Source organism: Gadus macrocephalus, chromosome 15 (assembly GCF_031168955.1).
Source record: "Gadus macrocephalus chromosome 15, ASM3116895v1".
Lineage (NCBI taxonomy): Eukaryota > Metazoa > Chordata > Actinopteri > Gadiformes > Gadidae > Gadus > Gadus macrocephalus.
In genome coordinates this window covers 14557782-14693574 of record NC_082396.1, presented here as the reverse complement: position 1 = coordinate 14693574, position 135793 = coordinate 14557782, and the positions used below count along the sequence as shown (strand labels likewise).

At 45.3% G+C, this 135793-nt stretch overlaps 4 protein-coding genes and 1 long non-coding RNA gene across 11 annotated transcripts; 4 read left to right on the top strand and 1 right to left on the bottom strand.

Annotated features, from left to right (window-relative positions):
- The first annotated feature begins 14282 nt into the window (after positions 1–14282).
- Positions 14283–17476, top strand: LOC132473479 (ubiquitin-conjugating enzyme E2 D4-like). Of its 2 annotated transcripts, none has more exons than XM_060073649.1 (7): positions 14283–14522; positions 15034–15097; positions 15304–15335; positions 15584–15661; positions 15763–15868; positions 16734–16827; positions 17097–17476. In XM_060073649.1, exons 1-7 carry the CDS (start codon positions 14499–14501, stop codon positions 17140–17142), a joined length of 444 nt encoding a protein of 147 aa, XP_059929632.1. In that variant the 5' UTR covers positions 14283–14498; the 3' UTR covers positions 17143–17476. The 2 variants fall into 2 exon arrangements, with proteins under 2 accessions (XP_059929632.1, XP_059929631.1); XM_060073648.1 differs by having other exon boundaries at positions 14327–14524; positions 15024–15097.
- A 1223-nt stretch (positions 17477–18699) lies between these two features.
- Positions 18700–75740, top strand: LOC132473469 (protein bicaudal C homolog 1-B-like). The gene is made up of 21 exons (XM_060073634.1): positions 18700–19363; positions 34092–34138; positions 41065–41134; positions 46808–46887; positions 47967–48125; positions 49956–50009; positions 55050–55232; positions 57452–57703; positions 59844–59975; positions 61178–61391; positions 63205–63360; positions 63626–63813; positions 64092–64233; positions 65664–65817; positions 66417–66576; positions 66914–66953; positions 67189–67343; positions 68095–68254; positions 69476–69639; positions 70486–70585; positions 72092–75740. Exons 1-21 carry the CDS (start codon positions 19153–19155, stop codon positions 72220–72222), a joined length of 2952 nt encoding a protein of 983 aa, XP_059929617.1. The 5' UTR covers positions 18700–19152; the 3' UTR covers positions 72223–75740.
- Positions 75741–90993: 15253 nt separating this feature from the next.
- On the top strand, positions 90994–111785 carry LOC132473478 (phytanoyl-CoA hydroxylase-interacting protein-like). Its single transcript, XM_060073647.1, has 5 exons — positions 90994–91336; positions 101595–101785; positions 105713–105887; positions 108072–108189; positions 110241–111785. Exons 1-5 carry the CDS (start codon positions 91231–91233, stop codon positions 110806–110808), a joined length of 1158 nt encoding a protein of 385 aa, XP_059929630.1. The 5' UTR covers positions 90994–91230; the 3' UTR covers positions 110809–111785.
- Positions 111786–111896: 111 nt separating this feature from the next.
- Positions 111897–132502, bottom strand: LOC132473467 (protein FAM13A-like). 6 transcript variants are annotated; one of them, XM_060073627.1, is made up of 20 exons: positions 132366–132502; positions 131712–131907; positions 131362–131571; positions 130932–131112; positions 128926–129160; positions 128566–128675; positions 123606–123956; positions 123074–123218; positions 122484–122530; positions 121933–122008; positions 118906–119179; positions 118092–118380; positions 116074–116215; positions 115783–115864; positions 115080–115345; positions 114607–114690; positions 114309–114413; positions 113794–113975; positions 113325–113426; positions 111897–112862 (listed from the first exon to the last, which is right to left on the bottom strand). In XM_060073627.1, the coding sequence occupies exons 1-20, from the start codon at positions 132393–132395 to the stop codon at positions 112736–112738; spliced, it is 3234 nt and encodes a 1077-aa protein (XP_059929610.1). In that variant the 5' UTR covers positions 132396–132502; the 3' UTR covers positions 111897–112735. The 6 variants fall into 6 exon arrangements, with proteins under 6 accessions (XP_059929610.1, XP_059929611.1, XP_059929612.1 ...); XM_060073628.1 differs by having other exon boundaries at positions 113794–113972; XM_060073629.1 differs by having other exon boundaries at positions 121951–122008.
- On the top strand, positions 130077–131462 carry LOC132473482 (uncharacterized). The gene is made up of 3 exons (XR_009529411.1): positions 130077–130192; positions 130866–131026; positions 131325–131462. It is a non-coding gene; the product is annotated as an uncharacterized LOC132473482 (long non-coding RNA).
- Positions 132503–135793: the final 3291 nt, after the last annotated feature.

Sequence of the window (135793 nt, the reverse complement as noted above, 5' to 3'; positions counted from 1 at the left end):
CAGAAATACTGTTGATAGAAGTGCACATATACGGACAGACATGGAGACTTAGAACCATTTAATGAACGACTGAAATGAACGACTTTGTGTCTGGGCATGAGAGGAGTGTCAGACAGGCTGTCAAAGAGTGATAATACCATTAAGTGGAACGCTAGTGCTGGTGCGGTTGTCACAGCCATGGTGTGGGTCTCACTGCAGAGACAAGGCGACAGCATGCCACAGGAGACAGGAGAGCGACGAAAACCAACAGTAGAAGTGTCCCAACAGACTGCACTATCCACAGGAAGGCATACTCTCATGAGCTGACACGATTACCAGAGGAAGACTGAAGCAACTCTTAAGGCTGACGTACACGGACGGACGCAGAACGGCTGGATGCCGAGATCTGTGCGACTCTGGAATGCAATTCAGTGCACACCGCGCGCATCACTAGCTCGCGGCAGTTGTGTTCCACCATGGGAGTTTACATTTGACTCCCTTCATGGTGAATGTTATACATTTACCCTTTACGTTTACTAGATTAGCTGAATTCACACGCGGCTCGTCTTTGGGTTCTGTTATAAAACCTTATTTTCTGCCTGAACCGTGATTTGAAACCTGTGTGGGTTTTAATTAAATCAAAACCAAATAGGCTGGTAGGCATCTTTCAGCATCGGTCTGGCAGAATTACACGTATTTGGATGATATTTGGACAGACATTCATTTATAATAGCTACAGTATCTGTGGTTTGACATAACCCTATTGAGTAATGTATCAAATTCAACAAAGTGCATGTCCATGGCAAAATTAGAGCAGATGCTTTGGAAGAATGACGGCAGGAGTTTCATGTTTGGGATCCAGAGGGCTTCAGCACAGAGAACGTGCCACACTGCCCCCTGTGGACACTGGAGTCCTGACCGACAAGGGCCAGAGACTGTTCGGCACACACACCATATATGGTAAACATTGGCATTGGCATAAGGGCAAAGTGTATACGTAAAGTGTAGTGTAGGGTGCACCGGAATGGTGGTAACTAGTCCATTATAATATTGAAGGAAGTAGTAGAGCAGCCTGTGTGTCTGTAACAGGAGGAGAGCGATCTCCAAGCTCAGATAGCACAGCTCCATCATCTTGCTTGTTAAACGTTTTTTAATGAATTGGCAGGATTGGACACCATTTTTCATTTGGTGAGCATATATAATTGATATTACAACATCTTACATTATCCTTACAAAGTCAACATTTCTGTAGAAATATCAAGTTTCCAAAATAAAATGGATGAACACAGAATCACTTCAGTCATCATTTCTAAGCCCCATTAAATGAAACACACAGGATTGGAAGAGTTCGACAGGTTTCGTTTTTTAAGGGAAACATGGGGAAAGTTGCCAAGCCATTAACTTAGCGCCAACCATGAACATAACTCAGACTTTAACTGCCGCACGTACCCAAAAGCTACCATCAGCCAGGCGTACCTCCAGTCAGAGACCTGAGGGAAGCTAGGCTGAAGATATGCAGGGATTTCTTGTTTTCGCTTTGCTAAATTAATGTTGGCTTTTAGATTCTTCAATTCATGAGTAGCAGTCTAAAATCACTGCTTTAGCAACCTGTAAATGGTAAGTGGACTGCATTCATATAGCGCCATTCTAACAAGTGGCACCTCAAAAAGCCTCACAGCCTAAGATTCACCCATTCATACACTCAGTCACACACCGAAGGCACTGTAAACCATGCAAGGCAACCGCCATCTGGTCGGGAGCAGTTAGGGTTAGGTGTCTTGCTGAGGGACACCTCAACACCGGAGCCGGGGATCAAACTAGCCACCTTCTAGTTGCCAGTCAAATGGCGGCCGTGGCTGTGACAGGGCCACCTCCGGCATGTCATCATAGGGAACGGAGCAGCAGCACCACCGTCATGAAGGAGAACCAGAAGACAGTTTCGACCCGATGCGACTTGAGCACAGCGCACATTCGTTGTTGCACGGGTGGAAATCAGTGACGTGATTTCTTTCACCTCTATTGTTGCGCCGGTGTCAAACTGTGCCGGGGCTGTCACGCGTACGGAAATAAGCTAATCGCTGGTGCTGTGTTTTTTTTTCCTGTTTGTGTGAGCAGGAGAGAATAGCTCCACACTGTCGAGAAAGAATCACAGCTTGGGGGGTGGTTTGGGGGAGGGGGGCTAAGAGCGAGCCAGGGAGAGTGGAGGGTACAATCAGGCCAGGGCACTCTTGGTGACAGTTGCATTGCCAATTTGGACACGGGAACGCCACGGCCGATGGCTGTTTGTTTAGAGTGTTCTCGATAAAGCAGTGACTCACGAGTGAATCAACATTTCACAACGACGGAGGGATGATTGTGGCTTCGGGAGACACTAAATACATTCCTGATAGCGTTTGTGTGGTTGTGTTTGTGGGGGTATGTGTGCGTGTGTGTTAGTGTATGTGTGTGTGTGCGTGCGTGTGTGTGTACATGTGGTGGTGTGTGTATGTGGGTGCGTGTGTACGTGTGTGTGTGTGTGTGTTTGCTTATGAATATAAAAGCTTTTAGTGGAGTGGCATGTGCTCTTACAACTTCAAAGAGACAAAGGAGAGGGAGGAGAGAGGAGAGGGGATGAGGGAAGAGGGAGGAGAGAGGAGAGGATGAGAGAATAGGGAGGTGAGAGGGGAAGAGGATGAAAAAAGGATGGAATTTCATTTGTGTGTTATAATTCCTTCACTATTATTATTCTAATACAATCACTTGTATTTATCAGTTATAAGCCCTGTTTTGCTCCTTCCTTAAGTACTTACTTCTCTATGTTTATGGCTGAGATACCTGTAAGAGCCCAGTGGGGATGTTGTTAATCTCACCCACACAGTTTTTACTGAAGCCTGTTTTCCTCTTTGTAACTATTCCGCTGTGCAAACAGTACACTAAACTAAACTAAAAAACGACTAAAGGAATGAGGGGGCGATAAAAGAGGGATGCAAGCAAGGATGAGAGGATGAGGAGGAGATGAGGAGGGGAGGAAAGGAGTAGAAAAGGAGAGGAGGAGAGGAGAGGGGGATGAGATCAGAAGGGATGGGAGACAGGGTTAACATTAATGGCATTGTATTGTACATCAAACAGCTGGCAGAGGAGCAACAGACTGTGTCGGGTGTGTGTGTATGTGTGTGTGTGGTGTGTGTGTGTGTGTTGTGTGTGTGTACACCTGTGCATGTGTATTTGTGTTGGTTGTGGTTTTAAAAAACAAAAGCATTTGTGTGTGTGTAAAAATACATCTGTGCCGTGCGTTTCTCTCTTTGTATTTGTCTGGATTTTGTTTATAAAAAAAAGTTATGTGCTGCGTGTTTTTGTATGTCTGTGCTTGTGTGCGGTTTGAATATGTGCATGGGCAGACGTGCACCTGTCAGAGAGAAAGCGCGATGGAGAAAGGATGATAAAGCGAAAGCAGAAGTGATTGTGCATCTGTGAGTCTACAAACAATATCAAAGGAGAGATGAACCCAAGAGGTCGAGAGAGTGGGAGTAAAAAGAGGTGAGTGGGATATGGCAAAAGGAAAAAAAAGAACGCATGCGCAGGAAAAAATATGAATTGAATAATGTTCTTCAACAGAGGCCCACCTAATAGCATAACATATGCTTTTAAAATACAATTACAGGGCAGGGAACCAAGCAGTTGTGAACCAAGGGGCCTGTTTAGTTTAATTGAAACATTCAAGGCAGAATTCTCAATTGTCTGTGTTTTTTCACACACACTCGTACAAAGAGGGAGAGAGAGAGAGAGAGAGTTAGAAAGAGAGTTAGAAAGAGAGAGAGAGAGAGATAAAGAGAGAGAGAGAGAGAGAGAGAGAGAGAGAGAGAGAGAGAGAGAGAGAGAGGGTGAGAGAGGAGAGAGAGAGAGAGAGAGAGAGTTAGAAAGAGAGAGAGAGATAAAGAGAGAGAGAGAGAGAGAGAGAGAGAGAGAGAGAGAGAGAGAGAGAGAGAGAGAGAGAGAGAGAGAGAGAGAGAGAGAGAGAGAGAGATACACAGAGTCCCTGTGAGTTGTGAGGGGAATGCAGAAGCAGATGAAACCCATCAGGTTCTCTCTCTCTGTATCCCCTAATTCTCCTCACACAATCCTACTTTCTCTCTCTCTCTCTCTCTCTCTCTCTCTCTCTCTCTCTCTCTCTCTCTCTCTCTCCTCTCTCTCTCTCTCTCTCTCTCTCTCTCTCTCTCTCTCTCTCTCTCTCTCTCTCTCTCTCTCTCTCTCTCTCTCTCTCTCTCTCTCTCTCTCTCTCTCTCTCTCTCTCTCTCTCTCTCTCTCTCTCTCTCTCCCCATTGTTCCCCAATGCGGGCGTCTCGGCCCTCGTTAGGACCATCGAACAGGCCAAGGCAGCGGGCGGAGGCACAGGGGGAGGCTGCAGAGCCGTGACGGCCGTGGTGATCCAGTAATCTCCCATTAGATCCACAGTTGTAATTAAATGACCAGACTGAAGTGGGGGCCTGCCTGACTCAGCCTCCGTCTCCCTTATGGCCTTTCCTTCTCCCCCTGCCCGTCCTATCCGCTTATATAATACTGGAGGACGTGAGACTGAACTTCTAAGCTGTACCGCGGGTACCACACACACACACACACACACGCACACACACACACACACACATGTACATACACGCACACAGAAAACTAGGAGTGAAACAGAGTCTGCTTTCTCGTTTTGCTCGTGTTTAAGAGCCAGAAGTGTCTCTTGTTGTTTTGTTGATCAATTATTAGTCGTGGTTGTTTTTTGGTTGTTTTTTCTTCACCACATACAGTAGATGTTTTTTGGCGCACTTAAAAAATCTAGCACAGTAATCTTGTATATATTTATTCTCCCGAAGATGTTGACTTTTGGTTTAGGAATGGCTGGCTCTTAAAACTAGCAGCTATAGTTCTGTATCATCAGGGACTGGGAACTATTCTGTGGTGTGGCAAATACGATCAAAATGTATATACTAATGATGATATTAAAATGTAATGTCCATTTCTATTGAAGTCTACTGTGCGGATCATATTATCAAAGCAGTATGTTCCCAAACGGTTCCCAAAAAAAGACATTATCGTTCTCAGAAAGTAGGAATAATATCTAAATAAATTTGACCAGGTCCTGCAAACATATTTTTAGTCATGCACAATTACTGCTAAGGTACTATCAACAGCTGTGTATTTTTTTCTGTTTTTTTTTATGACACCTACATTGCAACAGAAGCAAACACAATCCCAAACAGAGAGTTGCAGTAGATCTACGACTTCATACTGACCCGGGTAGATTATTTTAACAGGGCAATATGAAATGCCAAAAATGCCTTCTGTGCATGCTATTAACATGAATCGGCCTGATTGGTATGCAATATGCAGCACTGACGTCAGTACCTCAGCACAAGGAGAAAAGATGAGTCTTCAGAGAGAAAATAAATAAAACGCCAAATTCCCGTTCAATAGAGAGACCCACACTCCACCTAATCCCCATGGTGCCAAAAAAATCGTAAAAGTAGCAAGCATGTTTTCATACACAGGGATGAGACTGCCCCACTGACGAGCAGACACCTAAAGTGGCTCACCTCATCCCCAAAGATCTCTCTCTGATCTGGTAATTATAGACCCGCACCCCTCCCCCCCTGCTGCCTCGCTCGGTCTGTCCTCCTCTGGAGATGTCTCTCTATCCATCTCTTTTTCCACTTCTTATGCTCCCTCTCGCTCTCTCTGTTATCTTGATTGCAGATAGCACATTCAGGATGACAAGCACTACCAAGAACCCTTGAATTTTTGGCTCTTCACCGAGAAAATGTATTCATGGGTACATTCCACATACAAACACACACATGCAAACACACACACACACACACACACACACACACACACATAAACGCATGTGAACACAGACACCCACACAACCACGCAGACACACACACACACATACATACAAGCCCACACACGCACACAGACATCCATGGAGCAACAAAAACAGACTGTAAATGCATTGCTAGCTGGAGGATAGCGGCGTACATTTTAGATGCGCAACAAAGCCCCGCGCAAAGGAGGCTCTGGAGAGAGCCAGCCCAGGCAGCCCAGTAAAATCCCCAGGACTCTGTTCACGTTTCCTGGTGAAAACCGCATCACAGGGGATTCAAAACCACACGGTGGTAAAACTAAAACATTAGCTCGGTGGTGTATTCAAAAATCGACTACGGTGTAATTGCACGTATCTGCATGAGCCGAGCGGAAAGTATAATGCGTCCCCCTGGAAAATGACAGCCTTTCACACAAGCACTTAATCAATCAGGAGATCAATAGCTTGCGCCATAACAGGTTCACCCTTCTCTGTGTTTTCATTAGTGAGTCGTATGTAAATGGAGAATGATGTCATGTATGCAGAGCAGTATGCCTACATCTCAGGTAATGAGAGGTAGTTGACCACCATCCCAGAGTAAACAGACACATATGTTACAAACATATATACCTTCAAATATTCATTAGAATATTATGAATATCATACATTATAACATGTAAACAAGTATATATTTTTGTATAAATGCTGTTTAATGTCTATATCTTTTATGTTTTGCCATTTCCTTAATGTCTCTTTTATGTAATGTGTTTATGTATATGCCAAGCTGAGAAAAGGGCAATTTTCCACTTGTGTGGGCACTGAAGTTGCCTTTGTTCTTTTTTATGTAGAATACAGGATATCGTTTTTGGATTCTTGCATGGCGAATATATGACGTAGGCCCCATTACCGAAAAGTATTAGAGTGTAGGCACAAGGTGCTGACTTTCCACAAGGCCGAACGGAGTAACGACCCCCACCCTCGGGTGTCACCAGCATAGTCGTCTCACTACTTTCCATCAGGCTCCAATTACCATAGAAGCGCTCTGTATTGACATCCGTGTGCAGGACTGAATGCAGAACCGCTTTTCCATCATTGATGGAAAAAAATGGCAATGGCACTACAAATTTGGCCCATGCTCATCCGGTGACAGCAGTTGGGGAAAGACACAGGGAAAAAAACACACATATTAGGAGACTGAGCTGGTTTCCCAATTGCAAGATGGAAAGTATCCTGCAGCCGTGCTAAATCTACCACAAACAGTTCATCACAAAAATATCTCATAACAAAGGTAGCTGGGGGCCTGTTGCTTAATAAGATGAAGCTAGTTTACAAATTGCCAGATAGTATATTGCAGCGAAAGAAATGACAATAATACCAACAATGCCATCTAAAATGGTATTCATGTGTGATAAATATCCAAGGTGTTCTAAGGTGTTGCAGATCAGGATTTGAAATATGCCAGGCTGAAAGTCAATTGCTTTGATTGGCATTCCTGTTTTCTTTTAGTCTCGATTTTTTTTATGCTGGTTTCAAATTAGGTGTGAAATGTCACCTGGTGAGAGCAATTCGAAAGCAATCTGAGTAAACAGAAGGCAGGTGGGCAAATGGTGTCATAAATGTAAGAGCAGAGTGACAAGTTGTGTGTCGTGTGGCTGCCAATTTACTACACTTTGGGGTCTGGGTCACTTGCTTTTCAGTTTTACTACCCAAAATTGAATTCCTTAGTGAAACACACACATATGAACACAAGCTCTGTTTCTGTCTCTCATTCTGGTTATCACTCACTCCCTCATATCCTTTCTCTCCCTCACTTTATCTCTCTCACACAAAAAACAACAACACACACACTCACACACACACACACACACACACACACACACACACACACACACACACACACACACACACACACACACACACACACACACACACACACACACACACACTAACACATACACACACACACACACACACACACACACACACACACACACACACACACACACACACACACACACACACACACAAAAAAACACACACACACACACACACACACACACACACACAACACACACACACACACACACACACACACACACACACACACACACACACACACACACACACACACACACACACACACACACACACACACACACACACTGGTGCTGGATTACTGGTCCACACTGGCTAGAGGGAAGGGAAGATATTCTCTGCTCATGCCGAGTATATGAGCTTAACCAGGGCTGTTTTTGGACTGCATGAAAAATTCAATACTCTCTTTGCACCGTCGCCCTACATACACATGTGCGTGCAACTGAAAACACACACACACACACACACACACACACACACATGCACGGGGGCATTTACGCAAATACTACAATATTATTAATACACTGCACACGTGAGCAGGATTGAAAGGGCAATCACATATAGCATGTTGTGATGCTACAGGGTTGTCGTAGTTTATGATACAAAACCATTGAGAAGCTCACTGGTTTTGAAATACACAATTATAGCAAGCTTGTATCTGTTAACGTTATGGCATGATTACAAAAGCATTATGTATTATTTAACAATCAACATCATCCATATATCTGATGTTAAAAGAAGGGTGTGTGTGCGTGTTGATGTGTGTGTTTACGCATCTCTGCACGTTAAATCAATATGTATCATACCCAAATAATGATTGTTTCCACTGTAAGGCCCGTGAGCGCGCTGATTCGCGGGCGCGCGCTGTTATGCTACTGTGCTCGTTTTAATTGGGAACACACATCTCGCCATGCATCTCCACAGCAATCAGGTCAACACCTCGGCCCTCCTTCCGTTTTCATTAGACACAAATGACAGCTTCCAAGAAACGGGAAGGGGGAGGGACTCATAAGTGTGAAGTTGAACACATCTATGTTCCCTACGGAGGCACTATTAAACTGTTATGCACTATATCCCACCGGCTGAAAGAGCCTAGGCCTATATTATCAGCATATCATGAAAGCCTTCATAGTGGTACCATATACTAAATCAAATAAATGCAAACTTTATCCTGTATCATACAATATATGTATTTGCTTCATGCTTTTATTCAGAGGGGATAAACTCTTTGTATTTCCTTCCGAATTCAGGGTCTCATCTGAGTGCGCCGTCCCAAATAAAACTAAGAGTTGGATGCGTCTTGGCCAAGCCCTCTCCCTCTGAAAGGCATCTGAGCCAGCGGTCTGCACTGGCAGAGTCCTACAGGATTCACAGCGCTTTCCAATTTCGGTTAAAGCCACTTGAGGGAAACTCTTTTCCCCCTCTCGGTAAATGTGCCGTGCAGTTTCCTTCTGAAGTGTATCTGGGTCAATCCATGGAGCCCGGCTGGGGCATCTGGGTGGTCAATATGCAAGAAGGGGGGGTCTGAATGAGTTTGAAAATGATTGTTGGCAGAGATCAGGGTGCTGAAAATCCCGAAATTGTGAAGTCAATTGCCCATTAGCCACTCAATATATTGACCTGGAATCCTTTTTGTTTTTGTTTATAATGCTGTTGGGTCACCATACTGTGTACGTCTTCACTTGTACCTTTCATCATTAATGGATTTACTGTAAAGGCCTTCTAAGAGTAAAAGCTGCAAAGTGTGGGGAGAAACTGGGTCAGACTGTTCCCATGTTTTTGTCAATTTGCTTGTTTACAAATCATTACCGAAGACTTACACGATTAAGATTAAAGGCAAGAGATCATTTCGATCAAGACATAGAATCGATCTTAAAAAAAGGGTGGCTACCAAATGGCTTCAAAGGCTCCTCGACCACAGTGCTCTCGGGTACACAAAGACCTCCTAGCTTCCCCTCTATCCAGGCTAAAACGCAACCTCAAATAACCCACTCACTCAGCTGAACCCACCCACCGTTATGTTTTTGATATCTGTTCTGCTCTGCAAACCTTCCTACCCACCTATCGTCAGCAACCCGATTGTCACATTCATAAACCAACAATTTTCCACCCATTTTGTTGTTCAAAATTGTAAAAAAAAAATAAAAAAACGGTGATACGCGTTATTGTTTACCACCTGCACGGTTCCCACCAAAGGACAGGACTCCCACGCCAGGCGAGCGCCGCTCCCGTTGTGCAGATGCTGCACAGACGGGAGCAGAAGAGTTCGCTCAAGGACGACGACAAAGAGAAACCGCAGGGGGAACGACGGAGTCGACGAAGCACCAGGAGAGATCAACCAAACAAGAACGAGAAAAAATAATCCCTTCCTAGGTGTGTCTGAGACGGGGAGGGGTAGTTAGGGTGATGCCACATGACAAACCCTTATCACCCATAAAGCGACGCAACTCCAGCGCTGCTCTGGTGCATTGCAGTTGATGCTTCTTTGATTTTGGGGTGGATACCGTTACCCACAATGCAGTATCACAACACGACTGTTCATTTTTTTTGTAGCACATCCACCACTTGGTTTCCACAGAGGCATCCGCATGGCACATCCTTGTGTTTGTGCTTGATTCGCTCATGTGTCACAGCGGCGCCATCGGTCACAGTGGATTGGGGATGGCACCTGATGTAATCCAGGGGAAATATTTACGATTCACCGTGAAAACCGCGGAGAGGCGCACTACCAGACGCAAGGCACATTATAATGAGCAGCGCACATGTCCCAAATGGCTGGGTTTGACCGCCCACAGGGGGCCTCGAAATACAATTACAACAAATTTCATTTGGACATCCAGTAAACCCAAAAAAACAGGGAGAATAAAACCAAAAAAATGAAACAAGTGTTGGATGCGTCCCCACTGACTGTTATATCATTACCGTTTGATGCAGTGGGTGGGGGGTGGGGGGGGGGGGGGGTGAGAGAAAGACATTCAACCCCTTCTTGCACATTCATATTCCACACATACACACACATTGGCCTCTCTGTGTTCTTTTTTCTCTCTCTGTGTTGCTGTGTCTCCGTCTGACAGGCATGAAAGGTAGAAGACTGCACTGCACTGGAGGTCCGTAATGAGCATTGTTTAAAGGCCCATGGCTCCTCTTTGCTCCCATTATTGTCAACCAGTTAAGACTTTAGACTCCAATGTGTCGGGGGGGAACAACCTTGTGATGTAAACCAGGAAATATGCCTGCAATTGTTAGACCGTCAAATGGGGTTTGAGGCATTTGTGTGCGTGTGTGTGCGTGTGCGTGTGCGTGTGCGTGTGTGTGTGTGTGTGTGTGTGTGTGTGTGTGTGTGTGTGTGTGTGTGTGTGTGTGTGTGTGTGTGTGTGCGTGTGTGCGTGCGTGTGCATGTCTATGTTGGTGTATGTGTGTTCCTGGATAATTGTGGTTGTACCATGTGTATGCCTTAACTGTAGCTACATTACAATTGCTTTGGATTGTCATTAAAATGGTGGAATTCACTTGATTTCTCCACCAACCAGGTCAACATCAGAGCACAGTCTTGCACATGTAGAACATCAATCAAAGTCGTGGTCAAGCCACAACATCGTTGTTTGATATGTGCGCAGATACATACATACATTCACATCTGTCCGCCCAGAGATAGCAGGTCTGAGGATCTTTACATAGACTCACCTGATCTCTCCCTCTCACTCACACACAGACGCACACAAATACAAGCCTGCACACAGCCCAATGCATACTTAATGTCCTTACCTTTCTGTACACAATCATGTTGGGCGACTCATCTGCTACCCCATTGGTCCCCTGCCCGACGCTGTTAGTTTGTGCCATGATCCAGGGGGCTAAATCGCCACAGTAAATGTCAGGTTGGTGCTCCTGTTATAGACAGAACAGACGTTAGGGAGCAGCCAAACTATCACAGCGCACCGTGACCTCTCTTCCCTGGCAGACTGGAAACGTGCCCTTTGTCTTATAAGGCCATACAATGGGTCGTATGCAATTTGCACCAAAACGACCCGTATGGTAGTCTGATCGGGGCATTTTGACAAGGTCTTGACAAGGACACGTTTTGGGATTGGAAAATTGACTACATTGGATAAGTTCGAGCACTATGCCAAATGTCATTCATAACAATATGATTTACATGTTATCTTTGACTGCACAAACTGCAGTGAAGGGTTCGTTGAGTAATAAATTATCATTAATTATATAGTCGTAACTATTTGTTGACATAGAACTATCTGCAGCAATTTTGATGTCAATATGGGACAACGAACACTGGTTTCATCAAACGGTTGTAATTATGAACATACATTACAACTGGCCTGGGTATGGTGAGGGTCCACTGAAAATTGCAATACATTAACAATCGTTCTCTGTAAAAGAGAGACGGTAGGGCTAAAGAAAACAGCTTTAAACAACCTTTCGGTTAACATGCATTTTATAACGTGCGAGGTGGTGGAAATGCCACGCATATTTAGCGTACGTTGGAGGTCTATCATTCTGCATTCACCTTCCCACATCCACGTTCATTTTTTCCAATGATACATCTATCATACTACATAGCTCGCCCCCTGCAGACAGCCAAGTCATCTCACCTATCTTTTCTAAACATAAGATCCCGTTCACAATCGGTGCTGTAATTTCCACGCCAGTGTGCACGTCCCAGCAAAACGACCGCACTTGTTGTTAGTCCCGCTGTCGTTTTTTCAGAACCTACGAATTGCATGCAGATAGACAATAGCGAAGCATCGCAAATAGATGGTTTACCTGAAAAAAAACGTGCAGCCCCGTGGAAGGACTCCTGGTCGCTTTCAGAACCGGTAGCCTATGGCTTTCGTTCAGTGTGTCCACTAGCAGACATAGGAATGCAATGATAATTCATTGGCACGGGGATGTGGCAGCAGGCATTCGATGTAGACCTAAGGTTGGCGATGCTTTTTTCCTCCCTCTCCAAATGATGCGAACAGGCAGCACGGGCGCGGGAACCTACGGCGGGAACGAGCATCGATCGGCAGCCAATCGCGTGTAAAGGAGCTACAACCAATTCTGAGACGTCGACGACGCGACGAAAATACACCATGGTCTTTTGGTTCTCGTCTCGTGTGCATACTGTGACAGGCAGCCTTACATTGTCGTGTCCCACCGGGACGATCAAGAATCCAGGGAGACTTGATCGTAAAGAAATTGGAAATATATTGGAAATATTAAACACTTTTTAACAAATGGCATAGGCTTCCATTTGGTCGACAACAGCTCATGAGGAGAAGACAAGAGGGTTACTGTTTGATGTTATAGGCCTAATATGCTTATAATAGCTGTACCATAATCAAGTGAAACTCCTATAGGCATGATCTAGCACAAAGCACAATGACATAATATCTACATTGCGTGATGTACAGCATACTGTAATACTATCCTCACATTAAGGCTACTGAGGCTTCCGTCCATCATCCATAAGTGAGTGTTAATATGGGGGGGCGTGGTATACACACCACATTATGTACCTTCATTCAATCCTGAAGATTATGATGCAAATGCATAAGGAGGCCCTTCGTTTTTACATTTCCTAAAGGCAGATACGTCAGTCAGAGCCTGTCATGTTCAACCATGGAAGTATCTGTTAGGTCACTGAAGTAATTTGCCTTATCAGCATTTCCAAATACACAACAATTGTGTTCCTGAAACAACAATCGGCTGTTCATTTCCAGAGGATTGGTCCATGAGTCAAGAAACTGAAAATCCATTGATTAGAATCTTTTCCTTTATTATCTTTTTTCCCCTTGTAAATAGTTAAATATTTATTTGGATTTCTCTGTTATATCAATGTAACAAAACGTTATTTTTTGGCCATTCCTCAGACAAAGCAAAATGATTTCTGACATTTTATATGCTTAAATTGGATCTGATTAGGTACTAATTAGTCAAGTCGATTTAATCACACTTACAGTCTCAAAGGGCTTCACAGGCCACATTAAATGACCCCCCCTTCCCCCTAAAGGGCAGGAAAAAAACTTCCTAATAATGAGGAATAAACCTGGAGAAGGAACGGAGAAGGAGCTCCCACCTTCCAGGGATGGTAATGATTGCAGTGGGTGCCATAACATATATATTGGTTGTAGGCCTATAGGAAGCAAAACAGTTGAACAGGTTTTGGAATGCAGGCCTATTATTGTCTGCAATAAATATTTTGTTTTGAATTTAAGCGTCTGTAGATGCATTCAATAAAAGATTAACAGAGCCCAGTTAATACAACAAACATTAAAAGATAAGGGTTGATAAAACAATAAAACAAGGCAAACCTAGGCCTATTCAAAATTTGCAATGCCTGTGTTTTTTATTTTCCCTTGAACAATGGAAACTGAAACAAAAAATTCCATAACAAATGTGCCCCATATTAGATGTAAGTAATAACGCATCAAATAGAGAGGTGGTTATATTGCGGTTAGGAGGGTTGGGTTTTTTAACAGCCTGGAGGAGTCACCAAGTTTGGACTTGACATGACGGTACAAACTCCTTCAAACCTTAAAACTACTATTAACCGGTCAAGAACTATAGAGCCATCTAGTGGACTGTACTGCCTGTAGTGTGTTCTTTCCTGTAGCCCTTTAAACGCTGAGCCTCCAAAATAAAACACCAGTTCCCAGAATGCATTAGGCGATGCTTCAGCGCAGAACAAAAGTGGAAACAAAAGACATCTATTTCTCAAACAAATACTATAAACTCCACTCAACACCACCTCCAAGTCGGCCAGCAGCTGACTGACAGCTTCAACATTCAACACCACAGCTTTGAGGGATCCGAAATGGCTTTGAAAAGAATACAGAAGGTGAGTACTTCTCGTATTTATGAAGCTAGCCCAGAACGGCAGAAGACTAAAGCGCAACATTGTTAGCCGGCTTCTTTAGCTTGGTTTGATGATGAAACCGGTCTCAACCAAGACACGGCACACAACCACGCACTTTGTATTCTGCTTTATAGTTTCCTATTTATGCATCCTACCATTTACATGTATTTCCCATATATTGTTTCCCGGGGTAGTCTCATTTCAGTCTAATTTCAATCTGTTAACTTAAGTTAGCACTCGCTAACAAACTACACAGCCAACATTTTACTTGTGTTGACTTATTTTGGTCGATCTTTTGTGTCATTTTGGTATTTAATATCACAAGGATAGCTCTCAATGATGTACGGTTCATGAATTGTTGATGGGATGTTCAACGAAGGGCATTTTCTCTGTTTGGCGGTAGCGGTAGCATCCTGGGTAACGTTAAGCTAACATACATGGTTAATAACCCAATGACTGTCAAATGTGTTTGTGTGTGTTGGTTTTATACCAGGAGCTAAAAGATCTGCAGAGGGATCCCCCCGCACAGTGCTCTGCAGGACCAGTAGGAGAGGACTGTAAGTTACTGGTCACTGTGAATTTAGCACTCATTTAAACAAACTTCCGTTGACACAAAGGGTAACCAACTCATTGGGTTTTTGTTGCATATATATTACAGCCTTGTCCTCTGTCAGATGAGGGACACGTCAATGATCATGTAGGGTGCCATTTGTAATCTAGAAAGTAAAATATAATCGCTGCTTCTTGTGCTTTCTCTTTGCAGTGTTTCATTGGCAAGCCACAATCATGGGACCGGTGAGGCTATGCTTCTAGAGCATTTAGACAATAGTTTTGTATGTCAACCCAAAGCCCCCATCCTGTATAGGCAGGGGAGGAGTCTTTCCACACACTTTCATACTCAAGGATTTCCAGTGCCCTTTTTCTTATGTTATTGAGATTCATTCTGTTTGTCTCTGCATTGTTTTGTGAAAGACTAATCCTATTTTTAAATCTCAGTTGGGCGACCTGCGTGGATGGTTAAACGTTGCACTTTTATCTTTCAGTCGGACAGTCCGTATCAAGGAGGTGTGTTCTTCCTGACTATCCACTTCCCAACGGACTATCCCTTTAAACCACCAAAGGTGAGATTGGTCTCAATCAAACAGATCTGTTTTGCAAGCTGTAGACGATGGCAAACCTAATCTCCTATCATGGTGTCGTTGGTATGTCATTCTCTCCTCAGATTGCCTTCACAACAAAGATCTACCACCCGAACATCAACAGCAACGGTAGCATATGTCTGGACATTTTAAGGTCTCAGTGGTCACCTGCACTAACCGTATCAAAAGGTAATAGTTTTTGTTTTGTATTTATTAGGGATCCATTTGAAATTATAGATATATTTTGATGTTTTGGTACCGAGATCAACTCACTTGGTCATCAAAAGACCAAGTCATCTCTTTTCCGTAATATCAAGATACATCACCAATAACTAAATTTGTCAATTGGTTATGTAAGGAATAATCACCGAGAGGCCGGGCAATAAACAGTTTGATATGCCCGGCTCGTGGACGGCTTACGGTAACCTTCCGCGAGCCGGGCATATCAAACTGTTTATTGCCCTGCCTTGAGGTGATTATTCCGTTTATTCTACTTCGCGCCGGCCAACATAATAAAACAATTCAAATACTTTAATAATTAGCCTTTTTCTTATTCGTATTGCATGCTTATTAAATGTATACTCTGTTTAAGTTCATCTCCCTCGAAAAGTAGTTCCCTTTAGAACTACGGTGAATAACGTTAGCTCAGCTGTAGGTAACTCGTTTCTATAGCAACCACACTAGGCTGGATCTGATCACTGGTTTAATAACGTAGTTGCTACATTCGTATCAAGTCAGTTTTAATGACGATCGATCAAACATGCACTCCTTGGTTTATTTTTACTATGGACCTCATGTTGGAAATGTATGTGATAGAAAACGATACAAGCGGCGTATTGATCTACTGTGCTCAGTCAGCAGCAAGTAGAACCGACAAATCAGCAGGCAATATGCCGGATTAATGCACTCCTCCCAGCCAATCAGAATCGAGCATTCTTAAATGAAGTAGAATAAGTGTAAATAATTAACTCCAAAACAGTGGCGTGTCATCCAGTGAAAACGACTCCAACATGTTCCTTATTGTGTTCTTTTTGTCTATTTCCCCCCCCTACAGTTTTGTTGTCCATATGCTCTTTGCTCTGCGACCCCAATCCGGATGACCCTCTGGTCCCAGACATCGCACACATCTACAAATCAGACAAACCTAGGTGAGTAAGAACATATATGGTTTTGAAATCTAGTAATTTCTATGGTATTATTTCTTCCAGGTCATGCATGTGTCTTCAACAGTAGATCCAGAAAAACTCAGGATAAAATGAGAAATGTTCAGTTAAATAATACCATTTCATAGCATGCTTTTTTCATAGTGTCATTTATGTATGGTTTAAAGCTTATGGGATGTACCAGAGAGGTTGTATATTTGAATGGTAAGCTGATCACCAGGTTTGATTATTATTTTATTTTTTTTCCTCCCCAGGTACAACAAATTAGCAAGAGAATGGACTCAAAAGTATGCAGTGTAAACTACTGTGAAGTCTTAGCGCCAATGGAAAGAATTATGACACACTTCTTGCTGGACAAATTCCAAAATGGATGTCCAAAATATCCACACTGGTTGTAAAAAAAAAAGGGGGTTTTCATTAGAAGCACTTTCTCTTTCTGGAAATAACTGGTTTTATTCTTGAATTTTATTATTTTCTTTGTTTGCTATTATGATTATTATGATAATAATACTTATTATTGATGAAACTGCAAAAAATATTGTTTTTATTTTCAGAGAGTTATAATGTATGGTGTCAAACTATACAAATCTATTTTTATTATTTTGCATTAAAAATTAAAGCCCAATGTGCATTACTTGATTTCTATTTTCTTGTGCTAGGGTTAAGTTAAGTGAAATGCTGTTATTCAAATTAAGTGTATTTGCTTTTCACACACTGTACATGTTTTTATTTCTATAAACTATGATTGAAATATGGGAAAGTACATTACTATCAACAAAAATGCCTCACCACTGTTTTTTTTGCAGACCATTGTCTATTTCTCAGTTTCATAATAATAGTGCCTTGGACCTACGTACAATTAATAGTCTTGGATAGTCTTACTTGTAGCATGTTCAGGTGACCACTAGATGGTAGTGTATACCATTTACAAAATATTACCAAACCAATTCAATATTCTCTATTTAGACACGAGTTAGAAGTTTTGTTATGTCGTGTTTATAACCTTTTATTTTAGAATGACTGAGGTTTATCTGCTAATGGAGGATCCATTACCTTTTAGCTGTGGGAATAGTATGTGTAAGCTGGGTCGTGTGTTGTCCCTGTAGTTGTACAACGGATAGCAACGTATTTGATTTATATGTAAAATTGAATATTGTTGCACAATTTTATGCACTACATCTACTATCCTTAAGGGCGAATATATACAATATTTTATGTAAAAACAATTTAGATCAGCCTGATACACATTCTTCCTTTCTGCTTGTCGGCCTAGACCTAAAACAAGAATAGGTTCCTGCATTAAACATTAGATTAGTGGGTTCTGCACAAACATCTGCACACATAGAATGCGATGTTCACGGCATTGGGTTATAGTGAAAGTATTTTCTTTGATCGTTTCTTGCAGTGAAATAGTATTCCAATATACGTACAGGACGTTTAATAAATGGTGTTTGCAGGTATTCAGCACAGTAATTTTTCGAACTGGTCCCTAGATTAAAATAGACTATAATACTGCATCTCATTTCACTCATAGCAAACCAATCAATACCATTTGGCTCCCTGTTGTTTGAATATCTTGAGGGAAAAGCTATATAGGGATATGGCTTTCGCTCAAATATTTGAAAGCAGTCTGCATAAAAGCTGTGATTATTTTCAGGATGTATGGCATCCAGCCAATACACATTTAAATAAACCAACACGAATCTGCATCTACTAATTGGCAATTACCCTCAGTCATCCAATGAAATGTCCTGCCAGATTTAATGGGCAAGCAGTTCATCCTCATCCTCAATTTGGGCTTGGATGTGACGATAACAGACCGATCACTTTCGTGAAGCGATAGGGTGAAGCCGTCTATACCTTGAGGCCGAAGCAGGCAACTATACCTCACTAGAAATGTAATCTAACTTCATTGAACAAACTTTTCACAGGACACAATTTAGTCTGAGACAAAAGGGGGAGGCATACCCAGAAAAGCTTATTTTTGGGAGGAGCCGTCATTTTTCCCCCCAAGATGACACGTGAAACTTTCTGGAGAAGTTGGTTGGTAGACTCGCTCTGAAGCTCCAAGCTCACAACCTCACTATAGTGGACCCGTCTGAAGTGATCCTTCTGGAGACTGAAGATAAGGACTTTCTGAAGTAAACCAGTCTCGTCTTAGGAAAGCTCTCGATCCGCTGCGATGAGCAACACGTCGAAGTAACGGCGTTACTCAAAAAATCCACAACGCAGAAACACATTTTACCTTCGTGCTTTGCTCAACCGAGATTTAAAACGCAGTGGCCACTGGAAACGTTGCTGTGCAGCGCCATGGCTGCCCAGTGCGACACTCTAAGCGGATACTTGCAGCAGCAGCAGCAGCAGCAGCAGTCGGACCAGGGCTCCAACAGCGAGCGCAGCACAGACTCGCCCCCGCCGGGGTCCGAGGACGACCTGCACGCCCCGCACCCACCGCCGGACCCCGAGTGGACTGAAGAGCGCTTCAGAGTGGACCGCAAGAAACTGGAGATCATGTTGTTAGGTAAAATATATAGAAACCGCCAAACTACTACTTCTTCGAGATTATTGGAAAAAAAACACATAACCTAAATTATTGATTTTTTTTTAATTGAAGGATTAATATATTTCTTAAGGGCCAAGATATTGAACTTGCAGTTGTTTAACTATTACCAAGACGTTGCTGTGGTACATCTGTCAGTCAGTCTCTGCAATGTAGTGTCCAAGTGTATGTGATTTTGTATTCATTTATGGAGTCTTAAGTGCATGTAGTGAGTGAGTGTCCTCCTGTGTGCACTTGGTACTGTTCTGCTCATAGCGGTAGTAACGCCATTCGAACAAAAGAAGTCGCTAATGTTGATGCGTGGCAGAATGAGATAAAAAAAAAAAACATCAATACAGGCAGCTGCGTTCCTTCCTTCACTGATGAACAAAAAAAATAATGTCTTTATTTGTTAACTGCCGTTTAATCAGAGACAAAATGGTGAAAAGATCACGTCAAAGCAACAGTTGAGGCTTGCAATTGAAGAACTATCCCTATATGTCCTCGTTATAGACAACAATCTTGGGATGAATGTTTCATGAAAGTGATGAAGTGAGGAAAATGAAGTTATAGGCCTAAAGGACAGAATTGTTCATGCTAGTGTTTTTCCAAGTCCAACCTATACTTTTCACTCACTAAATTAAATGTTGTCATTGATCTACTAGCTTCATTAACCCCAGCCATTGTACTGTATGCCTTGACCTGCTCCACCAAAGGCTGTCATATGGTTTCTTACAGGTAGCAAAGGAAACCATATCAGCATCTCAACATTTGCTCTCTTAAACACAGTGAAAGCATTTAGTTAGACTGTGTCTCCAGTGAGAGATGCCTTTTAAAAAGTTAAAAACTTTGTGGTTGTTTTCAACAAAACACAAGCTTGAGATTCTTGTGTTGTGTAAGTGGACGCTATAGGATACTTTATTAACTTATTAACAGAAGACGGTACATCATAATCAGCTGTGGGTGGGGTGGGGGGGGGGGTGCTGGAGTGGAACATGATGATGATGATGATGATGATGATGATGATGATGATGTTGTAATAACATAAACAAAGATATCAAATCTCGGATCTTCCCAATAAACATGGCCTGGATAGTACATTTTGACGCAATTATTTAATGAGATAAGTGAAAATATGTCCAGTTGATTTTTACAAGTCCATTAAGCTATCTTTAGTGACCAGTGTTTTCCACTCAAGGTTTTAAAGAAATGTAATGCGCACAAACATTTTTTGTGTGTCGTGTGCTCTATAAACATCAAACATCCCTTTTAGTAGTCATCCTCCTTAGCCCAGGGTACGGTTGTGGAAGACATTAGCGATGTAGAGTCTCTTGTTACATTTGCTATGGGTGCATTTAGAACATAGTTTCCAAGGTACAAGCTTTCCTTACTTTTATTAGGAATGGAGGAAAGAAACATGAAAGCTAGCATCGCGATTCTTCTTTTATGTTATACTTGAAACGTCAGGTTCACAAACAATAAATACTACATATAAAAGATTAATGCAGAATCCTTAATGCTATTTTAGTGTTATGTAAATGAACGGTACCGTCTTACAGAGGGTAGGCCTACTAAAGAGGAATTTGTCCAAAACTCCAACTTCAAACCAATTCCTTAACCACATAAGAGATCAAATTGCACTGAAAAATATTGCTCATGAAAATATTTATAGGGTGACGATATTCAAAGAATCCGAATTGCATATATCGGCACTCAAAAGTCATTGTTAAATTATATTGTGAGATCCCTGCAGAATCCCGTCCCTACTTTTTACATCTTTTTGACATAGTAGCCTTCCTCCGCTTCTATCCCGGCAGTCCGATGACTGTATATACTGGTTGGTGGCCCACTGCTGCTTCTCCTCACTGCATTCCTCAATGCTCCATGTCATCGTTGACTCTTCCAGGAAAACAAGTTAACCAAAGGCCGTCCCTAAACCCAACTCCTGGACGTGTGTGTGTGTGTGTGTGTGTGTGTGTGTGTGTGTGTGTGTGTGTGTGTGTGTGTGTGTGTGTGTGTGTGTGTGTGTGTGTGTGTGTGTGTGTGTGTGTGTGTGTGTGTGTGTGTGTGTGTGTGTGTGTGTGTGTGTGAGACCGATTTCTTTTTGCTAAACAAGTTTTTCTATTTGACATATTCATCAGGTTGACCGAATCAACATCTTGCTTAGGGTTAGGGCGTTAGATTCATCTTTTGACGTGTCCATGCAGTGCTGCGGTGGAACGGCAGTTGAAGCCATTTAGTGTACAGCCTGTCTTGTTAGTAGTACTATACATTTTGGCCAAGAGATCGAAAAATCGGAAATGTGAACCAGATTTCACTTTTGATCTATGCCCTTTGTGGTATCTCTCAGGATGTGTTTGTTTGGAATCTCTGTGGTTCTTATAAGCTTTCTCAATGCAGACCTGATGTCTAGGGGAGTTTAGGACGACTCACCTCACAATTACAGCTATGTGTTGTCTACATGTACCTCGCTATGGTGTTCTACCGTGTACTCACTTAACAAGCCTGTTTTTATGTTCCCTATCTGAACTCTGCGTGGTAGGTACATTAACATGGTGTCCTCCACACAGGATATGTTTTGATTCGATTAGACAACTATTTGACATCAAGTTTTTCCCTTAACAATCTGATTTTTTTTTTTTTTGATTGTCTAACTTTGAAAGAAATTCATCTTTAAACCGAACAGTTCACCCAGTAAAAACATTGAGGAAATTGGTTTACGGGAAGTGTTGTTTTTGGTTGAACGTTGTGTTGTGTCTATGAGATTATCTCTGCATTAGCTTCCTCTGCAAGTTTTCTGTAAAAGGGTTCAGCAAAGATACATGGGTGGTTTCCGTGGCCACAAAAACATCCAAATCAAGATGGGCCTTATATTTTAATGTTATGCAAAAATGTGATATCATATTATCCAGACATAAATACACAACATTTTGGATATTATCCACAATAAATGCCTGACAAATGAAGCTCTCTGTAGCAACACAAATGACAAGTCAATGTATAACCACGAACATGAAGACATTTAGCTGGTCAATGATGTCGTGATTAACTTCTCTTAAGGCCTGACACTACCACTGACTGACAGTGGTAGTCTGACACTAAAGCTTTTGTTTTGATTTTCCCATTGTTCTTGGAGGGCTTGCTTGGGTGGAATAGAGAGGGAAAATTGTGTGTGTGTGTGTGTGTGTGTGTGTGTGTGTGTGTGTGTGTGTGTGTGTGTGTGTGTGTGTGTGTGTGTGTGTGTGTGTGTGTGTGTGTGTGTGTGTGTGTGTGTGTGTGTGTGTGTGTGTGTGTGTGGAATTCTTTAATTCTACCGCCTGGAGACCTTGGCAGGGAGCGAGCGCTTGGGGAAGATGTCTAATGGGAGCAGAGGCCAGTGAAAGAACCAGACCAGGGTGGGAAAACATTAACATTTCACCTATTGTCCCAATTGCTTGTGTTGTGCATCGATGCATGTACCCTGTCTGTTGAGAGTGAGTTGAGATGTTTAAAGGGTGTGTGTGTGTGTGTGTGTGTGTGTGTGTGTGTGTGTGTGTGTGTGTGTGTGTGTGTGTGTGTGTGTGTGTGTGTGTGTGTGTGTGTGTGTGTGTGTGTGTGTGTGTGTGTGTGTGTGTGTGTGTTCTCACAACACGTCTGCAAATGGTTAAAACAAGGCTAACTACCTAATTGATTTGATTGATTTTCCTGCTCTACCGAACCACACTCTATTACTGGTTAGTTCGGGACCAGAAACAGACAAAAACACAGAGGTAATATATTACATTACGTTCAGAATTCAATATTGTTCAGGCTGGATAGGAAGATTGTATGCGTCTGACCGATAATTAGTTAGGTTTATTTGATAGGGACAGATACAGTGTACATAGACAAACTGAGAACAGCTGTCCGACGCAAGTATATAGTGTTATAGCCTATGCTACTTTGCAACACCCGTCCCTAGAACAGCTTTTGTGATATAACAGACTATTACAGAGAGGTACACAGAGGCTACTGAGTACAGGAAGGTAGAATAAAGCACAAGGTGAAACAAAGGTAAAACTGAGTATATGTCACAATAAAACAAATTAGGAGCACCCCATTTACAAAAAGCTCGAGTTGAGAAAAAGTGTGTTGCTGAATTAACCAGGGTTTGGTAAGTCTTTTAAAAGTGAAGGTGAAGGCTGCAGCAAAGTTTTGAATTATCAAGTGGCAAGTTCCTTGACTTTGCTCCGGTCACAGAAAAAGCAGTCTGAATAGTGGATGTTTTGCAGTATTCAACTTCACAGTGGCCACTGGAGGCTGCTCTGGTGGGTCTGCTGCAGCTCTGTAGTCTCTTGATGTATTTACAGAGAGGCTGAGGAGCAAGACCATTCAAACTCAAGCTTTACACAATGGAAAGCAACATTTGCTAAACTAAAAATGTTAACTTCTTTAACTACGACATGCGGTAATGCCGGTGCCTAATACACGTCATGCATGTAACGTGAACGTGACATGTATTGGGTATTATTTAATTTTAGGTACTACTCTGTACCAAACCAAATCTTTTGTGAGCTATTAATAAATTCTTAATGTGTTATGTTGTCATGAGTCAGAAAAGCTCTATTTTTTGCTTCTTCTTCACAAATTAATAATTCAAATACAATGAGATGGTACTCTAATTGATAAAGAATAATTGAATAGTGGCCCACAGAAGGCAATACCTAGGTTAAAATAGATGCAAAGTAGATACAAAAATATGTATAAAAGAAGAAATTCCCCCTTTCCCCAGTTGAAATGGGCCACATGTGCTGCCGTGCCTCCTCTTCCTCCCCGGTGCTGAGTCGGGCCTTTAGACAGGAAGTGAATGTCGTGTGGGGAATGTGCTGCAGGCCCTCACCCTCTTTCTGGTTCTCCCCTCTTTTTTCCCCTCCTTCGCCTGCAGTTAAACACTGTGCTGTTGTTCCAGCTTCCAGCAGAGCCCCTCATGGCACATGGCAGTTTTCTTTCCCCGATTTTGAATGTTCATACTCCACGCACATCTCTGTTCCAGGGCCTGTTGCGCTTAACAAAACACAGGCAATGAAGTACTAAGCAACAGGCCGAAGTGCCTTAGACCACAAGTGGCAATGCAAGAGACTGTTTTTAAACAAGGTGAAAGCATAAAGAATGTACAGCCGTGAAAATATAAATACACCCTGAACATGTTAGCCAGGTACTGTGAAAGGTTTTCCATCACTGAAGAACTGATTTCAGCGTGTGGGACAATACATCAGAACAGACTCCACCCAAAATCCAATTATTTGTATTTATTAAGTCTAACATTCCCCCAAAATATGTGTATAGTGTATTAACATCCAGGATATGGCTTTTAAATGATGTGGTCCTTTTTAGTCGTAAAAGATTAATTCAAAATAACGTGCATATTAAATTTACGCAAAATATCTTTGATTCTAGAACTCAAAAATTCCACCTAAAAAGTATCTGAAATTATTTGAAATGTTGTATCATTTAAACCATTTATGTGCCATTGGGTCTTACTGTACCCATACGTACCCTAAATAGGGAGGCCTTTATTACAGAGGAAGGAGTGCAGTGTATTGTTTAATATTATGTAATTTATCACAACATGCAGGCAAAACAACGCACAATGACTAGACTTATTAGCAATACTAAGTGACTTAATGAATTTCCATGTTTGACAATTCCATTTTCCTTGGCACAGTTAAGTTAGTCTCTCTTGCTCGCTCTTTCACTCTCTACCATTCAATCTTGTTCTCTTTCTCTCTCTTGTATATATACTTCACTGTAACATACTGATACAATTAAACAGGTCCATTTGACTTTGCTTACAGGATGAATTCCTTAATCTCGGGGCATGAAGATGAAGTTTTCAGGAGCTCTAATACAATTGAGCTCCAGTCTGTGGAAAAACCTGTGATTCATTACTCAAGAAAATAAAAGTAGGGAGTCTTATTTCAACAGTCAGGCTCGTGCTGGAGTACCCTGACCCATTTTGATCTGCTCCTGGAACTGTAAATGGGAATAAATTAATACCTGTTTTTCTACTTCCCTCAAAGCTTCTTCTTCTTCTTCTTCTTCTTCTTCTTCTTCTTCTTCTTCTTCTTCTTCTTCTTCTTCTTCTTCTTCTTCTTCTTCTTCTTCTTCTTCTTCTTCTTCTTCTTCTTCTTCTTCACAAAGTTTAGATTTGTACACATTATCTTTATTTATTTATAATTATTTTTCAGTGGGTGCCTCTCCCGCTTGCATTTATGTTCACAGCAAGCTTGATGCACGTCAGTCTTCCCCACCACAGCCCCATCCTACCACGGGCCTTGAGTGTTTATCCCGGGAGAACGTCATTCTTTGATTTGTTGCCATCTTTCATTCAACATCCTAGAGAGTCTGTCTTTGCTTGGGCTGAAACCAAATAATGTAATTCTGTTACGGTTATGTCCGATGGGCAGCCCTTTAAAAATAAATCAAAATTCTCAATTGAGCAGCGGCTCGACACTATGATTTATCGAACGTGTTGGCGGGGTCGCTTCAGGAGGGAAAGAATTGGCTTCAATGAAACGGTGCCGTGGTAGCTCTCTAAAGCGTTTGTGGGACAGCTCTGCTGTGCTATGGTGGGGGAGACGGTTGGCGATGGAGAATGTGAACGATAATGGCAGTGGATTGAGCGGGTGAAACTCCTCGTCTGTGAGACTGCCTCCCCACAGGGGGTCCACTGCAGTAGATACCAGGTACCAGGAATGCACAGCTCTTGAGCAATCACAATCCAACACTACAGATATCATGCACACGCCAATATTTTTGGGGGTTTTAGCTGATACAGCAGGGATTTACTCAATAGTTGCAGGTTGTTCCCTGATGTACCATTGATTACCAAGGTTGAAAAAGCTTAAGATTGCCTGGAAAATTACTTTTTGAGGATTTCATCCTGAATGATGATTTTTCAGACACACACAGCTTTTTCAACGTTGTTGTAGCGATGGTGTTCATAAACAGATGGAAATCGGTTGAGACAGTTTTCGGCGTGTTGAGTTAGTCACTTTGTCGAGAGGTCTTAGAGTTCAAGCCTTGTGACCTCTGGCTCAGTGAGTCTAGTGTGCCTGATGGCAACATCTGGGACATGGTTTATTTATCTGACATTGGTGTTGCTTGGCAACCTCACTGACGTAGGGTAGCTGTTTTTTGGGGGGAGCAGAGCTAATCCTTACTTCATTGCCACACCACTCAGGTGCCAGAATGTTCTTTAAGACTCTTTGTGTTACCCTCTTGTACTTACATAGCTTGAAAAGTTTGAAAGAGACTTCATGGATAGAAAGTTAGTACAAATAAATGCAGGAGTAAAATTATTTGTATTGAAGGGAGTCGTAGATGAGTCGTTGATGGTGGTTACTCAATGGATACCCTCCTTCTGTACCTATTTATCTAAATGTTGCAAGGAATGTCCAAACACTCCCTGTAAATATCGCTGTCTGGGCTGTTTCAGTCCCAGCTGGTAAGTGGACAGCCTGTCTACGGCAGCAGTATCCACTTCCTTTAAAACCGACTCGCTGATTAGATACACGTATAACTGCAGTCTTGGCACACCCCTCAAATACGTGGGTTGCGTATATACGTATACAAACATATATACAGAAGAGAGTATTCAGTTGGTATCCTTGTTTAAACGAAGAGACCGTTGCTTGCTGAACTAGACGTGTTTTTTTTTTTCAGGTCACATCCTCAAGCTTCTTGTTGTCTGCGAGGAGATACAGTGGCGTGTGCCAGACATTCATGTTATTTTTTTCACAAGCCTGAAGATCAAGCTTGTGAATAATGAACCATCTCCGGAGCAATTTCTTACAGTTTTTCATCGCCTTTTGGCTTCTAGTGTTGAGACGATCTTCCAAACATTCCTCCATCGGTCGTTAAAAGATCTTTCGGAGTGGTTTTGGTTGTGGGATAGGTTTGTAGATGATCTATGATGGATCTATGGAACTTCACTCCATCCAACAAAGCGGGCACGATGCAGGCTGGTGAACAATAGAACTGCACTCGTATGTTTACCGCAGGGTACTGTAGTTTCTGCGTAGACTACTTGTAGTTCTTTCAACCCATGCCAGAGGACCTCTCATTCGTCTGTCACCACTAATCTGCTCATGTTCATAACTGCATGCAAGCGGGCATTGGAAGGAGATTTGATCAACTTCAGTAGTTTCCACAAGAGGTTTTGAAGGCAGAAAAAAAGACATTCCTTCAGCTATTCCGTGTGGCAGGCCAAGGTCAGGATAAATACACTGACAGATATTTCCTTCTCTGGATGATTTACAGCCTTTTGGCAATTAAACTGTCACAAGCCTTCATTTGTCTTTGTATTCATTTACAAAAGATCTTTTATCACGATAAAAAAAAAGTGGATATTTCCTAACTCCTGCCCAGATCTTTTTGGCCCACCAAAAAAAATGCTTGTTCAAATATGCCCATGTAAATGCTTTGTTGAACCACGCAGACCCAGCCAGCCTTCACTGGTATTGCTGCTGATACAAATAATTTCTCAACATGGTTAGTTTTGAGGGATAGGTCCTAAACCACCGTGGCGGTTTTAAGATATAGCTGGTGCCCATTGGACTGCCCTGTGTTTCATCCCTTGGGCTCCAAATTACTTTGCTGCAACATGCAGCAGCAGCTTCACGAGAGCTATCGGTCTTGGAGGTACCACATGTGCAGGGTAAGGACCCTGTCATGGCCCAGACATGTGGTTATGACTCGGGTTGGGCTCGGTTCAAGAATGTATATATCCTAAATAATCATAGCTGATGTTTGTCTCTGTGATATTTGGACATTATGCAGACTGTTTATCAAGAGTTCTGGAAGCCGATTCCAATTGTGGGCATAAGGTCAAATAATTATTTTCACTTTGACTACAGGTTTGTCGCTACTTATTTTCCCATTAGATTTGTTTTTAAGGCAAATCTTTGCTTTGTGCTCTCCAAGGCCTAAAAAAAAAAAAAGTTTGGTTCCTGTTGGTTGTCAGTTGAGGTCATGGGTAGGTAGGGAATTTATTTTATTTTTTTATTTTATTTTTTCCAGCGGCAGCGAATGATAGGTAGGTTGTTTTCATTTAAAAACAAGAAAATTCGCTCATCCTTGTACAGAATGAAGAGGTGCTGTACCAAAACGTGATTATAGTTTGCATTTTTTAAAGCTCATAAAATAATTTGGGTCGCACATAAATTGACAGGGTCGATCCCAAATTTTTTTAGGCCCAATGCAAACAAAACCTTGATCGAAGGCTCATGTTTACATTCTTCTTTTCCGCTTTCCCCCCTCTTCCAAACAGCAGAACTTCCCCATTAAAGTCACTTTATGCACAAAAAAATGGATACCAGATGCCAATGCATCCTACAGTGTCACCAACTCCGCTCTTTCTCTCTCATGTTTTACTTTCACTGCCATCACTTTTGTGCGTTGTTGATTGCATTGACAAAATGATTGCCTGGAAAGCATTAGCAGACCATGCTAATGGGCGTGGATGTCATTAACTGCAGCATCCCCCCTCGCTGATTGCACTGTGTCATTAATAGACACGCTGGAGATCGCTACACATGAATCTACCCCTTCTGTAAATGTTTTATCGATGGGGGTAAATTACCAACATCGACCGTAACATTTCAAATGTGCTCAAGTGGTGTTGCGTCAAAATGTAGACATGGGTATTTTACAATCTGTCTACACACTCTAATGTCCTCATGTCACCTCTCTACTCTTGCAAACACCATAAAAATATATTGGATAACTTCAGTATCTTCCTCTGATTGGTTCCTCTTTGGTTCGTGGTTAGAGTTCCAAGTTCTGTCTGGGTTAGAGTCCTAGAATCTGGATTGGAGTCCCAGAGAAAGGACCAAGTTCCTTTATGTCGGGTTGGAGTCCCGACGTGGGTTCCAGAGAGACTGTTGATCTGATCTTAAATACATTGCACTTTCAATTTTACTTACTAAAAAGCCTTTTTAACTTTCAATTTAATTTTCTATTTTTACCAGAAAGATACATGATCTGATACCAGGGAGAAAGTATAAGGGTTACTAGAATCCGGGTTGGAGTCCCAGAGAAAGTACCAAGTTCCTTTTAGGTCGGGTTGGAGTCCCGACGCGGATACCAGAGAGACTGTTGATAATTTCTTTGCATATGTTTTCTTTTGCTTATCTATTGTTTTATTTTATTGTATGACAATGTTTATATGTGAAGCACTTTGAGTCTGCCTTGTGTATGAAAAGTGCTATATAAATGAAGTTGCCTTGCCTTGCCTTGATCAAACGCTGATGACCACTTCACTTCTAGGCATTGGGTCAACAAATCGCTGTGTCGATGAAAAAAAAACATTTCGAGCCCCCCCACAACAAGGTTTCATCTCCATGCAATCTGGAGCATGGATCATGTGCATTTCTATGACCAACCACAACCATCACCACAACTGAATGTACCCCTGAATTTTGTGTGTGTGTGTGTGTGTTGGTTGGTGTGGTGCGCCTATCTTAGCCAACCTCCCCCAAAACTAAGATTCCCTTCGAGTTCCTCCTACCCCCCTCCCCCGATTCCCCCTCACCCTCCGTCTTCGCCCGGGCCTCGGACCGTGGCTGATGTGCACGGCGGGCCTCAGCCAACAGGATGTTGTGTTGTTAGAGCCATGGCCCCGTAGTGGTTTTGTGTATTAGTTAACTCCTGCCCCACAACAGATTCCTTTCATGTTAGTCACCGAAAATCTAACGATTAGTGTCGGCCGTCTTGACCTAAGTTGTTTCGTCTGTTTGCTCTCGTATCTATGCTCAGGACTGGTGGGTGTACGAGGGGTACATATTTGTGCCCCAGTCAGCAAAAAGCATTTTTGGTCCATGCTTGAACTAAAATATCTTTGCAGTGAAAGGATGTTTGTCATTAGAAAGTTAATTGCTCTGTTTTGTATTCCATTACATGTCAGCTTGTTGTAATGTTCTTTTGGCAGAAGACGGACATTCCCATTCCAAAATTCTTTTGTTCAGTTAAAAGACAACAAGTTGATGAACATGAATCATCGTTGGATGCACTTATTGTTAGTCCCTCAGGACATAAGCTAAGGTTCACACATGTATATTTTGCTTTTCACACTTTTCTTCAAAGTAAATATCCAGAGAAATTGGTGCCTTTAATATCTCAAATTGAATGTAAAAAAATGAGAGTACTGATGTGTGTTTGTTTTGTTTAGGACCGGAAGTGTGGTAAGGTAATACAATTCATTCTTATCAAGATTACGCCAGGCCACCCAAGAGATGGACGCTTAAGTCCAGGGCTGTTTGTTCACTACCTATCTTTGTTCTCCCAATATCTTTCATCTATCTCAGGATTTGAAGTTCTGAAACTAGACTGCAAGAAGGAGGTTTGAATCTGTGCTATTCACATACTAATCCTACATCCTGCAATTTACAAAGATATCTAAATGTATATTTGCATAGGAAACTTCTAGGGGTTGTTTTTAAGCAGGCGGTGCAGTTTCACTTTGACCATTCTCCATTCCCATTCTTGCGACTAGAGTACCTAATCTAATAGAATGTCAACTGATTACTGTTAATGTACCAGAGTCTAGGGGTTGTCTTCAAGCAAGCGGTGCAGTTTCAGTTTGACCATTCTCCATTCCCATTGTTGCGACTAGTGTACATTTGAATGTCAACTGATTACTGTTAATGTACCAGGTCTGTTCAGGCTGTAATCCCAAACATAAGGAAAATGCAATATGTATTATATCTGTGCTTTAGTACTAGCCTGGTCCTACCAGACTCTCGTACGTCATTTCATTTGCACAGAGAGTCTGGACCTACTCAATTGAAAAACGTTAACTCACTTGAAGGCGGGTGTCTGAAGTTTAAAACTATTGGATCTGCCCAGTGCCACTCTGGAGCTGCCATAACCAATCGCTAACGTTTGACTGGGAATCACGTTACAGGCTGTAAACCAATCACTGGGCGTGAAGATGTCCGTCAACGGGAGCTGAATTTGACGTCATTGTTCTCAGCCACTACGTTGTTCGCTGATTGGATGCAGAAAATTTGGACTGTGAAAACCCCCTAACATACCGCATCCCCAGACGTAGTACTGAAGGGAAATTCAAATTGAGCGGAAGTACTTAGGCGGGCGGAGCCAGGCTACCTTAGAATAGCACAGGGGTCAGCAACCTTTTCAACATGCAGTGCCAGTTTGACATTTTCTCATTAATGAGTACGTGCCTTTAGCAACAATATATAAAAAATTAAGCTGAATTATGAAATAGCGACCAAAAACATTTCCAGAAGACCTGGAATGGTACTATTTCCATATAGTCCACAATATTGCATCAACATTTTAAATATTTTTTTGGTTGTTATATTTGCAACATGGGCTTACAAATTATAATTACATATGTCCCATCTAAAAACACAATTTTCAGAAACTCATTTAAAAACATATTTGCACAGTGAGAAATGTAAAAAACGAGAATATATGAGAATGTTGGAACCATCCACATCAATATCTTTAAGACATGTACAGCTTTGCAAAACCATGTGAAGGCGATGCATACAGGCCACTTGCAACAATATTTAAAATATTTTCTTCTCTATTACAAACAACATAGGTTAAAAAACTATTAATTGATCCCATTTCAGAACTCTGCTTTCTGTAACTAATTTAAACATATTTGCACTGAGAGGAAATTCCCAAAACAGAATAAAGTGCAAAAAAAAATATCGGTAGTAATGATTATGTGGCGCATTGTGCTGTGAATTTTCTGAAAAAATAAATAAAAAAGTTTTTATTTTATTTTTTTAAATATTTTTTATGATTATGCTGCCCCGTGCCAGTGGTGGCACGCGTGCCTGGGGTTGCCGACCCCTGTAGCATATGCAGGTGAAATGCCTTTTTCACCTACCTTAACACATCTATTCTAATTCATGTTTGAATGCTCTTTTTAAGAGGTCAAAGTTGAAGTGGCATTGGTCACATGCAACATGCCCAACCATACACAGCAGCTTGTTGGCCAGCTGTGGCACCCAGTTAAACCACTGGGAGCTTTGGGTGTTTAAAGAAAAAGCATGTGTATAAAAGTCTAATGAAGCAGCTGCATGGTTATTGGGGTGAAACACAACACCACGTTGGGCATTATCATTCATGCTCTTTTTGTAGCTTTGAAGCAGGGTGTTGATGGAGAGGAAATCATTACTAATCCTTTGACACTCATGAAGGTTTACCCAGTAGTCACTCGATACCGCCTGAGTACAGTTGTGAATTCCAGATGTTGGTGATGATGTATTTCTGGTAATATGGTAAATTTGATTTGATTAAATAGTGGATTCTGATCGTTCGATTCTGATTATTAGTCATGGTTTTATGTGACTTATTTGGTTTGGTGTTTGGGGTGGAGTTAATTATTATTATCGTTTACATCTTCTTATAACTTGTCATGAAAGTAAGATATGGATACCAAATCACAGTATTTAATGGCCAAATTATTATTATAAGAAGACAATTTTAACTAGCTCTTAGCTTAAATAACCTGAACATGTCTGTTTAATGCTGATTGATAATAATTTCAGCAATGTAGAAGAAAATCACAACCTAAACCCGGTATCAGCCAGCCAAGCTATGCTAATTTGCGCCGCACAGTTGCACGGCTAGTTAGATAGAACAGTACACTGTTATTGAGTTTTTACGTAAAATCAAAACAAGAGTTTTTGTTTGTTTCAAAGGATTGTGCCTTTTTATTATGGAGAGGTTTATTGCATATTGTTGCATATTTCTTGTTCATGAAAGGTCATGAAAGCAAAAGAAACCCCTTCCTTAAAACCATATAGGCTTGCCAATCTGGTCCGAGGCATTCCTTCCTCTTAAACTGTGAGGTATTTCCGTAATAGAAGGGGAATGGTTAGTAATTTCACCCATAGTGTGGTCAAACTAAATATCCCATTGGGTTTCCACCAAGAAAATATAATTATATCATATTAATCAAAGTTAAATACAATATAGACTGGACATCTCTCTCAAATAAACAGTTTTTGGATAGCCTTGGATCCACTCAATGATACCCTGTTCCCTGTTCCTTCTGTCAAGGTCAGAATTTATAAGCTTATAACTCTGACCAACTTAAACCAACTCCAGAGTCACTCCTGTCACATATTTGGTCAGGAGAAGAAATCAAATCATACTCGGTAAAGAAATGCTGTCTGAAATGCAGAATTTAATTTACTGAGTACTTGGCCGAGTCCTTCTAAAGACGGTCCTCAGTGTGGCTTCGTGGTCCGGCACTCGTTGATGGGTAGCCCCATGTTGCTTCTCATACCAGGGGGGAAGGTTTCTCTGTGTGACATTGTGTGACTGAGTGATTTCAGCTGTATTGCTACAGGTCTATAAACACAGATTGAGACCAATTCAGATTGGAAGAGCCTGTCTGAAAATGAAGTGCTATTCATATTTAATAGCCTCTCAAATACAGCTATTGATTTTGGGTTTGAAAGGTGTTGGGGAAACAACAGCACAAAAAGACACATTGTGAAAGTGAACGGAGAAGATTGTTTTGCCAATCTCAATACCCTCAGAAATGGAGAAGTTCTGCAAAGGCTAAAAAATGTTAGGACAGCCGTAGATCTCCAAGACACTGGATATTCCAGGCATGGTTTTGGTAAGGTCACGTGTATTAAGGAGTGTATTTAATATTGTGAGTGGTTTTAAGAATTGTTTCTCTCTCTCTCTGTCTCCCCAGCTGCCTCAGAGGGACGGGTAAACGGAGGAGAGGATTTCTTCCAGAAGGTGAGTGTGCAGCCTAGCCGGTGCTTGGATCTTGTGTTAAGCATTCTCGTGGTTCGGGTTCAAGTTTGGATCTGCAGGCCAATTAAACAGATGTTGGGTGTTTCTTGAATTGTTCCGAATGGCAGTTGGAACATTGATCAAGGTAAACAGGGGTTCAACATGTATAGCAGTGTAACTTTAACCATCAAAGGCCACTTATCTTATCAATCAGCTGATATTACCCCCACTGTGCAGGGACTAGGCCAATCAGAAGCAAAGGAAATGGTTGGAGAACCAGTCGGGGTTCAACCCCCTCAGAGTTAGTGGTTGATGGGGAAAACAAAAAAGTGCAACTTGTCAGTGTAACACGTCGATCAAATCTGCTAATATAGAAAAACGTCCCTTATAGAGCTTGATAGGCCAGCCTCCAGTGTGTAGATACATAAGCAGTCTTAACCGAGTTCAAATCGATTCTGACATGTGCAATACAGACGGCCAACCACCATGTATGAAAAGTATATTGTTGGCTATAACAAAATTGATGAGACCACAATAATGTTTGAATCCAATACGTTTCCTCTGGAAATAGAGTGGGATTTGGTCTTGATGGTTCAGGAGCTGGTTAAGTATTCCTCACTAAAGATACCAATGACGGATCGTTAGATACTGAACTATTCAACATTATGTTTGTTTAGTTTATCTAATCAAATCCACATGTCCTACCCGCATGTCCCTAATCATGGCCAATAACGGATTAATGAGATGTAAAGAAGGAGAGACGTTGAGTGGAGTGCTTGCGGCAGCATCGTTTAATGTAAACTAATTAGTAATTGGTCCATTCTTCAACATCTGCTTAAACTATACTAACTTTTAGATGTAATTGCGGGTCATTCTGTACGCATGTCTGTATTCGGTGATCATTAAAGGCTTCTGTTATCAATCCAATTTCCTGAGCACTCTTGTGGCACATGTGTAATGAGCTAAATAATGGAGTTTGGCTCGTAATGTCCAAATTAATTGTGACTCCTCTGTGTCCTGATTCAGTAACACGTCTGCTCATCAACAGGCCATGGAACAAGGAACTATAACCCATCCAAAGAAAAGGGAAGAATCTTGCCGCGTCAACTGTTCACGGAATCCAAGCACGATCTTGAGATGGGATCAGTCTGCAGCGCTTGCTTGGATTCAGGGAAGCACTCATGTTTAGTGTTTTCATAGTCGTTGGGTATCCAGTTCCCTCAACCAGGCAAATCTGACACGAGTGGGAACGGGACGTTTCTAACGGTTCTTTGTGAAGCTTTGGAGGCTTTGCAGGCCTTTGAGAGGATGGTGGTTATTAGAGCATAAATGGCCAATAATTGGACATTAGCATGCAGGTGTTTTTGTTGGCGGGGTCGCCAGGGCAAGCCCACGAGCAGCAGTGAAGTCATGATAGTTAACTCGATTTTCCGTTTGGATAACTATCATTTCCTCCGGATGGCGTGATCGCTGCGAGTGCCAAATTAATATCAGGAAATTAAACAGACGGTGCATCAAATATTGCGACCTGGAAGGGTATAGAACCATGGGAAAATGTAGGACGTGTTTGGGAGTGTCTTGTGGCAAAGAAAGAGCAATGGAAATTACCTTTTGATTTAGGAATTTCCGACACACGCGCACTCTGGCCACTTAAGAGATTGCAGTAGTAGACATGTGTATTGCTTGGAAATGTAGTAATGTAAACAGGGTTAAATCAGTCTCAGAACAAGTGTGTCCATCAGCTTCCAGTTACGTGACGACTAGATGAGGAGGTTGATAAATGCCCCATTTATTTTCAGAATTTCAGAGACACACACACACACACGCACACACACACACTTCATAAAACAGAACAAGATATCCCCGGTAACAATGGAAAACAATAGAAAGAGAGTGTTGAATCACATCACCCTCTCCAAGGCCCCGAGCTCCATCGTCCCCTCCTTACTCACCGTCTACTCAACTTCCTCTGGAGCAGAGCGGGAGCAGTGTGGGTTCTTTTGGTGGGAAGCCCGTCAGCACGGTTTTTACCGTTCGTCTAATTCAGTGGGGGAAGACACGCGGCTGCGGACCAAATGAGATCACCCAGCAGAGAGGGGGAGGGCCACAGATGAGTATCAAACCACGTGTTGTTCTGAAGTCCCCCTCTCTGTAGGGAAAGTTGGAGAGAGACACACAACCACACACACTTTCTCAGCACAGTACAGGTCCCGGTCCAGTTTATGCATTGCATTATTTCTAGCCTCCTCCTCCTCCTCCTCCTCCTCCTCCTCCTCCTCCTCCTGCTCTTCCTCCTCCCGGTGTCTTTGCAATCCACATCTCCTCTGCTCCTTTCTCTTCTTCCTCCTCCTCCTCCTCCTGTGTTCTCAGTCTGGTGACCTGCTGATTGCCGTTGCTATTCCCCCACTAGAACCAAGGGATTTCCCAGCAAGCCAAGTACCTCCCAGTTTAACAGCAGAGACACCACTGACCCAATGAGCAGCTTTTGTATGGTCTCGGACGTTTATTTTTTTTTGCCCTGGCAACTGTGGAAATGTGGCAAAGCATGGCACACCCCATTAAACCTCCTTGGATCGCCACGGAGGAAAGGAGCAGTGGGAAGCAGAAGAGACGAGATGTTGTTGTGCTGATATTGGAGACGGTTGTGGCCACAGACGAGCTTAGCCTGGAGGGATTTGAGTCGAAAGATATGGTTTAGTCCTGGGGCCAGTGGATCCCCCTCTCCCCCTTCATCCTCTCAGAGTCAGTATCTCAGAGTCCTTACTATGGGTCTGTGAACCGCTTGTGTGTTGTGCTTCTATTTGCATTTAAATGTTACTACACATACGATGAGGTTATCTTTGATTTCCTCGAGCAAAGAACATCTTGATCAGTGCGAGTAATTTAAGAGTAAAGGTCCATCACATTCTAAATAGAGTAATTGCAATTTTCTGCAGAATCTCACATCAGTTGTGTTATCACTCTAATCCGTAGGATGGGTGTTCAGGGATGTGCGTGCATTCAGGTCAACTGTTCACATCAAGTTTGAAAGCCTGGTGTCGAGTGGCTGCACTTTGGTCTGAAGTGCAGGATCACAGTTTATCAGTCCCACTCTACAGTCCCCCCTTTCGAGAGAGAGAGAGAGAGAGAGAGAGAGAGAGAGAGAGAGAGAGAGAGAGAGAGAGAGAGAGAGAGAGAGAGAGAGAGAGAGAGAGAGAGAGAGAGAGAGAGAGAGAGAGAGAGAGAGAGAGAGAGAGAGAGAGAGAGAGAGAGAGAGAGAGAGAGAGAGAGAGAGTATTGTTTGCTTGTATATTCCAGCTGTAACAACAGCTGCAGTAACCCAGAACAGAAAGTCATGCCCTCCTGCCACGCCAATTGCCGTCACGTGCGTGGGCAGGTCTGTCTAGTTCATGTGCCTCTTCCCCTGTTGCGTTGGTGGACTGACATCCTGTTTGTTTTGGGGTTGTCGGACTCACGACTGTGATCTACCTGCCCCGGACTCATGACCGGTCTGAACCTGCAATCTGCTCCCCACGGTCGCGTACGTGAGAATCGATCGCGGTAAGAATCGATCGCAGTGATAAGACTGCGCTTTTGTCGTTTACACTCCTCTTCCTGTCGTCTTTTCTGAACAAAGAGGTGCGGCGGCAGCGAGACCAAAGGGACGGGCGTTGAAAAACGTACAGTTAACCCAATTTTCGCAGAATATCTCGAGCGATTTCAGAGGTATTTGCCGCCACCCCCTCCCCCCCTTCATAAAAATAAACGGCATCCACCCTTTCAGAACGGTGTGTGGTCCGTCAGGGATCACTCCCATCTGCAGACCGCTGCCAAGAGCAGCAGCGCCGGACAGGAAGTGATTTCCCCTCCACACAGAACCATACAGAGGAGCGGTGGCTGTGGAAACCCAAGAAGACCCAGTCCACGAGGATAATTGCATTTACCTGTATCAATATGGTGCTGTCACTTTAATCATCCTCCTGCATCCGGCACTTTATATGGTGGTGCGGTGAGGGGGTGGCGCCCTGCCTTACTGTGTGTGTGTGTGTGTGTGTGTGTGTGTGTGTGTGTGTGTGTGTGTGTGTGTGTGTGTGTGTGTGTGTGTGTGTGTGTGTGTGTGTGTGCGTGCGTCGTTTCACCATTTCATTATTGTATTAGATTACATACAACATCTGTATTTCCAGAGACCAGCCCTGACATCTAGTATTCCTCAGTTCAGTTTGCTATACTTTTCTTGGCAGAGGTTTTCCCAGTTCTACGATTGGGACACAGTGCAGGGACCTCTGCTGTTGACCCTTGAGACCCATGAGGCTAAAGACAAAGAAAGGGACAGAGGTGGAAAAAGTCAATTAAAGGCATTTTTCAGCGAGAGAGGGAGAGAGAATTCTACTGTAAGCTAACAATAGCAGAACTTGAAAAAATGTAGGGTTTGGACCTCCGATCTTGTGCATGGTTTTTGGTTTGCTTTCTATATTTAGGAGGGATTAGGTTCTTGCGTAGAACGACCCGACCAGTCCACTTGGAAGCAGATCGGGACATGCCATGCCAGTAGACCACGGCTCGACAGTGTTTTGGGTTCACACAAGTGTTCACATCTCCCTAAAACCGCCCCAAACTAACACAGGGGAAAGCTCCAGTGTTCCCTAAGAAAGTACCACACCTTTAATATCTGACATCATTTGTCTTGTCATCCCTGTATACTCCAGTTGTTCACATTCGCAAAAATGTTTTGCAGTCAAATGATCTACTCTTGAAAACACGTTGAGTGATCTTTCTACATACGATAATTTCTATTGTATATTCTCTGTCTGTTTCACCCTTGGTTTTCTCCTGTGTTTTCCTTCTGGAGTCCCGTGCAGTAGCCAAGGGATTTAATGAGAATGGCAGCTTTGTGTGATCTAGCTTTGCTATTACAGCAACATCATGCTTTTCCTTCAGCCTAGGGGCTTAAGAGGCTCAGGCCATGCAGCAAGTACAAAAACATCTTCCACACTACTTCAATACTAATGCTACTTTTGTATCATGAATGTGACAGCAAATTGTCTAAGATACAAGATTTCTGATGGGATTTTGGAATGATTCAGAAACAGCTTTCCTCAAATTAGAAGCTGATTCTATTGTGCATGAAACCTTTATTTGATCATTCATTCATCTGTCCATTCCTTCATTAAGAATGTTATTAATCATTCTTCTCTGCCTGTCGACACATAATTCTGTATGCTACCATATGGTTCATATGGTAGCATAATGTGTACATTAAGTGGCTTTTTTTGCCCGGCGTGTAGAAGCGCTCACTCAACCATCACTCTCTCCAGAAGTGAATGTGAGAAGCATATGGAAAGAAGAGTTCTGTCTATCGTTTGTTTTCCAACCGGGAATGGATAAGTTGTCCAACTTGGTTTAGGATGATGCGGAACAAATACCACTAGAAGAATGTATAGAAAATGAAGGCGTTTCCCTCTGTGGCTTTCATTACCTCCACTATCGTACTTTATTATTGGGATTTTCGTTTTTCTCAATCAGACAGCGAGACTGGGTTGTTTTCATAATGGAGTGAATAGGGGTCAAGAAAGGATCATTAGAATGTTCCTCCTCTTCTATTCCACTGAATTCTTCGCGGTTTGCAGAACTCCACGTCTACAGAATCTAGATAAAGATCTTACGTTGTCTTCCTTCCCACACTTGGTGGATTGGCGTAACATGGTGGTCAGAGTGTAGGTGTCTCTAAGCAACACTCACCTTTCCCCAGGAGTTGTTATTCATATGCTAGCATAACACCCTGAACCTCCTGGTGTAACCCTAGCAGGACTTACAGCTCACATAATGGCTCGACGCAGTGCTGCCGAGCTAACTTAAACAGCCACAACCGGCTGTAACATCGCCCCCCAACACCGACACATTGACCTGCCAACTCCCCAAAATTCAAAAATTAATAAAATATAACGCCAATCACACAACATTGGTGTCACAGCTCAAAGGATAACAGTTGAGGTGAGAGGTACATTTCCGCCGCAGCTTTGTCTTCAAGCTGGCTGCCAGGGTGGACGTCTAAGATTGCAGGTGTTGTTGGGCAGAATAGTTCTGTTGACATCAAAGACGTTCGGGGGTCTCGTGACAATTCATTGTTTCCTTGATTTAACTATATATTGGACTTATTTTTTTGTGTATTTTTCTTATGCATCCCCGCTCTGCGTTACCCTCGCTCAGATACGAACACATGTCTCTGGTTATGACGAGGAGAACTGTCACACTCTGTTGCTATGGATTACTTCTGACAACTTTCACGTGTTCCAAAGCCAAGCACACTCAGTCTTTTTATTTTTTTGCATTCTTTTTCTGCAGAACACAGATTAAAAAAAGTGTCTGAAGCGATTATATACGCATATATATCAGAGGGCAGGGTTTGGACTTGGATACACATTTTCTTAATGTTTTTTCATGTTTCACGTCTTGATGCGGACCATAGCCTATGGCAGACTTCACCCTTTCCATCCTATGTTATTCTTCCCATTGGACGTACAAGGTCTGTGTACAATGGCTGAAAGCTAGGACCTTGTGTGGGTGTTGTGATCCAAAGTCTTGTTGGCGGTACAGAGTTAGCTATCCCAATAGGAGCAACAAAGCATTGTCCACAGTACACCGTACACCATGGCCCGGGCCTTGCCAAAGCCACATTTGAGGCACTCGAAATGCAGGGAAAGCACCGGCATGCTCAATCAAAGAGATTCTTCCAACCCTATAGGATACTCTGTGGCCGCAATATTATTTTGGAATTACACACTGTATTTGCACTCTTGGAGGAAATGTGTGATACGTTTGCAGCGGTTTAGTGTTACACTGAAACAGGCTTTCCGGCTGATGAATCTAGTCACAGTGCATACTTTTGTTCCGTACAACGTAGGGAGAGTTGGCATTGCCTGTGTTAATAATTGTCATCTATCTGCTTCCAGGTCATGGATGAAACCAAAACACAGATCGCATGGCCTTCAAAGCTGAAGATCGGAGCAAAATCCAAAAAAGGTACGGGCCTTTTCAATGAGTTCTTTACCCAGATGTTGTCTCCTTTACTCTGTCCTTACAAAGCATCACAGATATTCCTCTGGATCAGGACAGTACATGATTCTGATGTCCCATATCTGCCCATAGGCACAATGACATCCCCTAGGGATCTGCACTGTTCATTATAGAAACACTTCAAGTCTACATCCATCGCAAGTAGGTAATGAAAACATGAAAAAATAGTCGCACATAAAATATATTTATGTTTAACATTCTGTCATTGATGGCAGATTCATAATAGTATGAGCTCCTTGCTGAAACGAGATGGCTGTGACCACGTGTGTGTGTGTGTGTGTGTGTGTGTGTGTGTGTGTGTGTGTGTGTGTGTGTGTGTGGTGTTATTCTCAACACTAATGAGGTGAATCTGGATATGGTCCCTTTTGTCAAGTCTTTGTTTTTCCATGTTCTTCAAACGTTCATCTATTACCAAATAACAACATACTGTGTTGAATGAATTTAGCAAATTAACTAGCTTATATAGTTTCATATTAGCATGCTCTTTTAAATACTTGACAGTAGAATCAATCAACAGCTATAGTAAACTAATGGACCTCACTAATGGAAAACTCACAGAGTAAACGTTTATCTAAATGGGCAAATTGGCATTCAGAGCATATTAAGCATATAGCCTATACATGTGCGTATCCAGTATATAATATTTAGGATAAGTAAGGTCAAACTTAGGAGAATTGTGATTTTTATGTAGCAGCATCCTTTTTTGAGTGGATGCTAGTAGATTGCTAGGCCAGCTGTGTTGGCCAGCTGTGTGTGTGTGTGTGTGTGTGTGTGTGTGTGTGTGTGTGTGTGTGTGTGTGTGTGTGTGTGTGTGTGTGTGTGTGTGTGTGTGTGTGTGTGTGTGTGTGTGTGTGTGTGTGTGTGTGTGTGAAGGACAGTGAAACGTGTTATAGCGGCTGACATGTTAAGCTGGAGGAGACAAGTTAACACCATCCCCGCATTTTCTCAGCTGCAGAGGAAGTTACTCAATTTGGTTTGGATGTGAAATAAACCATTAAACAGGACAACACTTTATTTTGGGGGGTTGAATTGGTGAGCAATGTGACAGATTTTTACAAACTAGGTCATAGCAGTGGATTTTTTTTTCCTTTTTCATTTCATGACGTCTGGTAGGGGCGTGACCCCAAAACCCAAACATCCAGGGATGCTCTCCCATGCGTCCTGATTTAATATCCTGCCTGTAGGGCTCAGGAACATCATTTGGGAAAGACATGTGAAGATGGTAGCCTTTCACGAGAAAGGGAGAAAAAAAGCCCTTGTTTGCTTTACCCCACTTTGAGACAGCTTAATGATTAAGAGTTACAGTGTGTGTGTGTGTGTGTGTGTGTGTGTGTGTGTGTGTGTGTGTGTGTGTGTGTGTGTGTGTGTGTGTGTGTGTGTGTGTGTGTGTGTGTGTGTGTGTGTGTGTGTGTGTGTGTGTGTGTGTGTGTGTGTTGTTTTTTACACGGAGGAATGTTCCAGTGTCGGCCAGAAACGAGGGGAAGGCATCTTTAGAAAAAGGTCCGGCTACTATTCGCCTTAACAAAATTGTAATTGATCATCTAAATATATAACATGACAGCATGCATTCTTTGGAAGCGTAGTTCAGATATTTGACATATCTCCAGAGATTGTTGGGGTGTGGGAGTAGCACCTCACTGAGGTGATGGAGTTGCTGTTCATTTTGTAATGGCTTAGCTGTTGGTAATAAAAAAGCGATCAGGGCTATTTAAAGTTCCACAGCGGGGGAGGAAGGGAGGGGGGGAGGGAAGGCTGGGTGAGGGAAAGGGCGGGGGAGTAGGCTAGGGAGAGGGGCAGGTACAGTGGTGGATGGCCGCCGTGCGTGCCTTTTGAGCCACATGGGGAATCAGACGGCATTGCATAACGTCCTCTGTCCATATGTGCAGTGTAAAAATAGTACAGAGAAATCAATAACATTGACAGGCGTACATCTGACTGTTCGCAAGTGTTCCTCCCTCTGCGGGGCTGTTTATCCCGCCCTCTCCCATCCTCCACTACTACGCAATGATTGGCTCATTCACAAAAGCTGCAGCTTCCTTTCGGGGGAGTGATGTTGCATGTGAGCGCGTGTGTGAGTGAGACTATTTCAAATTCTTACTTATGATCTCTTGGCTCTGCACCACTCGCTGTTGTGCAAATCGAGAGCAGGAAAGGGGGAACGTTTGCCAGTCACTCGCAGTTATCGGAGGAACAAATGAGCGTGTTGCATTCTTGCGCTCGTAGGAGAATGAATAACATGTGGACTCGTGTACATGTGTTCCTCAGCAACATGGGGGGGAGGTGGAGATGCTGGGGGTGTCGGGCGAATCAACCTTGACTTTTACAGGAGAACGGGAAAGACATCTGGGACAATTACCAGATTCCGGTATGCACGGCTTTCCACATTCCATAATTGTGTGATCATGGCTAATGCGCGACCCGACACCGGACCATAGCTGCATCGCACAAATGCATTGTTTTAAAAATAATGTCTGCACAGGTTACCATGCTGCCATTGGGTTATTTTAAGCTGCTTTATGTCCTGCCACAAAATGACCCCCCCTTTTCAGGAGGTGTGTGTGTGTGTGTGTGTGTGTGTGTGTGTGTGTGTGTGTGTGTGTGTGTGTGTGTGTGTGTGTGTGTGTGTGTGTGTGTGTGTGTGTGTGTGTGTGTGTGTGTGTGTGTGTGTGTGTGCTCTAAACTATGACAGTCCATGTTGCATCCAGATGCCCTTTTTAATTACTTTATTTTCTAAAACCAAGGTCACCCGAAACTGGTTATTGGTACCATCTGCACACGTGTGATAAGGCCCATTGATTCTCACCTGAGGAAGGGAAAGCACATTGGCAAATCAATATCATGGCGATAGCGTTGATATGTAAGCTAGCTTTTTGTGATACACTGGCAATGACAACTTAGAACTATGCTCTAGTGTTGTGTTAAGGTCGTGCTGAAATCATGTAAGCCCAAAATGTTAATTATACTGACATCATTTTCAATAGAACAGTTTCACTCAATATTTGATTAGTGTTATACTACTTATACTACTTTTCTTATAGTACTTTGATTAATTCAATGTGTTGGAATTTCCTATTTTTTTCATTCGAATGACTTGTTCCTTTGTTTCTTTTGCACATGCATCCCTTTTAATGCTTTTGAAGAGAGTTCCGGCCCCAAAACAACGCCATTCCATGCTTCATTTGTTGGATATTTTCCAAAGTCAGCTTAAGTAGAAACCCCCCAAAATACAACGCCTACTTTGGCATCCCCAGACCAGACATGAAGGTTACACAAGGTTCCTCCTCCGGCAACGAAGCCAGAGGTACGTTTGCGTGACTGAGACTGCTCCCATTTGGCAGCCGTGGTCAACCTGTGTTGTTTGTTTGTTTTCATAGGTGTTCACATGGCTGATTTGGGGGGAAGGCGTCCATTTTATATTCCATAATCAATCATCAGACGAGAGCGAGCCGCACGCTGCTTTAAAAAAAGAAATAATATGCGGGGGTGTTTCACTTCATGACTCTAGCTGTCGTTTGGGCCGGCTAATGTTTGCCAGATGTGTTTATGCTGCAGGTTACCAAAGGGCCAGTAAAGGGGAGAAACCCGCCCTCTAGTGTTTGGAGTGGAGAACTGCAGGACGAGGTTCAGGGAAGAATAAAGGGGGGGAGAAGATTCTGTGTAGTTCACCGCAACAGCTGTATGTTTGGGGAACAACAGACCCCAACTCTGTAAAGGGTCCCTGACGCATTCCTCCGCTCCTCATTTTGTTTTCCCCTCCTCTCGCACGGCGCCCAGTCCTAGCGTGATGTAACGCAGCATGGATTAGGACAGGGTTTTCTTCCCAAGCTTGTTATCGTTTGGTTTGCTGGCTGTTTTATATCGGGGCTGTTGTTGTCCTTCATGTGAGCCATGGGTGACTCTTGCCGCACTGAGGAAAAAATGGCCCAGCTCCGCAGCGCCTATAACGAGATCCACATCGGCTCTTCAGACCCCAGCTATCCCCTCATGTCTAATAAACCGGCTCCTTAACTTAACACACATCCCTAGGAGGAAACTGCATTCCACAAGCCGGTCCAACTTCACTCCTCTTGGATCAAATGCGGGGCCTTTGCTTTACGCAGCCTAAGTGCTTTGGGTTTTTGTCCCCTTGGTTTGTTTGTCTGTTGCTGTGTGATACGATGGCATTAAGCTGTAAGCTAATTCACATAGCTTTGTTTTTTTTTTTTAACCAATTCAAGCAATCATTATATAAAAAACGACTAAATAAACAGATAATGAGGAAAAGCAAAGAGTCTCGTTCAGAGGCTGAGCTGTACAGCGCAGACGCTCTGGGCTCGTGTGTTGTTGGGGAGGAGAGTTCCTGGAAGGGGACTTATCAGACTTCCTGCTCATCTGTACGTTTGTGTGTGTGTGTGCGTGTGCGCGTGTGCGTGTCCAAAAGCACAGTGTTAGTATGTGTCTCTTTTTATATATGACTGTGTGATTGAGTGTTTGTCTTTTTATATATGTGTGTGTGTCTCTCTGTTTTATATATGTGTGTGTATCTCTCTCTTTTACTTGTGTGTGTGTGTGTGTGTGTGTGTGTGTGTGTGTGTGTGTGTGTGTGTGTGTGTGTGTGTGTGTGTGTGTGTGTGTGTGTGTGTGTGTGTGTGTGTGTGTGTGTTTTACCGGGGGTCAGCTGTGCAGGGCCAGCTGTAGGATTAGACACCAGCGTCACCCCGGGGTGCTGGAATTATGGAGGGTTTAGTTGTGTTAGCTGGGGTCTTTAGGTGCCCAGGAGGGGTGCTCTGGGAGCACAGCTGACTCTGGTTGTTGGTGCTTTCATCCATCACATGATGTGCTGCGTGACCCAAGAACGTGGACTTTGATTTATTTACTATATTCATTTACTGCATTGGTTGACATACACAACGTGTTTAAATATGTCTCCGTGTATGTGTGTGAGTGCTCTTTGGTTGTCCTCTATATTTGTTTTGCAGCTTGAATCTGAAATATTTAAATATAGTAAAACTAAATCGATACGATACAATTTAATTAATCCCCCGTAGGAGAAATTTGTTAGGCTAAACAAATCTGTTTATGCTTTCACGCCATCGCAGCACAGCTGAGGTTCTTCAGTAAATTTGTATACATTTGTGTTCTTACAATGGAACATCCATTCAGCAGCAGACATTGCTATTAAGGTTCAGCACATCTGCCGCAGGATATTCACCAGGAATGCGTGAAGGCTCGCTCTGTGGTTTTCAGTGGAAGGTGTATGCAATTATCTCTCTTATTTCGGGTAACATTTGTATTTTCTCCTTGACTTACTAAACTTGAGTCCCGTCGGTTTCTGTCGGCAGACTGGAATAACGGTTGCCGGATCTCAAAGCAGTAATTACTGTCGCGCAGCTCAGGGTGATGCTCTGCAATTTGTTGACGAGGGCTGACTGCCTCTGTCATGTTTAGCTAAATACGTTAAACTTCTGTCAGACGCTTTCATGTTCGGCCTCTTGATGGGGACTCTGCCTGGCTTTTAATAGTTTCACATGAATCCAACGGGCTCCTGAAATCCTGTGTGGTTGCGTTTGTGTTTGTTTGTGTATGCTTGTGTGTGTTCATGTGTGTTTTAGTTTTTAAATGCTTTTCTCTCCCCTGCAGATCCTCACATCAAGGTGTGTGGAAAGCGGGAGAACGTGAGGGAAGCCAAGGACAGAATCATGTCTGTTCTGGACACCAAGGTACACATATCTCCACACGTCTCCATGCAATGTCAGTATCTCAATGCACTCTCTTTCTTGGTACTATAACGGAGAGATCGGATGACTTCAGCGTTCCCTCCCTTCATCCCTCGCTCTATTTTTCTCCCTCCCTCTATCCTGGCTGTTATCGCTCTACTGTTTATTGAACCGAGTTCCTGTTTGTGTCTAGTGAGACCCCCAGTTGGCTCGGATCAAGTCTCCATATGTTTAGGAGAGTGCAGATTCTGTTTCCATGGCAACGACATCACACACACACACACACACACATATTTTTGACACTTTCATCTGGATGGACTTTACGCACGCACACACACACACACACACAGTATGCAACCATAATTGGGCTTTGCGTCGCCTTTTTCCTATGAATATTCCTGGAAAAAGGAACAAATTGATGCTTCGATAAATGCTTGGTGAGATTTGGTAACCTAATTGTATTTGAAATCATCTTGAGGCACATCTGCTTCTGTTTTCTAAAGACCATTATACCGTCTAACCAAGTAGTGCTGAGGTTTCATAGTATGCTAATGACTTTTGGTTCTCTCTACTGACCCCCTCCATGAGGTCTGTAGGCCACAGTGGAAGAGTGGGGAGCAAACATTGGTTGTGTATTCATAGTTTACTACTGTCTCATAATTGACTGGATATTGATGTTGGTCAATTCACAATTGAACTATCCTCGAGCTCATTCCAAAAAGGATTTGTTCTGATAATGGCTCTGCTTCTTCCAATTAGCCCACGGCTGTTATGAAAAACAGAGATGGCGCCTGCTCGGCAAAATTCATACAAATACTCAGATAACTACTTTTTCAGTTAAATAGTCCTACTTTGCCCAGCATCACAGAAGTGTGTCCTCAATTAAGACGGCATCATTGGATTGTCAGTGAGGTAGATGAACAATTGAATGATTGTGGCTTATTCGGTTGATGGAGGACGTTGATCATAACATAACAACGCCCAGTGCAGCTTCCATAAAAGTGCAAACAGCAAAGTTGATTGTTCCCCCTTCATCCCCTTTATTTGACCTGGCTGTCTGTCTCCCCACCCACGGCACACAGAGCAACAGGGTCACCCTGAAGATGGACGTATCCCACACGGAGCACTCCCACGTCATCGGGAAGGGAGGGAACAACATCAAGAAGGTGATGGAGGAGACGGGCTGCCACATCCACTTCCCCGACTCCAACCGCAACAACCAGGCGGAGAAGAGCAACCAGGTGGGCTTCACACGCACACACAGGCCACTCATTGTGGGCTGAGCAGACTGACGACAACGCAGCCCACGCTAACTACACATCGGCCTGTTGTTGTTGTGCTATTGGAAGGGATCGAATGCATCATTTAGAATTATGTGTTCGATCGCCGGCTTATTCCTGCAAATATAAACACAAATAATCGTTCAAATGCGATTACTTTTGCTGAACTTGTGAGTGCACTCAAAGCGACAACAACTGTGAACTTTAATTTGTCAAGGAGATTACTTCATGCTAATTCAAAGGTCAGAGTTGTCCCAGCCACCCACCACTAAGCCTCATCACTGTATTACACAGCGAGGACTTACACGACCACTTCCTGTCCACCCACCTGCTGCATGTTGTTGAGCCGAGGGAAACGTCTTAATGTGGTGTGACTGTTCCCGCCATGCCCTCTCTCCATGAGGGAGATGAACTCTGTCATGTGTTGGATGGGGCCTCAAAGACGTTTAAAGGCTACGTCTTGAGTGCTTACAAATAGTCTTTAATAACTTGCAAACTAATTGGAGGAGAGTTCTACAAGGAACTTTTTATTGAAAAATATTTATTTAACCTTTAGGACCACAGTTTTGCATCGTCTCTCCCTAACCTTTGCCTGAAGGCCCTTCCATTTCGTTAGGCAGCTGTTGTAATAGGTTTGAACTGATGTAATTGACTCTCTTTATTGGCCAATTGTCGTGAAGCTTGTTTATATTTGAACTTGACTGGCTATAGATGTGGTGCAAAAACCCTCTGTAACTACCTTTTAAAACAAAAACATTGTTTCTACCAAGTTAACAGGGTAGTGTTCTGCCCTGTTAGTGGACCAGGCGGGCACACAGTAATTCCAGTTCCTCCTACTTCATCATGGAAGTTCAGGGCAGGAATACTATAACTTTTTATTATTACTTTTATATAATTTTTTAAGGGAATTGGTTAACCGCATTACATGAATGCATCATGAGCCTCTTCATCAATTATTTGAATTCAGTTCAGAGTACAGGACCAGTACGGAAACTTTTGAGATTGACAAATTGAATTTCATGCTTTGAAAGGACACCCTGCCCCTCCGGCTGGCTTGTTGTGAGTCTAGTTCTACGTGGTAACACAGAGTTCAAGGGGGGTTCTGGCACTGGACCAGATATTGTGATGGTCATGATATTTATTTACATTTGTTTATTTATCATGCATTCTCATACCAGCTGGTCCCTGAAGTCTGCGGCTTCATTTTTGCTGAGGCGCTGATTAAATCTGGCTTGAGCCGTGGATTCTGAGCCAATCTGTTTTATCCTTCCCAGTGAGAGGCTGCTGGGTTTAAAGAGAGGCAGATGGAGAGCCTCGAGAATGAAAGAAAAACTATATTGGTTGTTCTACTGGCAATAAAATCCAACTTGAACAACCCTTATTCTTACACTTCCATGGTAATGACTTGAATTGGAACCCTTATCTTGGTTGGATGTGTTGTTGAATGGATTTATGGTGGCCATTTTGTTAAACCATTATCAACCCATGTTTATCCAGTTTGGGCCAACACTGTCTGTGGTTCTTAATGGATAATCAAGTTAAAAACATGGGAAAGGCAATTCATTAAAACGTAATGAGAACAAAATTAATTCAATTTTATTTTACAATGAATAGTTATTTTGACTGGCTTTTCTTCTTCCCAATGCTTGCAAGCTTTGAAAACATTGAACCGATATTTGCTCTGCACAATGTTCTGAACCGTTTCTAATGGCCGTTGTCATTCCTTTATATTCCTGTTCGGGCCGTTATGCTTCTTTGTAGCTGATGCCTGTGGTTTCTCCCCGTGAACAGGTGTCCATCGCGGGCCAGCCGGGCGGAGTGGAGGCAGCCAGGGCCAAGATACGAGTGAGTCTGAGTTCTCCTGTGCATCCCTCATTTGTCTCTCAGTGGCGGGTCGGCTCCGCTTTCCACATCTGTCTCTGATCTGCCTCAAAACCGTTCCCCCCCCCCCCCCCCCCCCCCCTCCCCGTGATAGGGGTGAGTGGGTCGGGCCGTCAGCTGGTCTCAATCACCACGTTACGTCGGTGTGGCAAAGGGCAACGCAGAGGAAGCTGTTTGTATCCGCGCAGCGCAGCCAACGGGTCGACCTGGCAGGAGGTTCAACCTGGTCTGCTGACTCTTAGCAACCCTTGCGAGCACACACACGCGCACACACACGCACGGCACGCACGCACGGCACGCACGCACGCACGCACGCGCGCGCGCACACACACACACACACACACGGTCTACCGTCCAATATCACGACACCTATTTCCTGTTGTGTCTTTATGATGATTGTTCCCCCGTGCCCTCATTTTAAACTCCAGAACTACGCCTTGCGGCTTTCCTAGTTTGTCTTTAGCCCCGCCCCCCCCGCCCAGACCCTTTCGTATTATTTTTATATCGTCCGTAAATCCAGCCCCCGATCCCCTCTCCAGCGCTGGTGCTATTCCCGGGCGTGTTCTTGGGATCGGCTCCAGGCCGCAAGCCCCGCTCCCCGCTCCCCGCTCCGGCTTTTTCATCTCCTCGGCCTCGGAGAACAATGGTGACGCTGTAGCACCTCTCTCGGCCTCGGCCCTGCCGTTGTGCAGCCCCCTCCCTGTCCTCCTGTAAGCCCGGCTCTGACCCTGACTGGAAGCCCCCACCTCCGCGGCCCTCAGGTCCCCACAGTGAGGGCGGGGGGCCCCCTTTATTTTTCCGCCGTTTGCGCGAACGTTGACGGAACAAAACTGCGCCCGCAACGCAGGAAAAAAAAAAAGACAACCCCTTTGCTGATAGTGGGGAAATAGGACTTAATCCAAACTAACAAACTGAACAGAACCGGAATACAGGCCCTTTGGTAGCACCTGCACTCGGTTTGTATATCGGGCCCTAATGGCTGTTTTCACAAGCGCAGAACTGCTGGCCTCACGCTAGCAATTCTTTGCTGAAAGAGGCAAATTGGTGAGAGGGGATGGGGAGGAGGAGGGGAGTAGGAAACTAAAAGAAGTGAACTTGTGCGATGGGGCTTCAGAATGTGTGCGGCTCGGAGCCACACAGAGCCCTCCGCCTTCCAAAGTACACTCTGTCAGGCGGCAAGCGAGGTGGATCAAAGCAGAGGATCACTCATCGTCAACCTGGCTTCTCTCTCTCTCTCCCGCTCCTTGCAGACACACACATACACGCACACTGGCACTCGCGCACACACACGCATGCCTGCCCTGAGCCCGGTCATTCACTGGAGTCTGGTGTTATTCCTCGCCAGGCCTAACAGCCCACTGCCAGGAAGCCCCTTATGCTTGTTTTTTCTTTCTTTAACTGGGTCCATTCTTTGTGCATTGCTTCATACTTGATCCAGACTGATACAAACTGTCTGTTCTTTTGACGAAAAATGAATGATTCACACACATTTGGCCGGAGATCAATACGCTACCTCATCGTGAGATAATAAACGAATCCAGCGGCAATCAGTGCAACCCAGCCCCCCCCCCCCCCCCCCCGACCACTCTACACCTATCCATCAAGCTGCCGCAGCACATCAGTACTGCCTGGACTCCACACTCTGTGCCACCTCCCTCGCGCCAAGCGTGCAGCCGTCTCCGGATGCTGGCTCGGCCCGGGCCGAGCGGTCACCAGAGTGTTGTTCTTGGGGGGGAGAGGCCTGAGGGCCCTCGCTGCAGACGCAGGTGGATTAGTCCGGGGGGAACACAACGCTCTGCCCTGCTACGTGCTCGCCGACCACGTCTTGTCCCAAACACAGGGGGAGCCGGCGGGCAGGTCAGAGAGACCGGCGCCGAGCAGCTTTGTCCTCGCGTGCTCTGCCCCGCATCTGCCTCCCTGTGATCGAATTAAAAGCGCCTCGTCAAATCGACTTCTAAACAGAAAACGATGGAGCGGGTTTCCCCACCAAGTGGAGAGCGTGAGGCCTATATTTAGATAACGATGGAGGCGTCATAGTAATGACTCTTGAAAGCATAAAAGTTTGCGCTAAAACTATGCACAAATGATGCTCCCAATGATTTCCCCCTGTTATAAAGATTAGTGGACTTAAAATGACAGGAAATAAATGTCGGACTCTGAGGAGAAGTACGGCTGGAGTATTGGTACATGAAGAAACAATGTGGAAACCTCATCCTGTAGTTAAATGTTTGTTAGTCTCTCTGCATATTTTGGAAATATCTCTAACCACTGTCAAACCAGAACAAATGAGCTTCTACTGCTGGAGATCTGGAGTCGATTTTACTGTTGAGAGATGATATATTCTGCTTTGTAGTGTCACTGTATGTGTGTAAAGGATTACTACATGAAATCTTAACACTGGCTTGCTTTAACTGTACATATGTCACCCAGAGTGGGTGGCATGTCCTGGGTGGGCTCCACATTGCATCCCCCCATTGAGCTCCATGAATCAGTGGTGGTTGGTTTTGGCTTATCCACATGCCCTAGTACAGATGTCAGCAAATCTCCCTGTAAGGTTGAGTCTATATCGATCCTTTGCGGATGGCCCATCTCTATAAGGGAAGACAGTAGAGCCCCGCCTCTTTACTGTGATTGGTCCGATGTTGTTGGTGGCCTGTGAATGGTCAGTTGTTGTGGAGTTGTGATGGCCTGTGATTGTTCCGGTTATTGTTGAGCTTTGATGCCCTGTGATTGGTCGGTTGTAGTATAGAGCTGAGGTGGTCATTCCTCTGCTGTTTTGCCATGTTCTTACTGGGCATTTACTGCAGGAACTAGAGATTTGAACCTCGAGGTTGATAGGAAGGAATTTCAACCCTAACTACACTCAATTCTTCGTTCAGAGCTTTAAATACAGGCTATTCCGCTTGTCCTTCCCGCATTATCCTCAGCGCTGACCTACATTTCTGGAGCCCTCAGAGTGCGAAGGCTGAAAGGAGATATAAATGTAAGGCCGAGCACATATGGGACTGATCAGAGAAGCATTTCTTTGGTCGGTGCAATTCATGCTGACTGCCCTTCATGGCGGCCAAAACCCTTGTGGCCATAGGCCCCCGTGTGTGTGTGTGTGTGTGTGTGTGTGTGTGTGTGTGTGTGTGTGTGTGTGTGTGTGTGTGTGTGTGTGTGTGTGTGTGTGTGTGTGTGTGTGTGTGTGTGTGTGTGTGTGTGTGTGTGTGTGTGTGTTCTGTTTGTCCATGGTGTTATCATGGGTGACTTACCCCTCATGTGTACATAATGTGTATATAATGCCTTCGCTCACACATCCATTGTGTTTAAGTGAATTCAGTGACGAAAACTATTTTTGGAGATATAGTAACTGATGTTCTTTGTCTGATTAGTATTTTTTTTGGTTTCAAACGTTTTTCTGTGTATTGACTTTACCACCACATTTTATCATGAGCACTGTGACTCAGTATGACGTTGTTTTCAGCACAAAGATGGTTGGCGACAGTAACGGAAGAGCCATGCCAGAATGCGCCGCTCTGATCCACTGTGATTGTTGTCAGCATAGGGGGGTGTGTCCACCCTTCCACGGGGAATGACCTCATATCGATTGCAACCACTGGAGCAAGTCAAACTAACTGACGCTGCTTACACGCCAACTTCTGCCACTCCCTGTGTGTGTGTGTGTGTGTGTGTGTGTGTGTGTGTGTGTGTGTGTGTGTGTGTGTGTGTGTGTGTGTGTGTGTGTGTGTGTGTGTGTGTGTGTGTGTGTGTGTGTGTGTGTGTTCGTGTATGGAGATACTCTTACGCCTACACTTCTTGTCGGCCCAACCTCCCTTCTCCGTCCGCACGTCTTGACATGTGTTTCTACTCCATGTGAGAGTGGTGTTACTCATGGCCGCTCACAATCAGACACATAGACGCTACTGTAGTCTGCCCAGGCTAATACAACACATGCAGCAGGGAGGGAAATCCATCTCAGCCACGATGGAGGGGGGAGGGTGGGGGTGTTATCGCAGGGTTAACTTTTTTTAGTGAGTACTGCTCACAGACAAAGTTAAGACCACAATGACATTATGATCGGTACAGATGGTTGCTTTTCAGAGGTGTCAAAGTAGGAACTACAGGCTGTTAAACTTTCTTCATAAGATCAGTGTACTACTCAGTAGGGCTGCTCGATTATGGAAAAAATCATAATCACGATTATTCAAACGCTTATTCATGAGTTTGTAAACATGCTGTATTTATTCGGCATGTCTCTCAAAAACACTTAAGTAACTGAGAAATTTGAAATTTCAAAGTTCCAAAAGAAAATGTTTGAATCTAAAATAATGTACAGATATGTATCAAGCTTTTCTGCACTTTCTATAAAACATTTAATAAAATAATATTAATCGAATACTCGATTATGTTAATTTTGTGATTGAAATTCGATAAACAGCCCTACTACTCAGTACTTAAGTCACATTAGTTATTGGATTGTATGTCAACGTGGCCGCACATATTGGAGATGCAAAAACTGGCCTGAAAGCGAACCCAAGTGAAGGGGCAGCTGCGTTTTATCTGGATAAAAAGCACTATAACATTGTTTACATTTCTCCACCGATTTCATTAAGTTGTATTGATTCAAAGGTTTGTGATCCACAACGCGGATAATAAAGACCAAAGAAAAACTAACAGGCCCGTCTTTGCCTCTCGAATACAGCTGACGCATCGAAGCGACTGCCAGGATCGGTCCATGCGGCGTCTATTTATACAGGTCTACGCATAAAAGCAGCAGACCCATCATTAGTGTTACGAGTGACGCCTGTGTTGGTCCGACCATGTCTCTGGGTGAACAGTCAATTAAATCATGATCAACATTCAAGTTTCACGAGCCCGCCACATTCCCCTTAATTGCCTTGCCTCTTCTTCTTTGGCCCCTTTTTAAGTCCCCCTTCTTCCCTGCTGTCCGTCCGTCCCTCCCTCCCTCCGTCCGTCCGTCCGTCCGCCTGTCCTGTGACCAGCGTGTTTCTTCGTCCTCAGGAGCTGCTCCCCCTGGTGCTCTCCTTCGAGCTGCCGGCCATCGTGCAGCCCGACCCGAGCTCGCCCAGCGTGCAGCACATCTCCCAGACGTACAACCTCAGCATCTCCTTCAAGCCGCCCACCCGCCTCTACGGGGCCTCCGGCGTGGTGCGGGGGTCCCAGAACAACACCACGGCGGTCAAGGTGAGAGGGCTGCTCCGTCTCCGTCTTTATCTGGCTGGGGGGACGCCTACAGCCGCGCTCATGACCCGCGTCTGACACCTGCCAGTGTTTTCACTGGAAATCGCTTTTCACCCGAAATGGTGTTACATATACATATAAAGCTGTTCTTTTTTTGGGCGTGATTTCCGTTCAAAGTCTGAGGAAACATAACACCCTCTAACAGTGGTTTCAGTGTAACAGTGTAAAACCTGTTGACTTAGAATTATTCATTAATGACAGCACGTAACGGGTCTGTGAATGATTACTGGGCCTATGTTCAATTTATGTTCAGGCATTAATACTTAAAGATGGTCGTCAGGGAGACTGTGGGTTTAGAGAGGTATGGGCTCTATACACATGCACGCACGCACGCACACCAATTTACACACACACACACACACACACACACACACACACACACACACACACACACACACACACACACACACACACACACACACACACACACACACACACACACACACACACACACACACAATGTGTTTCTGTGTGTTTTAATAAGAGCCTCAATAGTTTCCTGACTATATCTCTCTGCATATCTCACAACAGAGAAACCCCAAAAACAAAGCTATTGTAATGATTTGATCAACGGTCACACTGTATGGCCCACTAACGGGCCCTGAATACATCACAGCCCCACCCACACACCCCACCCCTGCCCAGCCACCCACCACAGCACGTTTCATTCCTTCTGGCACCAGCAGGACTGGAGGGTGCTGAGAGACGTGCGGTCGCGCTGACTGCACGACTATCGGTATGAACTCCCTAAAAGGAAACTGGGGGAAGAAAAAAAAAAATGAACCATATACTGTGCAGTGATCTTAACATAGATCTCTCTCTCTCTCTCTCTCTCTCTCTCTCTCTCTCTCTCTCTCTCTCTCTCTCTCTCTCTCTCTCTCTCTCTCGGGGAAAGTAGAATAAACAAAGTCTCTCGCTCTACCTGCGCCTTTGCATGCAGAACTGCACACTTGCACATTTTGTGCGCGTGGAGAGAAAAGCATACACACAGTCTGGCCTCTCCTCGGGGTCTGGAGTCGAGTGGTGATTTAAAAGCCCTGGAGCCGAGCCTTGGCCATGCATTCCTGTGACTATAACTCCTAAACGCTTGCATGCAACAGGCCCAACCTCACACTGCACGGCCCCATTCAAAAATGAACCATGTGTTTTAAGATGTAACGTTCACGTGTTACCGTGTCCGCAGAATGCTCTCTTTTTCCCCTCTTTGTGTTGGTATTTGTGAATGCAAAAGTGTAGTATGCGCGTGGGTTGGCATCATACGCCCAAGTCGGTTTGTGTAGGTGGGTGTGTGTGGATATGTGCAGAATGTGTGCGTCCAACCCATACAAGAAATGCTTGACTTTGGTTTTGTGCTTTGAGGAATCGGGGGGGCCCAGGGTTCACTGACGGGTCCAAAGGGTCGTTGAGGAACAGGAAGAGGTGCAGGGGATTGGAGGAATAATATGCATGGCGTGTCGTGCGGTGTTGGCAGTCCCGTGCAGAACCTTGAGGATTGTCAAAACCACGTTGGCACGCTGCGTGCTGCTGGCCCCGCCGTGTCGACAGTCCAACTCCGCACAAAGAGTCGCGGCTGCCATGGCCGTTACATCGCGGTTTCCTCGCAGAGGCACCAGAGAGGTGTGCTGTGGATTGAAACCGCGTTCACCAGAGGTTAAATATTACCAAAGTGGTTGTCAAGGTGAAGCTTGCTATGGTGGTCCCTAAAGGACAAGAATGACCTAGAAGGTGTGCGTAATTCTATGTTTTTATAGTTGACGAAATGTCCGATGGATGGCACTGCCAAGCGCAGTGTTTTTTCCTGGATGCAGTAGACTTCTATTGTTGACCCGAAGCACATTTAGACAAGTCACATGGCCGTGCTGTTGCCTCCGCAGAAACCATCCAAACTATTTTGATGGAGCTGTCAAAAACGTCTGTGTTAAGTGACAGCTAAGGCCTATAAAACCCCGCCTGAATGCATTGTGTATCTCTGTGAAAAGCAAATCTATCAAGAACTGTTTCATAACGCTGGGGCCTTTAACCTCATCTAGTTGCGGGAAGAAAATCACAAATGCATATTTTTTCTTTCTTTTTTTGCTTTGAGCTTTTGCGAGGCATCAGGTATCATTTATACACAAAAGCTGTACGAACGAACATCATGTATCTGCATTTGTTCCCCCCAGAGGGGCACTGCTCTGCTGCTGGAGCACCTGGCCGGCAGCCTGGCCAGCGCCATCTCGGTCAGCACGCACCTGGACATCGCCCCCCAGCACCACCTCTTCATGATGGGGCGCAACGGCAGCAACATCAAGCACATCATCCAGAGGACCGGTGCCCAGATCCACTTCCCCGACCCCAACAGCCCCCAGAAGAAGTCCACCGTCTACATCCAGGGCACCATCGAGTCAGTCTGCCTGGCCCGCCAGTACCTCATGGTAGATACCCTGTGTGTGTGTGTGTGTGTGGGTGTGGGTTTGTGTTTGAGAGTGTATTTCTGGGTGTGTGCTTCTGTGTGCGTGCGTCGTTTGTGCGGGTTCATGTTGGTGTGATAGGGTCCGTCTGTGCGTGAGCATGTGTGTCTGTGCGCCCTCGTGTGTGTGAAGCAGAAAAAAAGGGTGGTTTTGTTTATAGGTATCCCTTTTGGGTGGACGGTATTAGCTTAGCGATAAGGGCTCATTTGGGTTTTGTGGCTAGCGGGGTGAAACGGCTATTGGCTCCCAAACCGCGCTCCACCACCAGAAGCAAGGAGTAAACTAGGGGTAACTTATCTGCCACATCCAGCAGAGCCGCGCAGAGTGCGGCGGCTTTAATGGCGCTATTGTTATGCTAACGTCAGCGTGGAATGCACGATTGATGGCGCGGCCTGCGAGCCGTTAGCCGTGGCTTTGGGGGAAGCGAACTAGCGCCCGCCTCAAGGTTTCTCCACGGCCTTGACCGAGACGGCAGCTTACGAAACGCCCGCCATGCCGGATCAGCTACGATGTATGTATGCGTGTGTCCTGTCGCCACATGGATGTTACTTATTATTGTTGCTGAGGCTTGCCTGGGGTCGGGTATCACATCCCCACCGATGGATTCGACAGATCGCGGTCAAATAGTCGCGGTCTCTCTTTTATTCCTCGTATAGATTTATTTAGCATTTGAAGGTTTTACTTCGGCTGCCAGTGCTGCTTGTTTTTAGGGAGACCTCCCATATGGATTTCTGGATGCCTATTTTTTCTTTAATTGCTGGTGCAGCCATTCCCCCCCCCCCCCCCCCCCCCTCCCCCCATGACTGCTGAGTGCTGAGGCTCCCCATTCCCCCATTTAGAGGACTAAATTATAATCAAGAGTTGTGGTTTTCCAGAGATGTGTAAAAACGACGACCGCTTAATCATGGTTGGCCTGTGCTTTCTGCTGAGCTGGGGCCCGGAGAACGGGGCGGCTATAAACGCGGCTGGCGCACTCTGCGTCCCTCCATAATGCCCAGATAAGTAATTCCGTTAGGCCTGTCTTCTCTTTGTCTGCGGTGCTGCGGCTTTTGGCCAAGAAGAGCATTTAGACAAGCGGGCATGGAGTCATTTCAGCAAACAGAACGGTTCTGCTCGGGAGCCGGACACGCAAGAAGGGGCTGGGGGGGGCGGGATGGAGGTTAGGGGGCAAATATCTGTGCGGAAGGAAAACCTTAAAAAGGGGGACCCTGATTTATAAGCGAGAAGAACAAGGAGAGTAAATGAAAAAAGGCCTTTAGAGTGTGGAGGAGAGTGCGTGAGGCTCATGGGCTCGAGGGCAGGGTAGCGGTTGGGTGGGGGGGGGGGCAGTTGGGGAGAAAGTTGAGTGACATGTCTGACATGTGGAGGGTAAACACTACTGCCCATAAGGCAAAGTACCCTCCCTCCCTCCCTCCCTCCCTCCCTCCCTCCCTCCCTCCCTCCCTCCCTCCCTCTGTTTCTCTGTCAGCTGAATGTAGATTAGACCCCCAATCTCTGGACCCAGTCAGTACCAGTCTGGCATATACCCTGCTAATTACACACACACACACACACACACACACACACACACACACACACACACACACACACACACACACACACACACACACACACACACACACACACACACACACACACACACACACACACACACACACACACACACAGTCACAATCTGAGCGCTTTCCAGGAGTCTGCCCAAAATACAGATGTTTGTGGTGCTTGCGGTAGTGATCATACAAAACAGATTGCTCTTGGAGGAATTTCCCAGGCCCCTCTCTGCACCGAGTGTGTGTGTGTTTCTGTGTAAATCTTTAAGTCTATTATGCACACTGTAGTGTGCACAGAGTGAAGGTTTGCAAATAGTGCACTACAACTGATTTACTACTGATGTAGTGTGTGAAAGTGTCCACACTCATACTACTGTAATCATTTTGTGTGTGTGTGTGTGTGTGTGTGTGTGTGTGTGTGTGTGTGTGTGTGTGTGTGTGTGTGTGTGTGTGTGTGTGTGTGTGTGTGTGTGTGTGTGTGTGTGTGTGTGTGTGTGTGTGTGTGTGTGTGTGTGTGTGTGTGTGTGTTCTCCTGTGTGTGTGTGTGTGTCCAGGGCTGCCTGCCACTGGTGCTGATGTTTGACATTAAGGAGGACATTGAGGTGGAGCCCCAGTGCATCACAGCCCTGATGGAGCAGCTGGACGTCTTCATCAGCATCAAGCCCAAACCCAAACAGCCCAGCAAGGTACACTCACTCACCCACTCACCGGCTCTCTTTTCCATCTGTTGAGGTTGTGCTGCTGAAGGTGTCTGATTCCGTTAACCTCCTGGCTGTAGTCTCATAGATAGAGAGTATCGACACAGACAGTTAATGCATCCGTATTATATGACGTTTATCTGTCAGAAGTACAGTATGTAGAATATACGATGCAAGACTTGGTTTTAATATAATATCAATTTCATATCGTGATATACCTTCCACTTTCACAGCCTTTTCATCCCAGAGCTGTAAGATGACATGCATTCAGGGACCTTGTCATATTGGTTGAATCTATTCTTGATTTGGTTGAACCGGGGTTGGAGAATAGCTTCACCTACTAACGAATAAGGTGGGAGCATGCCAAGCTCTCCTCTATGCTGGCGCCGGTCCCCAGATCCAGCAGGCACTGGTGCACCCATGCCAGGGTAAGCCCTGGTCCTGCCCAGATCTCGTCCTAAAACCTGCCACTGACACATTTTAACGAGGTGACAGCAGTAATCTAGGAGACTTTCCGATGTTTCTGCCGCTTCTCAGGACGGTAGTGTGTAGAGGGAGGGAGATGGGTGTACAGGGTGGAGGGCGGGAGGGCCTGGGAAACATTTGGGCCAAGGCCTGGCACACTGTCAGGGTGCAAAGACCTGGGTATGTTTTTTTTTATGGTTTTATTTATACAAATTACATTTGAACAGAGTTTCGCTAAGATGGAAATACATGAGAAAATGTTTTGTTTTTTGAGCTGGGGCTCAGTCTTTATCCTTCATAGAGTTAATATTTGCATCTGGAGTTGGGCAACCGGGATCATTTCAGTGTAATCGTTGAGCGATGAGATCTGTTCCTCGCTGGATCAAGAAATCCCTCTCTTATCATCCTGCCTTTGTGTGCCTTGCCTTTAGTGTTCTGCCATTCCAAACAACTCCCATCTCCCTTGCTCCCAGTGCTTGAATCCCTTCCATTCTTCAATTCTCAACCTATCCTCAAAAGAAAAAAGCCTAAAAACATCTACTCAGCTCATCGCTCTTTCCTTTTTCCCGAACCCTCCCCCCCCCCCAGCCCTCCTCTCTTTGTTCGTCTCCATATATTTCACTATCTTCCACTTTTGCTGCGCTCCTCTGCACCACATGAATACCGTTTTCCTCTCCTCCAATCACGGTTCCCCTTTCTCCCGTGTCCGTCGGTCCGCGTTGCAGTCGGTCATCGTCAAGAGCGTGGAGAGGAACGCGGGGAACATGTACGAAGCCCGAAAGTTTCTCCTGGGCCTGGAGAACAGCGGGGTGTCTTCCACGTCCGTGGCCGTGTCCCCCTCTTCGTCCTCCTCTTCCTCCAACAGCAACGGCCCCTCCATCATCTGCCCTGTGGGCCTGGAAATCCTGACCTCAGCCGGCCTGGGGCTAAGCACTCTGGGTAATTTCATGTTGTTTTGTTATATTGGCTGAATGATTCTGGAAAACCAACCTCTTAAGTGTAATTTGGTGTTTTTGCAATTACTTGCGGTTTCATAACAAATTCCCATTACAGAGAAATGGGTAAAAGATAAACTGTGTATAGTATCACGTTTTTCCGTCAACCGACGACGTAGTGATGCAAAACGTCACCATTGGTGGCACCCATTGAAACTCGATGTGATTAAAACAAATAATGTTAGAAAGTAAAACTGTCATTTGAAAACTCTTTCCCACCACCCATACTGTATAGGCTCAATATTTTAAATCAGCATACTGCCCCTTTAAGTGCTTTACTGCAATTTTTATGGAAAGACTTTCAGTGATCTTTGCGGTGTACTGTAGAAAATTGACCTACACCATATATTCATGTCAATGGAACCACATAATAAGAAATGTCCATGGTAATACGTTGCGGTTTTCCCCCATTAATCATTGTCAGCGAATCAAGACCCCAGCAGTAAAGTAGATTTAAACGCTTCATATGGGAGTGGTCCACAACCTAAGTTAACTGCGACACTTTGGAGTCCACTTTTAATTGTTCCCCCCTTCACGTGCACTTGATGGACCGGCCCGACCATCAGAGAATAATAACGTCAACAATCCCTTTCATTGGCTTCAGATGCATCATGAATCACAGGGGGAGTGAGAAACCCAACGGGGGGAATGTGTAGGAGTTTGTTGGTCCGTCAGCCTAACCGCAAGCACAAAGCAGCCAGCCAGGCACAGAGGCCCAGTGTTGTGCCTCGGGGATTCATACTCACTGTCAATCACTAACTCATTTAATTTAATCTCATGTTGGTTTTAAAGTTCTAGTTTTAGTTTGGTAATGCTGGCCCATGTTAGTGTGAATCTCCTACATCCTATGGAGCCCTGAGGACAACTAGCTCATTGTTTGCGGGTCAGGCCTGTGGCTTTAAGGAGTCCGCTACGAGCCTTCACTTCAGCGAACATCGCTTTGGTGTGATGCGGAGAAGCGACCGGCCCTGTGCTTCCATGAACAATTAAATGCGCAGTCCTGTGGCATGTCACCGGGGAGTGACAGAATGAGGACGCGCACACTTGCCTGTTCCAGGGCGGTCTGTGACGGGTCAAGTAAACGGTGCCAACGGTCTTCCCTAAGAAGCCAATTCGCTGGCGCTGTGGCTGCCTAGTCTCACAGATTTGTGTCACAAATCGGTTTTGCCAGTGTCTTTCCACTGCTTTCTCCACACCCATTGTTGGGGTTCACACTTGATTGTGAAACTAGATTGTAAAGCACGTAACATATTAATTGAATATATAGTTATTTTTAACAAGAAACAACTGGTGTTGTCTATATTTAGGGAACTAAGCTAATAGGTGTAGCTATCGCTAACCCGGGGGCCCTTGGATGGTCGTGCTCAGCCACTTCCTGGATTGTAGTAATTGCTACATGCTTTTCTTACACCGATTACAGGCTCCTTCTGCCAGGAGAATCCCTTTTCGCCTTATTCTTGGAGCCAAACTAGCCCCTTGTTAAAGCCACAGACATACTCCTACTTCGTCTCTTCTGTTTTCAACTGTTTGTGTTCTCTGCACTCGATAGCACGGCCGGGGTCGGCTCACCAGGAAACAGAATGCGTGCCCTTGCACCGGCGGCCTTGGGTGTTTTCCAGGGGAAAAAATGATTATTCCTCTCTTACTGATACTCTTTTTGATGTCGATACGATTCTGGCATTCAGGCCTGGCAAGGCACTGGATGTTAATGTGCAGTGGAGGAGTGTGTGGGTCAACTCTTCTTCTCTGAACCTCAGGTCTGTTGGGCGCCGCGGTGAGCCACTCCATGAACTCATCGGCCGCTCCCAACTCGGTGCTCAACGGCCTGAACGCCTCCATGGGTCCCCTGCAGTCCGCCAGCGCGCCCAGCAACGCCGCCTCGCTCTGGCCCAGCTCCCTCGCCGGCTCCCAAGGTTCACCGCTCTCAGCCCAAACACGGGGCTTTTACTTTGAAATGGAACCCGATAAGCTCAGTTCATGGGAGGATAAACAAAAATTGGACTATACGTTTTCAACTGATTTGATCTGGGTTATTAGGAAAGGACAGGAAATATTTCAGCCCACGCAAAATATTTTGCAAGGAATTGACCGAAATCCAGACGATCTGCAGTAAGTCGATGCGTTCGATGCGATTCATAAAGTTGCTGGTTGCTCAACCCCGTCTGCCGTCTGCTTCAGGTTTCTCATCTCAGCTGCTGCTGCACCCCGCCACCCAGGCCACCCTGAGCAGCATCCTGCTCTCCGGGGTGCAGGGCTACACCCAGAACACCCCCTCCCCTCCCCCCGGCCTGGCCCCCATAGACAAGCAGTCCAACGGGGTCCCGGACTGCTCCAAGGGCCCCTGCTCTCTCAACGGCCACGTCAAGGTAGACAACCGTTGCTGTGTTTATCTCATCAAGCACTCCCTTTGATTTATTTTATGTGTGTGTGTGTGTGTGTGTGTGTGTGTGTGTGTGTGTGTGTGTGTGTGTGTGTGTGTGTGTGTGTGTGTGTGTGTGTGTGTGTGTGTGTGTGTGTGTGTGTGTGTGTGTGTGTGTGTGTGCATAAACAGATTTAAACAGTTAGACTTTAGTACAGTTACTCTGTGAAATCGTACAATGATAATCGATGCATACGTGTGCTTTGCATGTGCGTGTATGTCCAGCATCCCAGCTCTGTGTATGGAAGGATGTCCAGCGCTTCGCTAGGGGACACAGTGTTGAGTCCGTCCCAGTGTGACTCGGTGCAGGAGGCCAGCGGACACAACCCGTCAGAACCGCTCTCCAGCAAGTCCAACCAGGATGAAGGTACACTCACCCACACCTGAGAGCCCAGTGCAGTAGACTGTAGTGGACCAAGATAAACTATTCATTTCCGCCCGCACAGCCAAACAGCTTAGATGTTGGCCTTTAATGCTTTAGTCACACCTTTATATGTGTGCACGGGTTTAACTGCAAGTCAAATACGACTTTGTTGAAATAACCTTTACGGGTGGAATGCCTTTGGCAGAAACACACCTTTCACCTGGCAGGGTTAAAGCTGTAATATCTAACGCAGAATTTATTATACACCTGACTGTGATTCACCCCCACCGACAACCCGACCTGGGACTGCCTTACACCCAGTAATGGATAAGTCAATACTCTCTCAGACATGCTTTTCACCTTACTTGAAGTTCACAGTGTGAGACCTGCAGACTCTGCACTACGCCCCCTCCCAGCTTGAGATGCATGTAACTCCATACCCACTCGGAGGAAATATAATATAAAACCCTCCTTGAATGAATGCATTCATATTTCTCGATACTTGCAGGCCAGGCGTTTTGAAAGTGCCAGTGGTGTTAGTTGGGATGGAGCACCACGACGTGTTCACTGCCCCGGTGAACCTGCGGCTCAGCCATGAAAAAAAACAGAGGAGCCTTCATTTCCTCCCGCTCTTTGCGCATGCGGTTTCCTACTCCCCCTGTGAAACCTTTGCTCTCACGCGTCTCACTTTTCTCTGCGTGTTTTTCCGAGGCGGCTCTCCCCCAGCACGGCTTGTCCAAGTCAGGTTTCCTCGCCCCTCCCTCCCTCCCTCCCTCCCTCCCTCCCTCACACCCCGGACCTCCTCCTGTGTCCCAGAGTAGGGTTTGGACCGTGCCGACAGCTCAGCTATGTACTATTGAGAGGCAGAGAGGGAGAGGGGGCGGGAGAGAGACCCACCCCTGGGAGCATCGTTAGCTTGACTGACATCATATTATTTGGCAGCCCCCATGCAACACATGCTGCCCAATGAAAGGCACTTCAACATGCACACACGGAACTCTTGATACACATGCACACTCTCACCCACACTCGCACACACACGCAGGCACGCATGTTCCAATAGAGCCGCACGTGCACGGGATTGTAATTACATAAGGTCCGGACCGAATAAGGTAGAGCGGTAATTTAGTTTTTAATTAACCCCTCTGCCACCTTGAGACGTTTTGAGTGATGTGGGTTATGCGATGTCACAGACTCATGCAGGCAATCCTTCGATGCAGGGAGCTGCTTGCATCGGGAACAGACAGTTCCCGCTGTTCCCTAAACAGTTAGTTCATTGAACAAAAATGAGGCGATGCACAAAGAATATTAAGGAACTGTGTATCCAACGTGTTTTTACGGTAATGTTACAGTTCTCAGAACACATGTTAAATGAATCAAACAGGACAGAATAAAATGTTATTTTACGTGTTCATTTGCATGTTTTCCCGTAGGCTCCGACACGTTTGTTGAAGTGGGCATGCCCAGAAGTCCCTCCCACTCGGCGAATGGGAATGAGCTAAAACAGATGCTGGCTTCCTGTAAGACGTCGTCAGGGAAACGGCAAGCTGTGGAGCTACTGCAGGGAACCAAAAACTCTCACTTACAGTATGTTCACAATCAGCAGCCAACAGTAACACAAGCATGTGTACAATCTCTGCCAGGGATTGGAAACACTTAAAGGTTTCCAATCAAGGCTCTTAATATATGAACGATTATACAAGATACTTCAGTGCAACATTGTCTGGATATATGCTTATACATGCATAAATATGCTGTAGATATAAATGCATTTTAGTTATAAAAGTTGTGACGTTGGCAAGCAAGCAAATAAACAACGACTAACTTCATAAGACGACATCTAACGATTTTAAACATCACTGTGTGTATAATAAATAGATAACATCAGTCATGAAAATTCCTCCTAACAATATTTAAGAACCCCCCTCGACTTGATCAAACCTAATTCTTAGTAGTTGTTAGTTAACCGCGCGAGCAGGTACGAACCAACAATGACCTCTTCACGCCCCTAGTACAGAGTTAGTTTTAGTCCAATACACAATGTCTGCGGGTAGCATCAGTGGGTATCATCAGTACGCAGTAGCTTGCCTGATGCTTATCCATGCTTGCTCCTGCTCGAGAAGCTTGTCCAAGCTAATGTGCGGACCCCCCCCCCCCCCCCGTTATGCCCCTCCCCTTCGCTACAGCTCTGACTGCCTGCTGTCGGACACGGAGTCCAGTTCCTCGGACAGTCCTGTGGCGGACAAGAGGGCGCCGGGCAGCGAGCGGGCGGCGGAGCGGGCCGCTCAGCAGAACGAGAGGGACAGGATCAGACTGTCCCCCCAGGCCGCCTACGCCAACATGCAGGTGAGGAGGGACCCCCGCTCACACTGACCCAGCCTGACCGTGTGTGTGTCTCTTTGATAGTGTCCGTCTGACAGACATTGTGTCTCTCGTTTTGTGTGTGTATCTCTGTCTCTGTGACAGAGAGACGGATACCGTGCCAGCCTGTCAAGTAGACTGACAGGTGTGACGAGAACCGCTACATCAATCTATAGTAAACTAAACTCCCTCTGGGGGTTAATTTCCCCGCCTGTTTAGACAGAGCTAACCTCTTTGCATTGCTATGCAAAAATTGTAGGCGATAAAAAATGTTTCTGTAAACTGGGCCATTGACATCAAAATGATTTGTCTATCTTTTTAGGCCTTCGACTATGAACAGAAGAAACTGTTGGCCACCAAAGGTAAGTGATGATAAATAAAAACAATATGGCATTATTGGGGAAATATAGGCCATTATTGTGACCTTTTTGGTGAGGCCTCGTGTCCTAGCCTGTGTGTGTGTGTGTGTGTGTGTGTGTGTGTGTGTGTGTGTGTGTGTGTGTGTGTGTGTGTGTGTGTGTGTGTGTGTGTGTGTGTGTGTGTGTGTGTGTGTGTGTGTGTGTGTGTGTGTGTGTGTGTGTGTGTGTGTGACCTCAGCCATGTTGAAGAAGCCAGTGGTGACGGAGGTGCGGACGCCCACCAACACGTGGAGCGGCCTTGGCTTCTCCAAGTCCATGCCGGCGGAGACCATCAAGGAGCTGCGCAGGGCAAACCATGTGCCCTACAAGCCCAGCATGAGCACCACCTTCGAGGTAAGGCACCTCACCCGTCCTTCTGGCTTGGATGTGCGCCCTGCGCAACATGGCTATTCATCTTGCGTTTTTTGCACATCGTGCTTTAGATTTATATCCGTGGCTATTGTATGGCATGAATAATTTTTAATGTACTGTTGTCAAAAATATGCTCCTGTGCATTGCTACTGGTCCCTCTTATAAGACAGTTGCTTAAAGTCGGAAGAATCGCAGTCTGCTACATCAATTCAGTTTCAGAAAAAAAGAAAAGAAAAGTGAACCATTTCTGTAATTATTCCGATGGGGACCAAAGGAGAACTCATATCCTGGGTCAATGACGCCAAAGGTCTGACTTCTCCGGAAATTTCTTCACGGATACAGAGTCTAAAAATTCTTATTAGGCAGTTCTCTCCTATACTACAAATTGGCGTATTAGATAGAGTTCTGTTCTTTGTCATGCCCAACTGCAAATTGAAAGGAAATGGCAAAATCACAATTATGCCAGTTTTCTCTGCCACTTCTGCCATTCATCTCTATATTTTTCCAATGCTTCTTCTTAGCCTCTTCTCTCCAATGGTCTGCAACTCTGTCTGTCTTTGCGTGTGTGTGTGTCTTTGCGTATGTGTGTCTTTGCGCGCATGTGTCTTTGCGTGCGTGTGTCTTTGCGTGTGTGTGTGTGTGTGTGTGCCTTTGTGTATGTGTGTCTTTGAGTACGTGTATGTGGTACATCCATACCCATTGCGACATCAACTTGTGACCTCTGACCCCTCAGGGCTCGCCGCTGTCCCTGTCGCGCTCCAACAGCAGGGAAGGCATCGGGAACGGCAGCGACTCGGACAACTGGCGTGACAGGAACGGCCTCAATGGTCTCCCCGAGCACCCCGAGTTCCCCCCGCCCGTGGGCAGCCCCAAGAGGAAGCAGAACAAATCCGGTTGGTTGAACCCAGACTCTGTCCCTTTTTACCGCAGTAAGAACAGATCTGAACTACTAGGAATTATTTGTGACAAACAGATTTGTTTTTGTCCACTTTTGATAGCGTTGTCGCAAAGGATGTGATTAGCTGTGGTTTTGATTTGATTTTTTTCTATGTATGTAAAATACATCACAGCATGACCTGGTTCGAGGACATGCCTGAAGCAGAAAACCTTGGGTTTCTGTGGTACAGAACGTGACTCCTGAGATCATTCAGAAGCATGAAAAGGTTCAGACTGCAACTCAAAGCCACTAGAGGCTGCTAATGGCAAAAAGTCACACTGTTAGACGCAGAACTGGGCTGAGGTTGCTGTGATCATAAACAAGTATGCAGAGCCAAGGTAGAATGGTGCGAGTTTGATGGCAGGTAGGGTGGCCAAAACTTAGAAATACCATTGTGTAATTACACAAACTAAACACATGTTTGTAAAATTGCATTGACATCGGCTTGGCTAGTCCGTTAAATGGCTTCAAAAATGCCAGCAACTCCTTTTCAACTAGGCGTTTTTTGTTGTAGCGTTGTAGTTTACACTCACACTGTTTTGGGTTATGCTTCGGACTCTGCATCTGGTAACCATTTCAACAAACTGCTTCATTTGGGAGGTGTTTTCCACGGAAAACCTACTTCCAGCTAAATAACCCTAACATAATAAAGAGACATTTTCAATCTTGCTTGAAATAATAATTGACTATTTATTATTAAGAACTGAAACATATGACTAATGTTATGACTATTCCCTCAAGATAGCTTACCTCCAAAACAATAAATGTACTTTATTGTGTCTTTATGCTCTCCCTATTGCAATGTATTCTCTGTTTGTATTCCACTTCATCTTGAGAAGTCATGTCGAATATCCTATGTGGAGAAACCCAATCTGGACCATTCACAGTTCAGCAAACAAAAGACTGCAACTAATCTGCACTAGACAAAACTTGTCAAGCAACTTTCTGGAATTTAGTTTGAAATGTTTTTACGTGTTCATCTTAAATGATTTGAATGTATTTATTGAATCCATTCTTTTGTTTTTAGCGACTTTTATTCAAAGCAACTGACAGCGACTTTTACACCTCTTGCACAACTTGCTCCAGTGAGCCTTCATGCGGGGTAGCCTGCGGACGTTGGGGGGTTTTCGAACCCGGACCCCAGTATTGACGGCTGATGCTCTGTGTTTGTCCCCAGCCGTTGAGCATTACCTGAGCAGCAGCAGCTACATGGACTGCATGTCATCGGTGACGGGCAGCAACGGCTGCAGCCTGGGCTCCTCCCTGAAGGGCTCGGACCTGCCCGAGCTCTTCAGCAAGCTGGGCCTGGGGAAGTACACCGACGTCTTCCAGCAGCAGGAGGTGCGGTGCAGCGCGCACGCGCACACACACACGCATGCACTCACTCACACACACTCGCACACAACGCCTGGCATCGTGTTACTTGGCAACGAATGGAAAGAGTGAAAAGTACACAATGGAAATGAAATATGTTTGTGCGTATATTTAACTGGTAGAATTATGTAAACGATCGAAGGAAAGTAATGACTTTTAGAGACTGAGGTACTGTACACATGATGATCAATGATAGATGTCATTGATGGTCAATATTTCCTATTTTCGGACCATCCTTAAAGGCCAATGTGCAGGTTTGCATTCCCCAGTCTAAAAAATCTTATTTTTTAGACTTGCAGCTGGACGGTATTGTGCAGTGCACATAGCACCCCTGGGGTCACATGATACAGAATAAAACACCAAAAACTAACTTGGGTGTGACCGTATCTTACAGTGGGCACGCTGAAGTGAATGGAAAAAGAAGCACAATGTTAATCCCAGAGCATCCAGCCTTGAGAATGATTCAACATTCATTCAACCATTCATTCTGTGGCACACTTGTACCTCTATGGTCATATGAAATACCTTATTGGTCTCATGACACAACACTGCGATTGTTCTTGGCCACTCACACCAGCTTAAGCGATTGGCTAAGCCTTAGTAACGTCAATGTTCAAGTTCGAGTTTTGGTCTGCGTGCATGTGGACTTACTTTCCCTACACATGTGTTAACAGAGGACAGCACATCTGCCCCTTCAATATCCTGTTGTCAGAACCATGGCCTTAACACTGTGACCTTTAGTCCTGTTGGTGCTGTAGGTTATGTACTGTAGGCACGGTAACCGAGGGTAACTGTGCTCTGTGACCCTGGCAGATTGACCTCCAGACGTTCCTGACCCTTACGGACCAGGACCTGAAGGAACTGGGCATCACCACATTTGGTGCCCGCAGGAAAATGCTCCTTGCCATCTCAGGTACCCGATGAGAATTGAGTACTGCATGCGTTATTCATGATCATAGTAGTTTCCTTTTGGCATCATCATAAATAAGTCAAGGCATGTCGTGCTTTAAGTTATTACAAGACCTGTTGCCGGCCTCAACTCTCTTGCTGTCATTCACTTTCTGACTGTTTTCCTGTCTCTCCCACGCACAAACAAACCATGGTCTGGGAGTGTAGCAGTGCTGGCTGTCGTTACGGTTCTGCTCTGATAAAGGTTTATGTGGGCTGGAGCCGAACGGCTCGGCCTCGCCAGGCAAAATTGTCTACCAGGATTTTTCTTTCTTTTTTTTATTGTTATTGGCTGCCTTTTTTTGTTGTTGCAGTCAACCCTAACCAAAAGTTCAAGTGAAACCTGTCTGTGAAACCAACCCAAACACCCACTGCCCTGAACCCTTGCTCAAACAAGGCACACTGTGATCACGGCCCACCGCTAGGAAAGACAATGCAAAGGTATTTTGTCCTTTTAACCTCGAGCAGGAGAACAGTACCAGAACGATAACAGATATTACCCTGAAGACATCCAAGGAAACACGCAGCAGTTATTTCTCACCCTCTCGAGCGGATGAAGAGCGATGAGGCATTCCCGCGCGGTGAGCTCATGTGCTCTGCGTTCTCCAGCTGCCTCGGGAGCAGCAGCCGAGGGGCTCGCTGGGCCGATGAGAATGGAATGGGCTCGCTGCGTTTCTGCAGATGTCGTGCAGTTGACCAAAAAAACACGAATATCAGGCCGGTGCTCCCGACGCAAGTGTCGCCTGTCGTCTAATATCTTCCGTTGAATGTTCTTGCATTATACATTTTGCACAAAAAATATGTTTAAGCAAATTTATTCGAGATCAGTGCTTTTTATACTCACTCACAAGGCCCACATTGATTCCCTTCAACTTGGATTGCCAGGAAGGGTTCCATTTTAATCTCAGGTGATGGCCTTCGCGGGGATTGAAAACAGGTGCGTTTTCCATCACCATTCCTCTCCCTCGCCACAAAGGGATTGCAGTCGACGCAGGCAACGGCCGTGTTCCGACTCACTGTCCCGTCTGTTGGGTAAACTGTTGGGTAGAGCAACTTGTCTCCAACAATCAGACTAGGGCTTTCCCTGGCATGGGCGGAACATCTAGCCGCTATATGAATTATTCACACAGCCCAGAAAGCTGTGTTTACATTTGATTGAAAATGTATTTCTCAAAGCAGCTGCGGTGGAAGGAGGCCAGTGGGATGTGAGTGGTTGTGGGCCGACGTTAGCCGTGCCGTCGCTATGCATTTTTCTTTAGTTTCTGATTAGTGTGATTCTACGTTGTCGTTTTTTTCTTTGCATTATATCCTCCAATAACATTCAAAAAACGACTTCCATTTTATTGAGACAATGGAGAATCCTACGTTTGCTGTGCAATAATTTCGGCTGTATAAATAGGAGATTAGGGGGAGAACACGAGTGACCCAAACTCACTTCAATCAGTGTTTCGCATCGTTTTCTTTGTTTCAGAGCTCAACAAGAACCGGAGGAAGCTGTTTGAGCCCCCCATCAGGTCCTCTTTCCTAGAGGGCGGGGCGAGCGGGCGGCTGTCTCGCCAGTTCCACGCCAGTGAAATGGCCAGCGTCAGCGGGCGGTGGTAGAAACAAAATGGCCACCTCACCGCCAGACCGCCACGCCTCACAACCACCCAAACACGCCGCGACCTAGCCGGCGGCACTGTCACACCAAAATTGTACCGGGAGCGAAAATGTTACCGCCTACGTAATCCGCGTTCGAAAATGCCAAACCTGCCTGGCAACTGATGATCGCGTCGAACGTTGCCTGGCAACGGACGATCGTGTCGAACGATGACGTCTATTATCTAAATTAAATTAACACAAGCTAGCGAGACTACGATACACTTTAAACACTCAGTTGACTAGCTAAATTCGATTAAACAATTAAATACAATACAAATATGAACTACGATACACTTTAAACACACAGTTTAATAGCTAGATTCAATACAATACAAATATAAAGTAAAAACAAGCGTTATCTGTATTATGTTATTTCGTCTTCATGAGCGCAAATGTTTTTTGAAACCTGCCTGGCAACGGACAATCGCGTCGAACGACGTAATGTTTTGACGCCCCCGGTCCAATTTTGGTGTGACTGCACCAGTGGAACCCAGCCTAGCGGTGGCGGTCTCCGCTCTCTTCCTTCCTCCATAGGCCAGGGCCTCAGGCCTTCTCTGGCTGGTGATAGTTGTTGTTGTTGTTGTTTACTCCTCCTGCTTTGAGCTGAACTGAAGACTCATTTGTTTGACTTATTGCCATATGTAAAAAAAGAAAGCCATTGTCTTACCGAAAGTGCCAATGAGAAAGGGGGGGGGGGGGGGTAAAGGGATTTCTCCCTCATGAAGTTCAGTGTTCACTCCCTCATTGGGGTCAATGTGGAGCACATTTATACATGAAGGATATTGATATTGTTATACTTATGGAGTTAGGGTACGGTGTTGTCCACTTTTGTCAAAGGGAACAGCAAATGATTAGTAAAATAATTAAAATCATTTATCACATTGATACTATGCTGTGGTATCGATGACATGCACTTTAACAATGCTAAACATTTGCCTGTGAATGCCTCATTCCTTAAATTAGAATTCGTACAATGGTGCATTTTTGTATTAACACAAAGCACAGATGCAGTTTTTTTGTACTTTACCAAATGGAAGCACTTAGCCAGGGAGATTGGGGGGGGGGGGGGGGGGCGGGGGGGGGGAGCGGGGAGCGTGCCAAAGCAGTTACATTTTCTAACATTTTTACTTTAACAAACTCACACCAACAGGAACTTCATCAATGTTGCTCCCCTTTAGCTCTGGGCTGCCCTCATTGTTTAGAGAGTGGGCGTTTCTCTAAGGTCAGTCTGTTTGTGTCAAGTAACACACAACTGCAGCCATACAACTTAACCATACAATATTAAAAATAACCTAATATTTTACTCCTAACTTTTATTTTACTATCATTTTAGGGGAACACGTGGGATGTTTAACGGTAATCAGTTTACATATCGGTATGTTTTAATCGTTTTATATATATATATATATGTTCCAGAATGGTGTTTATATGATTTGTAAAATTAGGTTATCATTTTGAATGTTTGTTTGTTTTCTTCCTACCCTGCTCTACATGTGTGGAGCCGTTACATGTGCTGTAACAATAGACAAGCAAGCAGAATATCGGGGCTTTGAGTGTTTGGTTTATGGACCTCTCTCTGTTTGTGTCAATAGGCATCTGTGGTTATTCGTTCCGTCCTGTTTGTTTATAGCGCCCTTTTGTCTTATCTATGGTATGTGTTTGTGTTGCCTGCCCGGCAGCCCCCCCCCCTTCTCCACACTGCTCACCCCCTGGTTGTATCCACAACACTATAAAGTACACCCGAGACCGTGCCTTTCTGACTTGTGATCCAGACCTTTCTGCTTTCATACACACAGGGAAGGCCTGTTGTGTCGTCATAACAAGGCTTCGGTGTGCAGGCAGAACCGTCCAATGTACAGGGGCCGTCTGGTTCTGTTCTCAACAGAGGAGCTGGCCGAACACTTATCTTTTTGTTGCGTGTTACACTTTTTCTGATGCAACGTTAGCTAGGGAGTATATTCTCTGAGAATTCACTATATATACCTAAGGTACTTTTATATAGAGGTACCTTCACATAGGAGGTTGAACCGGGGTGCGTGTCGAAACAGGAGAAACCCACCAGAAGTGGCCGTGCCATTTTAAAAGGAACATTCAAAGTGTATTTCCGTATCGGTTGTGCAATTTAACAACCTGAAATCTGGTTTGCTGTGTGATGAAGAGTTTGGGCATCTTATCATTGTTTGTCATCTAGCTGTTACTAGTTTGGGGCTCTTGTATTATTATGCTCATTCATGTGTTTTGAATTTAAAAAATAACTCCATAGCACTCCAAATATATTTTGTTGATTACAATGTGTTTTCTGTTGTTTTATCCTCTACTACAATATTTTGTTTCAGAGTTTGTCTTTGAACCAATTATCCCTAAGGCGGAACACACTACTGTGTGTGTGTGTGTGTGTGTGTGTGTGTGTGTGTGTGTGTGTGTGTGTGTGTGTGTGTGTGTGTGTGTGTGTGTGTGTGTGTGTGTGTGTGTGTGTGTGTGTGTGTGTGTGTGTACACTTTAAACCACTTGCTTTACCCTCCATCTGATTTGAGCCATTACCAACGTGGTTGGTACGTGGTTGACAATAACATGAAATATTCTGACATGGTTGCTATCGCCAACCGGATAATTGTTCTTTCATTGTCTGTTTTTAGTTTTGTTAATTTCAGTGGAGGAAAGATTTGTACGATGTAAGGACAGCTAATTTAGAAAAGGGATTCTGTATTACAAGAATAAAATCCATTCGCTCATCCATCATCATCATCATCATCATAATAACCACCGTCATCAATATACTTTGAAATTATGCACTGATTTAGCCAGTGCCCTCGACTCATGTTCCTGCCTTATGGACATTGGTTTTCATCAAGAAAAACGTCCCCTCACCGGGGTGGGTTTGAAATGAAGGCTCTTTAGTTTGGAGCAAATGTTGTGTAACAAGTTGCACTGCAGTAACAGTATTGCAGATTCATGAAGGGACTTTATTTTGTGGTCAAAAGGTTTACCAGCATTTGTGTTTGTTCGTTTGAGTCTGTGCACTTGACTGAACGGTCACCATAATCATGTTGTCAAATGGTTGTGATTTAGTCATCTTATTGTTCCCAAAGGGATTTATCTGAACGGGGCGTCGCCCTGCATCAGATAACATTGTACATTTGTGATGATTGTAAACCACTAAGGAATTGTTGTCATGCTTTAACCTTTGTACACCATGTTCATCTTGGGAAAGGTACAACTCTGCACAAGGTTTCACAGATGCTTAATTTGACTGTACAAAATGTCCAAAGATTTATTGATTCAAGGTTTTGTCGCGGCATTAATTTGTTGTAGTTGTTTCTGGTAGTTTGTATTTGGAGTACAGATATGAAGTATTGGAATAGTTTTTGGTAGTTTTACCAAAGCTTGTATTACCAGAGAGTAAAACAAAAAAAAAGTTTGTTCAAACATTGAAATGCTATTCCGAAGGTATGAATAAATGTATGCAGCGAAAGTCCCTTTATATGTGTTGGCCAGGTTTTTCCACAAAACAGTATTGCCTTTAAGGCCTCATATGTGAGCCAGTGCTTATTTAGATAACATTTACACATACACTATAAATCGTGCTTCAAAATGCGTTTATAATACTTTTATTTAAATTTTATTTAAAGGAAATCATTTTAAATATCATACTATTCCATGGTAATCTACTATTCACCATATGTAATACAGACAAACACACAAAACACCATGAACTTCAGTGCAACCCAATCTCATGCAGTGCCCTGAGCCTGGCTCTCCAAATCTGCTTAATCAAGAGTGAAGCTTCTCCTCCTCTGAATGATTGAGGATAGGACCAGATGGGGCAGGCAGAGAACCATGAAGGGTACTCTAAGCCCAGAGAGTGGTTTGTGAATGCTTTTCCCCGTGCTGACAGCCAGGGACACACAAACAAATAAGAACACAGTATGTTTGGGTCTGTTAGTTGTTGTTTTTTCTGAACTAATGGCCCGGAACAACCATTCGTTGCATTAAACTGGAGTGGCAGAAATTGGATTAAAAAAGAAAAATGTGTTACGTGCGCTGCATCCTGAAATATCACGGTAGTTTTATTTAAAAACCTCAAGGGGGCGCTTTCGCCATTCAGAAATAATGACTTGACCCGTAAGTAGAGCTTAAATTTTGTTTCTCATACCACACCTTTCCCATCAATCTAACAGGCCAAGATATCTTTCTTAAAGATGCGAATATTAACTAATACAATAAAACAGTTTTAAATAAATGCATATTCAAATAAGTGAATGCCGTCACATTTTTACAATGTGTTTATTTCTACACTATTTGCTGCTCCAACTTACTCCAGAGTCGGAAACAAAACTGAACCCTCTAAAAGCTACTGTGATATCCAAAAATACATTACTTTTATATCATTGTATTCAGTGTTTGTGTATTTATTTTCGAAACAAGCCGTTTCGAAAATCTGCCCCATATGAGATCACTAGTGGGCGTGTCCACCTAGATCTGTGCTGGATAGATCAGTCTACCAGCCTACCCAATGGACTGAAGTAAACGTTGCTCATCTATCTAGCACAGATAGGTGGACGCGCCCAATAGTGATGTAGTGCCCAAATGTTTTTTGAGGTGGTCTGCTGTAAAAAACGGGGAAATCAGAGTATCCTTAGTACACTACATTTACCCTTTGATTCGTTTATTGTTTTGAAACAAACATAAGTAGAGGGTGCATTGTACTATCTGCGCACACCCCTCCTGAAGCCCTCTCTCTCTCTCTCTCTCTCTCTCTCTCTCTCTCTCTCTCTCTCTCTCTCTCTCTCTCTCTCTCTCTCTCTCTCTCGTTTCGTTCTGTTGAGCAAGAAAACATCGGAGAATCGCTCCCTTTCAGAATGCATTGCTTTATATTTCGTTCTGTGTAGCACGAAAAAAGCCGGACAATCGTGCTCGGGGACACGATTCAATAGATTAACTTTGTACGCTTGAGCACAAAATCGCGTGATACCGGGTTGCACACACACACACAATGGACTCTTTTTCCTCCAGCAATAAAGAATGACCAGAATGATGATGGGAATGACGAAGGCCGACCGACAGAGGTTAATTAATTTCACCTTGTTTTTGTTGTCAGGAATACCTGTCAACAGATAAACACAGAGGAAGGGATTTAACAGGGATGAGTTTCTGATCCATCAACCTCATCCAACCGGGCCACTCTAACTTAAAAAAGGAACTGTAGGATGTCTGAGTGACCCAATTTTTTTTTCACTTGCCAAACAACCAAAGCAGTCACTGGTGATTGTGAATTCTTACTATCGCAATGCATGGATGGCAACAATTAACAGTGACCAGTAACAAGTCAGTAGGCGTCAATGAGGTAAGGGTCCCCAAGAGATTCGGAGTGAATCTGAGTCACAGCTCAAGAGTAAATGCTGTGTTAGCGTTAAGCATTTGATTTTCATTTTTGTGGAAATTAACCCAAGACTTTGCACACTTCTCAAGGGGGATAGCAACTATATGCATAGATAGTTACAATTATCACATTATAAAGTGGAATTGTGAATGATTGAATATTGCACAATTTTGATTTCGACAGAGGTCTGCCATTTTGAATAGGTTTTTAAGGGGAGATATTATGCCACCACGTGTGAGTGTGAATAGCCATTAAAAGCTGCTTGATATTCTGCCGGCTTGGAATGGCTAATCATACTCACACCTGGTGGCATAATATTACCCCCTTCGATTTTCTGACATGTCCATAGGGAACTAAAACCGTTTGTTCTAAGAGTTGCAAATGACATCGTTCGTGCTTTGGTTAAAAATACAAGCTCAATGCTTGTGCTGCTGGACCTGAGTGCTGCGTTCGACAAGATCGACCACAGCACTCTCCTTCACCGTCTTGAGCACTATGTTGGTTTCGGGGGTACGGCTCTTGGTTGGCTTGAATCGTAACTCACAGATAGAACACAATTTGTGCTCCATGAGGGTTCAGAATCGAAGCACTGAAAACTACGCTTTGGCGTACCACAAGGGTCGGTCCTTGGTCCATTGCTTTTTGCAATATACATGCTCCCCTTGGGCGACGTTATCCGCAGCTTCGGAATTAGTTTCCACTGCAATGCGGATGACACCCAGCTCTTCATTCCTGTAGATTCAAGGGACTCGGCCCAGATCCAGAGGGTTGAGTCCTGTCTGGCTGCGAAGAAGAGCTGGATGTCACAAAACTTCCTACAGCTAAACACTGGGAAGACAGAGCTGATAATTATTGGCTCGAAGCGGGACCAGAGAGAATTTGAGGATGTCTCACTGTGGTTGGATGGCCTCGCCATCCCACAGAGTGCATCTGTCAAAAATCTGGGTGTCCTGTTCGACCCTCAACTGTGCTTTGACCAACATGTTAGAAGTATAACTAGAATTGCCTTTTTCCATCTGAGAAACATTGCAAGAATCAGACCATTGTTATCTGCAGTGGATGCAGCGACACTGATTCATGCATTTATTTCATCAAGACTGGATTATTGCAATGCACTGTTCTCGGGACTACCAAACTATACAGCTTGTACAGAATGCTGCAGCTAGACTGCTGACCAGAACGAGAAGGTTTGATCATATCTCGCCTCTTTGCACTGGCTACCAATAACTTTCAGATTGGACTTTAAGGTGCTACTGCTAACCTATAAAGCCTTGCATGGATTATCTCCATCCTACCGGAAGGACCTGATCATTCCTTATAGTCCTACTCGGTCCCTCCGGTCTTCGGGAGCTGGCCTTCTTTCACTGCCGAAGGTTAAAAAGAAATCGGCTGGACAGAGAGTGTTTGCCTATCGAGACCCCTTCCTATGGAATAGGCTGCCACCAGTGATCAGGGAAGCTGACTCTGTTGAGCTATTCAAAGGAAAGCTCAAAACGCACCTCTACAATCTTGCATTTGGAACATAGGAGTGTGAAAACGACACAGATGCGATGTGAAGACCACTCAGTGTTTTTTTGTGCTTTTGTTAATACAGTATACATTCCCACCATGTACTTTTCTGTTCTAATTCACTATTCTGTCTGCTCTAGCGTGTTGCGGTGACTGGACTGGATGCCTGGACTCTCCTCATGGTTAACCGGCCAGCACCACATAACCAATTTAATATGATTTGCATGTATTTACCTGTATGTCAATTATGGCACCCATTGCACTCCTGACCATCCCTGGAAGAATGAATCCCCTACTATGCCTTTTGTCTCAAGATTTCTTCCTTACTAATTTCAAGGGAGTTTTTTCTTGCCCTTGTGGGGGCTTGGGTAAAGGGGGGTGTCATAAATATTTGGCCTGCTAAGCCCTTTGAGACTGTAATGGTGATTAAGGGCTATACAAATAAAATTGAATTGAATTGAATTTGTCTCTATGACAACAAATAAGGCAGGCAGCCTTATTTGTTGTTATAGCAGACAAACAAAAGGAAGAGGTTAGCAGGCAACATAATAAACGAGACTGCAAGATATCATGACCATAATTCTAAGAGATTTTTTGATTTTCTCCCAATGATCTCACTGGGGGAACTCCAGCAAAATGTATCTTATACAGGGACATATACAGCCTTACAAGCCGTTTCGAAAATCTGCCCCGTATGACATCACTAGTGGGCGTGTCCACCTAGATCTGTGCTGGATAGATGAGCAACGTTTACTTCAGTCCACTGGGTAGGCTGGTAGACTGATCTAGGCAGATTTTCAAAACGGCTTGTAAGGCTAATCACACTCACACCTGGTGGTACAATATGTCTCCTTTAAAAGACCCAATGGGTCCAACAGACAGAAATGTCCAGCAGGCAAAGTGTTAACTTTGACCGCATATCATAGGGCCTCCTGGAGACAAATTTTCGGGGACATGCTTCCCAAGAGTTATGATACATTGGCAATGTATCATCTGCTGCAAGATGGGAACATCTCCACCCTGCCTGAACAGGGTTTGTTGGAGAGACCATTGACCAGACTCACTGGAGACACAGCTACAAAAGATGATTGAAAAAGTCATGAACACATGAACACAACCTCAAATAACAAAAATAACAGTCTTAAAGTATCGATAGCCCACACACCGCCTAACCCTGCGACCAGTTTTTTTTACTCCCAAAAACACACATGCACAAATATACAGACAATGACAAAGACACAAACACACACACACACACACACACACACACACACACACACACACTAAATGCATGTTTACCGTCACAGATGATGCCAGCATCTTGAAAGTGTTTGCAGTTCTGAGAACCAAAACCTTGATGTTCACAGTCAGTTATTGACAGTTCATTTCCTCCACAGTTGACATCATCCAACCAGATGGGTCCTGTTTAAAATGTTAAATGTACTACCTTCACAGACAACTCCAGCGTCCTCCTGGTGACCACAGTTGTGGGTCCACAGTCCTCCATGGCCACACTGTGTGCTTAGATTCGTGGCCATTGCAGTTGACATCATCCAACCCCATAGGCCCTTGGCCAGGTCCAATAGTGGCAGCATGTGGTGCAGACAGCACCCTCCCACAGCCCAACTGTCTACATACCACCTGGGCATCAGCCAGATCCCAGTGATCATCACAAACTGTGGCCCACTGGCCATAGAGCAGGATCTCCACCCTGCCTGAACAGGGGTTGTCGGAGAGACCGTTGACCAGTCTCACTGGAGGGGCAGCTACAAGAAAATGAAAACATTTGACAACGGGTTGAATCAAAAAGTTATTGAATGAGGAAAACTTCAAACACAATAAGCACGTTTTCATCACATGCCTATTTATTTGATAGTAAAATAAGCCATAGATCTAGTATCATGCTATTTTAGCAAGAGACAAAGAAGATTATGCCTAGCCACATTTTCATGAATGTACTACCTTCACAGACAACTCCAGCATCCTTCTGGTGACCACAGTTGTGGGACCATAGTCCTCAATGGCCACACTGTGTGAGCTTAGATTTGTGGCCATTGCAATTGACATCATCCAATCCTATAGGCCCTTGTCCAGGTCCAAAAGTGGCACCATGTGGTGCAGACAGCACCCTCCCACATCCCAACTGTCCACACACCACCTGGGCATCGAGCAGGTTGCAAACTGTGGCCCACTGGCCATAGTGGAGGATCTCCACCCTTCCTGAACAGGGGTTGTTGGAGGTACCGTTGACCAGTCTCACTGGAGTTGCAGCTATGAAAAGAGAAAAAATATAATAAGTATTGGCATGAACACAACCTCAAATAACAAACATAACAGTTGAAAAGTATTTCACTCCCAAAAACACAAACACACACACACACAAACGCAAACACACACACAAACACACAGACACACACGTAAAAGAAACACACTAAATGCAGGTTTACCATCACAGATGATGCCAGCGTCTTCGACGTGTTTGCAGTTCTGAGAACCAAACCCAGATTTTCACAGTTGGTTATTGCCATTTCATTTCCTCTGCAGTTGACACCGTCCAACCAGATGAGTCCTGTTCCCTGTCCAAAATATGCCTCGTTGGTGGCTGAAATGGCACTGCCACAGCCCAGCTGTGTACAAACCACCTGGGCATCATTCAAGTCCCAGTCATTATGACAAACTGTGCCCCACTGGCCCTGGAGGAAGACCACCCTGCCTCAACAGGGGTTGTTGGAGGTACCATTGACCAGTCTCACTGGAGGGCCAGCTACGACAAATGTAAAACATTTGATTACGGGTGGATTGAAGAAGTCATTGAATGAGGACAACTTCAAACACAATCAGCACTTTTCATTACATGCCTATTTATTTGATAGTGAAATGAGCCATAGATCGAGTATCATGCTGGAAAACAAGCAGCATCAATCCACCTCGAAAACAAGTCTCTGTGAACTCACAAGGCTACCACTTGCCAAATGCTGCCAAACTAAGTAGGAAGTTGACCATAACAATCTCTATTTCTGCTCCCTTGAGAATATATTGCCTGCATGATGATATGTTCAAGTTTCAACTCAAAACGTACTGATTTAAAATGTGCATGAACTATTTATTTGAAATTAATGGACTACATATTTTTCTGAGATAAATGCTAGAAACTAAGTTTGGGGTTTTACCTTGTAGGCTGACGAACCAATAATTTAGCAGATAAAAAGCTGAGAGAAATATAGAGCAGAGATACATGTTAGATACTGTTGTCCTCGTTAATCAGAATAAGAAAAAGAGAGAAAAGGCGTCTAATCACAAGAGTATATATCCGGGAGGGGGGGGGGGACTTTGTCTTGTTTCTGAACAAGACAACCAATGCAATAAGAGAACTAGCCTGCCTGCCTTATAAGACGAAGTGACCATGACCACAATGCAGTTGCCGCATATCATGTTATATCATATAAGTTTTCTTCGCCGAAATTTATTTGAGGACTCAGTATTTCTGAAGTTGTGGAAGAAAACCTTATTCCATGTGTGAATTAGGTCATATTATTTGGCCATAAACTGACCCATTTGAAGTTTGAAATTCATGTGCATCTGTCTCATCGGAGACTGCAGACTCGCTGTCAAAATATCATCTCTTCAGATTCAAATGCGCTCATGGCTCTTAAAGGGGATGGGAGCTGGAACTCTCATTGGTTTATTGCACGTTACGTCGAATCAGTGAGTGACTTGAAATGTCTAATATAACCTCTGATGATTAATTTTTAATTATTGATTGAGCATTGATCATTGTCCATTTGGTGGAGAAACACTGTTGGATAACCCTCTTGAAACCCGGATTCAATATTGTTTATTTCCATTTATCCATGTGTTAAAATGTAATTACATCATATATAACCTCTCACCATAATTTCCCAATCTCCATGGGGAAGCAGAGGGAGCTGTTGGCCAATGCTCTGGAGACCAGTGTTCAAGGCCCGCTGATTCAATTCAAGGGAAGCCTTATTTCTATAGCATGTGAATTGTAAAGTCAAGTATAACCTCCAACCATAACCTAATCAACGTCTCGATAGCGGTAAGGGTTGTTGGTGAACCCTCTGTGACATGATATTCACACAATGATTTTGTTACGGTTAGCGGGTGGCAGGCAGACAGGTAGGACCCAATCGCAGACAGTTCAGGTAAAAAGATAATTTATTTACTCAAAGGCAAGGAACACGGGTGACGCGGGTAACACAGGTAACGCACAGGACACAACTCACCACAAACTAAAGTGATCCGACAAGGAACAAAGGAAAGACAAGGGCTTAAATACCAAACACACAGGGCACGCAACGAGTAACAGCTGAGACACATTAGGGAGGGAGCAGTAATCACACAGGAGGGAAACCTGACATGGGGAGAAACAAGACCGATGCCAAAGTAAAACAGGTAACACACCAAAACAAGGCAAGGAAACAGACAGACCATGACAGTACCCCCCCCCCCTTAAGGGTCGACTACCAGGCGACCCACGACATGCAAAACAAAAGAAAGTCAAATCCAAATAGGGTGGGTGGAGGGGAGCCAGGAGGAGGGAACAAAAAAAAATGTCTGGAGGCCTGCAACGGCGAAGACCCACAGGTGGCCGGCATCTGCAAAGATGAGGTAGATGGCGGGTCCCTTCTGGAAGGTTTGGAAGGCGGAACCCCTCAGGAAGGCTTGGAAGGCGGAACCCCTCAGGAAGGCAAGGTCGAGGGCGGGCCCCTTCTGGAAGGTTTAGAAGGCGGCACCCCTCTGGAAGGCAAGGTAGAGGGCGGGCCTCTTCTGGAAGGTTTAGAAGGCGGCACCCCTCTGGAAGGCAAGGTAGAGGGCGGGCCCCTTCTGGAAGGTCTGGAAGATCTGGAAGCGGGGCCCCCTCGGGAAGGAGTAGGGTTCAGGAACCAGACAGGGCTCGGGGACCGGAGTCAGCTCAGGGGCTGGAGAGAAATTTTGAACCGGATGTCACTCCAAACTCAGCGCCCTCATTCTGATAGTCCGTAAGGCGACACGACTTGAAGCTATAGCGCTTCACGTACGCCCCAACACAGCCTCCAACAAAAAAAAGCGTCCGCTTGGTCCAATGATGGTCGGATCATTCTGCTACGGTTAGCGGGTGGCAGGCAGGCAGGTAGGACCCAATCGCAGACAGTTCAGGTAAAAGAATAATTTATTTACTCAAAAGGCAAGGAACACGGGTGACGCGGGGAACACAGGTAACACACAGGACACAACTCACCACAAACTAAAATGATCCGACAAGGAACAAAGGAAGTGCTTAAATACCAAACACACACAGGGCACGCAACGAGTAACAGCTGAGAAACATTAGGGAGGGAGCAGTAATCACACAGGAGGGAAACCTGACATGGGGAGAAACAAGACCGATGCCAAAGTAAAACAGGTAACACAAGACAAGGAAACAGACAGACCATGACAGATTTTATGTTTGAAAAACCACAAAAATTTGCAACCTGGTCTCGAGGAATTTAATCAGCAGGTCTTACCACTGCACCCCTTGATATTCATGGTCGGATTTAATGTTTGACCTTATACCACACAATGGCTTCATGTTTCAAAAACAACAAACAAAAGCAGGGCTTGAACCTGGGTCTCCAGTACATTTATCAGCATGTCTTATCACTGCACCAAGAAGAAACTTATCATGTATGGTTGGATTTTATATCTGACATTATATTCACACAATGGCTTTATGTTTGAAAAACAACAAACAGAAGCAGGGCTTGAACCTGGGTCTCTCGTACATTTATTAGCAGGTCTTACTACAGCAACACAAAGACACTTGCCATACGTGGTCGAATTTAATATAGAAAATTATATTCATACAATGACTTTATGCTTAGGTTAAGATAAAATACTATCAAGGAGGAAGAGTTCCTATCCAAAACGTTATCGTTGGCCAGTTATTGGTGGCCATTATCCAAACCTATGAACTATGAAAAGAAGTCGCTACTTCAGGTGAGGGCCGGCCTACCACATATCTAACCTGCTATTTACAAGGTTTGCTCCAGGTTAGGCTCACAGAATGAGTTGACATGGCAAGTGACCTGTGCGAAGTCTAATCTCGGAATTGAATATCCTTGCTTCCCTGGATTCAGGCTTTCCATTTTCTCCCAGAGGTCCAGCTTCCTAAACAGGGCTCCGGCTTCAACTCCCACTGAGGTCAGTCGCCATTGAAACCTTATGTACATGTAACATACAGTTCAAGTCCTGCCCACAGTGAGTGGATGAATAAAAGTCTTTGGGTTATCAATGTGAATGTATGAAGTTGGATGGTTGATCGAGTAAATGGCTGAGGGAGTGTTTGGATTGATGAGGGGGTTATAAATGTCACGTTGTTGTTTGGTTTTGTATACAAATGTCTCATATATCTATAATAATGTGATGTGATAATGATGGTTGAAATAATGAAAATTGTCACAACCTTATGACCATTTGTTATTGCCTCCCGGATTACCCTTTAATGACATTTTTGACTCACTTTTTACCAAACCAATGAGTCATTCATAGGTTCCTAATTTATTCCTACTCATGCCCCCTTTCACTTCCATCAAATCCTCCACGCTCGCTGGCAGGACTGATCACCAAAAGCGCTCTCGACCGCACAGCCCAGATGCAAGCTTTGATGTGGTCTTTATATAAAGGAGATTATAATTGACTTTATAATTCACACAATATCGTTTCCAGAAAGCCATTAGGTTTTCCAAGGAGATTATTATTGGCAGGACTTGAACAGACGTCCCTTTGAACTGATTACCAACAGGTTTCCAAATATGTGCTACTGAGAGGCTGACAATGATATGGTTTTAGTTTATAATATACATTCCAATTCAAATGATATCGTTTCCCAAACTTCATTATGTTTCCAAGGAGATCACTCCAGAACTGATAACCTGAGTTTATAATTAACGTTTCAATTACATCTTTTCCAAAACTTTGTTTTGTTCCAAGAAAATCCTTCTTGGAGGGACGAGGACCCATGTCTTCAGAACCAATAACCAACTGCACTATTGATGTGGTTGGAGTTTAAAATAGATTTTCAAGTTAAATGACATCATGTTTTCAAGGAGAGCGTTCATTGCAAGACTTGAAACCAGGCTTCCAGAACGGATTAGGTTTTAATTGGCTGTACAATTCACATGAAATTGGTTCCAAAATGTCCCTAGGCTACCAATGAGACCATTCTTGGTGGGACTTGGACCCATGTCTCCAGAACTGAACACCAACAGCTCAATGAACTGTGGTACTGAGACACTGAAGAAGATCTGGTTGGAGTTTAACATTGATAATATGCCATTGTTATCCTATGCCAAAGGATAATCAATATATCGCCGCTATGAGAGTTATTAATTCACATTACAAAACACATGCTGTTGTTACATGTCCAAAGTCGCATTGAACCCATGTTTGCATTGTTGACCTTCAGCAGCTCTCTCCCCTGACCATCCTATGGTCAGAGGTATTTATTGACACTACACTTCAAAATACATCAATGTGGGGCCAGTCACCTGTACCTATTTGGCCCTGCATCATGGCGCGAGCACAACAGCACCCAATCTACTATGACGCAGGGCCGCTCAACAGGGAAGGTGCCAACGAAGGAAGGTGCGAGGTGGTTGCTAAATCCATTTGCATGTTGGCTGCACAACAGGCACACGCATGGCTTTCAATGTCACTCTATTAGTCGTAGTCAGACGCCTTTATCTTATGCAAAACGTACGTTGAATCCAGATGGAGGACATTCTTGGGAATCTAGGAATCTTGCTCAAGGGCTCTATCGGGGTGGGCTGCAGACATGGGGGAATGAACCCAGTACCCATTAGCTAGGAATGGAGCACCCTAGCCAGTATGTTATCCTTCTGCTCCACATTATCTTTCTATAAACCACGAAGCAGTTTGAGGCAGGGAATCCCACTCCCATCATCATGCATTAGATGATTAAATGTCTGATTAAATTACCCTATTGTTGTGGTTGTTATTGTTTTGGTGCGGACACTAAATAAAATAAGGGGCTCATTTCGTTAGGATTGCTGCACAGTTTGGGCGCTCAGCGGCCAGATTTTTGTAGCAGGGAGTCAGTTCCCTGAGCCCAGATCTCATTGGAAATCAATGATACGCTTCATTTCACTCTCTCAGATAAATGGGTTTGTGCTGTTCCTTGGACAGCAACATGCACAGCCCTCGAGAAACCGCATCCCGCTGTACACATTTCAATGTTGGACCATTGTCACATAGCTGGCCAGGTTGATGGGGAGTGACATCTAAGATATTTGAAACATGGGCAAACTGAAGCAAATATAAGCAAATAAAAACACATGTACTGATCCACATTTGTAGAAGATATCATCTGTTTGCTTATGCATGAGTACCTAATATGGTGTGCACTCTCAGTAATTATTCCGCTGACACTTCTCTTTGCCATATGTACCGATCACTATCGTGTACCTCTTCACGCCCCGCTTGACTAGTTCTGTCTGTGTTTTTATCTCTCTCTCTTTACCTCTACCTCACTCTACCTCTCCGGTCCCGCTGTTCTCCCGTCTGTCACTGTGTGCTCATGCAGACATCTTGGATCCGACGGCAGAAGGAAAAGAAAAACTGGTATTCACACTAGAGTGGACTGCCAATACAGGCATGCATAGTGTGTCAAGGGGGGTCATATACACACACACATCTACACACACACACACACACGCATACACACACACACACACACACACACACACACACACACACACACACACACACACACAAATTCTGGGACAAAGTAAGAATATGAGATTAAATAAACTACCGAAGGAAGCGTGAATACCAATGACCATAAAACAATAAGAGAGTGGAAGGGGGCGAGTGAGCCTTGCCAGAGCGGACCCAGTGCCACTCCCTCTCACCCCCCCCCCCCCCCCCCTCTCTCTCTGTCTCTCGCACTCACAGTTTGACTTGATGCTAACCTAGGCTGACCGCTGCGAGGGGAGGGGAGGGAAGAGATGAGCAAACCTAACGTGGAGCAAAGAGCAGCGAAGAGAGGATGGGTGACTGGAGAGACGTGATGAGGGTCCCTTATCCTCCTCCAGCGCTCTGCATGATGAGCCCCGCCATACACTGTGAACACAGTGCTCTACTGTATACACACTCATGTACTGTGTACTATACTACACTGTATATCGTCTTAATACACAGAATAGACAGAACAGTATTCACAGCACTATACTGTATACACACTCATGTATGGTGTACTATACACTGTATACTGTCTTAATAAAGAGAATAGACAGAACAGTATACACTATGCTGTACTGTGTACACACTCAGGCATAATGCAAAGTATACAGAGGACAGTTCACACAGCACTATACTATATAGATAGTCTTAAAACAAAGCTAATATAAACAATAATGTGCAGTGTACACAGTAATGTATAAATTTTTTGTATAATATACAGTGTATACAGTACGGTATACACTACTATACTGTATATTTATGTACTGTATAATATACTTTATACACTAACATACGACATGCACATTAAGTTCAGTCATAACAAGACATTTATGAACCTTAAGTTCATGATAAACTAATCAGTAACTTAATGTTAATATACATTTGTAGATGATTAATAAATGCTTTGTTTAGGTCCCCTATTTTAGCAATATGTATGATGTTGATTAGCCATTACAAGCCCTATCAAAATTGGCCCTGTAGTGACATCACAAGTGGGAGAGACCGCCCAGTTGTGTGATGAACAGATATGTAGGCACAGTCCACTCCCTAGGCTGGGAGAAAATCATCTCAAATGTGTACTCATGTTTTGTTAAGGATTAGTTAATCATTAATTAAAGACTTATAAGTGACACATGACTAAATGTTAGTATAAAGTGTTACCCAAAGGATCATACTGTACACACAGTTTTGTACTGCATGATAAAGAGTACACACAGTAATGTACAGTTTACACTGTACAGCTGACAGTGACAACATTTATTCTGTTATTAACATAATATGCAATAAGTCTGCATACAGTCAGAGTTGTACCGCATACAGAATAATATGTGTCTACACAGGAATACACAGTATAATTTATACAGTATTCAAAGTAGTGTATTGTACACACAGCAATATACACAGTAATGTATAGACAGTATTATACAGTATACACTGCATACAGTAATACAGTGTATACACTGTTATGTAGTATACAAAGCAATTCACAGTGTTCACAAAACAAGCATGAAGTGAGGTTTAAATACCACATATGTAATTGTATAACGGGGACATATTAAAGGGTCCTGACAGGTTCAGTGCTAATCTATGTATCGGGACAAAGGTCTTAAGTGATCAAGGCGTCTAATCCCAACAGGGCTGAAATCAATTCTGTCCAGGCTCACACATTACATTGATAACTTGCTTCATTAACTAAAATATATTTCATAAAAACATTTAGACATACTTGGACATATGTTCATTTTACCTTCATAACCTTATAATTTGAACCTGCATGTGAAATTGATTCTGATTGCTATGCTGTGGACTACACACCATGGTGATTAGAAGAAATCCCATTGGTTGATAGGAACATTGACTTTCTATCGATTTAGCTCAAGGTTATCTCGTGGCCAACAGAAGTTATTACGCTATTCAATACTGTAATGTGTATTGTTATTATAACTGCAGAACCAACAGGACAGCTTCTTTGGCAGCAGAATCATGTTTGTCTGTGGAGAGAGAACAATAATCTGTGTGTGTGTGTGTGTGTGTGTATATGACGTGTATGGATGTGTGTGTGTGTGTGTGTGTGTGTGTGTGTGTGTGTGTGTGTGTGTGTGTGTGTGTGTGTGTGTGTGTGTGTGTGTGTGTGTGTGTGTGTGTGCGTGCGTGCGCGCGCGCGCGCGCGCGCGTGCGTGCGTGCGTGCGTGCGTGCGTGCGTGTGTGTGTGTGTGTGTGTGTGTGTGTGTGTGTGTGTGCGTGCTTGTGTTAATGTTTCAGGGGAAAAAATTACACCAAAGCTTATAAGTGCTCAGCAGATCGTGGTCCTGCAGACCTCTGATAGTGTGGGTGTTAGCCGGTTGCAGATAATCTCACACACACACACACACACACACACACACACACACACACACACACACACACACACACACACACACACACACACACACACACACACACACACACACAGTTGAAGAATGTTTTTTCTAAAGAGCTTTTCATCCTCAAAATGGTCTTTAATAGGCTATGTCCTCCAGTGTGCACCTGCGCCGCTCCTGCAAAAGCCGTCACATGACGAGGTGGCTGCTGATCTATAGTGACTATCACCAAATAAGGAATTGTGAGCAAACTCCCTCTTTCAGATGACGTTGAACGTAAAGCGCGTGCCGTATAGGGCCCATACATTTAAACAGAGACAAGAGAGTCAAAACCGGTCGGGGGGGGACCTCGCGCTAATCCGGCGGTTGCACGGGAAGCTTGGAATAGCGGCGCGCGTCCCTGCAGCGGGTTGCTAATCCAGCAGCCCGCTCACGTACCGCACCGTCCCTGCGGCAGCAGCCAATAAGATAACGAGAACAGGCTGCGGTCACTTGTTGGGGCAGAGAAGTGACGCGAAACCTCGTGAAATTAATGAATTTGAGATTGGCTTTTAAAAATACAAAACTCGGGTAGGTTAATTCACGCCCGCTCGTCGCTCACGTCCTTAACCAGCCCCTCCCCCCATCCCCCACCCCCTCCCTTTCTGAATGCGCGCCAAGGTGATTATGCCGGGCGGACACCAGTGTTGCCAGATTGGGCCCGATTTCCCGTACAATCTGGCAACACTGTATGCGGACACGCCTTTAGTCGCAGCACCACCCAACAGAGACGAGCGGCGAGTCAAGGACCGAGCAGAACAGAAGGGACTGGAAGGCGGTTACTACTCCTCCTTTCTCTTCTCTTCTACCACTGTCTTTCTTGCTCCCCCTGTCTCTTTAGTCTGTAGACGAAGACACTTTGTGGTCCAGGGGCTTGACAACACAAAAAAACACACAAGTGAGGATCTTTAAAGCGTTCAGAACAATTCTGCGGAGATGGAGGTGCCAGGTCTAGCACACAACATAACCAGTCCTATGAGTCCGTGCGAGGGGATGATCAAGGACCTGAGCCTGGACGCCCTGCAATTATGTGAACGAGATGGTAAGATTACATGTTACTTAGGCTATTGGTTATTTAAATGTAGGCTGTCATTGGCGCACTGTGTTTTCTTTCTTTTATTTTCAAATTAATGTATTGCTCAAAAAATGCAGTTTGACTTTGACTCGTAAACCCTACATGGAATCAACTATGGTTGTTTTATTGTACAGTTGTCCGGTCATGTGCGTTTTCTGGACCCAAGTTGGGGCTCGAACACACAGCCGCGTGGCGCGAGCTCTCCGTGTTTCAGCACCACGGACGTGGACAGAGGCCGACAGCCGCTGAGCGCTGTGCTCCCCCTCAGGGAATACGTTTCGCAGCCTCATTAATCAGAATGCATGTGTGTGCAAAATGTCAATAGGGAAGGCTTTTCGTATAATAAAATGCAAATGCATTTACATTCACCTCATCAGCAGGACCGCTGCAACAATTCTGCATGCATGTGCTCATGCAATGGACGGCATCTTAAATGGATCCAATTCTATCTTTCTGGTAGTGATTGTATGCTGTAAAGGCTACAAAGCCAACATGAAGAAATAGCAGTTGTTCAAATCATATTTTGATCCCTGGTTTGTCATTGTCTCTCCGAATTTCTCTCACTCAGAGCCCAGTTCTCTCTATGTCAATTAAGATTGAATCGGAAGGCTATTTCAGCATTGACTTTTGCTATTTTTAATTGTCTCGGCCTAGAGGTAAACGTTTGGAGGCAGTCGTTGGGAAAAAAATAGCAAGTCATCATGGGCAGTTATATGAAGCCGAGTCAAAGTCTCAAATATGCCTGCACCCAGAGATAGAGGTTTGGATCCCCACAGCACAGCTTCACTTTCCAATCTCCATAGCACAGCTTGGTTTAAAGCATTTTTTATAAGAGTCTGAATAAGCATATTCACTCTTCTGATAACCGAGAACGTCCCTCATTGCGAAGCGTATTCTCACTCTGGGACGATTTCAATAATTGTGTTAAAATGAGCAAGTTTGCCGCACATTTCCCCCAGAATAGTACACAGGACAGACTGGTCTACTGTGGTTCCTATTCATTCATGTGCCTTCATTTGGTCACAAAAGAGGATCTATCTCAGAAGAGCCCGTTGTACCAGAGTCTCTCATTTTACTCTCTGCTGGAGCAGTACCTCATAAAGTAATGGAGTACTACAGTACAGTATATCCTCTGATTCTGACCCCATTGTTAAAGCTATGGTTTCAATATAGGGTCTGTGTTTGTGTTGGTGTGTGAGTGTGTGTATGTGTGTGTATGTGTGTGTGTGTGTGTGTGTGTGTGTGTGTGTGTGTGTGTGTGTGTGTGTGTGTGTGTGTGTGTGTGTGTGTGTGTGTGTGTGATAATGTGTGTTGTTGTGTGTTTGTGTGTGTGTGTGTAGGTGTGTGTGTGTGTGTGTGTGTGTGTGTGTGTGTGTGTGGTTGTGTGTGTGCATGTGTGTGTGTGTGTGTGTGTGTGTATGTGTGTGTGTGTTTGTGTGTGTGTGTGTGTGTGTGTGTGAGTACGGTCATTGTTGGGGCCTTCACTCACCCACATCTTCACTGTTTATGGAGCAATACGATCCCAACGGCTGTTGTTGTACAGCAGGTTTTTCGCCATGTTTCGAGGTTGGCATGGCCTTCCAGAAGGTGATGGCCCAGGAAGAGGAGATACTTCCACACTCTGAATGCTGTATATTCTTTAGTTGCATTGCCTCACAAAGGAAGGGAACAGGATTGATTCTGCTACTGAAACAGCACAATGCTGACATTGATATATACAACCGTTATGGAAAATATCCATATCTCCGACGTGACCACCAATGTGTCTACTGAGAAGGACTCAATTGTGATTGTGTAATACAAAAACGAAGTAGTATAAGACGATTTGCCTTGGGTAGAAAAATTGCATGTAAAATATGGGGCAATATTATTGTGCATTGAGCTACAGTATTCACTAAAAGTCTATATCACCGGCTCCAGAGAGGCTGATGTTTTAAGCGTTGACCTAGCTTTTAAAAATCCACCCCACTAAAACCCGCTGTCACATTTTATGAGAACGGCTGATCTATAGCCAAGAATGGTGGTAGCATCTAACCAGCCACCAAGTAAGATATCCTGAGAAGCATGCGTTCACCATTGAACACGGAAGTTTCCAACCCAAAGATTCTGACTTGTGTTTACGCTGTTAAGTTAACTCAGGGGGGAAAAACAACATGGCTGCCCAAAGGAAGTGCAGTATATTGTGTCTCATTGCTTGATACAAACAACATAGGCATCATCACAATGAAAAACAGAGGAGACAAACACTGTCTTGTTCATTTAATCTGTAAAATAGCTTGTTCTGCATATCGCTATACTCACAGCTAAATATAATGACAAAAAACATATTGCATAATTACCCAGCAAATGATATGTGAAAACGTCAAGAAACCTTTTACATTTTCAAATTTCATACCCATAAACGATGTTGATTTTACCACTGACATTAAAACGGCAAACCAGAGCCCTGAAATTATACCCGAATTTCCGACCTGTAATTCCAAGTTTGACAACCGTTCAGTCTGAGTTCTTTTCTTCAGAGCACCGAGTTGTCTTGTACGCAGTGATAATAGCAGATGGGGGCGTCTGTCATAAGGCTCCAGCGGAGGTGTCACAGTCCTTTCTCAGATGAGTCTCCCCTGCCCCAATGGTGACCCGGAATGACAGGGTGCAGTGTGACGTGACAAGCAGCAGACATAATAGCGCAAACAGGTACCAGATCAGGGTTTAACCCTGAGCTCAGTCATCATCCATCCTTGATATTCACTGGCATTTATATCGCTGGTGTCTCACTTCATACAGGGGCTTCATGGAATACACCAGACACACACAAAGTGCGCACAGGGCCCTTGTAATGCTGCTTCTGCCACAGCCCTGTTATTAAGTCTCCATGATGGATGCACTGTATTAATGGGCCGCTGGTGTGCTGTGTCTGTGTGTGTGTGTGTGTGTGTGTGTGTGTGTGTGTGTGTGTGTGTGTGTGTGTGTGTGTGTGTGTGTGTGTGTGTGTGTGTGTGTGTGTGTGTTTGTGTGTGTCCCCTTCCTGTTCCAGCTGGGACAACCAGGGCTGTCTCTTATGCCTTTGAGTACCACTGATTTGCATTTTTTTGGGAACATAATAATAATAACCATGTTGATATTTAAACTAGGCGAAGAGATAAAAATATGTCGTACCTTACATTATATTAAACAGCAAAATCTATATTTTGTTCAGGTAATTGATTGCCAGGAGAAATTAATTAAGATTCATCTGAGATAAAAATCAGGAACAGTTCCACAGCTCCTACTACACAGAACGTCTAGGATGAATGTTTAGAAATTCAGTAATCCCATGTGAAAACTCAGAATTAATGGTAAAGGAATGGGCCAAACGGACTAGTACTATATGAAACAATCACTCAAACTAGGCCTTCACAATAAGGGTAGTTCCTGGAGTGGCCTTTCTCTCTCTTCTGGCAGGTGTCTTGGGCCAGTGTGCCTCCAATTAAAACTAAAACATATGGCCTCATTAACGTACCTCCACCTGGTTTCGATAATCCCCTTTCCTCCCACCACACAACCCTTTTGATGACATGAATACAAAACCAAATAAAAAACACATCGCTAACACCAGACCAAAACATGGGTTCTGATGTTAGAATAGCTTTAGAGAGGAAGACATTTCAAATGCCACTGTCTACGCCATCAACAACCCTCTAAAATCCATGAGGCAACTGATGAGAACAGGCTATGGATGTATGGAGTAGAACCGATTCACAAGATGTCATCAAATGAAACTACCTGATTATGGATCTGTTCCTTTATTGTACCAGGGCACATTGACCATGGTCCACGTTCATCTCTAGCTGATTTTACCACCTGTGCTCTGGTACATAAAAGGTGCCGACCCATACTTAGTTTGAAGAGCTACACCTGGGTTCATCCTATGATGACCGTTCTGTGAAAGGGTCCAGGAAGTGGCATTTCCTACCAATCCCTGAGCAGTTTTGGAGAAACATTCTTAAATGTAAGGATGGTTAGTCAATATGGGTAAATTAATTTAAACATACAAAATGATTGAATGAATAGACAATATTGTCAGAGCTTGGAAGACATTCGACCACATAACAGAAGTAGTCCTGCTCTGTGTCATCTGGTCCTGATATATTAACTTGCTCATCCTTCCTGTGGGCAGTTGGTCCATGACTGTGTTGGCAAGGTGCACAGAGACACTGCCATCCCAGCTGCACTCAGTGGATTAGTACTCCTCCTTATATTGACTTTACATTTCTAAATTCCAGACAACTGAGTATACACTTTATTTAGTTATATTGAAGTCCATTTCCTTTTGGCTGACTTTAATGATATTCCCTTAAATGTTTTAGTGCAACTCAGAGGATGGTCTTATTGCAGAAGTTTTTAAATAATAATGACTTGCGGTACTGCTGATTATATGTGATGTGTCTCGATTTTTCTCATTTAAATCTCTACTGAATCATTTGTAAACCATTGATACCCATGGTATCTTCCTTTAAAATCAAAATTTTCTGAATGCACTTATTCCTCAAGTCATTGCCAACTCCTATGAACAGGTATTGCCAGACATTCTTAACATTGTTGTCTAGTCTCAGTCTGGTCGGTTCCGCAAATAAAGCATCTCTATTAAACCTCTGAGGTCCGCTCTTGCGTATCGTCTGTTTGTTGTGTAAGGCCTTCTGGTCGCTGCACTTTAAACAAACCGAAGCGTGCATTCTGCCCTATAAATAACCTTGTGAGCATTCTGACACAGCAGAAATATCTGCTGGCGCCGAAACTTAATAGTGGCATTGAATCCCAGAGGCTCATTTAGATTAATGAAAACTCAAGAATATTGTTCTTGTAACAAATCGCTGCATAAAAAGCCATCAGGGTGATTATTTTTTAAAAGGGCTTTGATCGATTATAATGCACCTTTCTCTTGCGTTCCCTTTTGTTCAATTATGCTTCCATGTTTTAATGGAAGCTTAAAGGCTATGTTTTAATTCTCACTGTGTGCACAATCATATATTTACACTGAAGTAGGCCTGAATCAGACAACAAAAAAAGGGAGATTTTACTTTTAGTGATAAGTGCACAAAGAATATGTTGATGAGATAACATGATTAAATGCTTGCATTGTTTTTTGATTGAGGTGCAAGTGCTATTTGAAAAGGAATGTTGTGATACTGAGCAACATTTAAAATAAAGCGAAGCAATCCATCACCCGCTTCAACAGGATCCTGACCTCAGAATCTGGCCTCTGCTGACTGGTCATTTTCTGGTGTTTCTTGGGCGATAGTACCCCAGGCTGAACAAATGGAGCTCTTTTGAGGGGCTTTTTCCTTTGGCCTAAGGTCTAAGGGTTAGTTAGGTGTTGAGTGTGTACCAGTAAGACCTTTGAGATGGTGGTTCATAGGGTGAGATCGATGACCTTGACACTCTCAGGGCTGATTAGCTTTCCTTTTGTAGCAGTAGAGCGAGATCATCTTTCAAAGCAGAGGGCCAATGAGAACAACCCGCGTGTCGTACATGGACTTAGGGCTCCACTGTTACTTTCTGCAGCATCAATGAACAACAAGAACTATTTTTTTCTGAAGCTAAAAATCCAAACTCATGCTAATGAGTAGCACGACAACACTTTGTCCGGGAGCCCGTTTGAACAGAGAATTACAGCCGCTTTCGGTTTCAATTAATTCAATCTGATATTAATATTTCCCTGGATAAAAAACACAGAATTACTGAAATTGTAATTTGTTTCGGTGTGTTGAACGTTGAACAATACGATCTTTTCTTCTTTCTTTCTTATCATTACATTTAATTATATTTCCTCTTTAATCACTGAACCCATACAATGACATTAATAGTCTATATCCTTCTTTATGATTCCAAGGCCGCAGTGCATGAACCGTTGTTGACTCCCTTATAGCGACCCACTCGCGTGAAGTGTGCCCAGGAATGTTCCTCCTAGTAACATTCATTCTTCAATTCACGCCACTGAGCCCGTTACACAGCCAAAACATTGTTTGCTTGTGTCTGTGTGTTTTCTTTTTTTTTTACTGTGGTGAAATGTCTAGTAGGCTCCTCCGCTTTGTTTCACAAAGCTCCTATTCAACTTGCTGATCCATGTGTTCGGCTTTGTTCTGCTGGGGCGTGGACCGTTCTTATTAAACATCCACGGAGCAAACGGGTCAAGATGAGACTATTAACAGCAGCACAATCAGAGAGGATTTCATGGTGCTTAGACAGAGCTGGTAGTTAGCGAGTCACGGAGGCCACCGTCGACATGAGGAGGAATCACTCACATCGCAGGGCGAAAAGTGTCTCCGAGAGGTTTCCCCCCAAATCTGAAGGCAGATGCGTTCTCCTCATTTGGCCATCATTCCCTAAGACTTCGATGAGTTGGGTTTCCAGATGAAGCTATAAATAGCTCTGTGGTGTAGGAGCGCGGCGGCAGAGCTAGGGGAGATACAATCAGCAGTGCTTGAAATATTGAATGCCGGCATATGTTCCTGGCAACTGGTGGGCAGGCCGGGATTGATTTGTTGCCAAGGCAACCTCAAATACACTGCGCGCTGTGGGAGAGCTGGTTCGTGGCGTACCCAGCGATAGCATTCCCTAGGGGTAAATCTGTCCTTCGACGTCAACACGAGTGGCTTTAAGGCTCCAGATCCAAGGAAAGAAATGATCCATGGGGACGAGCTATAGAGAGAACAGCGGAAGCCAAATGAATGCTGTGGTATTGACCTGGTTCGTGGTAGTTTATGTTTGGCATCAGTATGAAGGGTCCTAAGGTCATAAGCACTGCAGCTGCTCAATTCCCAAACCACAAACCAGTCGAGTGTCGCTGAATTGGTGGGGGATGGCAGTGAGCATGGCAGTAGCACTGCAATGGTTATGGGTTCGGTTCCAACTCGGGACACCCAGGCTCAGAATGTTTGCAGTGTAAGCCGTTTAGACAAAATGGTCCAGCATGGCAGATATATAATGTCAACTTTTAGCTTATTTCTTATACACAAGTTACAACAAAAGGTTTCAGTGCAAACACTGCGATGTTCAGCTTTAAATACACTACACTCTGTTTCATTTATCTGTCCCAAGATAAAGATACAGTTCAGTTCAGTTACTTTAAATCTCATCTCATCTCATTTTCTTCCGCTTATCCGGGGTCGGGTCGCGGGGGGAGCAGCTCAAGCAGGGGGCCCCAGACTTCCCTTTCCCGGGCCACATTGACCAACTCTGACGGGGGGATCCCGAGGCGTTCCCAGGCCAGTGTTGAGCTATAATCTCTCCACCTAGTCCTGGGTCTTCCCCGAGGTCTCCTCCCCACTGGACGTGCCTGAAACACCTCCCAAGGAAGGCGCCCAGTGGGCATCCTTACCAGATGCCCGAACCACCTCAGCTGACTCCTTTCTAAGTAAAGGAGCAGCGGCTCTAATCCGAGTTCCTCACGGATGGCTGAGCTTCTCACCCTATCCCTAAGGGAGACGCCAACCACCCTTCTGAGAAAACTCATCTCGGCCGCTTGTACCCGCGATCTTGTCCTTTCGGTCATCACCCAGCCCTCATGACCATAGGTGAGGATAGGAACGAAGATCGACCGGTAGATCGAGAGCTTTGCCTTGCGGCTCAGCTCTCTTTTCGTCACAACGGTGCGGTAAAGCGAACGCAATACCGCCCCCGCTGCTCCGATTCTCCGGCCAATCTCACGTTCCATAGTACCCTCACTCGCGAACAAGACCCCGAGGTACTTGAACTCCTCAACTTGGGCTAAGGACTCATTTCCTACCCGGAGTAAGCAATCCATCGGTTTCCTGCTAAGAGTCATGGCCTCAGATTTAGCGGTGCTGATCCTCATCCCAGCCGCTTCACACTCGGCCGCCAGCCGATCCAGTGAGTGCTGAAGGTCACAGGCCGATGATCCCATGAGGACCACATCATCTGCAAAAAGCAGTGACGAGATCCTCAGACCACCGAACTGCAACCCCTCCCCACCACGACTACGCCTCGATATCCTGTCCATGTATATCACAAACAGGATTGGTGACAAGGCGCAGCCCTGGCGGAGCCCAGCACCCACCGAGAACGAAACTGACTGGCTGCCGAGGACGCGAACACAGCACTCGCTTTGGGAGTACAGGGATTGGATGGCCCTGAGGATAGACCCCCTTACCCCATACTCCCGCAGCACCTCCCACAGTTTCTCCCGGGGGACCCGGTCATACGCCTTCTCCAGATCCACAAAACACATGTAGACCGGATGGGCATACTCCCAGGCCCCCTCCAGGATCCTTGCGAGAGTGAAGAGCTGGTCCGTAGTTCCACGTCCGGGGCGAAAACCGCATTGTTCCTCTTCAATCTGAGGTTCGACGATCGGCCGAACCCTCCTTTCCAGTACCTTGGAGTAGACTTTACCAGGGAGGCTGAGAAGTGTGATACCCCGGTAATTGGCACACACTCTCTGGTCCCCCTTTTTGAACAGGGGAACCACCACCCCGGTTTGCCACTCCTTTGGCACTGTACCCGACTCCCACGCGATGTTGAATAGGCGTGTCAACCATGACAGCCCCTCAACACCCAGAGCCTTTAGCATTTCTGGCTGGATCTCATCAATCCCTGGGGCTTTGCCACTGCGGAGATGTTTGACTACCTCAGTGACCTCCACCAGGGAAATTGACGACGAAACACCATCAACCTCGAGCTCTGCCTCCAACATAGAGGGCGTGTTATTCGGGTTCAGGAGTTCCTCAAAGTGTTCCTTCCAACGCCCGACGACCTCCTCAGTTGAGGTCAACAGAGTCCCCTCCTTACTGTACACAGCTTGGACGGTTCCCCGTTTCCCCCTCCTGAGGTGCCGGATAGTCTTCCAGAAACACTTTGGTGCCGACCGAAAGTCCTTCTCCATGGCCTCTCCGAACTTCTCCCACACCCGCTGCTTAGCCTCCGACACGGCAGCAGCTGCAGCCCTTCGGGCCTGTCGGTACCCTGCAACCGAGTCAGGAGTCCTCCAGGATATCATATCCCGGAAGGCCTCCTTCTTCAATCGGACGGCTTCCCTGACCACCGGTGTCCACCACGGTGTCCGAGGGTTACCGCCCCTTGAGGAGCCTAAGACCCTGAGGCCACAGCTAGCCACCGCAGCTTCAGCAATGGAGGCTTTGAACACAGCCCACTCCGGCTCAATGTCCCCAACCTCCACAGGAATGCTAGAAAAACTCCGCCGGAGGTGTGAGTTGAAGATACCTAGGACGGGGGCCTCCTCCAAACGTTCCCAGTTCACCCGCACTACGCGTTTGGGCTTACCAGGTCTATCCGGAAATTTCCCCCATTCCCTGATCCAACTCACAACCAGATGGTGGTCGGTTGACAGTTCCGCCCCTCTCTTTACCCGAGTGTCCAAAACATTAAACGTTACTTTAAATGTCAATGGTCAAATTGTCAAGAGTCCAAACAAATACAGCGGAAATAGAATCCCTTCAAAGAGTAAACCATGGAGGTCAGGATCTCAGGAAACAAGGTCTCTGCTCCGCTGGGTGGTCTCACTCAGACAACAAAAGCAACAAACCGCAACGCAAAAGGATCAATGAAAGAATAGAGGTGGGGGTCTGGGACTTGGAGGCAAGTCAATGTAAACCCTAAGGACAAGCACAAAGAACACAAGCTGATCAGTTCAATGATCCCTTGGTTTGTATGTAAAGGATTGGTGCTGGCAAAATTAATCTGTTGAAAGCCTTTTCCTTTCTCCCTCCTCTCCCCCACTTCCTTCTTCTATTCCCTTCACAATTCCCTGTTAACTCTGCCCCTGGCCACTACAATAATGGCAGTTACTGGACTTTTACAGGTGACATGTGTACACGAGTGAAACAATTAACAATGTGCAACATGTATAAACAATCTTATAATTGTATTATTTTGAAGTTAAACCTTTTATTAGAGTTGTTTAGATGCGCAGCGTCTGATTGGATTCTGATGCTGGGAGATGCTGCATACGTGTCACACATTGAGCAATCTGTGTGCACCAGCCATCACCACAAACACTCAGGGAGAGATCTCCTTCATGGTAACATGGAGCCCCAGCATGCTATACCAGCACATTTCTACAGCTTCAGTTTGCATAGTTACAATATTGTATATCGTAATCTGAATTCGGGCTCTCATCCTTCTTACTGTGGCTGATAAGACATTCTGTGCATCTTAGTATCAACTTCACAGTCCTGATGTTTGACCTTTGGCCTCCTATTCAAACCACCAGGCGGTAAGTCCCAGGACATCTCGGAGGTGGAGGAGCTGCCGGTGGCCCAGAACATCAAGATCAGCAACATCACGTGTGACTCCTTCAAGATCTGCTGGGACATGGACCCCAAGGTCAAGGATCGCATCACACACTACTTCATCGACCTGAACAAGAAGGAGAACAAGAACTCTAACAAGTTCAAGCACAAGGTGAGTGAGCAACGCATTGGTTCAAAATTCATACAATGTAATACCATTTATATTCTTTCTTACCACCTCTGACGTGGGCGGCCATGTTTAAATGACGGCAAATGACATTGAGGCTGGTGCTGGGGGATGAGAAATGGTACCGAGCTTGCGACTAGGAGTTTTGAGTTGACGCGTCGTTTTATTACATCTTTATTACCTCTCTTCAGTCTCTCTCTTTAGACCCATCCTGTCTCTCTTCAGTCCCTCTCTTTAGACCCGTCCTCTCTCTCTTCTCTCCCTCTTTCAACCCACCGTGCTGTCTCTCTTCACTCTCTCTCTTTAGACCTGTCCTGTCTTTCTTCTCTCCTTCAACCCACAGTTTTGTCTCTCTTCCCCTCTCTTTAGACCTGTCCTGTCTCTCTTCAGTCTCTCTCTTTAGACCCGTCCTGTCTCTCTTCTCTCCCTGTCTTTAGACCATCCTGTCTCTCTTCAGTCTCTCTCTTTAGACCCGTCCCGTCTCTCTTCTCTCCCTCTCTTTAGACCCATCCTGTCTCTCTTCAGTCTCTCTTTAGACCATCCTGTCTCTCTTCAGTCCCTCTCTTTAGACCCGTCCTGTCTCTCTTCTCTCCCTCTTTCAACCTACCGTCCTGTCTCTCTTCACTCTCTCTCTTTAGACCCGTCCTGTCTCTCTTCTCTCCTTCAACCCACCGTCCTGTCTCTCTTCAGTCTGTCTCTTAAGACCCGTCCTGTCTCTCTTCAGTCTCTCTCTGGAGACCCGTCCTGTCTCTCTTCTCTCCCTCTCTTTAGACCCATCCTGTCTCTCTTCAGTCTCTCTCTTTAGACCCGTCCTGTCTCTCTTCTCTCCCTCTCTTTAGACCCATCCTGCCTCTCTTCAGTCTCTCTCTGGAGACCCGTCCTGTCTCTCTTCTCTCCCTCTCTTTAGACCCATCCTGTCTCTCTTCAGTCTCTCTCTTTAGACCAGTCCTGTCTATCTTCTCCCCTTTCTTTCAACCCACTGTCATGTCTCTCTTCTCTCCCTCTGTCCATGAAAGCACAATGCCCTTAAAATATAAACAGAAAAAAACCAACAGATGGGGATCATTCTTGGATTGCAAACCCATCAATAAAGGGCTCCACATTCATAGCGCTCCTGTGAATCAATAGGGCTAGGGATGGGCTCTTCATCTTCCTAAGTGTCGACTCTGCAGCTCCAGAATGGGTGCCCACAGGGTGATTCCATCTCTGACTGATTCAGTCTCAGGGAAATGTTGCACCAATACATGCAATAAGACCCACTCACTAACTCACTAACGAAGTGAAGACGAGAGTGGAGGAGCAGAGAGTGATCAAACAAGGCCGATCTTTCCTCTTGATAATCAGTCAATTAAATGAGTGCCTGCGCAGCAATACTCAGGGTAATACAGCACAAACAGAGAGTCAAAACCCTGCTTGAAAATGAAAACATTTAAAATAGCTAACTCGTTGTTTTTCCTTAGAGCAACACCAGATGTCAGATTAAGGCAAATTTTCACTTTGATACATGGAAACCTTAAACCAATTTCACGGGGGCCATTTTAAAAAGCTCCACAGTGAGCAGCTATTAGCCTCAAGCCCTAGCGGGCTAACAGCGCTTGCTTGGCGAGCCCGCCAGAGCTTAATTGCAAATGCAGCTGAAGACGGCAGCTCTTTTAGCAGTCGGCAAAAAAAAACATGCACGGTCATTTCCCCATGGACGCTGCCTCTTCATCATGGTCACCTTCCTCATCCTCCCCCTGCTTGTATTCTCCTCCAGGCTCACCTACTGGATGCAGATGGGCTGAGGAGGCACCCTATCCTGCCCTGTAGAGAAGAGAGAGAGAGAGAGAGAGAGAGAGAGAGAGAGAGAGAGAGAGAGAGAGAGAGAGAGAGAGAGAGAGAGAGAGAGAGAGAGAGATGCTAGCGGCACTAGATGAATGGACTGCTGGAGTTGCTAGGCGGGGGGTCTTGTAATTCAGTGGTCTACAACCAGTGACCTACTGGGTCCCACTGGGAGTCCAGGGAACAAGGCTCTCCATAGAGGAGGGTCATGGATGGGAGGGGGGGGCGGCGTTAGGACAAAGCCAGCCATTGTGATGTACTTTGCGGCCAAACTTGCAGTATGAATGCGTGGGGATATTATTGGTGCGTAGACCACAGTGCACCTACTGTACAGCGCCATGTTTAAAATAGGGCTCAAGACAAACGCAAGCACTGTTCTCTGGTTGCCCTTAACACACGAAACGCTACCACATTCAACATACATATTTTTCCATTGACTTTAACATTTTACATTGAAATCGTTTGGCGGCCGTCAAATTAATTTCATGGTCCACCAAAGGAAAGTCGAGGATGTCAAATAGAATAATGGAGTGGAGGGGAGGGATGGGGGAAGCAGGGGACAGGGGGGAGAGGAGGGAGGGGGGAGAGGGATGGTTGGAGAGGAGGACAGGGGGGAGAGGGACGGGGGGAGGGAAGGGAGGGAGGGATAGGGGGAGGGAAGAGGGAGAAAGGAGAAGGGGAGGGGAAGGATGGGGGAGAGGGATAGGGGGGGGAAGAGGGAGAAGGGGAGGGGAGGGAAGGGGGAGAGAGATAGGGGGGAGGGATGTGGATGGGAGGGAAGGGGGAGACTGATAGATGGAGAGGAGGAAAGGGGGGAGAGGTGGGGGTGGGGAGAGGGATAGCGGGAGAGGAGAGATTAGGAGAGGAAGGAAGGGGGAGAGGAGGGATGGGGGAGGAGATGTCGGCCATCTTGGATAGCATGCCTCCAAACCAACCTCAAATGTGGGTTGTCCCCAATTAATGCACAATAACCTCTTGCTTTCAATTACTCCCCTTCCCAAAGCACAAGTAGAGACAATCACATTGCATGTATAAATTCAATTTAACAAAAACGATTAAGGTGTAATATGATATCACATCTGTATCGTGTTTGTGTTGGTCTAAGTCTTAGTATGCAGGTCCACCTCTTTATGTGTGTGCGTGTGTGTGTGCATGTGTGTGTGTGTGTGTGGTTGCGTGTATGTGTATGTGTGTGTGTGCATGTGTGTGTGTATTTGTGTGTGGACATGCGCATGTGGATGGCTTAATGCAATCTTCATTTCTCAATCGTTCCGCCGTGCATGCAGGAATCAGGTCATTATAGTGATGAACGTGTTATGCCCATTAAATGGTCTTTACTATGTATGCTACACATGGCAGCTGTGTTCAGTCTCACAATATAGACTATTTAAAAAATAGACCTGGCACAAGGCCACACGTCGTGCAGTTGATGGTTGAATGTATTACCCTGCTGCTCTGTATTCCATGAATAGCATTTGTGTTTCTAATGGCTTGGTTCTACTTCAATTTGCACGGTTAAACATCCCCAATACACCAGCGGGCCGGGAAACCTTGCTACTGAAGATCCCTGTGTTATTCATACGGAAATAACAGGGGTAGCCCCTTCTCTTCACCTTCTTTATCCGTGTATTCTCCTCTGTCCATGCCTCCCTCCACCCCTGCCTCGTGGGTTTGTGTGTTTTTTGCTGTACTCAGGCCTCTCCTCACTCAGACAGATTAAAACCCAACATCTCTCGGTTCGTCCTGCGAGACCCCCCGAAGGGGGTTTGGTTTCATTCCAGCAGCTATCAGGGCAGTGAAAACAACTTGTTTTGCACTTGCACTCCGGAGAGCAACAAATAGTGCCCACTCAGCCTGATGTTGTCATGCTTGTATTGTCTACGGGCCTGTCTGTACAAACACCATTGTATGCTGCGTCTTCCCTTCTTATCGTTTGTTATACTGCTCGCTTTAAACCCCCCCATGTGGGACAGAATAAAGCACCGGTACTTGTATAGAAGCGACTCACTTCAATTAACCAAGTGTGAATCCACTCTCCCCTCCTCCTCCACCCATCTCTACCCCCCCCCCCCCCCCCCCTCCCCCTGACAGGACGTCCCCACCAAGCTGGTGGCCAAGGCGGTGCCCCTGCCCATGACGGTGCGGGGCCACTGGTTCCTGAGCCCGCGCACCGAGTACACGGTGGCCGTGCAGACGGCCTCCAAGCAGCCGGACGGGGACTACGCCGTCTCCGAGTGGAGCGAGATCATCGAGTTCTGCACGGCCGGTGAGCTCACGGCACGCAGCGCGCAGCGAGCACCACGCAACACAAACATAACACAGATGTTTGCAATGAGAGGGGGATACGAGTCTGGGGAGGAGGAGCCAGAGCACGGGGTTCAGGACGATCTGGTCGGGATTCCTCTGGGAGACTCCCTCCTTGGAGGGATACCAGGCATGTAGAAACCAGGAGGAGACCCAAGGGGGGCATTCACTCCCCCCCCCCCCCCCGTCCCGTCCTGGGTCTGCTGACACTCCCCTCCGACCCGTCCTAGTATGGTTCTGCCGACGCTCCCCTCGGGCCCGTCCTGGGCCGGAGGGGGGTGTCTTGGCTGGCCTGGTAATGGCTCCCATGGGAGTATATTGAGGAAGCTGCCAAGGGAAAGGGGCTTCTGGATTGTTGCCCAATCACAATCCTACCAGGAGGAGTCCATCCATCCATCCATCCATCCATCCATCCATCCATCCATCCATCCATCCATCCATCCATCTTCATTAAGATGGATGGATATGAAAATGACATTCGGTGCATTCTGCGGGGATGTATGTATGTGTGTGTGTGTGTGTGTGTGTGTGTGTGCGTGCGTGCGTGCGTGCGTGCGTGCGTGCGTGCGTGCGTGCGTGCGTGCGTGCGTGCGTGCGTGCGTGCGTGCGTGCGTGCGTGCGTGTGTCTTTCCCTCTTATCGTGTGGGTCGTCTCAACTGGTTATTCCAGCTGCCTTACACCTCCACATAGACATACACCATGGGCTAAGTGAAGGCCTCACGTTGCCCTTTAAGTGTTACAGATGTCCGTTGTGAGCCCTTGGGGGTGTCTGCCTGCCTCATGTGCATAGTCAACAGGGACCTGGCCTCCACACTCACACTCTACAATAGGTGGGTGCAGAACATGGATGGGCTTTACGTATTGGATTTTACAATGAGTGTCGACTCTACAGCCGCAGAATGGGTGCCCACGGGGCGAACCTGTCTCTGACCTCTTCAGTGTCTGTGGAGATGTTCTACCAATAGATATGCAATCACACTTATTTAAAGGGAGGGGGAGGGGGAGGAGGCAAAAGGGTGACGAAACGGAGGAGAAGGAGAGATGGATAGGAGAGATGGGATTAGAGGAGGAGAGAGGAGGATGGAGGGATTGAGGACGAGGCTGAGTGAAGCAATATTGGATGCAGCAGAGAGGTCAGTGGGTTTAACACCAGCGGTATACGCCTTCTGGGTTGATGGATGGCTGGACAGGATTGGTCAGGAGGGGAGGGAAGCTGGACAGGATTGGTCGGGACGGGATGGGGGGATGGCTGGACAGGATTGCTGGGGAGGGGAGGATAGCGTGAGTGTGGGGAGGGTGCTGCTGGGAGGCCTGGGGTGATGGTGGGGGAGGAAGAAGAGGGACAGGAAGAGAGGGTACGAGCGAGGAGGATGGAGAAGGTTTAAGGTGTGTTGTATATAATTTAGTAGCATCTATAGCGCAGACTTTGCAGAAATGGAGAATACTTGAAACACACTAAAACATTAATGTATGCGTAATAAGTATGTTTAAGTACGTCAGATTATTATATAATCACATTAAAAATAGGAATCGCTGTGTTGTCAATATCTTCGAATGAGCCCTTTAATCTTCATAAGTAGCCTCTTCTACAGAGGCCGCCATGTTGCACTGCCATTTTTCTACAGTAGCCCAGAACGGACAAACTGCTGTCCAGAGAAAGCGTTTTTTAATTAACCATCATAATCGCTATCTCAAGCTATGAACGCTTAACAATTGAATACAATGTATATGTCATTAATATATCCATGTATACTCCTTTGTCTTTAGATAGGGAAGTCTGTATATGTATTGTTATTGTAGAAATCATGCAGCCATAAAGGCATTCTGTTCCTTACTTTTGTTTCATAAGGTTTCTTATTAATTTCACAGGCATGTTAATTTGAACAAAAACTGTCAGGAAAAGTTAGGAATACATGGTCATACTTACTCAGTAATTATGTTTAAAAATCAAAAGATGTAATCAGTTACAGCATATTGAATAGCATAGCCTTCTATACTTTCTATTTCATTGTGTGTGTGTGTGTGTGTGTGTGTGTGTGTGTGTGTGTGTGTGTGTGTGTGTGTGTGTGTGTGTGTGTGTGTGTGTGTGTGTGTGTGTGTGTGTGTGTGTGTGTGTGTGTGTGTGTGTTTGTGTGTGTGTGTCTAGACTACTCCACCGTCCATCTGAACCAGCTGCTGCAGAAGGCGGAGGTGATCTCTGGGCGTATGCTGCGCTTTTCCGTCTTCTACAGGAACCAGAACAAAGAGTACTTTGACCACGCCAGGTAAACCCACTCACTCATTCACTCACTCACACACTTGTCGCTGTGATCTAATGGGACTCATTCAGATCCAGGTAATTAACTAGCAGGTAGGGGTTATGCATGTTGCTGAAGGATGCTTACAGGTAGGTTGCAGACATTGGGAATCTAACTTACAACCTGCAAGTTAAAGAATACATTTTATGATAAAAAAAATACTATGTAACTTCTTAGTATTTCTTCTTTCTTTTAGTCGTTGATGGGACCTTTATGCAATGTTAGTACTTTAAACAGTCAAACGACTATCTAATGTTGTGACAAAGCTCACCATTAAAAATAGGGACAACAAAGCAACAATGTATGCATGCACTAATTTATGGATATTAGTACTAATAATAATATTGATGTTTTTATTCAAATTACACTTTCAAAGTATAGTAAGGCTGTTTGCTCTTATGCCATTCCGGAATCCCATTTTAATGTGACTCAGCATGTAGCGTGTTTTGTCAACATGCTAATAGAGGAACACATTCATATTCATCAGCGGATGTCTGATGGCATGCTGCTCATCTCTGATCTGTAAATACTGCCTTTACAAGGGAGCCCTCTATCCCAGCCTGGTCCCTACCCACAGATTAGGAACAGAGCTGTGTGCACTAGACCACTGGCGTAGTCTGATATCCGAGATGACCCCCCTTGTTTAGCATGTTGCCACTCATTTCATCAGACCGCTGCAGACATACGGTACCCGGTCCACATTCATATGTTGCTCGCCCTCTCGGCCTGGTCTTGTTTGTTCAGCGTGCCGAGTCTCACTCGTGTCCGTGTGAGAACACACGTGTTACTGTGTTACTGTGCCACAGATACTGTTGCACCCCACAGCCTCCCATGTGGCTTCTCAAGTCTGCTCAGATCCTGAGCCCCCTGCAAAGAAAGACACATTATATAGGAGCCTTTCTAGGATTCGATCAATAAAACGAAAACCCCAGTCTGTTGTGACCTAGATATAGTAGAATTATTATTATGGCCACTACCCTATGTAATCTTGTAGTTTTATTCATAGTAAGTTTTTATATTATTTGGCCAGTCCTTCTAGAAGTAAATCTCCACGTAAATTCCACGTCCAAATACAGCTTTTGAGGTTTTGGGGTTAATATTATGTCTGTATAATAGTATAGCAGATATTAAATCAACCATCAATCTTTTATTTATAAAACGGTGCTTCCCTCTCGTTTTCCCAGCAACGCTGCCCTCCGCATTTCCGAAAATCTTCCATCATAAGAGGAAATGCTGTGTGAACCACCACCGACACTCTGGGGATGATTGGATGTTAATTATGAACGCGTCTGACATCATCTGTGACTCCTCCCCCCTCCATCTCTGTTGCTAGTTCCACTTCCCATGAAGCTAGGCAAAGTTGTCCTTGACGGTGCCGGGAAACTGCCCCCCCCTGTGGGTATAAATGATATCGCGTGGGTGGGAGGTGGGTAGCTTGTGTGGTGGCACAATATCAAGACCTGTGTGGGCACTGAATAATTCCATAATGGTAACAACAAAGCGCCAATTATGACCGTGATTACAACCTCCGTTAGCAATAGCCGTTTAATTACACTTGGTGGAGGGAGCTCTGATGATCCGCCGCTGAGCGGAGGAGGAGCAGCAGCTGCAGCACAGGTGGTGAATACCGGGGTTCATTCAGCTCCTCAGCCCAGTGGCCAGGCTCTGTGGAAGGTTCTGCTCTGTGGTGCGGTCTTGGGATCTTAGCTATGGTCATGATGACTCTAACACCGGTGAGAAGATGACTGTGATGTCAGATTAGGGCAATAGGGCACATCAAATAAAAGATGGACATTTGTAGGTGTAGTGGTCATCTCTGTAGGAGGATACTACTGAAATCATCATGTCAGAGGTCAGAGGTCAGGGTCATGCACCGAATTGGGGGAGCTCCCCCCTCCTATATCTGAACCCCACCAACCGTCACCCAGAACACAGCATGCGTTCCCCCACAGAGCAACGTTGCCATGGTGATCTCATACATCTCTCTATGTGTGTCCCCCCCCCCCCCCCCCCCCTAGAGAGTCTGAAGGCGGCCGCATGCTGCCATCGGTGAAGGACAACAGCGGCAGCCACGGCTCGCCCATCAGCGGCAAGCTGGAGGGGCTCTTCTTCAGCTGCAACACCGAGTTCAACACGGGCAAGCCCCCGCAGGACTCCCCCTACGGCCGGCAGCGCTTCCAGGTGCCGGCCGAGGTCCTCTTCAACCCCGGCACCAACCTGTACTTCGGGGACTTCTATTGCATGTACACGGCCTACCACTACGTGGTGCTGGTGCTGGCGCCGCAGGGCTCCGCCGGCGACGACTTCTGCAAGCAGCGGCTGCCCGCGCTGGACATCGCCGACAACCGCTTCCTCACGTGCACGCGGGCGGAGGAGGAGGGCGGCGGCGGCACGGGGGGCGAGGGGGCGGGGCTTGTGTTCCGCCACGCCCAGGATGTGAACCTGGAGGTGATCTACACCGAGCCGCTGGAGCTGGCGCGGGGCACGGTGGCGGAGATCAGCGGGCACCAGCTGATGAGCATGTCCACGCTCAACGCCAAGAAGGACCCCAGCTGCAAGACCTGCAACATCAGCGTGGGCCGCTAGGCTGACGCAGTGCACAGACGCAGACACACACACACACACACACACATATATATATAGAAATCTCACATACACACACACACACTTATAGACATTACACAAACACACACAGACGACGCAGAATTATACACACACATGTGGGCGCATGCAAATGCAGATTTAGGAGACTGGCAGAAATGCAAACAGACATCACTAGAAACATATCTCTGACACACCTCTGTATCCTTAAGAGACCGTCGTTTCCCGAAGAAAACTGTGGAGGAAGAGAGAAGAAAGGAAGGAAGGACTGAAGAGGAAGATACACACAGACAGACACACGTTTGTCGCCGCATATTCACCGCTCTGCAGAGGGATGCTCCTGAAAGGTCACAGCATGACCTTGAAGTGAGGTTGTTGAACAGGGCAACATAAAGAAACTAAACATGATGCATACTAGACCGCTACCACACCCAGATATTATTCTTAACGCAAATGCATCCGATTTTCCACAATCAAACCGTAACGCCCATGCGTCTGTCGTTCGCTAGAAACAGATTATGGCTAACTTCCACAAACCCTTTAACGGTTTCAACCTGTTGAATGTCTACAAACGTAGACATTCAACAGGTTAATGCATGTCTTCATCCGCTTTTGTTTAAACAGCTGTCGTTTTCTCTTTTTTGATCTGTCATTTGCGATTTTCTCGCAATCCTTGACCTGCTCACTCTAGTCAGCTGTCGTCAAAGTAAGCTTGTGCGTTTTAGCTCACTTTTAGCTCATTTTATCGTCTGTCTTTGGTGCAAAGTGTTTAAAAATTAATTCAGAGAAGGTTCTTTGTATTTGACTACCTACTAGTGGCAACGACCGGTACTACAACCTATTTGGGTTGCAGCATCAAGTCATCTTTATTTATGCCAAAGGTAATGGAAAATAAGAAAAAAAAAAAGGACACAGAGCTCAGTGTTTGAAGGATCATTAGTTTCCAGTCTTTTAAGCATGAAGCGGTTCAGTGCAGTGAGTCCAGAGTGTTTGACCTGTCAGTGCCCGCCCGTAGCCACACACCAGTCCTTTGTTTCTGCTGATATGTGAAAGCAGAACCATGTTCACCAGAGTAGATGTGAAAAAAATATTTATTTTTTATTGATATATCTATATATTAAAAATATATATATAAACCAGAAGTGCACAATATCAATACGCTCTTATAAATGTCAACAATGGCATTTCACTTGGAAGATAGGAATCAAACAAGGATAACTTTAGGGGGAAATAAACAATTTGACAATTGAAATTATTTGCACTACACTGGCAACATCCATTTCCAAGGTAGACGTGTCACTTGCTTCACTTCATATCAACTATGAAATCCCTATTGCTTATCATAGCACAATGTAAAACAAACACAAATCTCATGCACAAACATGCTGGATTGTCTTGATAGATTGTGTATTATTTCAGAAAAAAAAGTCCTTGCCAAGATAGCACTTTTGAAATGCAGCATTTCACACTATGTACCATGTTTTACAAACTCTGTTTTGGCAAGATGAATGAAGAGGGGAGGGGGAGGAAGTAACAAACTAAGTGCCATACAATACAGCCGCATAGGAAGTGCTTGTAACTAAAATGAACTTGATGTTATGAAGATATTTAGGTTGAAGCTTTTAAAGAAAAAAGAATGGCACTGCAAATCTTTCACCGAGAAAGAGGCGGTATCTTTAAAAAGGGATGTGTTCAGGAGGCTGGTGAAAATAATTGAGTTAGCGTTGTCCTTTTGCGATCACTTATGTCCTTGTCATTGTCATTTAAAGTGCTTATATAATGAGCATGGCATGAGATAAACCCATGACGATATATATTCTCAATTTATTTCTTAGTTGTTGTTTTTTTTATTTCCTTATATGAAAAAATAAAAGAGCTCTTTTCAAAATAAAAGTCCCACTGTGAGTGACTCTCAACTGGTCTGGGTTGAGTCCTGTTGTTTACTGAGCAAGGCTTCCAGTAGGCGGAGCTTCACTTTGACGTTCTTGTACTGGCAGTACTCCTCGTCCATTGGTCCACGGTCCTCCTTCTGACAAGTCCTTTAAAAAAAGAATATAGAGATTAAAAAGGGCAAAGAAGTTACTCGAATGCAAATATTTTCTCTATCAGTTTTCAGAACTGATTGCAGCAGTTTTCATATCTGGTTGATAGTCCCTGTGTTGCCTTACTCCGATAGCTGTGTACATTTAAAGTATTGTAATCAACGACCTATTGTATTTTACTTTGTAGAATTGCAAAACATGTACAGGAAAAAAAAGTGTACAGTACGTATGCAGCTGTCTGTTTATCGTTCTCTCTCGAAACATCTCTCTCTGCTGTATTAACGTCACTGTATTCTCATTTGGATGTACCATGACCACCAAACTCTTACCTTGGTCTAGCTTTCTTGTTTTCTATGTTTTTTTTTGGTTTGGTTTCTCATCGCATTGTTGAACTATGGAAAATACCAAATGTTTCAAGTTGATTCAAAGTATTAATTGAAATGGAATAAACTGTTTTACCTGCCAGTCTGGGCGTGGAAGTGGTGTTCGAACTCTCGGAGGGCGAGGTGGAGCTTCTTCTTCTGCAGACGCGTGCTCCTCATCTGTTCCAGCAGCTCAGACCTTTAAACGGGCCAAGAAACCTACGTAATCACTCAGAGAACTCAAGCACTGAAAGATAACCAAGGGCTGCACCATCTAACAGCATGGCTTCAACCACTTGTAGACATGAGTATAATTTAATAGCTGTGTTTTTCATTCTCTTAAATGCCTTGAAATTAACTGAAAATGAGAACCATAGCCTTATTTTCTAATCCCATTTCAGCTTGAACTCGTCCTCGGGCCATTGTGGTAGAGCCAAATAGAAACAAAAATAACTGCAAAACAAACCATTTATCTTACACACACAAACACAGACACACACACACACACACGCACACAAATACACACAGACATGCACACACACACACACACACACACACACACACACCTGGAGGCTTCGTGCAGGGTTGCCATGGTGACGCCCAGGGGCGGGAGCACTCTGACCTCCTCCAGAGGAGACACCAAGGTGGCCTCGGGGACGTCCTGGGAACGTTTCAGCAGCAGAGAACCAGTGGAGGACAAACACCCGGGGGGCCTCGAGCCCTCCTCGTCAGAGCCCTCCTCCTCCTGCTGAGTGCACACACACACACACGGGCGCGCACACACACACACACACTAGGATTGAGTATGCTAGCCACCCAAGCTATTATATGGTGAGATTCAATTGAAATGTAGGACAATTGAAACGTACAGTGGAAGACTACATCATGTCTACTTTCGATTATCATGTCAACAAGGAGGAGAGGTCAGGCATTAAGTTGCAGTGGGGTGTGCTCTGTACAGTCGACAGTTGACCCTTTTGTTTCATTTGTTCATTGTTCATCGTGTCCGTCTGTCTGCCTGTCTGTGCATGCGTCTGTGTGCACTTGTGTGTGCGTGCGTTGGTGCAGGCGTGGTCCTCACTATGGTGGTGATGACGGGGCCGGCGGAGGACGCCAGCAGCAGCTGTTTGAGGAGGCGGTAGCGGTCGTAGAACGGCCTCATCAGCATCCTCTCCTGTCTGGTGCTCTGGACACACACACACACACACACACACACACACACACACACACACACACACACACACACACACACACACACACACACACACACACATACACACACGCACAAACACAAAAAAGCATTGCTGGCTTAACCGACTTGCTGATTAAATTGAGTTCCCTGTCAAAGTGGAATAGTGAGCAGGTCAATGAAGGCTCACCGGTCGGCCATGGAGGCTCTCGTAGTGGAGCAGGCACTTCTGGAGAGTGGTCTTCTCCAGAGACCTCTGGGACTGAGACATCTCCTGGAGACACACACACACACACACAGGAATGTACTCCAGGTCACACACGAGGTCTGCCGTGCTTTCAAACTTTTTTCGAACCATTGTATAAGACAGGCTTTGGTTTCACTAACGTAGGCCTCACTGTCTACAAAGAATGTGTTTTTACAGCAGGGTGATTGAAGTCCCACCACTACTGCATAAAAACGGGTTAATTGATTCTGGATTGAAGAAATAGGATACAAAGCCTTTCTATAAATCTTTTTGCTCCTTCGAGGTCGATCCGGAGAGTGGGGTCGGCTAGACCTGCATCACCATGGAGACACTCAAGAACTACTGAAAACTTGGATAACATTCTGTATCCACTCTGTGAATACCTAACGATTCCTTTCAATGGGGACTTTTGTTACCTTGAGGTCGTCTGGCAGCCCCAGCTCCCTCCGTCTGTCCCTCAGTCTGGTGCTCAGTGTCTGGACCGTCTCCTCCACGTCAAGCTGGCTGTTGCTGCCGTTGTCCAGCTGCTGCAGCTCCGTCCCGGCCAGGGGCGCCCCCTGCTGGTGCCGGACGGTCCTGCGGCCCTCAGAAGGGGAGGAAGAGGACGTGGAGGAGGAGGGGAGTTGGGCGACCCTGGGCTCTCTCCTCCCTCCTCCGTGTGAAAGCTGCTTGAGCTTGTGGTCTGCAACATCAAATGAGGAAATGCCACTTTTAAAAATAGCACACCGGTCTTGTCTCCCAGGTAACCAAGTGTTCTACTGGCTGGTGTCCTTATGAGTCTTTGAATCGTCAGCTCAGTTGGAAGTATATATTTGATAACAACAAGCCTTGCTTGGGTTTCATGGTCTGGTGTGTGTGTATCTGTGTGTGTGCGTGTGCGTGTGCGTGTGCGTGTGTGTGTGTGTGTGTGTGTGTGTGTGCGTGCGTGCGTGCGTGCGTGCGTGCGTGCGTGCGTGCGTGCGTGTGCGTGTGTGTGTGTGCGTGTGTGTGTGTGTGTGTGTCTGTGTGTGTGTGTGTGTGCTTGTTTATGTGTTGGTTTATATGTGTGTGTGTGTGTTGCTTATGTTTGTATGTTTGTGAGCATGTGCCTGTGTGAGTATGTGCGTGCGTGTGTCTGACCTTTGAGTTGCCTGCGGCTCTTGATGAGTTGCTTCATGAGTCCAGCCACCTCTGGATGGGCTGTCTTGTCATTGTGCGCTGGCTGACAGCAGCAAAAGACAACACTTTTTACATTCCAGAACATCAGCCCATATATGGTGTCTGCATGTCTGGCTACCAAGGTGCTGTCATGTTAATAATATGCCATAACCCCAATGTCCAACCCCAGTGTATTTTTTTGCACTAGAATGAGTTTTCTCATCCATAAATACTTTAAAGACCAAGCTGCCACTCCTCTAGTTTACGACCCACCTTGTAGTTCTTCTCCTGTTCAAACTGCTCCTCGAAGAGCCGGATCTGTTTCCTCAGCGAGTGAATGTGTCTGTTCAGTGAAGAGATGGACACCTGCTCTTTGGCTCCCTCCTCTGGCTGCGTACGCACACTGCGGTGAGCCCTAGGCACACACACATAAAGGGACAGATTTCAGCTACACCCTCCTGTTATGTTCCGAATTGACCCGTTTTAAAGTTTGAAGATCTAGGAAAAATAGTTAAAAGTATTTTTTCAGTATGAAACTTCTTCTGCTTGCCTTAATCAGTGTAATCAACATATAATATGAAAATAGTTAATCTCACATATTTGCAACCACCCCCTGCATGTTTATATCACATAGATACTGTTCGGGTCAATTTGACCCAGCAGTAAAACTGGAGGTAAAAAGGTGTCAGAAATGTCAGACTAATTCTTTCTTTACAACTGTGAGACATATCAACAAGTGGACACTCAACAGGGGAGGGTCAAAACATATCAAATATTCTCTGCATTACACTCTGTCAGGCAGACAAAATGAGCAGCAGAAGCAAATGGATGACAGTCCAGGAGGCTCGGGACTTCATCACTGATCATGACAGTGAAATAGAGGAGGATGTGTCTGAAGACGAAGACGATCTTGAGCTAAATTCAGATTCTAATGAATCTGATTTTGAACCAGATGAGGGAATTGCTATTCCTATTCCTCCTAGCAAGACATTCATGTCAAAACATTGTGAAATACAGTGGTCTTCATCCCCTAATATGAGTCAGGCGAAACTGTCTGCAGAAAACATAATAAAGACAGTGCCAGGGCCCACTAGGATGGCAGTGACGCGTGTGACTGACATCAAGTCAGCTTTTGAGCTGGTCATGCCAAATTCAATACAGAAAATCATTCTGGAAATGACTAATCTATGAGGGAGACGTGTTTTTCGGGAGAAGTGGAAGGAGCTGGACAAAACACATTTAGATGCGTATTTGGGGCTCCTCATCCTGGCTGGGGTCTATAAGTCTAAGGATGAATCGACAGCCAGTCTGTGGGATGCAGAGACAGGCAGGGCTATATTTCGAGCCACAATGTCTCTGGAGACTTTTCACATATTCTCCAGAGTAATCAGATATGATAATCGAGAGACAAAGGCTGGTAGACGGGAGAGAGACAAGCTGGCAGCTGTTAGGACATTGTGGGACAAGTGGGTAGAGCAACTTTCACTACTCTATAACCCAGGCCCTAATATCACAGTTGATGAAAGGTATAATAATAATAATAATAATAATACATTTAATTTAGAGGCGCCTTTCAGGCCTAACCCATAATAAAGTGGTGAAACATAAAAAAAATAAGTTTGAACAAATATCTTTTTTTTTATGAAAAAAACGAGTGAATTATCCTAATTGAACCATTACCTCTTAGAGGTAAGGAACACTATTGCACTAAATATTGATAGAATAGTTACTAATGGAGTTAGTAATGACATGTTCACACTGCTTGTTAGGATTTTTTGGGTTTAGGACATCTTTTGGATAATAAACATGCACCGGGTCAAATTGACCCGGGAACACCATTGCTGTTCCTGACAAACGAACATAACAGGAGGGTTAAGTAAATAGATGGTGAATACAAGGCATACAAACAGTACACCCCTCCATCCTTTCAGAGTGCTTATCAGTTTGAGTTAAACATGCAGTATTTGTACATTTGCATGTTGCAAATGCATATGTAAACATCATAAACATTCACACGCATTTATTCATATATGCTAGAAAAAACACAGCTTAAAAATAATCGATAAAAAAAGTGCTGAGTTGATGACTATATAAGCATGAATATAAATACAATCATACATATCATATCATCATCGTATAAAATTACGTTATTTCGTTGTTTTTTTTGCCATTAAAATCGAATGCATCATCATCATCATCATCATCATCATCATCATCATCATCATCATCACAATCATCATCATTATTATCATCATCATCATTTTAATATGCATCAGTTGAGGAGTGCTCACATGTGGCTGTTCTGGGAGCTGGGTGGTGAGGGGGCGGAGTCAGGGTCCGACAGGAAGCGCAGGCTGGAGCTGAGGCTGGGGCAGCGGGGCGACAGGACCGGCCTGTCCCCGGCCCCCATGTGCTGCAGCAGCACGGCAGAGGAGCAGGAGGAGGAGGTGCTGGTGGAGGAGGGGGGCCTGGGGGCGGGGTCCAGGACGGGCGCGATGATGTCATGCTGCTGGTCGGGTTGTTGGGCCCTGCCCACCAGAGTCCGAGGGCTGCTGGAGACCTGCTGCAATGGAATGACCTCTGAGAGAGAGAGAGAGAGAGAGAGAGAGAGAGAGAGAGAGAGAGAGAGAGAGAGAGAGAGAGAGAGAGAGAGAGAGAGAGAGAGAGGGAGAGGGGAGAGGGAGAGGGAGAGAGAGAGAGAGAGAGAGAGGGAGAGGGAGAGGGAGAGAGAGAGGTGGGGAGAGAGAGAGAGAGAGAGAGAGAGAGAGAGAGAGAGAGAGAGAGAGAGAGAGAGAGAGAGAGAGAGAGAGAGAGAGAGGGAGAGGGAGAGGGAGAGAGAGAGAGAGAGAGGTGGGGAGAGAGAGAGAGAGAGAGAGAGAGAGAGAGAGAGAGAGAGAGAGAGAGAGAGAGAGAGAGAGAGAGAATATTCAACATTTTTGGGCATAATTCAGCCTGAGAGGAGCATAAATAAATAATTAAGGAATTAGGAATTATAAATGATTTATTGTGAATAGATTACATTTTTCTGACAACTCTATGTGAAAAACCATGAAATTAAAATGAAGCTGGGTGGGGTGAGGGGTTACTCCCACCTCCTTCTCTTACCGGATTGAGACGGCAGCGATGGGGGTGAGGAGGGGAGGAGCCGCGATGGGGGTGAGGAGGGGAGGAGCAGCGATGGGGGTGAGGAGGACAGGAGCAGCGATGGGGGTGAGGAGGGGAGGAGCAGCGATGGGGGTGAGGAGGAGAGGAGCCGCGTGGGGGGCACCAGGCTGGGCTCCGCTGCGACCCCCATCTGTTGGTGGAGGGGCTTGCTCCCCGGGGCTGGGGGCGGACCCCCCTGGTCAGACTCCAGGGCTTGGAACTTGAGGCGCGGGCTCTGGAAGCAGAAGCAGAACATTAGGGCCTTCGGGGTCTGGGCCGAGGAGCGAGGGGAGCTTCTTCGTCTGGACCCCGGTCTCGCTGTGCCGTGGGAGACTCTGGTTCGGTCCAAACCAGAAAGCTGAAAGTTGTTTTGGTTTGGAAAGCGTTGAAGGTGCGCGGTCCAAAACTCGCGATGGACTCGAGTTTCCACGTTCAACAGATTGGACGCCAAGGCTGGCAGGACGCTTCCACTGGAGATCCAGAAACACAAAGATCCCGCTCAGAGCGGGGATTCTATCGTTCCTTCATTCAATCATTCCCAATCAGTTCAAAAGCAGGCATGTGAACAGACCAACGGGATTACACCATAAGAAGCCATCTGCGAGTCGGTTGAAACAATCAGGGGGGGGAAGAAAAAAGCACAGCCTTGGCTCGCTGCAACTCTCCTCCACACGGTCTTCCCAAGGCATCCACGAGCAATCAGCGCGGCCGGGCAGAAAGAGGGACAACAATCCACTCGGGCACCGGCAGCCGATGTTCTCACCGCCGCTCACGGTTCGGCTGTCCCTGCTGGCCGGTCCCAAGATCTCCCGGGATCTACTGAGATCCGAGGTGTGATGGCACGCTAGTCTGTGCGTGAGTCTCAGTCGGCGGAGGAGGATCACGACATCCCGCCGAGCGCATCATAGGGCGGCTCCCGAGTCTTGCTGGAAACCCGCCTCCGGGCTCTGGTGATGCACGCTCAGCCCTCCACATGGATAATTCATCACACACCGGGGGGGGGGGGGGGGGGGGGAGGAGGAGGAGGAGAGCGCTGGGAGTACCGCTCACGTAGGCACACGTGTGGGAGGAGGAGGAGGGGCGCGGCTATGACGAGGGATCCCCACAGCAACGTGGACCGACGTTGGCGACGGGAGATCTATTTCAGAGAAGCCGTGCACCTTGGTGTGGGTGCACACCCTATGATCACTAGATTGTTAAAGGCATTGGGTAAAGGTGTGAAATATATACGTTCTTGGACGTTATGTTTCATGACGTACACATTTTTTTTCGTTTTGATTTTCTATTGGGCAAAGCATGGTGTCAACGTGAGGACGATTTGAATTTCTTATCGCCATTGTTTCAAGAAAAGCCATTGTCGTCTTCGTCGTCTCCGACCTGAGATTTACAACCTCTTCCCCCTCCTGGGCTGTTCATTCATTAAAAAAAGCTGGCTCGTGAGTCAGTGACAGAGGCGGTGTGGGGAGGGTTGAAACAGTGGGTTGTGTGTGTGGATGTACACACACACACACACACACACACACGCACACACACACACACACACACACACACCCGCCCACCCACGCACCGAGATAAACATGAGGACACAGGGTTGCACACGCCACATGGATGTGCACAACCATATGCAAACATACACACGCACGCACGCACGCACACATATACACACACACACACACACACACACACACACACACACACACACACACACACACACACACACACACACACAAACATACATATATAGAAACACACACACAGACACACACAACACTGCTGTTTTCATACCTCTCTACTTAGAAAATGTGTTCATTAGTACATCATATATCACTAGATTGGTCGGATGGAGGGCAGGAGAGCGAGACAGAGTAGAAGAGAACGAAAGGGAGAGCGAGACGGAGTCAAAGTGTTTCCTACGTCAGAGCTCTGCCTGCAGCCTATATAATCGTATCCTCGGTCAGATTCATCTAAATGCTACGACCCCAGCTCTGCCCTGCAGGAGCACCCAGGGTCCAGGCTGTCAACACTCCCTCCCTGTAACCACTCACAGGCCTGCATGGAACACAGGCACGCACGCACGCACCTGTGCACGTAGTCAGGTACAACGTGCACCGGTTAGGATACTTTAGTTCCAAACAACAAACAACAAAATACATGATCCAAGGGTGTGCAAAGTATTGTTATGGAGGGGTGCAGTGAATAGGTGGAGGTGCTTAATTTTACATCCGGCTGTTTACTGACGTGAAAGTCGACCATGTCACAAGGAAAACTTGGCACATCACTTTCCACCTTAGCTAAAACATTAAACCATTTGTCCTACCCTCTTTGAAGAGCTACCTCACTACACACGCTACTTCAGTGCGCTTATTTAGCTAGCAGAAGTTCATGGACTTGAGTGGACTAAGTCCACCTAAGTCCACCTAAGTCCATAATCTTCTGCTAGCTAAATAAGTGTGCTTAAGTTGAACTTGAATGGTGGCCCTGCCTCAAAATGGCTACAACGCCCCCTAGTGGCATACATACACGATTGTATTTATTCTACCCTGTCATAATTGTCCATCCTTTCCATATATCACGTCTACTTTAAAGAAACCTTCTATCAATCCTGTTGAACCCCATTTATTCAACCCTAAATCTTCTTAGTCACTAGATGACCTCAGCTTCATAACATTTATATAATTAGTTCAATTAATATATAAGCATACCAATGTATTATTGTCAGTACATAGGAATTTGTTCCAGGGGTATTGAATTGGATTTCAGAACACATGCTGAGAAACATGGTAATCAGATAAAGGGATGGTGCGTGTGTGTGTGTGTGTGTGTGTGTGTGTGTGTGTGTGTGTGTGTGTGTGTGTGTGTGTGTGTGTGTGTGTGTGTGTGTGTGTGTGTGTGTGGAATGGACTGCACACACACACGCACAAAAGCACACACAAAGACATGCATAGACAGAGGCTATATTTAGGCTGTCTTTTCATCTTTTCGATGTACATTTTCTTGATTGTTCACCTGGTCTGCATGTCCCAGGGGGCTGGCTGCTATGGGACTCTCTGTACAGAGGCTGACCCTGAAAGACAGAAACACAGGGCACACCATAAAGATGAACACAAAAACAAGCCACGGGAGACATGTATGGCATTTTGAAAGGTTACTGGTCTAAAATAACTAAAGAAAAGTAGTTGATTATGCAACATCCTGGTTGTCACCCTCCGTATCCACAACATGGCCACGTTTCTTCTGAAGCCTGACGGTTATCGTACATGCAACCCAAATCAATGCGTGCCAGTTTCAATCTCACGGTACCTATCTGACTGACTCATTCAAATAAGCCTTCTGCCATTACTGCCACTAATGGCCTGAACCAACGGGGTGTGTATGGATGGTAGGGATAGACGCGCATGTATACAAGAGCCATCAGCCATCATGTGCTGTGATGGATGGCTGGCTGGTCAGGCTGCATGACACCCCCACCCGTGGTATGTCAGTGGCACCTGTATATGCCGTGTTGTTTATTCTAAGAAACAAACTAGCCTTCCACCCACCTCTCTGCTTGGGTTGGTCTTTTGCTCAGTTCTGGATCGATGGCATACTGGAAAACAATTAGATTAAACAGAAGCTGGCTCAATGAAAGCTATTGACCATGATTCATTGTCAACACTAAAGAAAACGTTTGAGACAATATTCATGATATATCTTTTATCTCCAAATAAATTGAATAAAGAGGACAATGAACTGATTAAACCTGAGTACATTTTAATATATACATTGCTAATTACACAGTGACAGCTCACACGACTGGTGATCTGAATAAAAGGCAGGTTGGTCTATCAGGTGGAGGGGCCAAGGGGGACAAAATGGAAAGAAAGAAAGAGTAAGAAAGAGCTCACAAAATAAAGAAAGAAAGAACGTCAGACAGACAGAAAGTCACAAACAGACAGACAGACAGACAGACAGACAGACAGACAAACAGACAGACAGACAGACAGACAGACAGACAGACAGACAGACAGACAGACAGACAGACAGACAGACAGACAGACAGACAGACAGACAGACAGACAGACAGACAGACAGACAGACAGACAGACAGCTGTTCAGACTATATTCATGGTACAGAGTGAGATAGTGGTACCTGTTTGGGGGAGCAAGGCCTGGAGCGGAGGTCTTTGCAAGGGCGGGGAGAAAGGTCCCTTTGGTCTCTGTTCCTGCCCCCCTCCCCCTCTGCCTCGCCACCCCTCTGGGAGATCTCCGCTGAAGTCTTGGCGTTTGGCTCCGGCCTATAAACAATGAAAACACATGTCAGAATGTTCTTATGCTTCCCAAACAAGTGTGGGGTAAATATCTTATTCAGAGTAAAGGTTAGTAAAGGTTCACTCCTGTTGTTGACAGTAATCACAACAGAGAGCGCTGCAGGTTTGACGTGAAGGGTCTGTTCTGCTTATACCCCTGGGTTCATTGTTGACATTGGGTCGAGATTAAATCAGACATCATCATTTATATGATTTATGTTCAACCCTCTTGCGCAGGGTATAAGCGTTCCGAAAACGGGAAGTTGGCGAGTCATCACCATTGTTTCTGGTTTAGATTCATAGTTTAGACGCGAGGCCACTGCGTATGTGGCCTCGCGAGACTCGGAGATAGAGACTCGGAGACGGGCTACTTACAATCCTATGGTCGAGTCAGCCTCCTCCACCTCCGTTCCCTGAGTGGTCCGCACCGGGCTGAGTTTGAGCGGCCGCTGGGCTGAGCCGACATCAGCGGGGCTGGGGGCGGTCCCGGAACCAGCAGTGTCCCCCTGCAGCTCCTCTGGCCGGTCCAGGGTCACCCTCTGGGGGCTGGTGCTGAGCTGAGAGCCCCCCTCCAGCCCCTCTGGCCGGTCCAGGGTCACCCTCTGGGGGCTGGTGCTGAGCTGAGAGCCCCCCTCCAGCCCCTCTGGCCGGTCCAGGGTCACCCTCTGGGGGCTGGTGCTGAGCTGAGAGCCCCCCGCCCATCTTGAAGACCTAATGGTGTCAGAGCTACACAAAGGAGGAGGATCAACGGTGGTTATCATGCATAAATATAATGTTCAGTCATTAAAGTGTTCAGTAATTAAAGTGTTCATGTGGTAAGATAATAATAGTTCCAAATATATATTTGATTTTCTCTCTCCCTCTCTGCCTGTTCCCTACCTGACCAAATGGCTTGGCCAATAGGCAGAGAGAGGCATAATCATCAGGTGACTCCCACTCTCTCCTTCACGACTCAGTTGTGCCACTTATCTTCCAGACACACACGCACACACACACACACACACACACACACACACACACACACACACACACACACACACACACACACACACACACACACACACACACACACACACACACACACACACACACACACACACACACACACCGTGCTTCACTTCTGATGACCCATGTTTATTCATCAGTGTTATTGGTTGTGTTTTGGGTCTTTTTGGGACTCTGAGAAGGAAAATAGATATCCTGTGAAAAGCGGTTTCTGTGTGAATGCCTTTGTCACGTTCCTGAAACGGTCCCGACACATGTCGGACATATGTGTTGACATAGCCATTGTATTTGCATGTGTGAGGTTTCTGGCTAAATTGAGGGAAAATTACGTTAAAAGACCAACAGAAAGGCTGCAGTATCCAAAACCACAAAGAGGAGAAAAAAATTAACAAAGCAAAGCAAGAGCAACCGAATTAAGAATGAATAGGGTCAGAATAGAATCCACTTCCAACTGGTAACTAGTTGAACAATATTTGAATAAACCAAATCCTTCTGTGGCAGCAGGGTGAACTGAACGCCTTCGTGTGGTTCGCAAGGTTCCTGCCAAGAGGACACCACTCATGTAACTCCATTAGCCGGCAATTACCCACAATGCCCTATAAAACTAACAAAAACAAAAGCCATGGCGACCCAGCCTGTGTGATGCACCTCATCCCAGCGTCATATGGCCTTCTCAGCGGTATGTCCTGATAGCTGGATCACCATAGCACCACAGCACACCGCCAATGCCCTGCTGCAGGTTACGGATCCAAAGTACACAGTGAGGAACTATCAGAAAGCAAGGGGGGAATATGTGGCCCACAATGCACAGGGCAGGCTGGGTATTTATTTCCAACCGACCCGTCAGGTGGCTTATCTGTCACTGGGTTCATTTCACAGCGGCGTTCCAATAAACCTGAAATACAATGTTTTCGTCAATGAGCCCTTGTCTCGCAAAGAAAATCACACAAAAAAAAAAATTTTGAACAACGCATTGATACCCTCTGGATGATCCTGTTTCCGAATGAATATCAGTCTTGGATTGTCTGGGCCGCAATTGATTTCCAAATATCGGCGCTGCCTTACGGTGGTTAAGAATCTCCAGCCAATCACAGTGACCCTCGTGCTCTCTTCGATCTGGCCAACTATGGGCAGAGTTCAAGAACACATCTTAATCTGGGAAGAGCTTTCCATGGGGATTTCTGTTCATCTTTTAACTTCGTGCTTCAGCCTATCTTGGATGGAATCTGCAGCAAGAAACCGAATGTGAACTGATTTTACAGTAATGTACTATAGTTACATTACAAATTAGGGGCAGGGAGGAGGTATTGGGTGGTGGAGGTAGGAATGGCTAAGGCGGGGGCGGGGATACAGTATTGCTGCATAACAATGTCCATATGGATTGACATACACATAAACACACACACACAGACGCACTCTTGTTAGTATGCATAATTAGGCAACCCAGATTGATTTTGATAACACTTAGTCCACAAGTGTTGGCACATAATGCACAAATAATTCAGATTTGGAGCACGTAAGAGCAGTGGGCCAGGCAATGTCAGTCTGGATGTGTGATGCAGGTGGAAGTAGGTGAGGGATACTGAAATCTGACGCATGCAGACGCATTCCGCACACACACACGTGCGCACACATGCACACATGTGCCCAAATGCACTCACAAAAGCACACACACGCAAAAAACATTGTCACATAAATATGGACCCAGTTCATGTCATACCAAATCAATACTTGAAATAGAATTGTATACAAGACTTTCTATAGAGTACCATAATCAGCCTTAAACAGTACTAGATTTCAAATCAATAATTCCTTAAATTAAGTCAGATGATTACCCCTAATTCCTAGCTCCTAGTCCTTGGCAGTAGAATAACACTGATATCTTAAGTTGTGTAAAATATATTTTTTATTTTGGACAATACTTGTGTCGTGACTACTGTGGTACAAATATAGCCCTTGGTTTTTCACCATATGATATAAAATGCAGTCGAAAGCCAACCTTAATGCCATCCTTAATCCTTAAACTAATCCAATAACACATAGTTGACCTGTGTGACGCTAAAACAAAAACCCCAGGCTAATCAATTAGCCTGGTGAGACAGCTTTGAGACGGCCGATGATAAACAAACTGAAATTAGCAGAACACAGGGGCATCGAAAAGGCAGCCAGACAAGGCAACCCCGGCTAAGAGAACGTCAGACACAGCGAGAAGACCCATGGAGTGGCTTTTGAACACACACACACACACACACACACACACACACACACACACACACACACACACACACACACACACAGCAATGAAGCACCATGTCTGCAATGCCCCCCCCCCACACCCCCACCCCCATCACCACCAGAACAACAAGCCAGCTGGGAAAGACTGCACACCAACAGAGTGGATATGCAATCTTGTGCATGGATGTAAGGTGACTTGACCTAAGCAGTGTTCAGTGTGTGTTTGTGTGTTTATGTGTGTTTAGTGCTTTGACCTTGAATGTTATGGTAGCTCTCAGAGGAGGTCACATGTCTTTTCCATGGGTCACTGCTACTGTTCACAGGACCCACAGCAGGGTTCCGGTATCAAACATGTCTCCAGAGACATTATTAATTAAGCTCCCAGGGACGGTGGCTGTTTAACCACAACACAAGCACAGACACACACAGACACTCAAAGGAGAACTGAAAATTGAAAAGCCAAATCCCATTTGCTTTCACAGTCTACTGTAAACCATGGCTCACCTCCCATCTGCCCCAGTACTGAATGGACCACTCTCAGGGTGTGTACGCACACACACACACACACACACACACACACACACACACACACACACACACACACACACACACACACACACACACACACACACACACACACACACACACACACACACAAACGGGGGGTCAGTCCTTACAGCAACAGCCATCAACGGGGGCATGAGCATGCAGAACCACATGCCACACACAAACACACACACACACACAACCACATCTTAATCTGTGTGCTGGCTAGAGAGACAGTGGATAAATGAGTTAAGAGAGGGAAATGTTCCTGATGCTGTTAACGTTCAATGTCAGCGCGGCCACCTGATTTATCATCGCTCCACTCCTCTGCCCTTTCCAGCAGGCATGTTTGTCTGGCAGGTTTACCGGTCAGGTTCACTGGGGCCAGAGAGACGTTGTCCTGATGACATCAGACGGCTAGTGTCAGGGCTTTTAGGGAGATGACTCATCGCAGTGGGCGGCGGGCCACTGGTTCTTGTTGTTCCTGGCCTTTCATTCTCCTAACGTCACTTATTTTTAATCGATGGTCATTTTAATTTGAATCTTGTTGAATCAATGGTGGAGAAATGGTAGTCAGGACCGGTGCGGATCGAGGATGAAATCTCGGTGACTCATCCACATAAAATGTAGTGAGTGTTCAGCATGAGAACAGAGATACTGATGATAACGTTTTACACCAGGACTCCATGAATTAAACACTTCAATATATATATATGTCTATATATATATTAAAAGAAGAATGTAATATATATATATATATATATATATATACATATAGTAAATGCTTCTCCATTTGAATGCAACTCGTCTGAAACCCCTTATATCAGTATATCCTAATTTGTTTTAGTTGTATATTATTTGTACAGTATTTATGTATGTATATGCTCAAAATGGAAGGTTCAATGCCAAAAAGACTCTTTGGTTTTGACTGGTACTTGAAGTGAAGCAGCAGATGAACTCAGCGCACATTCAGTGCAGTACTGGCCAAGAGTCAGAGGCTGAGGCTCCAGAAAGGAAAACAGAAAAGAAGAGAAACAGAACAGCAACACACTACTGTGGGAAAAGGACACAAGACAGACCCCCCATCAACAGCCGTACAAAACAAGCAATTCACATCAAAGCATCTGTTTCGATGCACTAGGGTCATCAAATATGGTGGTAAACACCATATTAGAAATCTAGAAATGTTTCACCACCTGGTTTGATTGGGAGTTTTTTAGGGTTTCATTCCGATTCTATAAAGTGTCAACAAGGTTGGTTTCAAAGCTAGCAATCTGAGAACCATTTCTTACTACAACAGAATGTTTTCAAAACCGGATGACCCTGCTTTTTGAAACCAACCTGTTTACAATGCCCCCATGGCTTATCAGAGACTGCTCTGAGATGCGAGAGACTAAAGATAGTGCTGCAAAACCTGGAACCTATTGTTTTCTATTGTTATGTCTATGTGTTATGAGCAGAGGAATGATCCAATGCATGTCTCTCCCTATGAATGTTTGTTTTTACATTTCAGGTCAAAAACTTGTACAGTGTTGAGTGTGGGCCGCACCTGCCGATCCGAGAGCGGGACCAGGTGCCAAGGGAGGCGCTGCTGAGAGAGACGGAGGAGGCCCTTCGGTCGTCATCCGGCATGGCTCTCTGTGCACTACAGGTCGGCACCTGAGAGACACAGCGTAGGAGGATCACACACACACGCACACACGCAGGTGGCACTTCATACCGAAACATAAACATAGAGGCAAATATAAACACGCGCAAATACACATGAAGAGTACACACCCAGAACTCTAATGAATGAAACATACAATCCCTAACACAGGAACATACAAATATAAAGCATCAAGCACCCTCCCCCCCCTCGTTAGCCGGTGACATGGCGTGACACTCCTACATGTACCAGGTGACTCACCTCAAAGTCCGACAAAACAGAGAGCGGGGGCGGAGGCGGTGAGGAGGTAGGGGTGGTGAAGGCCATTCCCCGGGAAGTAGGAGGATAATGAGGAGGAGGAGGAGGAGAGGGAGAAGGAGGACTGGGTGGAGGAGGAGGGAGACAGACAAACAGCTGGTCCTGGTGTCTTAGAAGGCGGAGCAATAGTGCGTTACACGCGTTCTGCCCCTCAAGCATGTGGGGTCCGGTTGGAACACTACAGAGAGCGAAGGAGAGATATAGGAGAGACACAACAAGAAAACACCATAACGGTTAAGCTTAGTTGCACTTAAACGACCCTAAGATGCCCTCTAGTGGAGTCTAACTCGTATGGCATGTTCATAGAGTTCCATTGGATTTGAAGAAGTGAAATCCATACTGATGGTCACTCACAACAACAAGTTAAAAATACATCAGCTGGTTACAAAATACAAGGAAATAATCCACTGTTCTTATCCTTGGTGGAAGTCATATTTTAAGGTCCATCTTGTATTTGGCGTCAAAAATGCCTAAATCAAATAGATGACTTAGGCAGCTAGTGATTATGGAATGTAAAATGCACTCTGATTGGATTATGATATATCCAATGCGGCAAAGTGAATCAGAGGCGTTAGTAGAGTAGAGTTAGGTTAGATATCACAATTTGGCCAAAATATGACTTAGACAATTATGCTATGTGGCTAATGATATCAACAAGCTATATCTACTTTTAAAAGATTTTTTGACCACATTTCTTTGAATAAAACATACACTTACACAAGATAATAACAAAGAATGAATCAATCTTTCTTACGTCATGCAACTTCCTATTCTCACAGCAATGTAAAACATATCAACACCTTCATCGTGAGAGACAGCTTCCGTCTGCAAGTTTCCACCAACGTGATAAACAGTGTCTCGGCCCTGCCCCGCCACAATACCTGGAGAAGCTGTTCCCTTTCCCTAAGCAGTTTCCAAGCAGTTACCCCCCGCCCCAGCCTGTTCCCGCTAGTTCTGCTTTGAGGTCTGACTTAAGTTTACAGAAGGGGGGTGGGGGGCATGACGTGTACAAATAACACTCAAAGAAGGGTATGTGAAACATGTGGGTATAAATAGGAGTTTGTCCTGGTCCAAAGAGCTCAGCAAGGGACAGAGACGGAGAGAGACAGGGACAGAGACAGAGACGGAGACAGAGACGGAGAGAGACAGGGACAGAGACAGAGACGGAGGGGGACATAGAGAGACACAGAGCGAGAGAGAGAAAGAGAGGGTGAGCGCGAGAGAGAGAGAGAGAGAGAGAGAGAGAGAGAGAGAGAGAGAGAGAGAGAGAGAGAGAGAGAGAGAGAGAGAGAGGACAGAACGTTGTCACTGGTAGTTACATAACATAATGAATGATGGGGGGGGGGGGGGAATGCTCCATCTGAATGGATTCAGATGGAAAGCAGCCAACCTGTATACAAGCACCCTCAAATGAAACAAAGATATTCATACGAAAAACTTTTTGGGGTTTTCTTTCAAATAAATTCACCCTTTTTTTCAACCAATTCAGTGCAGGAAATTAGGTAACGCTAATACTCGTTTTTCGGCAAGTTGAACGCTGAGAGATAGGAGAAGGAGGATGGGGAGATGAAGGGACAGGGAGCTGGGTAAAGGGAAGGGTGTTGACTGGATCTAAATATGTCCGCTGCCCCGGTGTGGGATTAACTGTCCTCTGGGGATCATATTTGTTTACAAGGATGGATAAGATGTGTAAACAGGGGAAAGAAAAACCAAACAAAAACCCTTCTGGTATGTTCTGTTGGGTCTGACAATCAACTTAGGACACCTATGACTGAGTTTTCAGAAGGTGCAGATAACAATTTATTGAGACACAAGAAATATCCCCGAAGAGGTGATAAACAACCTCCAGCCCTTGATCCTTTTTTTTTTCTATTTTATTTCAGCCCAGCTTGCCGATAAAGGAGATGCTGGTAGAGAGACCGGTTGTTGACGATTGCGGCGGAACCTACCGGAATACACAGGGACCAAAGATGGTGGCCAAGTTCTCCATTGGCATCTGATTTGATTGGCTGTGAGACGCCACTCTGGAAAGGAAGTGGATGAGGTAAGACAGGATGCTGAAGTAGTCCACAGGTAAACAGCCCAGAATGTCCTTCAGGAATCCGATCAGCTCCTGCTCATCCTTGTATTCTACAATCAAAAAAGAACTAAGTTATTTGGAGCTGAGGTTGTTTTTACAAAAAAAACTCTCATTCAAATCTCAAATGTGTTCAACTGTTGTTATGAGGAAATGAATTAGATCCCTTCCACTCTATCTTGAAATATATTTATACTCTCTTTGAATTCAGATCCATCTCAATGTCTACCTCACCACGCTCTATGCCTAAACCCTTTTCTTCAAGGCTTGTGCCTTCACCTTGCCACCGGTTCTCTCAGTACCTGCGATGCCCGACAGAAGCTGCCTGCGGTGGGCCTCCGGGACCAGGGGGATGGGGAGCTCCCGGAAGAACAGCTTGAGCAGCGAGGCCACTGTGGGCACGTCCGAGTCCTGCTGCAGGTCCACCGCCTCCCCCCTGTCCCACTGCAGCCTCAGCTGTCTGGTCTGGACCACCGAGCCGGACAGGCGGAATATACCCTTATGACGCACTCCTAAAGGAAGGAGATAAATAAAATGTTCAAATACACTCCTGACAAATAAAAGAGAACATTGGGAATATTAGGACTGTAGCAAAAATATGCTAAACAACTAAAATATTTCTGTAGTTTGTTTTCTTGGGAGTTCAAAATACCTGTTTTGTCCAGGAACTCCACCATGCGTCTCAACACAAGAGGCACTCCATCGACCAGCTGTCCATCTTCCCTTAGCGTTTCCACGGCAACACCAAATACAGGCCTGGCTTCACACTGCGGCTGGTGCAGAGCAGCAGCGGACTGAGGGCAGATCTTAGCCGTGCTTCTCCGGATTCGTACAGAGCTTAAGTCGGTCTTCACACACGAAAAAAACACCAGAGGAAATTCTCTGTCACTGAGACAAGGTCAAGTTGTTTGAGTTGGTAAAAAGCCAACCTGAGTAACGCCATGGAAACGCATTCCTTATATCCAATGAACTCTCTTGAGTGCCTGAAATGTAGTCTTGGCTGATGGGCTGCTGACTGATAATACATCATTTTATATGCTGGCATTATGAGAAATAGCCAGCATTAAAAACGAACAGTAAAGTAAATAAAGACAAACTACTGCATGTGTTTGACATGAATATTTTAAATTCCCCCAAAAAATGACACATAAAAACATGTAACGTTATTCATCACAGAGCAAACTTCAGCATAAACGAGCAAACACAAGCTGGCTAAGATGTAGGATCACCCCCCCCCCCCCCCCCCTAGCAGCATTTAGCTCTTCAACGATCATCGATGAAAACATTACATGGGTTATAAACTCACACAGAGAGACACTGATGCGCTTGCTCCCATCTTCTCAGCTCAGCGGATCAGACGGCTCTCCATGTCACGCAACTTTAAGATTACATTATTTAACTTTACATGTCCTTTCGCCCCAGCAGGACGTCCTTCATCCTCTGTTCAACCAAACTATCTCACGGTGCGTTCGGTACAATCAGGGCAATTTTACACGATCATCTAGGAGCTAATCTGTGAGGAACTCGCTAAACGCTCTGGACATTGTTTACGTTGCTGGTCACGTGACACAACTGTAACCATGGCGATTACTACTGGGTTGTTGCCAGTACACTACGTCATTGAGCGGCGGTCAAGGGAAATCTCGTAACTATGGAAACACATAATGCTAAACCTCTGTTGAGAGCCAGCAAAAAAAAGAACACCAAATTGTACATTTGTGTTCGACCCCACATAATTGTGAGGGATGAAATCTGCATTTTCCAAAGATTTGCACAGTAGTATAACTGACAATCGTCCTCATTGCTGCTGCCAGTGTATGCGCGCGCACGCACACGTGTACGCGCACACAAATAATAACATACACAAATAATATTCAAAGATTAAATAATGAAGCACTTGCTTACTTTCCGTACTGGCTTTAATGATGGCATAATGAACCTAGAGCCTATAGATTGATGAAATAACGGTTTTCCTTTATTCTTATATTTCATTGTTTTTATTCTCCCTATATAATGAGAGAAAGCGATCATTTACTAAATAGTTATTGCTGGTTAGACAAACATATTAAGTCCCCTCACGTCTTGGGGGGCCCAAGCTGTTGCCTTCACCTGACAAGTCAATTTGAGTGACCTCATCCTCATCCTCATCGTCATCCGCTTATCCGGGGTCGGGTCGCGGGGGGAGCAGCTCAAGCAGGGGGCCCCAGACTTCCCTTTCCCGGGCCACATTGACCAGCTCTGACGGGGGGATCCCGAGGCGTTCCCAGGCCAGTGTTGAGATATAATCTCTCCATCTAGTCCTGGGTCTTCCCCGAGGTCTCCTCCCCACTGGACGTGCCTGAAACACCTCCTAAGGAAGGCGCCCAGTGGGCATCCTTACCAGATGCCCGAACCACCTCAGCTGACTCCTTTCTAAGTAAAGGAGCAGCGGCTCTAATCCGAGTTCCTCACGGATGGCTGAGCTTCTCACCCTATCCCTAAGGGAGACGCCAGCCACCCTTCTGAGAAAACTCATCTCGGCCGCTTGTACCCGCGATCTCGTCCTTTCGGTCATCACCCAGCCCTCATGACCATAGGTGAGGATAGGAACGAAGATCGACCGGTAGATCGAGAGCTTTGCCTTGCGGCTCAGCTCTCTTTTCGTTACAACGGTGCGGTAAAGCGAACGCAATACCGCCCCCGCTGCTCCGATTCTCCGGCCAATCTCACGCTCCATAGTACCCTCACTCGCGAACAAGACCCCGAGGTACTTGAACTCCTTCACTTGGGCTAAGGACTCATTTCCTACCCGGAGTAAGCAATCCACCGGTTTCCTGCTAAGAGTCATGGCCTCAGATTTAGCGGTGCTGATCCTCATCCCAGCCGATTCACACTCGGCCGCCAGCCGATCCAGTGAGTGCTGAAGGTCACAGGCCGATGATCCAATGAGGACCACATCATCTGCAAAAAGCAGTGACGAGATCCTCAGACCACCTAACTGCAACCCCTCCCCACCACGACTACGCCTCGATATCCTGTCCATGTATATCACAAACAGGATTGGTGACAAGGCGCAGCCCTGGCGGAGACCAGCACCCACTGAGAAAGAAACTGACTGGCTGCCGAGAACACGAACACAGCTCTCGCTTTGGGAGTACAAAGATTGGATGGCCCTGAGGATAGACCCCCTTACCCCATACTCCCGCAGCACCTCCCACAGTTTCTCCCGGGGGACCCGGTCATACGCCTTCTCCAGATCCACAAAACACATGTAGACCGGATGGGCATACTCCCAGGCCCCCTCCAGGATCCTTGCGAGAGTGAAGAGCTGGTCCGTAGTTCCACGTCCGGGGCGAAAACCGCATTGTTCCTCTTCAATCTGAGGTTCGACGATCGGCCGAACCCTCCTTTCCAGCACCTTGGAGTAGACTTTACCAGGGAGGCTGAGAAGTGTGATACCCCGGTAATTGGCACACACTCTCTGGTCCCCCTTTTTGAACAGGGGAACCACCACCCCGGTTTGCCACTCCTTTGGCACTGTACCTGACTCCCACGCGATGTTGAATAGGCGTGTCAACCATGACAGCCCCTCAACACCCAGAGCCTTTAGCATTTCTGGCTGGATCTCATCAATGGGGTTTTGCCACTGCGGAGATGTTTGACTACCTCAGTGACCTCCACCAGGGAAATTGACGACGAAACACCATCAACCTCGAGCTCTGCCTCCAACATAGAGGGCGTGTTATTCGGATTCAGGAGTTCCTCAAAGTGTTCCTTCCAACGTCCGACGACCTCCTCAGTTGAGGTCAACAGAGTCCCATCCTTACTGTACACAGCTTGGATGGTTCCCCGTTTCCCCCTCCTGAGGTGCCGGATAGTCTTCCAGAAACACTTGGTGCCGACCGAAAGTCCTTCTCCATGGCCTCTCCGAACTTCTCCCACACCCGCTGCTTAGCCTCCGACACGGCAGCCGCTGCAGCCCTTCGAGCCTGTCGGTACCCTGCAACCGAGTCAGGAGTCCTCCAGGATATCATATCCCGGAAGGCCTCCTTCTTCAGTCGGACGGCTTCCCTGACCACCGTAGTCCACCACGGTGTCCGAGGGTTACCGCCCCTTGAGGAGCCTAAGACCCTGAGGCCACAGCTAGCCACCGCAGCATCAGCAATGGAGGCTTTGAACACCGCCCACTCCGGCTCAATGCCCCCAACCTCCACAGGAATGCCAGAAAAGCTCCTCCTCCAGACGTTCCCAGTTCACCCGCACTACTCGTTTGGGCTTACCAGGTCTATCCGGAAATTTCCCCCATTCCCTGATCCAACTCACAACCAGATGGTGGTCGGTTGACAGTTCCGCCCCTCTCTTTACCCGAGTGTCCAAAACATGCGGCCTCAGATCAGATGACACGATCACGAAATCGATCATCGATCTTCGGCCTAGGGTACTCTGGTACCAGGTACACTTATGAGCACCCTTATGTTCGAACATGGTGTTTGTTATGGATAATCCATGACTAGCACAGAAGTCCAATAACAAACGACCGCTCGGGTTTAGATCAGGGAGGCCGTTCCTCCCCACCACGCCTCTCCAGGTGTCTCCATCGTTGCCCACGTGGGCGTTGAAGTCTCCCAGCAGAACTACGGAGTCCCCTACTGGAGCCCCATACAGGACTCCATTCAGGGTCTCCAAGAAGGCCGAGTACTCTGAGCTGCTGTTTGGTGCATACGCACAAACAACAGTCAGAGTTTTCCCCCCTAC

Coding starts and splice junctions, on each gene's coding strand:
- LOC132473467 (XM_060073627.1), bottom strand. CDS start 132,395: ATGGGAGCAAGCGCATCAGTGTCTCTCTGT. Junction 131,113..131,361: donor GCTTCTGTCGGGCATCGCAG/GTACTGAGAGAA, acceptor TTTTGATTGTAG/AATACAAGGATGAGCAGGAG. Junction 128,676..128,925: donor CTGTTTTGTCGGACTTTGAG/GTGAGTCACCTG, acceptor TGTGTCTCTCAG/GTGCCGACCTGTAGTGCACA.
- LOC132473478 (XM_060073647.1), top strand. CDS start 91,231: ATGGAGGTGCCAGGTCTAGCACACAACATAACCAGTCCTATGAGTCCG. Junction 91,337..101,594: donor GCAATTATGTGAACGAGATG/GTAAGATTACAT, acceptor TCAAACCACCAG/GCGGTAAGTCCCAGGACATC. Junction 101,786..105,712: donor CTAACAAGTTCAAGCACAAG/GTGAGTGAGCAA, acceptor TCCCCCTGACAG/GACGTCCCCACCAAGCTGGT.
- LOC132473479 (XM_060073648.1), top strand. CDS start 14,499: ATGGCTTTGAAAAGAATACAGAAGGT. Junction 15,098..15,303: donor AGGACCAGTAGGAGAGGACT/GTAAGTTACTGG, acceptor TTCTCTTTGCAG/TGTTTCATTGGCAAGCCACA. Junction 16,828..17,096: donor TACAAATCAGACAAACCTAG/GTGAGTAAGAAC, acceptor TTTCCTCCCCAG/GTACAACAAATTAGCAAGAG.
- LOC132473469 (XM_060073634.1), top strand. CDS start 19,153: ATGGCTGCCCAGTGCGACACTCTAAGCGGATACTTGCAGCAGCAGCAG. Junction 50,010..55,049: donor CAGCCAGGGCCAAGATACGA/GTGAGTCTGAGT, acceptor CTTCGTCCTCAG/GAGCTGCTCCCCCTGGTGCT. Junction 65,818..66,416: donor ACCAAAAACTCTCACTTACA/GTATGTTCACAA, acceptor CCTTCGCTACAG/CTCTGACTGCCTGCTGTCGG.